The sequence below is a fragment of the Nycticebus coucang genome, chromosome 9 (assembly GCF_027406575.1).
Source record: "Nycticebus coucang isolate mNycCou1 chromosome 9, mNycCou1.pri, whole genome shotgun sequence".
NCBI classification, from domain to species: domain Eukaryota; kingdom Metazoa; phylum Chordata; class Mammalia; order Primates; family Lorisidae; genus Nycticebus; species Nycticebus coucang.
Window position 1 is genome coordinate 86,523,399 of NC_069788.1, and position 144,179 is coordinate 86,667,577.

Consider the following 144,179-nt stretch of genomic DNA (forward strand, 5'->3'; position numbering starts at 1 on the left):
GTTATGAACTCTTGTATTGGCATGTGTGCCATTGGCTTGAGTAACATGGAGTTTATCACCCAAATTGGAATACCTTTGAGAGTTAAGTTAGATACTATTAATAACTACATCAGGATAACAGGCATGAAATAAGTCTCTCCTGGACACACCAGGAAATACAGTCACCCTGGTATTAGAACTATTTTGGATGCAAGTGTCATAAACATAATGTAAAGTGGCTTGAGAAAACAAATGCATAGAATTAGTTTATTATTGCCTCGGGATTAAGCTGGATTCAGTCGCACCAATATTACCTGTCAAACTCATTCTCTCCTGCTATCCAGTTTTCTGTTACTTGTCACTGCTCAGCACCTTCCTCTCTTATGAGATACAGATGTCCTCCATGTATCTGAGAAAAGAGCCACTCTATGACCCACAAGGTAAGACCTCTTTTCCTCTGGGATGAAAAATTCTTGGATGGACACTGATTATCTTACCTTGTGTCAATATTCGCCCCAGAACATCTGCCTTCATCAGGGGAAGAAGACAACAATAGAAGGTCTGCAATGTACACTTGTGGAATTAAAAATTTCAAAAAATAAATGTGCTGTATAGACTTAAAAAGTTGGATTTAAAGCAACTTTCTGAATAGTGATTATGGGGACAGAGAAAAAATTACCAATCCATGTCCTTCAGATTCATAAAGAAATCCTCATTTCCCCATTCTGTAGATGCAGGAACAGGCGCAGAGAGGTGGAGCATCTTGCCTGAGACTGCACAGATAATAAATAAGGCATAAGAACATCAGGTTTGAGCCCGAGTACACCTAAAGAAGGCCATTTAGAGCTCATTCTTCTTCCCCTACCCTGCACTGCCATGACAAGACATAATTCTCCTTGAATCTGGACTGGCTTTGTTTTTAAGCAAGAGAAAAGTAAGCCAGACTAGCTTAGGCAGAAAGGCAGGTCAATGGCTCACATAACTCAAACGTGGGTTTTCTAGGGTTCAGTTTGACAGGCAGAGGTTTTCTAGGGTTCAGTTTGACAGGCAGAGGTAGGGATGAGAATGCCATCAGAATTCTCTGTCTTCACCTTTGATTCTCTTGGCAAGTTTGCTTTAAGCTCTTAGATTATCTGTCTCCATTAGGCTGAAATCATGGCTACCAGCAACACTATGGCCCAGATCCTCACAGTTTAAGGAAACCTTGATCCTTCCCTCCCATTTATATACTCCATGCACAGCTTCCTCCTAAGAAGTCTCAAAAGAAGGTACAGACTGGTCCACTCAGAGTCATGTGTCCATAAGCAACCAACCCAGGGCCAAGGATATGAAGGAGGGTCTCTGATTGGTCCAACCATAGTCAGGTGCCCACTACTTGGCCAATGACTGTGGCCATAGCTGCAGCATCCTTGAAGAACATGAACATTCCTATCAGACCAACAGGAAAACAGAAGGAACCTACACAGTGCCCCCTATGGAGTTCCATAAAATTGATCAAATGGATGCCCAAAAAAGAAATGTGAGATATAAAAAATGTTTTCAAATCATTTTGTGCATGCTGAACCATTTTATCACATGTTCTTTCTAAATGTGTTTTTGTTTTAACTCTGAATTAAGGCATTCTATTTACTTACATGCAGTTACTCCCCTGTATTTCCCAAGGTAAATTGCTGGGGTGGGAAAGAGAATGTCAAGGAAGGCCTAAGCTCTAGCCTTTGCTTTGGCCAAAAGTCCTAAATTTTTCAAGTGTTCCAGGCTCTTTCAAGTGTTATCTAATGGAACTTTAGGTACCATAGCTAACAACTGTAGGAAAAAAAAATCCTTCTGGAGGCAATAGGGCAGAATATTTGAGTGTGGTGGAAACCCTGGGCTGAGCTTTAAGCAATATATGCCAGAACCATATTTCTTAAATGTAAACTAGTGATATATTTTTTTCCTGTAAATTCTCTCCCCAGCCCTCTGAACAGCCAAACTTTTCTTGTGTTCATTGCCTCAGAGTTAGAGAACATCAAGGCAGAAATAAAATATGCCGCTTGCATTTCCTGTCTTTTGTCTTCCCAAAGCCTAGATTCATAGGGAGACAATGCAACATAGACAAAGACTCGAAGGGCTGAAGAAGTTCTAGCTTCCCTCCTCTTGTCTACTGGCCCCAGCCTAAGGGGTGAAGGAAGATGCAAGGGAGAGATGAGGGTGTGGACACTGGCAAATCTAACAAAAGGGAGCTGTGCCACCCACCTCCATCTAGGTCTGTGGAATCTGAGAACAGAGGCAACCTTGGGCCTTTTTTCCATGTGGAATCCCAGGGAAATGCTGAGACTCCAGAGAACAAACGGCTTCATAGAACATCTAGGCCTTCCATAAGGGCCCTCGGTATCCTCACTAACTCCCTGCACCCAGCCTGACTACAGAGAGATTCCCCTGAAACTAAGTGGACCCGTGAGAGAACCCACAGAACCAAACCTAAGGAGTGCATCCAAATGTGAGAAAGAGCAGAGGCTGGCAGGGAGAAGGGCTCTCTGCATTGACTGAGACTAAATCACTCAAAATAGCCTTAGGAGGAAAAGAATATAGCTGTGTTTCATGCCCATGTGAGTTTATGGGTTGAGCTTCGTATTTTCTATAAAAAGAAGAAGGAGGAAGAAGAGAAAGGCACAAAAGTGATCATTCACTGAACGCTTCATTTATGCTGGACCATATGTAAACCCTATGTGTGTGCGTATTGTTTTTCTATTGCAGTGTAACAAATTACCACAACGTAGAGGCTTACAATCCCCATTTATTAACTGACACTTTTCAGTAGGTCAAGTCTTGGAACAGTGCAACTAAGCTCTCTGCTCAGGGTTTCACCTGCCGAAATTAAGATGTCAGCATTCTGTTTTCATAAACACTGTACTATTTGCCTATTTGGGATCCTTTAATCACAGGACCACACTAATGGCCAAACTTATTTATATCTCCCCTGAAATCCAGCTTTCACAGATGCACAAAAATATGTATTTTAAACCCTCCAGCCATAAAACCATCACATCAGTGTTTTGCTTCCCCCCAGTAGGGAATCTTGCCACCCAACAATTTGCCCCACCCACATCACAAAAATTCTGGCCTTAACTTTCCCACATTCCTTCTTCTGCCTCCTGACCAAAACTGGCTCTTCTTGTGCAGCTCTGTGTAGAGGATGTGACCAGCCTCCTTCTCTTGGGAAACGCAAATCAGATATTCTTCTTTTGATGGCTTTAGCTCTTCATGTTGTCATTCACTTGCCTCCATACATTAAAAACCTGTGGGTACATTTATAATAGTCAACTGGCTGAGGTAACATCTGAGGCTCAGAGTTCTCTTCCAAGTTCACATGGTTATTGGAAGAATTCAGTTTCTTGCATCTGAGGGATTAAGTTTTTGTTTGTTTTTTTTTTTGCTTGCTGTCAGAAAGGAATCACACTGAGCTCATAGAAGCCACTCTCAGCTCCCTGCCATGGGGCCCCCTCCACCATCAGTTCACAATGTGACTCTTTTTCTTCAAAGCCAACAGGAGAGTGTTTGCTGCCATTTTTTGTCTCTTATAAGGGTTCACCTGGTCATGTCAGGCTTACCCAGGATAATGTTCCTTTTGATTAACTTAAATACAAGTGATGAGTGATCTCAATTACATCTGCAAAGTGCCCTTTGCCATGTAATGTAACATAATTGAAGGAGGGGCTATGCACAGAGTGGACACCAGAGGGCAGGAATCCTGGAGGCCACCTCTAGTCTGCTTCTACAATAGGCCTCACTACATTAATTTTCAGTGCTTCGATGAGGTAGAGAGCATTTTCATTTCAGTTACAGACATTTTAAGGAAACAGAGGCATATACTTAACCTTCAGAAAGATTCGTAATTCATTTCAATTTTGTACATATTACTGGATACTTATTATGTGTCAGGCACCAGGCCAGACCAATACAAAGCCCTTGTCCTACAGGGTTTCATGATTCACTGCAACACACAGCTATGCAATAATGATAATCAATAAAATGTCGAGTAAATGACCATAATCAATAAAATGTCTAGTAAATGTCTCTGTAAGGGACATAAACATGTTAAATTCATACATCTCCCTGTTAGCTTTCATTTTACAAGAAGTAAACTGAGGTTTAGACTTTAAACAATGTTCTCAGGTTGCACATGTCATAAATTCTGATATGGGAACTTAAACTCAGAATAGTTCACCTCTATGGTTCATAAGTTTAATGAACATGATATGCTGAATCTCAATACAAGAATTTTTGTCTCAAATTAAATAAGAATTGCCAGAAAAGAGACAGGAATGAATGGTATAATGTATGTTTTAAGACAAATAGAGAACAGAGAGAAGGTAATGGCCATTTGGGCTGCCATAATAAAAGACCATAAACTATGGCACTTATTAACAGTTGAAACTTATTTTTCACAGTTCTAGAAGCTGGAAAGTTCAAGATCAAGGCACCTGCAGGTTCCATGTCTGGTGAGGGCCCATTTCCCAATGGAAAGGGATAAACCTGGTAGGACTATTTATAACAAGGTTAATCCCATTCCTGAGGGCAGAGCCTCATTCCGCTATAGCATTTTTTATCACAAAGGTAGACATTTTAGGGAAACAGACATATATTTAAATCACCAACCTATAGGTCCCACTTTAGGGTAGGACATCAAACTTTGAATTTTGGGGGATACAAATATTCACAACATCACATTCTTCCTTGGGCTACTCAAAATGTTTGTCCTTCTCACATGTAAAATGCATTCATTCTATCACAATAGCCCCCAAATTTTAAACTGATTCCAGTAGCAACTTTAAAGTCTAATTCCAAAGTATCACCAAATATCATCTAAGTTAGACATGGGTGAAACTCAGAGTACAATTCATCCGGAGGCCCATTTTTCTGCCATTAGTCTGTGAAATCAAATACGTTATGTGCTTCCAAATTTCAATGTTGGGCAGGCATAGGGCAGATATTCCCAATCCGAAAGGGAGAAACAGGAAAGAAGAAAGGAACAACAGTTCCCAAGAAAGTCCATGACCCAACAGGACAAAGAACACTGGATCTTAATGCTCCATGATAATCTTCTTTGACTTAAGGTTTGATCCTCCAGGCCCAATGGGCAGAGTTTCCACCTTTCAGACACGTTGGGGCAAGAATTAGGTCTCAAGGCTCTTGATAATCTTATTCTCCATGGCTTTGGAGGTTCTACCCCCACATCTGTGTTGGTAGACTCCAAGCTGCTGTTCTCATGGGTAGTGCCTGTGTCTGCTGTAGGCTGGAATCACACACCACAGCCCTGCTGGTGTAGCTCCAACTCCATGGTTCTACAAGGCATTGCCCTAGTAGGGACTCTGCAATGGCCCTCTGCCAAACTCCTGTACTCCAGGCATCTCTATCTTGTAAAATCTGGGTAGAGACTGCCACACCCTCATTGCTCACATACTGATGAAGACAGCAAAGCAGGGACACTGCCAAGGGTTGCCATGAAGGCTTATTGCCTTATTGCCTGCACCCACCTAGAGGGACTGCTTCTGCAATTTGTGCCATACCTGTGCCACCTGGAGTCACACCAGGGATGGCTGAAGAGCACCACACAGATATGGGGGAGCAAAGGTTTGAAATGACTCTGCCAGCTGAAATCCTGCAGGCATCCATGCAGTGAAATCTCTCTGTCCTCAAGGCCTTTGTGCTCTGGGCCTGTGATGTGAGGGGCAGCCTTTCCTAGAATATCCCTGCAATCACTGGGGTCATTTGGCCATTGTCTTAATGAATATCACCTGGCTGATCCTTACTGCTCTTAGGAACTGGTCACTTGGCCACACCCATCATGTTCTTTCCAGAGCTTATTTCCTCATTTTTTACAATATGGACAGGCCAATCTGGACAATTTCCAGATCTTTAAGTTATATATTTCTTTTGATTAAAAATTCCATCTTTTAATTACTTCTCTCTTTGCATATTTTAATGGAAACAATCAAAAGAAGCCAGGACACACCTCCAACACTTTGCTTAGAAATTTCTGTAGCCAAAAATTTAATTCGCTCACTTGCAAGTTCTACATTTCACAAAATGTGAGGACAAGAACAAAATTTGGCTGATTTCTTTGCCACTTTATATCCTCCATTGTCCAGTGACACTCTCTGAGGGGAAATGTACACTGTCTCTTGAACCTGTATGCCCCATGTCAGGGACAAGATGACCTGATTACACTGAGTATGCCATCCCAGCTTTAAGATAAGTTTGGACCTGGTAGAGACATGTCACATTATAAGAGATACACGGTGAAAAATGAATACATCCTCCTTGTGGGGCTCAGATAATTTCCCTAGAGGCACGCTCCCCTTCACCATGGGGAACATTTGGTAATGTCTAATGATATGTTTGATTGTCGCAACTGTGAAGATGAAGCTACTGGCATCTAGTGGGTAGGAATGAGGGAGGCTGATGCATTTATAATGCATAGGACAGCCCTCTTCAATAAGGAATGATCCAGCCTTGTTATGGACTAAATGAATGCCTGCAAAGTCATGTTAAAAATCCTAAGCCCCCAATGTGATAGTATTAGGAGGTGGGGCTGCTGGAAGGTAATTAGGTCATGAGGTGAAGCCCCTGTCAATGGGATTAGTGCCCTTATAAGAAGAGACCTGAGGACATCCCCCTTCTCTGCTTGCCCCATGTGAAGACATGATGAGAAGACAGATGTCCATAAACCAGGAAGCCAGCCTTCACTAAACTCCAGATCTACCAGTGCTTTGATCTTGGATTCCCAATCTCTGCAACTGTGAATTCAGATGTTTGTTGTTCCAGCCACCCTGCCTATGGTGTATTTGTTACAGTAACCCAGACAAAGACAATTCACAAAATGTCAGCAGTGTGAGGTCAAGAAATAGCTCTAGTGATCCCATAAGGACTGTGTGTTCTCAATCAGCTGGCATTTTATGATATCAAGTAGTGATTAAAAATTGATGTACTAAGCAGGCCAGGTGCAGTAGCTCACACCTGTAAACTCCAGCACTCTGAGAGGCCAAGGTGGGTAGATTACTTGAGCTCATGAGTTCGAGACCAGCCTGAGCAGGTGTGAGACCCATTTCTAAAAATAGCCAGGCCTTATGGTGGGCACCTGTAGTCCTAGCTACTTGGGAGGTTGAGGAAAGAGGGTCCCTTGAGCCCAAGAGTTTGAGGTTGCTGTAAGCTATGATGCCACTGCACTCTACCAAGGGTGACCAAGTGAAACTTTGTCTCAAAAATTTTTTTTTGATGTACTAAGACTCAGTTTTTAATTTGCTTGAGATAGGTTTACAGGTATATATAATCTTAAAATCAAATCCAAAATACAGTCGCAGAATCATTCAGCCAATATTCATGAAGAGGCAGTTACCTGCCCAGTATTGTTCCAGCTAGAAAACTGGTAAACAGATTCCAAGGCCAAAGAGCACACACATCTTGGGCGTTGAGAGTAGGAAGATTTGGTCCTGTAGTGACAAATGTCAGTCGACTTGCCATTGGCAAGAATGTTTGCTCAATGTGAGTCATGGTGCCCTTGCTGGCGCGATGGCCGGAATGGTTCATCCACCTTCTTGGGGCCTAATCACCATAGGCTCAGTTCCCATCTGGGTCTTACACCAGTGCAATCAAAGGGAGGCCTCTCTCTCAGTCCCTGTGCCCACGGCAGGTAGGGAAGGGAGTGGTTTGAAACATGCTTACAATCTGGCTGCTTCAAGGGTACAAGGCCCAGCAAAACAAGAAGGCAGAGTACCCCGTGGGAGCCCTGGGGAACCTCGGCTCAGTGGAGCTCCGGACAGTGCCAGCCTGTGTGGGCAAGTCTGACCTGAGACTTGGCAGAACCCTCATCTATGGGGAGTCAGCCTGAGACAGCCTCCTTCCAGGCTGCCTTCCCCACCTGCAGACTCAGCCTCATTCCCATAGTCTGGGCAGGCCTTACAGAAAGGGGGAGCTGCATAGGCTCAGCCCACCCCTTTCTAAGGGCTGCCTCTGTGATCTGCTGCCTCAGAGGGCTGGGCTGGGCAGCAAGAGGCCACATTGCCAGTCTGGGGTGCTGGGTGGAGTCAACACGCACTGAGCCCTCAGCCTGCCAGGCAGTGACCTCAGAGAGAACAAACAAGTAACTCATTAATTCTTTTATTCCAGGTAAATAGTTACTGAACCCCACTTTATGCTGGGAACTCTGCTGGGTGCTGGAATGTGGAAATGAACAAACTACACAAGTTTCCTGCTGTCATGAGCTTACACTCCAAGATTCACAAGCAAAAACAACCCATAATTCTGTTGAGTCGTTGATCATTTACCAGGCCTGCACTTCATTTATCATTTAATTTAATTTTCACAATATCCCTGCAAATCGGGTACTTTTATCACCCATGACAAATGGGTAAAGGGAACTGAGGGGCTTTAGGAGAGCACTCACTCTCACACACATACCCCTGGCAGTGGCAGAGCTGGGACTCGGACCCACATTGATTCCTTCAAGCCCCATATCTCCTTCTGATTCATTCTGTTATAAGTCTTCTTCCTTTCTTCTTCCAAGTGGAATCAGTTCCTTTTGGGGGAGAAGGGACTCTTGGGGACTCATAGACCATGCTCTACTTGGTCTGTATATTTATCTAATCCATTCCTTCATTTGTTCACTTTTTTTACACATATGCACTGAACACTTACGTTGTAACTAAATCTGTACTAAGGCAGGTGTCCTGCTCCTTGGGTACTTACAGCCTATTAGAGAGATGGCTCACACACAAATACTCAGAGCACAGGATGGATATGATGTGCACACCTGGGAGATGCAGACAAAGCCACTTAGGTACTCAGGTGAGAAGAGGTGTGGGCACTCTGGGGCAGTCAGTGAGGGCTTCAGGAAGGAGGGAGTCTGTGAGCTCAGGTGGCTGAGTTGTACATGCTTGAAGGGACATTAATGGCTCCACATCTGGGCTTTGTGATCACAGAACCTGGGTCAGCAGGACATTAGGGAAACTGCCTCACCAATTCTCTGACAATCATTGGCTCATCTGTGGCTGAGTGACACAAGTACTGGCAACTGCTAATATAGTCAAGGCACCTGTTTCTGCACCTGGGACACCTGAGCGCATTAAGTTTGGTAGGTCTTGTTCCAGTCCTGTGGAAGTCCAGGGTTTCAGTATGCAATGTCTCTTTGCCCAACCGGGAGTCCTTTAGGTGTGGACCAGGGGAGTCCCAATCTGTGGCCCACAGGCTGTGTGCTGATTTTATGAGGACGTTTTCTGCTTATTTATGGTATCAGATATCACAAAAAGTATACATGGCTTTTTTTTTCATTAGTGTTTATGTATTTACCAAATGGCCTGAGGCAACTCTTATTTTTCCAATATGTGGCATAATGAAAAAAGGGCGTACACTGCTATGAGACCTGTGCTGCTGACAATAGGACAGTGACCAAATTGATTGAGGAAGGTGTTAGAGATGAAGGCTGGGGAGGAGGGAATGGGAGATGCATCGCTGAGGACAGACCGGACTTTTCTGAACTTCCATGAACATGCCAGCCAAAGGAAGGGAGTGTTGGGAGCAGACAAGGGCACGGTGCATTCCCAGGTTTTTACTGCAGCCTAGTGGCATGTTCTCACAGGGACATGGATTGATAGTCAGGGTCTGGGCTTGTGGGCAGGCCGCTCAGCACTTTCCTCCCTGCCCACGCCTGCCTCACCCTCTGGCCTTGCCAAGTGGATGAGCCTTCCTGCAAGTTTTCTCAGGACTGGCTGAGCCCAGGGAGAACAAAGAACCATGGCTCATAAATAGGTGCAACCTTCTTCATCAGTCCACACCTTTATTTCCCTTCCAAGGAGTTATACATATATAGGACTACTTGCCTCTTACTAATACAAAGATCTTAGGGAACCCAACAGCCCACCCACCCGCCCCATCTGACCATCCATGCTGCTTATGCATACAGACTTGGAAGCAATATCCCTCTTAATCCTCAAGTGAATGAGGCCTATGCCCCAGGGCTCTGGTTTTCAGGCCTGGGCTACTGCCTGGTTTTGTAAATAAAGTTTTATTGGTACATAGTCACTCTCATTCAGATATATATTTTCTAAGGCTTTTTTGGGGGAGAGGGGGGAGGCTACAATGACAAAATTGAGCAGTTGCCAAGGAGTCTATATGGTCTATAAGTCCTAAAATATTTAGCATCAGTGTCCTTTAAAGAGAAAGTTGGCTGATTTTTCCTTGAAAGTATATCACATTTTATCCTTTTTTCATTTCTCCATTCATTCATTCATTCAATTATTTTACTAGTTATTTTCCCACCAGACTACAAGCAATTTGAAAGTGAAGCCTATCTTGTTTTCGCACTCCCGTCAGCAGGCACATTGCCTGCATCCTCAGGAAATGTGTGTTAAATGAATAAAGAAATGAATGCAATAAAGTGCACAAGCAAGTATGCATTCTTGGTCTCTGGCATCAAAGACTTAATAGTCTAGTGGGAAAGACCTGCTTGAAAACAAACAATTAAAATTAGAGCTGGAAAGGGTTAGCATATGCATGGACATATTTCCAAAGGAAAGAGCTCCTCATTCTGGGATGGGTAGAAGCTGATGACATTAGAATGTGGTCTTGAAAAATATTAACAGTTTGAATTTCTAATTCTAACTCCATGGATATGGAAAATAAGAGGCAGTGGACAGGAAGCCAGACCTCCCCTACCTCTCTCTCTTCTCTGAAGCAGGAGCCATTCTGTCCTGGAAGAAGCAGGGACCCCAATCCCATCCCCACCTTGTGAAGGGAGGCCAGGCCAGTGGGGCTCCATAGGCTCCATGCGGAACGGACAGACCCAGGCTCTACCTTCAAAGAGGGCTGCATTTGCCTGCAGCTCTATGGGTGTTTCCCTAGCCACAACTCTGTCTTCAGGTGTGGAAGAAGACGATGATCCCCACCTCCTAAGTTTTTGAGGACAATTCAGTTAGCTGATGCCTGCAATGCACTTGGCACCCAGAAACACTCAGAAAGAGCTGGATTAAAACAAGATATGTTATGTCAAGTTCACTGCTACAAAATGGTAGCCTGGTTTCTTTGCATGACCCAATTCTATCGTCCTGCACAGGCAAGACTTTTCAAAGTCCAAAGGCCTCCTCCTTTCAGCTGGCAAGGTATAAACGTGGTCACCTAAGGCACTGTGGGTGATAAACCTTCCCATGTGCCTGCCAACAGCCCTCCACCTGAGCCAGGAAGGGAAACCGTCCTTCATTGCAGCATGAGGCGATCTTATCTGCTGGCATCTGCATAGTGCAAACTTTACAGCCATGCACACCACACCTCCACTGATAAACTGGCTTTTCTGCTTGCAAAAGGGCCTTCTTTTTTAAACCTTTTCTCTGTCTTTCTTTTCCTAATGGAAGCATATAGAATGACAATCACATTCTGGCGGAATAAAAGTGCACCCACAGCAGAAGCTCAGGCCATAGCTCTTATTTTAATGAACAGACACCCTGCATAACAATTGTCAAAACCCTCCTGTCATCTCTCCCATCTCCCTCCCTGAACTTTCTCCCTTCTTTTTCCCCTTATTCGTTCCTTTCTCCCCATTCTCTACCTTCCCCCCTTGAGAGGTTAAAAAAAAATTAGGAGGTGGTAGGTACTGCAATTGCCAGGAATATCTAGAGCCATATATCTTGTCAAAAAAAGCAGTGTGCACATTTTAAAAAAGAAGAAAGCAAAACTCAAGACTCAGAAGAATGTGCGGCTTTCCCATATTCTCATTCGATTTTTTTTCCATTTAAATTTCACTGTATTTCTTTTTTTAACCTTTCCTGCAGGTCTTTACATATAGGACAACACACACACACACACACACACACACACACACCCCTCACTCCATCACTTCTGTCATTTAAAATATGAAGACGCTAGCAAAGAAAAATCTATTTTCAGCTGTTCCTTGTTAGAATGCTTTTGCCACTGTGATGAAAGAAGTGGCTTTCGAAGAAAATCCAGGCACTGATGAAGATGAAGGAACATTACGACCAGCCATCTGTTCCGTTAATTAAATCTCGTGCATGTCAAGATACATGTTCTTACGTAACAAACAGCTAGAAGAGATGTAAGTGTGCAGCATCCACTCTGGGTATTTTTACATGTTTTAGAAATAAAAATAAGACCCACTCCTACCCTGGTCCACAGTCTAGAGATAATTAAACAAGGAAGGGGGGGTGTCTTCAAACACAAAACAGGATTTGAGCCTCAGAGAACAAAGGTTTCTATCCGACGCCTTTTTCTCCTAATGGTCCTTGTGCGGTAAAAATAAAGTCCAAACACTATAATTTGACTTGCAGAAAAGTTACAAATACTGTAGGTATCTTTAGAAACAGCTGCAAAAGTGGTTTCACTTCTGACAAGATTGGTGTTAATTACCAGCAAGGACTTCAGTATAATACTATTTAAATCATTTTAAATTATCCCTCTCAAAAATTAATTTTTCATCAAAGATTACACACAAAAAAATCATGATATCATCTCTGCAGCTGCGATTTAGTAATAATTTCATCTATTATTACCAATGTCAGTTGGATAAAAGAAAAAATGGCACCCCACCGTGCCGATTCCAGCTCAGGCCATATATAGAAATTTTTAACTATCACTTATAATCGCTTTGATGAGCTTAAACCTCCTCTCAATTAACACCCTAAATGACACTGAGACATCTTAATGGGGGATGTAAGTAAGGAAAAGACTTTAATCAAAGAATAAAGAGAAAGGTGCCAAGAGATAGGAAGGCTCTCTGCACACCTCTTCGTGTCCAATCCCATTGAAGTCCTTTATTGCCTTTGGCCCCTTTTGTTGTTCCAGAATCCAGAGAAGAACTACACGGCTGCGCTGGCAGGTTGCTCTATTGTCTTTGGAGATATAAAGATTTTTTTCTAAGGCTCCCTAGCAGGACATCTAGACTAGAGGATGGAAACTTTGGAATGTTGTCACTTGAACAAGTGCAATAAAGGGAAAAAGGGAAAGGGAAAACATTGTTCTCTGAAGACTATCTTCTGGGACATCCCAGAGTAGCAGTTTGGGGGCTCTGAGTCGCTCTCGTGAAAGCACCCCAACTCATTCTCAGTAGGGCCGGGGAGGAAAACGAGTCCCTCCAGACAATGTGTTATGCAAACTCACACAGCTGTGAGGAGGCTACAGAAGGACATTTCTCAGGCCATTATTTTTTATCGTGAACTGCTGTTCCTGGGCTTTGGGAGAATTGGGAATAAAATGAAATAAAACAAAATCCAAATGAAAACTGACCGGCACACTTTACTCTTTTTGAATCATGTTTGTGGTATCCATGGTGATTTTTGTTCCCCATTATGATCTCCTAATGAACATGTGTTAGTGCCCAGGCCTTCCTTAACTCCCAGGAAAGACACTGGGCAATTAAGGGCCCCACGGGGGCCCTGATATCTTGAGCCATATATGCGTATTGGATCAAAAGGCAACAGTTTATAAGTGACTTTAAAAATTACGTTTATAAAATTAAGTGGAAGAAACCTGACTTTAAGATCTGACTTAATACTTTCTACCCTTATGCTACCTTAGCCCCAAAGACAGAAAGGGTATCCATGCCATCGCCTGCCTTGGTCTAAGGCAATGCTCCTCCACCTTTTGGCACCAGGGACTAGTTTCATGGAAGACAATTTTTTCCACGATGGTGGGGGCAGCAGAGGGTTTTCCTAAGGAGCATGCAACCCAGATCCCTTACATGTAGAGTTGATAGTAGGGTTTATACTCCTGTGAGAATCTAATGCCACCGCTGGCCTGATAGGAGCCCAGGCGGGGATGTGAGCACCAAGGGGTATAAATGCAGATGAAGCTTTGCCTGCTCTCGCTGCTACCTCTTGCTGTGTGGCTGGGTTCCTAATAAGCCCCAGACGGGTATCTGGGGATTTGGGGACCACAGCACTAAGGTCTGGGAGAAAGAGAGATGGATGTACAAGCTGCCTTTCACTGGCAAGCAATGACCCAACTCTTGTGCAGTGCCCAAGGCTACTGTCCAGTGGGGCCACACTCTGCATCAAAACTCCACAAATAATCGACCATGGTAGGTTCTTTTATCTAGGACTTGGAGATGAGAAATTAAGTATCAGAAAGTGTGAGAAAATTCCTGAGAGTCACACTAACATAAAGCAGAGGAGTGAGAACCTGAGCCAAGGTTTCATCATAGTGGGCAGGTCAGAGAGTGCCAGCACCAGAGTGGCTTCCTGAGGGAAAGAGGGCAGATTTGATTTGAGGGGCCTAGTTACCACATCACCTGAGTAAACCCAGCTTCTGTGGCCTGTGTAGATGATACATTACCAACCACCTAAAAGAGCCTTTTCTTTGGCTGGGCTTTCCTCCCAAGAATTGAGACTCTAGGAAACACTGAGAGCTGGGGGAGAGAGCCCTGGACAAAGCCAGCAAACTTCCCACCAAGTATAATTCTCTTTCATTTGACCTTCAGAGCACTCTGGGAAAGAGGTTTGATTATCCACATTCTACGCAGGAGAAATCTGGGACCCAGAGAAATCAAGACACTGGCCCAAATTCACAGACAAGGGTAAGACCAAGGAGATAGGTGCAAAGACAGGGTCCTCTTACACTGAACCTCAGAAGAGGGAGAAAGATCAATTCCCATTCCTTTCCTCAAATCATATTTGCTGAATATCTACCATGTTTCAGGCTCCGTGCTAGGTATTGGGCTTACTCTCAGACCAAACATACCACAGACCCTGCCCTCCAGGGAGGAGAGGGTTGGGATGTAGGCATGAAACCACATCCCTGAAATGAGTATATGTTTTACATAGTGTGAGATTGGGAATTCACAAAGGAACATGAAAAGAAAAAGAAACATAAGACATTTTAAGGGGGAAGGCCAAGGGTCTAATTTTGAACATGGGGTCAGGGAAGCTGAGAATAGGAGAATGGATATGAGTCTGACATCTGTCAGACCACAGTGCTCTGACAGCCACACGTCATCCCTGCGTCTCAGTCCCCACCTCTATACATGCAGCTTCGCCAGCAGAACTTGCTTCCGTGACTAACAGTCTATATTTTTGAACTGTTTGTTCTTTGTGAATGAAATTGACATTAAAACTTTAACACTGGAACAATTCAAAAAAACTCCTCTTTTCAGAGATTGGCACCAGTTGCTTGTGAGTACAAGGAACTCTGGACTCTGAGGCCGAAGACATGTTTCAAGGCCTGGATAACTCTCATTTCCTCCACCCTGTGTGCCAGCCGTGAAGAGAACACAGACACAAGGGTAAGTAGACTGGATCTCCTGGCCCAGGGCTGCTCCTTCATAGCTGTAGGAGCATTTCTTAATCTCTCTGAGCTTCAGTCTCTGTGTTGTGTTAATACAAGTGCCACACCCTGATTTTGTGGCTAAGAAAATAGATCCCACGAGTCTATGTACAGGGAACTGGCACAGGGTAGCATTAAATGACCACTGCTCTGTTCTCTTTCCTTCCAACACTAGACAACAACCCTGCAGGGAGTCCATCCTGGTGGGCCTCATGGAAATAAACCTTGTACTCTTTTATCTCATCATTTGACTCTCCTTAGGACCTCTGTTCAGAATCAGAATAAGGATGTTGTGCTGGAGGCATCAAGGCCTGGAGAGGGTCCAGCCCTGAGTTGCCCATGTGGGCATGACCTTTCAAAGGCCAGCCTGACTTTGGCTCACAAGGGGCTCATGAGAGCCCGCAGATGCATGCTAGACCGTGTTCCGCATAACTGGAGCGCTCTTCACATTATCAGCGCAATCGTGGGAGTCTAAATTGGCCCACAGTGCACATGCCCAGAACACCCCATTCTCTTCTAAAATGAAGGGCTCTTACAAAAATGTGAAGTACTGAATTTGGAAAGGATTGAGGATTTGGGCACGAACAGTGCAGAGCAATTTAATATTATGGGAGCTCTTCAGCTATTTTTTTTTTTTTCATATAAGCACTTCATGTTGGAAGTGACTCAAATAATGGCTGTATTCCTACACTGGGCACAAGACTGACTTCAAAATGCAGTCACCCAACACTAAGAAATAAATTCCCCCCAAGTCGCCAAACCAGCAAGAAATGTAGAGAAAAGGCAATACCTGTTCTTCTGTACACTTGGGATTTCTCTGCTATTCCACGCCATCGCATTCAACCACTGTGTGTTCAACCCAAAGCACAAATGTTGCCTTTCTGATGCCTTTCAGTTCACATTTGCTGACACGCGTTGAGGGACTGCTGTCAGCCAGCCAGTTTCTCATTTGATCCTCATAAAGACTCTGTAATGTACTGGTCTTTATCCCCCACTTGACTTCTGAGGAAGCAGGAGCTCAGAGGAGTTCAGCGGGGCTTGAAATGTCCAAGAAACTCAGAGAATTTACAAGTTCCTTGAATACTCTTCGGAAAGAGAGAAGTAATCTTCACTCAATGAACCAAAGAATAGACTTTGCTCAACATGGAAGACTTCTAAGCCACCAAGTAGGAAGAGACCTTGTCCTCAGGGCCTTGAGATGGAGTAGAAAGTGATGAGATTTAAATTCAGAAAATCTGAGTTCTGACCACTAGGGGAAGTCGCTTTCCTCATCTAATAAATAGTCCCTCTTCTAATAAAATAACCACCTTAGGGGTGGATGGGAGGGAAGATGAGATAGTACAAAGAAAACTCTTGGCCATGGGTTTGGCTTTGGACTCTAAAGCCTCATTGCTTTCAGTCTCCCTTTCAAGGAGAAGACCACCTGTTGGAAGCTTTTTCTGTTATCACCACCTGGGCCATTGAGAGTAGGTTCCGGCCCTAGTTTTGAAAGAAGTTTCCCAATGTGAGTGAAGTAGCAAACGGATCTCTACATGAACTCTGCATTGCTACAAAATCCTGTAGACCCAGACACTGCCTAGACCATGGGTCCCCACCACCAGCCCTGCTCACATGGCTTCTGTCTAGAAAAAGAAGACAGGAAAGACATGTCTAGGGAGCAAGGGCATAGGTGCAAGAGGAGTGTCTTTTTTGTGCTATAGACGTGGCCACTGCACACAAAGGTGTGCCTCAGAGCAACACTCCTGGGAACTACAAGGGTGAGTGACTCATCTGTGCACTGGGCAGTCCCTGGCAGACTGAGGGCATAGCAGGCCTGAAGGAGACTCTCGATACCATGTAATGTGGCCTGCCCTTGATGGACAGGAGCTCCAAGGCCCAGATCAGGAAGTAGCTGCTAGTTTAGGCACAGCCACATTAAAATATAGGTCTCCCTACTTCCAGACTAAGACTTCTCAAACCCCATGACTATACCTCCTTTGGAGGGTATAATGAACTCTGAAATCCTGCAAGTTCTCTTTTTAAATTTCCAGGGAGTTTTCCCATTTACCATGTATTCCTTTATAGGAATGATAAATATGAGATTTCCACCTAGGATTTTGTCCTCTCCCCTCTTTTTCTCCCACTCAGGAGCTCCTCCTGGAAATTCCCTGCCATGGTCAGGGCTTGAACTACATTTCTTTGACTCCGATCTTCATGCCTTTGTGTCTCAAGGTCTGCTGGTGTCTCCACCTAGATCTGATACAGGAACCTCAAATCCAGCATGTCTCGTGTGGAGCTATGTTCTTCCAGCCACCCACATGACACAAACCAACAAATAAAGTGATTGCCAATGATAGCAACTAATGCAGTGCTTCAAAAGGAAGAACCAGGGTGTTGTAATTGAGCTTTGTTCTCAGGTAAAAGTGGAAAGGAAAGACCTCCTAAACTTAGAGACTTTTAAGGTGAGATCTGCAAGGTAAGAGGAAATTAACCAGTCAAAAAGGGAACAAACATGTTGATCAGAGGGAACAGCATGTGTTAAGGCCAGGAAGTGGGAAAGCATTTGGCATGTTGGAGGAAAGAAAGAAGGCCCAGGTGCATCCTGAGAGAGGGAGTGAAGCTCCGAGTAAAGACACAGCACGAGAGTTGGGATGTTATTTTAATCACAATGACAAGCATGAAATGAAGTATACACAGACAGTAAATGTCAGCGCCAAGGTGAACACCAGACACTTGTGTTTGCAGCCTACTTACCTGGACAAAAAAGTTTGCATTCCTTCTAACTTTTCCCAGCTAGTGGTTCTTCTTCTGTCTCCATGATGATCTTTTTACATTGTTCCTCATTTCCTCGTTCTCACCGCTGTCCTCTCATTTAGACACTCCTCCAAGGTGAGGGGTGAATTCTATCCCCATCTAAGCCCCAGAGTATGACCAGATTTGGAGACAGAATCTTTAAATTAAACTGAGGTCATGCATATGTGCCCTAATCAATTACAACTGATATCCTTATAAGAAGAAGTTTGCAGATGCAAAGAGATCCAGGAGTAGTAGGTGAACACAAGGAAGGGCCATGTAAGGACACAGCAGGAGAACGGTCACCTGCAATCCAAGGAGAAAGGCCTCTGAAGGAACCAAACCTGCTGTCATTTCCATCTTGGACTTCCAGCCTTCAGAACCATGAGAAAATAGATTTTGGTTGTTTAAACCACCCGGTCTGTGATATTTTGTTCTGGCATCCCTAGCAAACCATTGCAATGCCACCTCCTCTCCTCCACCCCTTCTCAAAAAGCCTCTTCACTCACGGATGCCTGGTTGCCTCTGAAATATGAACTTGCATTTCATCAGATTTGCCTAGCAAGGTGGAAACATGGAGGAAGCCTCCTCTCCAGTGTGCTAAGGACTGGTGCACTGTTTGAGAAGGGTTTATTGCAATTTCCTCAGCATGCACTTAATTGTTTATTGGCATTGCAGCACAGGATTTCAGCATCAGCTAGATCATGCATATCTGGGGAACCAAATCTGCCCTGTTCTTCACAGATCACCAGGAGAGGGGCAGATCTTATTTGCAAGAATATCTGTATTCCCAGCATCCAATGCTCATGTGGGGCATCTTCAGGAATATAAAAAAAAGATCAAGAAATTTATTATTTTGAAGTCAGAGGAGAAAATGAGGCTGGCAAAACATTGAAGATTTCATTTATACATACTTTAGAATGTTTGTAAATATGTAACAGAAACACAGAGCAATAAACTCAAATTATTGCTGAGCACAGAAAAAAACTAGAGGGCAATTTATCAACTAAGAGGGAGGGATGGATACTGTATTTTTCTAGGGCACACACATTCTGACATACTAATGGGGATTGTGTCAGTTAAATGTTGACATGTATCGAATCATGGCCCAGTCTAAATGCCTTAGTCATGGCAGGGGGTTAAAAAAGAGAATATTTGAGAGTAATGTGAATTAAAAAGGCGAGTTAGTTTAAATTTCTGTTTGGTAGGCCCCCAGGCCTACAAGTCCAATGGGAATATACTCTAGCTAAGGCTTGATGAATGGCCTTAATGAAGTTGGACAACTTGGAATACATGCATAAAATGATTTTAAATATTGATACGATGTCATTGTGTGTCTGAAGATATTGAAATGTTCATTCTCCCAGCAAGACAGGTTCCATCTAATTTATTAAAGGTGGAAATGATTATTTACATTTGAAAATGGAATGTGTGCCCAGATAGAAGCCAAGGCAATAAAATAATTATTGCATTTAGAGAAATAGATATAGTCCATCTTCTGGAAAGGGAAAAATCAAAAGCAGTCTGCATGCAAATGCCTTGGAGTTTGCGGTGGCTGTTAAGGAGACAATAGTGATTTCCTTTAAGGTTATCATCATAGGGTCCTATGGTAAGGATGCAAATAGATCTTTTAAGAACAGCTAATGAAGTTTAATCTGCTTATGTGGAAGAGAAGGCATGATGAAGGGCCTCCCGTGTGCCATGGGGGCTGCCCGACTTTCCCTCGACGTGTCTATTAGGATATTTCTCTGACACGGCCTGACGTCTGCAACCCGCTACATTGCTCACTGACGGAAGGCAGAGGCATGGCGTGATAGTGGAAAGCTGAGTTCTGTTGTGATATGAGAGTTTCTACGGAGAATGCCTCCGGCAGCTGTCTGCCTCGTGTGTTCGACTTTAGGGCTGTGTAGCAAGCTGGAGTGGAAGTGTATTAAAGCTAGCAAGCAGTGCAGAGTCAGCTGGGGGTTCGAAGTGCTAACTAGGCCGAGGAACCAAGGGCGGACCCAGGTATAAAAATAAAATCACTGCAAGCCTATTTCATTTCCTGCCTATGCATCTTGGTTTGGAGAGCTAATTGCACCTTGGATGTGAAGGTTTTTGCTTATGGAAAGTTGCACAAGTACTCAACTCACTATCCCATTATTTCCTATTAATCTCCCATCATTTTTGCTATGGCTGCACACGCGTGACAGGCAGGCCACACGGAAGCTCCAGAAGCCTCCTTCGTCACTGCACCAATCACCACTACCCAGTCCAGCCAGCCGAATGGCACAGCACCCAGAGACGGTGACAGGAGCACACTAGAGGGTCCTGGCAGGATCAGCTGATGCCATCCCACATTTCCTGAGCACTTGGTACAATCGCAAATACCTGTGTGACCTTGGGCATATTACTTGACTTCTCTGTGCCCCAGTTTCTTCATCTGTAACACGGGAAGGATGAAAGCAACCACATCAGGAGAATGCCATGAGGATCCACTAAGTGCACTGAAGGCCTAGGTTGGTGTCTCATCAGTAGATGCTCAATAAGTTGGTGTTACTGTTGCTCCTATTAGACACTGTTTTGGACAACAAAGAAGACAGGTAAAAACAGAACTCCTGTCCTGAAGCACTCACAGTAAATAAACATAAAATCCCCTTCAGTGTGATAATCATCATTACCATTAATTGAGCACTGATCACCGGGCTTTGTTTTTTTTTCTTTTCTTTCTTTCTTTCTTTTTTTTTTTATTAAATCATAGCTGTGTACATTAATGCGATCATGGGGCACCGTACACTGGTTTTATAGACCGTTTGACACATTTTCATCACACTGGTTAACATAGCCTTCCTGGCATTTTCTTAGTTATTGTGTTAAGACATTTACATTCTACATTTACTAAGTTTCACATACACCCTTGTAAGATGCACCACAGGTGTAATCCCACCAATCACCCTCCCTCCGCACATCCTCCTCCCTCCCTCCCCTCCCTTTCCCCCTTCCCCCTATTCTTAGGTTATCACTGGGTCATAGCTTTCATGTGAAAGCCATAAATTAGTTTCATAGTAGGGCTGAGCACATTGGATACTTTTTCTTCCATTCTAGAGATACTTTACTAAGAAGAATATGTTCCAGCTCCATCCATGTAAACATGAAAGAGGTAAAGTCTCCATCTTTCTTTAAGGCTGCCTAATATTCCATGGTGTACATATACCACAATTTATTAACCCATTCGTGGATTGATGGGCACTTGGGCTTTATCCATGACTTAGCAATTATGAATTGGGCTGCAATAAACATTCTGGTACAAATATCTTTGTTATGATGTGATTTTTGGTCTTCTGGGTATATACCTAGTAGAGGAATTATAAGATTGAATGGCAGATCTATTTTTAGACCTCTAAGTGTTCTCCAAACATCTTTCCAAAAGGAATGTATTAATTTGCATTCCCACCAGCAATGCAGAAGTGTTCCCTTTTCTCCACATCCACGCCAACATTTCTGGTCTTGGGATTTTGTGATATGGGCTAATCTTACTGGAGTTAGATGATATCTCAAAGTAGTTTTGATTTGCATTTCTCTGATGATGAAAGATGATGAGCATTTTTTCATATGTCTGTAGGCCGCGCACCTGTCTTCTTCAGAGAAGTTTCTCTTCAAGTCCCTTGCCCAGCCTGTGATGGGATCACTTGTTCTTTTCTTGCTTATACGTTTGAGTTCTCTGTGAATTCTGAGTATTAAACCTTTGTTGAAGACATAACCTGCAAATATCTTCTCCCATTCTGAGGGCTGTTTGCTTGCTTTACTTACTGTGTTCTTGGCTGTGTAGAAGCTTTTTAGTTTAATCAGGTCCCAGTAGTGTATTTTTGAAGCTGCTTCAATTGCCCGGGGGGTCCTCCTCATAAAATACTCAACCAGACTGATTTCTTCAAGGGTTTTCCCTACACTCTCTTCTAGTATTTTTATAGTTTCATGTCTTAAGTCTAAATCTTTAATCCAGTGACAGTCTATCTTAGTTAATGGAATCACCAGGCTTTGTACCAGAGCTTAACAGGTACAGTGTCACTTGAACTTGTGGCTCTCTCTCTTTGGATTAGGAATTACGTCCCTTTGCAGAAGAAGGAATTCAGCTTCACAGACATCAAGTAACCGAAAGTACAGCAAATGGCAGAGCCTAGAACCCAGTCTGTCCTTCCTCTCTGTGCGTCACTGGATTTCAGACACCAGGGGTGGTGCTGAGACACACCCAGGGTCCCTGCTAGCAGGTATCAGAGCTGCTGCTAGGGCTGCCCCTGCCACACACTTGTCTATCCACCATACTCTCCTTCTGGGGTCCTGTTATTTGAGAGCCATCTGTGAGCATATTCAGGGAATGAAACGAGAGCCTAGAGGCTGTGATAAGGGCAGGCATTCTGGTATAATAACTTTAATCTCCTTGGCAAGGGTGAAGGGTGATTGGACATGGCTTTCTGCTTATGGTCATCTTTGCTAACGAAAAGCTCACTAACCGCACAGCAATCAGAGGGCAATGTTCTCCCTGCTTCTAGGACTCTCTTGACCTAGACCCAGACAGACATTACAGGATGCGATTGCACTGATGGTGGCCACATCCCTTTCTCACTCTAGCCACAGTCAGGGGAGAGCTCTCCCTTCTGAACTCTGACTAGTTTCCAAACAAAAACCTCTCAAAATCAATTCACTGTGATATCAAAAATTCACTGTAGTAGAGAGTGCAATGAATTAATAAAAATGACAAAATAAGTGATTAAAAATCTCTGATATGGCGGATTTTCATATGGCAACTCATTTAACATTCACGTAGGCATGAAGAGCCACACATGTAAAATCATCACCATTTTATAGATGAGGAAACTGAGCCTCAAATGTGTCTGAGGTCACTCAGTTCTGCCATAGTGACGCTGGGTTTTAATCTAGTCTGTCTGTCTAAATCCAGAGCCTGAGCCCGAGCGACTTCACTTTCTAAGATCCAGGGCTTCCAGACAGGAATCTCAATCCTTCAGCCAAAAGAGGTAATTAGGATAAGTTATCCCTTCTCTGGACCTTAGATCCCTTCTATACAATTAAGAAGTTGGTCTACCTGTTGCCTTCTTGGTCTCTCAACTTGAAAATTGCACGACTATTAGTTGGCACCCACTACCAATGGGTGTACTAGGGTAAAATGGTATAGAAACAAATAGAACTGGGCTTCCCAGCTATATGACTTTAGACAAATCATTTCCCATCTCTAACCTAGTTACCACCTCAGGATACTGGGAATAATATGATTGCCAATTTCATACAGTTGGGGTGAAGTTTAAATGAGATAATATTTAGTGCCTAGCCATAATGCTGAGTGCAACTAATTCAAATAGTTGTGATGATTAGGTGCTCAAAAATATTTCTGGAATGATCCTTGAATGCATAGAGTCTCCAGTTCAATTTGTGGCTCCCTTAGACAAATACATGTGTATAATCCTCTCAAAAAAAGAGTTGCCTTGCTAATAGGTAAAATGCATTTTATGCTTAAATTATTTCTGTGATTTTTATCTTCGGTGTTTACGTGTTTATTGTGTAATTTACAGTGTTGTGCTACTTTGTAACATTCATAAATGCTTCTTCTATTCAAGATGTGAACACCATTTAGCATCTCAGATTCACAACAAAAAAATTATTTTCTGGTGCCTCTTTTGCAAGCAGAAGCACATACAACTTAGTCTCTATGTTCATTCTTCAATAGTTCCAGACAATAATAAAAAAAAACACAAATGAAAAAGAAATAGTTCAAAAATAAAGAAGAAACAGGAAAAATAAAAGATTTAAAAAAAAAGAAAAAAGATAGGGGAGGGCTTTTGGACTATGTGGCTTTGGGTTGTCTTGGGTTGTCTTCACTTGTCCCCAAGTGAAGTATAAGAACTTGTTCCCTGGAGGAGAGAAAGGGAGGTATACAGAACAACACTCTGGAGAGCTTCTGCTCAAAGTTGGTGGTGAAGGCTCTTGTTCACCTGTTACCACTTACTGACCAGGCTACATACATATGGTAGATTCAACCTAGTTTGTGAATCAGGAAGCAATTCCTCAAATGGCCCCTTCCTTCAATCATCATCTGCTGAGAAACTAATTTAAGCCACACACTGTACTTGGGCTCCCTGGGACATGATAAACCCCAGGCCCTCTGGATGCTTGCATCAGAAATAGAGGAAAGCGTAGCTGTTTCCTCACTGGCCTTGCAGGAAAAAAATCCTCTGCTCTCTAAAGTTTCCTACTATTTGATAAGTAGAGCTAATATTATCTGTTTTATAAGACTGTTGAGAGGTCAGTTGGAACCCATATGCAAAGGTCTTTGAACTTAACAGATGTGCAAAAGAGTTATTTCTCTTTCTCCTATTCCCCCGGCATCTCTCTTGACCTTTAAACCACTCATCAACTTTTTGTCTTCTATTCCAGTTTAATGGATTCCTTTCTGGTAGTTTAGACCAGAGCTTCTTGAGGACCATGTGGTAGTCATTAAAGCTGCTTACCAGATATTGTTAGCTTCCTACTTCCCCAGCACAAGGCACAATTGCACTTCCTAGCCTCTTTGGCTTTAAGTGGGGCTGAGTGACAAGTTCTAGCCCTTAACATGAGTGGAAATCACGTGTGTCCCTTTCGATTATTGAGACCAGATTCAACAGAGTCCTTTCCCATGGAAAGAGCAAGTTAAGATAGTGGTGGTTACTCCTCAACACAGGTTCCATGGTGAGATGATAAGGAGTCAGCCCACACAACCACCACATGAAATAAGCCTCTGCTTTTATATGTTACTGAGATCTAGGAGATGTTTATTACAACATTCATCAGGATGAGTATAACCCAGCCCATCCTACTACTGACCACAACATATTAATCATGTCACAGTGCACAGCTCCAGCCTTATGCCAGGTAACAATATAGAGTTTCTAACTAGCTGACCAAAAGCAGGAAAAGTAGAACTTTAGAGTCTAGAAAGTGAGTCTAAGGAACTTCCAGATGCCCAAATATCAACAGAGATAGGAACACTTCAACTAGACAGAAAAGGTGATAATCCTCCCATGTTCCCAACACCACGCAGAGTGTAGGAGACACAGGGAAGGAGAAGACATAATCCTTCAGAAAGGAAAATTCAAACTGTGAGAGAAGTCAGGGCGGCAGAGTAATCACCAGGAATGTGTAAGGCAATAGAGAAAAGTACACCAGGAGTTAAGAAGACAAAATCCATATCAACACAGTATTGGATAGGTTCATGCTGGATGGGTTGTCACCGCTGCATGGGACTGCTCTGAGCAGGCAGATAATCACTTCAGCCAAGGGGCAGTTCGCTGAAAGGTCATGATGATAATATTCCCCTTAATGCATCAGAATGACACCACCAGCCTGTCCATCAGGAGAGTCTGCTTTCAAATTATATTTCCGGTATTTGGACAGCAGTCAGGTTAGGGATCATGTACTCTCAGAATGACACTCTGGTTACCAAAGGCATGACTGTGCTCATTTTTATTTGTACAGCTTACAGAGAATGCATTCACCTTTCCTCTCACCCAGGCCTCACAGACATGGCCCTGGAAAAATGGGAAATTGGAGTCTAGAAGAGGGTATTCAGGTGCTAATAAAGAGCTTGGGCTCCAGAACAAGAACCCCTGGGTTCAACACTTGGCCTCGTCTCCTAATGGCTGTGTGACACCCAGCTAGTTACTTAACCTGCGAGATGCTGTTATTACCTTATATGTAAAATGGCAATACTAATGATAACTAAGAGATGCTAGGAAGATTTAGTAACTTAATATGTAGAAGACATTTAGACAGTATTAGGCATGTAGGTAAATGCTTAAAATGTTAGCTGTTAGTATAATTATAGTTATTATTACTAATTAATGTCATCATTATTTCTTAAGGTTATTCAGCTGGGAAGTGGCAGAGAGAGGATTTTGACCACACCATTTCCTGATGGACCCTGAGATTCAAGTTGCTGGCCATGGTTACCAGCCAGCAAGGATACTCACAGCCAGAATAAAATCTACGTTCTCGGGCCTCCTGGCAGCCACGTGCAACCAACTGAGCCAACCTCCCCCAAGCTACCCACCTCTTCCTATGCCACAGCATCCCCACCAAGCCTCGCCATTCTGAGGCTGCTCTGGAGTGTGGTTTTCACTATATCCCAACCAACCTCCTTTACTTCCCCAAGCTGCCCCAGTCCTAATTAGTCCAAAGAGAATCCTCTGGATGAGTTGAATATCAAACTCATCAAGAAACTCTCAGACTGATTGTAGGCTCTAAGAGCGGCCATAACAGCTCAATTTCTGTTTGGGAACTTCATTGATTATATGCAGCAGCTGATGAAATGACAAGGGATGGGAGGCTGTTCAGGGTTTTTTTCTTCCCCATGCTCTTTCTCACTCTTTAAGTGATTGCAAGTAAATGAAAGAAAAACTACCTGCTATGTGTCATAGCCACCATAATATTACTTCCATACTGTCTGTCAAAGGGTAAGAAGCTGACATTTTAAACCAAGAAAGCTCACAGATTGGTGAGAGACTGGGTGAGGATTCCTGAAGAGCAAGCTGTTAATGTTGGGGTGGGGGAGGTCTGTGCATATCACTTCAATTTATAAATTGCCAAAGAATCAAAAGTTTGCTAAGGAAAGTTGGAAACTTTCCCCATTGACTTAGCTTATACACCATTTTCCTATTGATATCAAAAAAGCAGTTTCATTGATCACATCCTGGTGATTAGGCTAGGGAATTCACGCTCAGCGCAAACCATTGATTGTAGTGACAATGTCTATTGAGTCGAAGAGGTATTCAGCTCTGATTAGGGTCCCACCAGATGAACAGGTATCCACTTTCAATCATCTACAAATCAAAGAGTACTTGCCACCCTCTAAAAAGTCCCACCTAATCTCATTCAGATGGAGTTCTAAATTTTCCAAGGAGCCTTTCAAAGCCGAGGCAATGATAAGATGCTAGGTTGGTATATCCTTTATTCATGGTGACACCTTGCCCAAGAATGTTGCTCTACTTTTTCCCCTGGAGACCTCTTAATTCCCCTAGAGGGCCCAGGTTCCAGTAGGCATGGAGGAATCAGATCAATTTGAAAGTAGGAGTCAGGAGAGACCAGGGTGCTAGACCATGGGGTCCCATTAACTGGCTTTAATTTCATTTATTCTTTCAACAGTGATGCATTATTTCTTTCTTTCAAGCAATATTCTAAGAGTTGGAAATATACCTGTGACCAAGACAACTACAAATTATATGTTTATATACATTTCCATGCATTTGGGGGACAGGGCAGAGGGGGGAAGGTGGGAGAGAAACTGCAAAGAAGTCATGAAATCAATAATGAAGACATTTAAAATAGTAACAAGTGTAGCAAAACATAATGAAATAGCATCGTGGACCAGAGAAGTGTGTGGCAATATTTTAGGCTGAGTCATAGAAAAGTGAAGACTCTACTAACCTTGGCAATTCAACATTTACCCACTTTCTCCTTCTACCCTCTCAGCTGTAACCTTGCTTTGTGCTAAAGGCCAGAAAAGATATTTTTATATCAATGTAAGAAAAAGATGAATGAACAACCTGGGGGCAGCAAAGCTAGCCAAGAACAAAAGGAATGGTGAACTCTACCTGGTTTAAGGGTCCGTGTTCACATTCCCTCCTTTTCAACATGAGCACATTCTTATAATATATTCTACATCTAAATTGTTTCAAAATTTCCATCTATTTCTCTCTAATAAATACTGCTCCTTTGTATTATGCCAAAGACAAGCTTCCCCAACAAAAAATTTATTGGGTCTCAAATGGTCCATGGTGATTGGTGGAGATACTACATAAAGTGAATTAGTAGACAGTGGTATTTACTCACGGGGCATTACAGTTCAGTGCTATCAAAGGCACTGGACTCTGAGTGAAGAGCCTCTGCTTTTAGTCTTAGCTGCACAACAACAGCACAGTATGTTTGAAAAATCACACATACACAGGAATTTTTACTGGGGCAAATCTGGATTCAAATCCTGGCACTGCCCCCCCGTACTAGTGGCACTGTGACATTAGACACCTTACCTCTCAGACTTCAATTTCTAATCTGTCAAATTAAAACAATTATGCTCTTGCTGTGGGTCATTGTGAAGATCAGAAACATTGCATGAAGTGAGGATTGAGATGGAGGCTTGAGACAGAGGCTTCACAAATGGAAGCTAATATTTTTGCTAATGATTTGCACAAGTCTTTCCACCTTTCTGTATGCTGATAGCTTCTTGTGGAAATTAGCAGGATGCGGAGTAATTGGAATAGATCATAATATCTTTTAATCTTAAAGCTTGCTGGTGCCACTCTATTTCCTTGGCTCCTTCCACATTTTATTATTCTCCGCTTTTAAACTTCCTTGCTCTCATCGGCATGCTACGTTCTTATGCCTACCTGTGTGTCAACCCTTTCAGTTAAGGTAATTTGGAGACCCAATGAGCCAAGTTATTAATTCATGAACTAATGTTTAATGAGCACCTTCTGGACTGCAGGTCCTATGGAGGTTTCTAAGGACAGGGAGGAGGAGTAAAGTGATACAAAGGTGACTATGTTCTGAGCCCCGTTCTCCAGAAGTGTCCTCTTGAATAAGAGAAATGACATCTATATAATGATTACTCTATAGGATAATGTGCCAGGGGTCATGAGAGGAAGGGGATAAAATTCGGGGCAGAAGTACAATGGAGATCACCCTCCACTGTGACATCACGGGAAGTCCTTAAGACTCAAAAGGGCTTGAAGATGTGGAGGGGAGAAGGCAGGCAGCCTGGGGACAGGAACAGCAGGAGCAAATGTCAAGAGGTAAGAAAGCTTGAGATTTCAGAGAGGTCCAGTGGAGCAGGAAGGAAGAGTAGGCCCGCGGCTGAAGGGACGGTTGGAGTCCAACCGCAGAGAGTGCTGGATGCCAGGTCGGAGCTCAGGCTGCTCTGCCAGAGAGAGCTGACTGCACGCAAGGCAGAGAATTTCAGGGCCACCTTTGAGCTAATCTCTGTGTCTTTGCCTCTACAAGGGGAGTAAGACTGGATCTCATCTCATAGACTGGAGCTGAGGACTTAATAGGATGACGCCAGGAGAGACCCAGCACAGTTCCCCATCCTTACTGGGCATGGAGACCCCGAGGAGGCTCAGCTGGTGGCATGTAAGCTCCAAGCCACTGCTTAGCATCTCCCCAGAGCAAGTGTGGCTGAGAAAAAGATGAGAGAAGAGGAAAGCGGCCCGTAGAGGGCAAGGGCGACACATTCTGAATGCTGTCACAGGAGCATCTGGCTCCAGGTCTACCTGAAGTCAAAGATCCTTAGATTTTAAGAGCCACTAATTCTCTCTTTCACTTAGGCCAGTTTAAAAGTGGTTTCTTCTGCTTACTACTGACAGTCTTAATAATATAGAAATATCATCATTCGTTTGGTGTTGGATCTTAAACCCAGCTTATTCCCATGAACTGATACAGGAGTAACCAACAAGAAACTCGAACAGTCTGTAAAGCTAGTGAATGATGCCCCATGATCATATCAATGTACACAGCTATGATTTAATAAAAAAAAAAAAAAAGAAACTCGAGCTGGAATCATGAACCTTGGAGGAAAGGCTGTATCATATCTTTGGAGGCCCGATGCACTGTTGCCCTTGGTTGTCCTTCCTCCATAAAGATATATATTATATGTGTGTGTATTTATCTATGTGTATATATATATGTGTATGTACTCAGACATACATATTATTATATTTTATAGCTGTTTTGGTGTAGATAATGGTATATAATGCAGTCTGAATTCATTACTATACATTTGTTATTATTACATTCCTATTTTTCTTCTGATTATTAAGGAAATTGAAATTTAAACATATTGTTAGCCCCTCAGAGTACACTGGACCCAGTGTGTTGTCCTACTATGCCAGGGAGTGGGGGGAATCATCTCTGTTAGGAGATTCCCCATGGCCCATCTCAGGAGGGCTGAATTAGTAGAACTTCAGCCCCTTTCATCGTATTCCACCGCTGTAATCCATTTTTGTTACCGTTGCTCACTTCTGAGTGCCAGTGTCTTCCAACCACTCCTACCATCTTCAAACTCTCTTCTACAACCAGCAGGCCTGAATTAATACACCCAATTCTGCTACAACTCAATCCCAACGATCCTTGGCCCAGCCAAGATCCCATCTCTTTCAGATCCTCACTTCCATCATCTCTAAAATGAAAGGACTGAGCTAAATGATCTCAGCCACCTCCTTCCAGCACCCACACCCTTAATGATCACCCTTCTTTCACATTCCCATTTTCATCTCATACAATTCCCTTAGCCTAACAAATACCCTTTCCCCCAGCACCACACCTATTCACCACACACTTGTCTATGATATCCTTAAAAATTTACAGATAAGCAGAGAATAAACTGAAAGCAAGAAAAGAAAGAAATAATACAAATGCAGAAAAGAGCAACATTAAAACCAGGATCCTTCCAATGTTTTATCTAACCTTCTTTACACAGCTTCCACCTTGTTTATTGTATTTGGATGGCAATTCCCCTGGGCAAGAAAGCTATCTGCAATTTCCAAAGTGCCTTCTAAATAATCAGTAATCAAGAAATGCCAAGTAATCATGATCTTCCCTGTACTTACTGAGGGTCACTCTGAGATCGGGCGTCAGAGGCTCCTGTCTTAAAGTGCTGAAGCTTCTTGCTGAAATGCTTAAATTGATGTGCCGGGGTTACCATGGAATCCGCCCCCTGTATATCACTATTATTATGATTTTGTGTTTCCCTAATACTTTCATTGAAAGATAATCATGTTATGAATATTAACTTTTATAGGCTGCATTTGTAACTGCTTATGTGTAAAGAAGCAGCACATTCTGAAATCAAAATGACACTAATAATTTAGTCAATTTACTTTTTCTCATCTCTGTGTTTACACTCATGTTATTTTGTTACTGAACGATCTGAATTTTGATATAGTCATCCTGGTAAGAAGCCTTTTTGTTCTTCCTATTTAAAGATTCATTTGTCACACAAAACAGAATGGCTGTAAATACCTCTATTCAATAAATATTTATTAAGTACCTACTAGGTGTTAGATCCCGAGTAGGTACACAGGGCAGATGCTGCTTTTAAGAGCGTCACAGAGAGGCAGTGAAAGAGACAAACTTACCAGCCAAATCCACAAATGAGAAATGATGTAACACACGTAGCAATAGAAACGTGCTGAGGGCATTTCAGGTGCTTCAGGTGGAGACACCTGATCCATTCTGGGGTTCAGGGAGTATTTTCTGAGTTTTAAGGTTTGAGGAAAGTGGGGCTAAGAAAGAAAAAAATAAATGAAATGAATGGGAAATACATGGCCCATCTGTTTATCAAGTTTATCAAGATGCAGAAAACCTCCATACCCATTAGGGAGGCCATTATTTAAAAATAAACACAGAGATAAATAAAACACACAAGAAATGCAATGACAAGTGTTGGCAAGGATGTGGAGAAATTGGACCTTGCCTGTGCTGCTGGGACTGTCCCTTTGTGCAGTATGGTAGTTCTTCAGAAAATTAAACATAAAATCACATGATCTAGCAATTCCACTTCTGGGTATATAAGAAAAAGAAATTGCAAGTAGACACTCAAAACAGGTATCTGTACACTCGTGTTCATAGTGTTGTTATTCACAATAGACTAAATGTGGACATCAATGGATAGACAAAGTGCAGTGTGTGCATACACAATGAAATATACTTTGACCTAAAGGAAGGGTAGTCCTGACATGTGCTACTACACAGATGAACCTCGGGGATGTTAGGCTAAGTGAAAAGGACAAATACTGCCTGGACCCACTTACCTGAGGTAAGGAAGTCAAATCATAAAGACAAAGTAGAATGATGATTGCCAGGGACTGAGGGGAGAGAGCTGGGAAGTTAGTGTCTAATGGATACAGAGTTCTGTCTGCAACAGTAAAAAACTTCTGAAGGTGAATGGTGGTGATGTTTGCACGTTTGCAATGCACTTAAAGGCCACTGAACTATACATGTAAAAAATAGTAACTTTCATGTTATGCACATTTTATTGCAATAATAATAATAATAATGATAAAAAGTGCACAGACCCACATCACCCTCTCTAATTCCAAATTACATTAGGCTAGGAATCTAAGTACAGTCCGACTTTCCACCCATTTTCTAAAATGCCGTCTTCCTGGGAGCTGCTGCTGTTTGTATGTCAGCTTTATTTGTAAATACAATTAAAAATCCAACCACAAAACACCATCTTCTGAGGGTAAATGTTCTTGGGCTCTGAAACTCAGTGCTGTCATTCCCATTAACGGTAATGAGAGTCCCATGGCTAAACCTCTGTGCATGATGCTCAAAATTTACCCCCTAGAGTTTGCAGATGGAAAAAAAAAAAAAAAGATTATCTTATGTACAAATAGAAAACAGAAAATAAAGCCAGAATGGAATTCTGACCATGGAGATACAACGGGACGATTAGCAGGCAATCTGGTGAGAGCCGTTTCAGAGAGAACGCTAAAGAGGAAGATTTCCCCCACTCCTGGCCTGCAGAGCTTTTGTTCATTTCAGAGTCATCAGGGTTACTGGTGGCCAAGGTCAGGATCTTCAGTTGTGACTCTGATATCAAAATCTATTTTTGCCATAAAATGTCCTCTTGAGATGAATGACAGAAAGGCCTATCATTCCTGTGCTACCCAAAGATTCTAGAAATTTTGTTTCAAGTGAATTTCTAATGGAGGTTTTTAAGAGTCCTGATGCATTCTTATAATTAAAGACTTTAAGTTTTTAATTCCCTCTTCACTTTGTCTGAATTTCCCCTGGAGTCTCTGTCATGTTCTATGTTGTTAGGAAACGCAATCAAATTAACATAAAGAAAAGGGGTTTATTGGGAGTCAGTTCCCGTGCACTCTCTCTCCCACTTCCCCTCTCTGTTTCTCTCATCTCTATCTCTCTGTTTCTTGCTCTTCTGCATGACACTTTGTGGGCTCTCATTTTCCAGTTCTACCTACAGACGACATACCAACTTCCTCTGCTTCTCCATGAACATTTAGGTAGACAAAAATGGCTTCCATTCAATATGGCTCCCATTTTTCATGCCACAACTACTTGACTAGGTACATCTCTGTGACTTGATTAGACGCTCCAGACAAAGAACCCATGGGCTTTTATCTTGCTGGAGGATTGAGTGCTTTCTAGCTAAGTTCTCACCATTTCTTGAACGAGTCATGGCCATGCCTCGAAGAAGAAAGAAATTATATTGCCACCCGCAACTGAAAAATTGAGAACTAACAAATGGAAGAACATACCATGCTCATGGATGGGAAGAATCAACATTGTTAAAATGTCTATACTTCCCAAAGCAATCTACCTATTCAATGCCATTCCTATCAAAATACCAACATTGTACTTTCAAGATTTGGAAAAAATGATTTTGCATTTTGTATGGAACTGGAAAAAACCCCGTATAGCTAAGGCAGTTCTCTGTAACAAAAATAAAGCTGGGGGCATCAGCATACCAGATTTTAGTCTGTACTACAAAGCCATAGTGCTCAAGACAGCATGGTACTGGCACAAAAACAGAGACATAGACACTTGGAATCAAATTGAAAACCAAGAAATGAAACTAACATCTTACAACCACCTAATCTTTGATAAACCAAACAAGAACATACCTTGGGGGAAAGACTCCCTATTCAATAAATGGTGCTGGGAGAACTGGATGTCTACATGTAAAAGACTGAAACTGGACCCACACCTTTCTCCACTCACAAAAATTGATTCAAGATGGATAAAGGACTTAAATTTAAGGCATGAAACAATAAAAATCCTCCAAGAAAGCACAGGAAAAACACTGGAAGATATTGGCCTGGGGAAAGACTTCATGAAGAAGACTGCCATGGCAATTGCAACAACAACAAAAATAAACAAATGGGACTTCATTAAACTGAAAAGCTTCTGTACAGCTAAGGAGACAATAACCAAAGCAAAGAGACAACCTACACAATGGGAAAGGATATTTGCATATTTTCAATCAGACAAAAGCTTGATAACTAGGATCTATAGAGAACTCAAATTATTCCACATGAAAAAAGCCAACAATTCCATATATCAATGGGCAAGAGACATGAATAGAACTTTCTCTAAAGACGACAGACGAATGGCTAACAAACACATGAAAAAATGTTCATCATCTCTATATATTAGAGAAATGCAAATCAAAACAACCCTAAGATATCATCTAACCCCAGTGAGACTGGCCCACATCACAAAATCTCAAAACTGCAGATGCTGGCGTGAATGTGGAGAGAAGGGAACACTTTTACACTGCTGGTGGGACTGCAAACTAGTACAACCTTTCTGGAAGGAAGTATGGAGAAACCTCAAAGCACTCAAGCTAGACCTCCCATTTGATCCTGCAATCCCATTACTGGGCATCTACCCAGAAGGAAAAAAAATCCTTTTATCATAAGGACACTTGTACCAGACTGTTTATTGCAGCTCAATTTACAATCGCCAAAATGTGGAAACAGCCTAAATGCCCACCAACCCAGGAATGGATTAACAAGCTGTGGTATATGTATACCATGGAATACTATTCAGCCATTAAAAAAAATGGAGACTTTACATCCTTCGTATTAACCTGGATGGACGTGGAAGACATTATTCTTAGTAAAGCATCACAAGAATGGAGAAGCATGAATCCTATGTACTCAATTTTGATATGAGGACAATTAATGACAATTATGGTTATGGGGGGGAACAGAAAGAGGGAAGGAGGGAGGGGGGTGGGACCTTGGTGTGTGTAACACTTTATGGGGGCAAGACATGATTGCAAGAGGGACTTTACCTAACAATTGCAATCAGTGTAACCTGGCTTATTGTACCCTCAATGAATCCCCAACAATAAAAAAAAAAAAAAAGAAAGAAAAATTGAGAACTAGAGCAATTCTCTGAGAGCGGCATTTCAACATAGCAGGCAAACTGATCAATCACCCACAATGACTAGACTTGCTTCAGAGTAACAGTTCAAAAAGAACAGTTTACAATCAAGATGCTGCTGAGGTGTCTACAAGGTCGAAAATCATTGTGTGCCTTTTTCTACTCTGTTGGCATTAGAACTGATGGTGTAAAGACTAAGGGTTGGTGAAATTGCTGATATCTTAGCAAGATGCAAGACAGTGGCACAAAATCTTCTGGTAGTCACCTGAATTTTCCCTGCACTTCTTGCTTATCTTGAAAAGTACACATAGGGCACTTCTGTTGCAGCCCAAAGTGCAATGCTTGTCTTGAGGAGGACACATGGGTGATTGATTGCTTCAGTTACAAGCTGAACTAGCGACTTGTTTCATGCGACAATATTTTTACTTAAAAAAAAAAAGAATAACAGGGCGGCACCTGTGGCTCAGTCAGTAGGGCGCCGGCCCCATATACCAAGGGTGGTGGGTTCAAACCTGGCCCTGGCCAAACTGCAACATAAAATAGCTGGGCGTTGTGGCGGGCGCCTGTAGTCCCAGCTACTTGGGAGGCTGAGGCAAGAGAATCGCCTAAGCTCAGAAGCTGGAGGTTGCTGTGAGCTATGTGACGCCATAGCACTCTACTGAGGGCGATAAAGTGATACTCTGTCTCTAAAATAAATAAATAAATAAATAGAATAAAAAACTAACAGAAAAATTATTTCAAACTTGAGTATTTAGCAGAATCTATTTCCAAGGAATAGACTGATGATATCAAGATTCATATTAAAATATTTGGGTGGCACCTGTGGCTCAAGAAGTAGGGTGTCAGCCCCATATATCAGAGGTGACAGGCTCAAACACAGCCCCAGCCAAAAAAAAAAAAAATTCATATTAAAGTATTTGAACTTTAGAAAATGTCTATACACCACTGTGTGTGTGACAGAGATTTAATTCTTACAAATATTTTCTGATGAAGTTTCTGATATGTTAGTGATGTGGTTTTTAAAATACTTCATGATTAAATGTATCGACATTTGGAAGATTTGCTTGACTCAGTAAACTAATATTTTCTGAAAGATCAATGTATGAGGCTGCAAAATTATACATGTGTTTAGTCCAACATCAATTCCGTCCAAAGTTCAATATGAACAATGGATCTTAATATAACAAAACATAAAAAGTTCATTGATATGTTTTCAGATTTCGTATTACAACTAAGCCTTAAGTAGTACTGCTTGCTAAGTTTTGCTGTGGCGTCAAAGGAAAATACTTAAAATTATGTGAAAATACTTAAACTGCTTTTGGCTTTTCCGACTGTGTACCTGTCAGAGGCCAGGTTTTCTTCTTTCATCTCAAATAAAATAACACATCACAACAGACTGAAAAGTGTGCATACTCTACAATTGTTTCCTCAATAGTGTTTGTTAAAGCTATTCACTAGAACATATAACTCTAGCTGACACTTTTTCACTGTGCTATAATATTTCACTGTGACTGTGTACATTTTCCCATCCTGAGAATGAGCAAGTTGTTAATTTCCATTTAAAAAAATATATTTTATTTATCTATCTATCTATCTATCGTTAACCATAGCAAGCAATTCTGCTGTGTACTTTCTTTGGTATATGCCTTGTTAGGCTTATTTTTTTTCCACGGTTTTATTTCTAGAATTAGAATTAACAGTTTCTGGGAGGAAAAGACCCTTTAACTCTACTAATATGAGTAACAGCTAACTCACTTTGAACTCTAAGCATTTACCATATTAATGAATGTAATTCTTAGAACAACTCAGTGAGGTGGATCATAATATTATCCCCATTTCACAGATGAGAGGGGTGAGTGCAGAGAGGTTCACTGTCTGCCCATGATCCCACAGCTAAGGAGAGGTAGGGCCAGCAGTTCCCTCCAGCGAGGCTGCCAGGCCCACCTTCCTAACCACCTCCTCATCTTATTAGATGTCTTCGCATTGCTTCACAGAGGTGCATGTCAATTTACACTCTCTCAATAGTGTGCAGCAGTTTTTGTTCCCCATGTTCTCTCTAGCACTTGGTACCATCAGAGCTTTTACTTTTTGGCAATTTAATGAGTGCAAAATGATGTCTATGGTTGCATTCATTTACATTTTACTGGTTACTACTGAGCACTTTTTCATATTTACTGACGGCTCAGGGTTTTTCTTTCTTTTTTTTTTTTTATTAAATCATAGCTGTTTACATTAATGTGATCATGGGGCACCATATACTAGTTTCATAGACCGTTTGACAGATTTTCATCACTCTGGTTAACATAGCCTTCCTGGCATTTGCTTAGTTATTGTGTTAAGACATTTACATTCCACATTTACTAAATTTCACTTATACCCTTGTAAGATGCACTGCAGGTGTAATCCCACCAATTCCCCTCCCTCTCACCTCCCCCCTCCCTCCCCCCCTTTCCCCCTTCCCCCTATTCTTAGGTTGTAACTGGGTTATGGCTTTCATGTGAAGGCCATAAATTAGTAAGGCTGAGTACATTGGATACTTTTTCTTCCATTCTTGGGATACTTTACTAAGAAGAATATGTTCCAGCTCCATCCATGTAAACATGAAAGAGGTAAAGTCTCCATCTTTCTTTAAGGCTGCATAATATTCCATGGTATACATATACCACAATTTATTAATCCATTCGTGGATCGATGGGCACTTGGGCTTTTCCATGACTTAGCAATTATGAATAGGTACAAACATATTTTAGAGTTAACAGTCTGGTACAAATATCTTTGTTGTGACGTGATTTTTGGTCTTCTGGGTGTATGCCTAGTAGAGGAATTACAGGATTGAATGGCAGATCTATTTTTAGATCTCTAAGTGTTCTCCATACATCTTTCCAAAAGGAATGTATTAATTTGCATTCCCACCAGCAGTGTAGAAGTGTTCCCTTTTCCCCACATCCATGCCAACATCTTTGGTCTTGAGATTTTGTGATATAGGCTAGTCTCACTGGAGTTAGATGATATCTCAAAGTAGTTTTGATTTGCATTTCTCTGATGATTAAAGATGATGAGCATTTTTTCATATGTCTGTAGGCCACGTGCCTGTCTTCTTCAGAGAAGTTTCTCTTCAAGTCCCTTGCCCAGCCTGCGATGGGATCACTTGTTCTTTTCTTGCTTATACGTTTGAGTTCTCTGTGGATTCTGGTTATTAAACCTTTGTCGGAGACATAACCTGAAGATATCTTATCCCATTCAGAGGGCTGTTTGCTTGCTTTACTTACTGTGTTCTTGGCTTTGCAGAAGCTTTTTAGTTTGATCAGGTCCCAGTAGTGTATTTTTGAAGCTGCTTCAATTGCCCGGGGGGTCCTCCTCATAAAATACTCATCCAGACGGATTTCTTCAAGGGTTTTCCCTACACTCTCTTCTAGTATTTTTATAGTTTCATGTCTTAAGTTTAAATCTTTGATCCAGTGAGAGTCTGTCTTAGTTAATGGTGAAAGGTGTGGGTCCAGTTTCAGTCTTCTACAGGTTGCCAGCCAGTTCACCCAGCACCATTTGTTAAATAGGGAATCTTTTCCCCACTGAATGTTTTTAATTGGCTTGTCAAAGATCAAATAACGGTAAGTAGCTGGATTCATCTCTTGGTTCTCTATTCTGTTCCAGACATCTACTTCTCAGTTCAGGGTTTTTCTTTTATGACTCACTTCATATTTTTTGCCGGCTTTCATTGCATGTTGTCATCCTTATGAATTTGTTGTTTGGGTTTTGTTTTCCAACGAATTCTTTGCACCAATCTTTACTGTAAGTGCCTATGAAGCATATATCTTCTCTCAGTTTAAGGATCATCCTTCAATTTTGACAAAAAGAATGTTTATTAAAGGTACCCTGTGGAGATATCCCATATGCATCTTATAAAAGTTTTAGAGTTAATCAAAGGGATCTCTGCCCTAAACTTTCAACTTAGTTATCTGGCTGCATCACTAAGATGCCCCATACAACTGAACACCTGGTCCCTCAGCAAATGTGCATCATCCACCACCTTTCCCCTCTCAAAAGATGACATCTGCTTCTAGCAGCTGTGCAACCCATCTGCTATGAAATCTTCTTGACTCTATTTTCCACTGATGTTCAGAGTCCAACCATATCACCTATGAGAACTGCCTCAACCTGGTCCCAGGCACCATCATCCTTTACCTGAGTCACTGCAGTGGCCTCCAAACTAGCTTATTTTCATCCGTGAACCCTTGAATCACATTTTTCAAAGAGATATGTCCCTCTTGATGTGGTAAACTAAAATATGAAGGAACTAGAATTTCTCCTCTAGAGCATGACATTAGTGAATGCTACAGGCCAGGTGCACTAAAGAAGGCTAAAATTATTGAGCAAAGTTTTAAAGAAGAATAGGATGTTTTCATAGTCTCAGAGTTTCTTCCTTCCCCCAAAATTTCTAATTACTGTGGTGGCTTTACTATATCACATGACTACAAATGCCTTGAAACTCCTCTTTTCAGAAAGCAGATCTTAAATCTCCTCCCTGAATGTTGGCTAGATTTGTCACCTTAATCACAACAAATAGAGTATCAAAACTAAAACAGTAACTTTACAGTGAAGAACCTGGCCAACACCACTGTAACCGAGTGGCCAAAGTTATCATCAACAGTGATAAGTCATGGGGCTCCCAGGTGTCCCCTGACATAGTGGGACAAGAAGAACATATCCCCTCTGTGGTGGTCTTTTCCAAAACCTGTACTCACAGATAATCCAAGAGAAAACATCAGCCAACCCAAGCTGAGGCACATTCTACAAAATTCCTGGGTACTATTCAGCAGTGTCATGGTCAAGAAAAGGCCAAGAAAGTGTCACGAATTAGAGGAGACATGGGATGAATGAATCTGGATCCTGAAAAAGGGAAAAGAATTATCAGTGGAAAAGCATAGAAAATCAAAATAAAGCCTTCGGTTGGTTAATAGTATAGTACTAAAGTTGATTTCTTAGTTTTGATAAACATACCATGGCTATGTAAGATGTGAACACTGGAGAAAGTTGAGTGAAATCTTACATTCTCTTTGCAACTCTTCAATAAATCTAAAAATGATTTCAACTAGAATGTTAAACACACGTAACATCAATAGACTCCCACTTCATTCAGAGGAAATTCAGGGAGCTCACACACAGGAGCCCTTATTCTGTTCTGGAAACTGCTCTTACACTGACAGCTGGTTCTGCCTGGGATGCCCTCCTTCCAGTGTCTCCATCATCAACAACTCCACTTCTTTCAAGTCTTTGCTCAAATCTAATCTCCTCCATGGAGCCATATGAACATCTATTTAGATTGTACTCTCCCTCCCCCTAAACACCCTAGATCTTCCTTACTCTGCTCTTCTCTATTCTTCCTATCACGAATCACCTTTTCATACCCCTCTGTCATTTTCTTATTGATAATGATTATTATTCATTATTTGTTCTTAGTTCTATGAAAGCAATTTTGTTTTTGTTCACTCTTGTATCCACAGTGCCTGAAAATGGGACTCAGAAAACTTTGTTGAGTGAATAAGTTTGCCTATGTCATTCTTGTGATTGAGCTCAACTTATATACATATTGTCAGCATAATTTTGTGTAGGATTCCACCAACTGTTGGAGGCAATAAATACTTTTCCTGCAAAGGAGACATGGGCAAAATATTTCAAATAGTTGCCTACATCTGGAGTGAAGAGATGATAGGAGCCCCTTCTCATCAGCACAGGAGTAAGCAGTGACATTCCCGCTCCACGGAATGTTTTAGTCTGTCTGGAAAGATGGAGGAGGGAAAGTAAGCCTACATTTAAGGCAATCTGTAAGCCAAGTTGAAAGTTATGAAAGATTTAAGTAAGCTCCCTTCTAAGCACCTTCAAAATTCTCAGAGGGCTTTTCTTATGTGGTAGGTATTATAATGAAAAAAGACCCAGACATGACAAGAGACACATGGGTAAAGACAGCTATTAAAGCAAGAATGATTGATTTCATAACATTCCAAGGTAGCACTCTTTAATTCCAGATACAGCCACCTCTAGATGTCGGCCTCCCTAATTTGCATAGGTAATTGACAGCTTGTTAACAGCTCATTAAGAACACTGAAAACCATGTGACAACTACAAACGTGTTCCTAAATGGGGATAGAGTGTGCAACTTGCAGGATGTTGAGAACTCAATCAGATCTCAGATTAAGGTCAGAAAACAAGAGGAAAAAACAGGAACATCAACCAACATTTTTTTTTTTTTTAAGAACTTTATTCAACAGTCCTGTGGTCCATAAGATTATAAACAAAAACCTGGACCGTGATGATTTTCAAGATTTAGCTCTGATGTGATAGTGTGAGTTCCAGTTTAATATAAACACTTAATGGCATATCATTTCCACTTTCTAAAAACACCCATTAAACTGCTTATGCAGTTTTAAATTTTGTTCTTAAAATTCACCTTTTTCATAAACACAAGTCATTTAGACATCAGGATCTAATATTCTGCAAGTGAGAAAAATGTAAAGTGTAATTTGATTTTAGCCTATAAAAAGGAGATAAGTTTCTTGATTTGCACACAGTTACTATCAGTAAATTTGGAGGCTGCGTTTTTTAAAAGAACATTTGAATATAAATAGTGCAAATAATTGTTACATCAGCAAATCTCTCCCAAGCATTAGATGCCTGGGCAGAAATCTTTGTTCGTGAACTATTTCCGCTGGATGGAATAAAGCATTTAAAGGCTGCATCAGGCAGCAGAGGAGAGCTGTGAGCTCTGTGCTCTGCCCCAATGTCAGCTGTGACCGAGGATACACCCTCTCACAGAGCTTGCTGATACTTCCTCTTTCTGTGTGGGTCTACACCAGGCAAATGAATAGCAAGTATGGACTGAGGGGCCAGGAAATGCTACCGTATGCTGGGTCCTTGAGATTCTGAAACCTCCTTTGGGGTTGTAGGCCAGCCTAGCTCACCACACTGCCCAGCTCTGGCCAACCCAACCAAACCCACTCTGCATCCCTCCTTCCCCACAAGCCAGTGCCTTCAACTCAAGGGGACCTTCTCACCTGTGATGTGTTCCTGTCCTCTGTCCTCTTTGCACAGCCAGTTCCACCTCATCTGATCAGATCAGCCCAAAGAACTCTGCCAAGACAACGGAGCCAAATGGGAGGAAAGAGCACAGAATCAGGATTTAGGGATATCCAAGTACAGCCACCCGGGAATCTGGCTTCACTGCTCACTGGCAAAGTGGTCCATCCTGAATCAGATATTTAACCTCAGTAGGCTTCAGTTTCCTTACCTACAAAATTAGAGTGATACTTTTACTTAAAAATAGGAGTAAACTATTTACTTAGAAATCTTGGTGGTGTCAGTTAATTGAAATAAATCTCTTATGCAGTATAGAATCAAGACAACCTTAAGAACAAGAATTGAAAAGGGGGTGGAGAGGAAGGGTGGAGGGAGGGTAATTGGTGGGACCACACCTAGGGTGCATCTTACAAGGGTACATTTGAAACTTACTAAATGTAGCATATAAATGTCTTAACACAATAACCAAGAAAATATCAGGAAGGCTATGTTAACAAGTTTGAAGAAAATATTTCAAATTGTATATAAAACCAGTGCATGGTGCCCCATGATCGCATTAATGTACACAGCTATGATTTAACAATAATAAGTTTTTTAAAAAGAACAAGAATTGATCCTGATCACAAGGTCTTGGTATTAAAGCCGTCCCAGAGATGTCAATCAATTGGGTGAGAGAGGCCACTTTGAACCAAGAAACTCAATCTAGAGGCTGAACAGAGACAAACTGTGGCCAAATGAGAACAGATGAACTAAACAAGCCACAGTCCTCACCTCCAGAGCCTGGACTAGAAGACTTGAAAGGTTATGGTGGTGCTAGAATCTGAAGTTTGAAGTCCACAGAGTAGCCAGAGCTTGGAGAAGCCATCCACAGCAGGTTTTCTGCGAACACAAAGCGTGAAGAAGCAGAAAGCACACTGCAGTGAAAGATATGAAATGAAGACAGCATGCAGGGGGAAGAGAGAGGAAGGGAGAAACAGGGAGGGGGGCAGAGGGGCTGCTTCCTCCACCTGAAGGTCGGCTGTCCAATCTGGTCAGAGGTTGGCAGACATCTTCTGTTAAGGGCCAGAGAGAAACTATTTTAGGCTCTGCAGCCCTTGTATGCAAATATTTCTGCCATGGTAGCCAAATGCAACTATAGACAATACAATAATTCCTTCTTTTTTCTTCTTTCCTTTCCTTTTATTTTTGGTGGGTGGTGTATGTGTGTGTGTGTGAGACAGAGTCTCACTCTGTTGCCCAAGCTAAAGTTCTGTGGCAGCAGCCTAGCTCACAACAAACTCAAACTCCTGGGTTTAAGTGATCCTCCTGCCTTAGACTCCCAAGTAGCTTGGACTACAGGTACCACATAACACCTGGCTAATTTTTCTATTTTTAATAGAGATGGCTCTTGCTCTTGCTCAGGTTAGTCTTGAACTCCTGAGCTCAAGTGATCCATCTGCCTCGGCCTCCCAGAATGCTAGGATTAAAGGCATGAGCCACCATGCCCAGCCCAGCCAATAATTTTTAAACAAATGAGTGAGCACAGCTGCATCCAATCCAACTGCTTGCAAAAACAAGTGCCAGGACTTCCTTTGCCAAGTCCTGATCTAGTCTCTTCATGACACAATGATCATGCTTCCTCAGGACTCTTTGCAGGCCACCCCAGGAGATCCATGGAACACCTTGTGATCAGTCCAGGGGCCCATTTCCAGTGCCTCCTTTTCTCTCCATCCTGCACATACCCATAGATCAGGACGGGTGAGTGCTTCTTCAGGAAGTGCCGGGGTGTTTGGGTTTTGAGGCTATTGAGTGAGAACATCTAAGTTCATGCACACATCACAATGTAGCCTCCAAGCACCATTTTGCAATGCTTCTCACTAGCTTTGTCTGTGCCTTTCCATTGGCTCCTCCACCACCAGCATCTACAGGCAGCCCAGCAATTTGTACAGTGATAATCACCACAGCAAAAAGCAAAGGTATTTTTTATTACCAGTGCACAGAAAAGTGACATAATGAAGAGTTTCTACCCAAGTTGGCCAGCCGATATATTCAGTCTGGCAGGTTATGATATTAATAATATAATATTAGGGGGTACTAATGGATTTTGATTTCATGCCTGAATTTCACAGTGGAGACATCTAGATTTTTTTATATACCCATCACCTGAATAGTGTACATTGTATCAAATAGGTAATTTTTCATCTCATATCCCCCTTCCATGCTCTCCATTCTGAATCTCCAGTGTCTATTCAATCACTCTGTATGACCATGAATGCCCATTGCTCTCCTCCCACTTATAAGTGAGAAGATGTGGTATTAGGTTTTTTTTTTGTTTGTTTCTTGCTGACTTCATTTTGAATAATGGCCTCCAGTTCCAAACAAGTTGCTAAAAAAAAATTATTTCATTATTTTTGATGGCTGAGTAGTATTTCATGGTCACTCTCTGTATGTATGTGTGTATATATAAAATGTGTGTGTATATACAGGAGTGTGTGTGTATATACAAGGTCAGACAATTTAGTTTGTGAAGTTATCCTAGAAAAAGTGCTTCTACATATGTCATCGCTGACTATGGTCACCTTTGAAGTACTCCCCTTTGAAAGCTATGCCCTGACACCAGCGCCTCATCCACCCTTCAAAACACCTTTTCTAGGATGAGTTTGTGAACTTAATTATCAAATCTCATACAATGCTAGCTCTAATGGCCATTCCAGAAAAAGAATTCTAAAGTTCAGAAGGGTGGAGGTAAAGCTTCTGGCAATAAGAGCAATGTCTCAGAAGGTGCCAGAATAATTGCTCTCTTTTCTCCTGTTCCCACTCCTTTTCCAACTATTTCAGGTTTCCAACGTCTCTCTCTTCTCTGAACCTCTTTAATTTACTCAGAAAATAACTCTCAATGTGAAATTAGAATATAAACTGTCCTTTTTTTTTTCTTTCTCTCTCCAAATTCAATGTATGTTTGTTTGTTTAAGATGCAACAAATTACTTTAGTGGGGGGAATAGTCATTTATGAGTCCTTCATTCCTAGCATAAATAACGGACCCTGAACACAGTCAATTGTGGGGAGAGGGGGGAAATCTCTTACCTTTAGCTTCTGACTAAAATGTGTTACTGGTAAATACAGTTAAACCCAGGGAACTAGCTCCACAAGTGAGAGACTTAAGAGAGAACCAAGAGAAACATGTCAGTGCTATAGGCAAAGGGTCTGCATAAAAATCCACGCAATCTGTGCACAGTAGGAAGGATAGAGTGGGAGGGAGCTAAAGACTTGAACTCCATACCCAGGTCTGCTGGAACAGAATGCTGGCCCCTGGAGTGCTCAGAGTCACAGCGGCCTGAGCTGCTTCCAGTAGCAGGTTAGAAATGCTAATTCCTGAGACCCACCCCATATATACAGTCTGAGAGTCCTTAGATGTGGGGCCTAGGCATCAGTGCTTTAATGGTCTATTGAAGTGATTTTTAAACATGCTCAAGTTATGAAATCACTGGCTACACACTGATATACCTGAGGAGCTTTAAAAAACACTACTATCTGGGTTAGGGTTGCCAGGATGAACAAATAAAAACATAAGATGCCCAGTTAATTAATTTACAGAGAAACAACAAATAATTGACTCTGCTCTCAGGGATTCTCATCTCTTTGGTCTAAATGTGACCAGGTGCTGGCATGTTGAAACCTGGTATGCAGCTGAGGACAGTGGGTTAAAAAGCAGGCCCTTCTTCCGCTTGAAGGTTTTCCTGGCTCACTGGATTCTACCTATGGTGTTGTGGGGATGGGTGGCAGTGGAGAAAATAAGCCTTTCTAGTTTGAAGCAGATTATACTTAATGAAAATGGTCTAGAACTATGGAATACCAAATCCACTGTGAGGTCATGCCATGATTTCCTTCATCCTACACCTGTGTGCAAATTGGCAGCATTCTCTTCAGGACGGACCATGAAACCCTACCACTATAATGTCTGAGAAATTGAAGATTGCCTACTATGAGTCAGATGGTCCCTGGAATGGAAAGTGGGAACCACTTGTAGAAAGGACAGAGAAAACTATGAAGAGTGCAGTGTTCAGAAATGTTTGACTCTGGTTTTTGTTTGTTTTTGCTGATTTTTAAGTTATTTTGGCACTTGCGCTAATAAATCTAGTTGGCCTGGACATCCCAGAAAACCGCTGTTGACTTATTCTCCTGCTCTTGGGGGCTCAGACTAGTGTTCCCAATGTCTCAGGCTTCCCAGAGGGCAGTGAAGCAAGGCCTGGGTTGGGAGATGCTCAGGAAGCAGAAGGGCTGGGTATTTCCCTAAAGGCAGAGCCGGCCATTTTGTCCTTTGCACAAAGACATCTTCTCAAGGCTACTCTAATGGCTGGAACTCGGTCCAAGTTGAAGGTTCCCCTTCCTTGGGTTATGGATTTTGTCAAATATGTTAACTTGGCTCAGGAACACATAGAGGCCATTCTCTCTTGGCATGGAGAGTTTTCTACCTTTGCCTAATGTTCTGTATTTTACAAGATTCTAGAATAAAATTCCAGTCTGGAACAATCACAGGAGGATTTTAATAATTACATTCAGAAAGATTAATAGTACCCATGAACCTCTTTATACAAGGATCAATGGAAAAATTCTTCTTTTACTTTTTAATTCTTCATCCCTTTCAAAGAATTCCATTATTTTTACCTGCGATGCCCATTGTCTGGCTTAGTCTGTCTGCTAACTTTCATTGCTGGTGTCTTCTTTCTAGTAGAGTTTTGTAAATTTTTACTGAATTTTTCTTCTGTAGAAGTTTGGCTTGATTTTGCTCTATTTTTAAAACATGGCTTGAGTTTGAGAAGATGTTTCTAAAGAAACATTTTGTGTTTTCTTCTACAGGACCCTAGGACTTATACCTAGGTGTTTTTTTGTTTGTTTGTTTGTTTTCTTTTGTTTTGTTTTTTATTTAGGATTCCCACCTCACAAGTGCAATGTAAACTTAGATGCATCATACAGGCGTGTAGCTTTGAGTTCTCTTGAGAGTCGTTTTTTCTTTCCTACTCAAAGGCTAAAGTAGAAGCCAAGTTTCCTGATGCTTCTCATGTCTATCAGACCTTCCAAAGGTATGTGTTTTGTGCCTAGGATTCAGTTCTAGTTCCCACCATATATAGATTCAGAACTACAACTTTTGTCCCCCTAAGGGAAATTAAATCCCACACACAAGAGCCTATAATCATTATCCCTGAAGGACCCTATGGTATGAGCAAACTGACCTTCTATTTCAAGCACCTAGACATTTCTTTCCTTTGAGCTTATGTGTGTATTTAAAAAAAATTTTGGGGGGGGCAGTTTTTGGCTGGGGCCAGGCTTGAACCTGCCACCCTGGGTATATGGGGCCGGCACCCTACTCCTTGAGCCCAGGCACCTCCCTTAAAGTATTATTTTATTTCTCCCCCAATATTTTCATATATTTGTACCCTGAAGGTGATACTCACTGGTTCAGTCTGCCATGTTGTTAAAGCCATAAGCCTGAAAGTTATTCTTACAACTAAAGATCCAGAGACTATGAATTGTTTTCAATCCACTCAGGAATAGTTGGCAGCAAAACAAAGGATGTGAATGGAAAGTGTAGATTTAGATCAATATGATGTAAAGAGCTGTGGCTGTGATTTTGCAGAGATGTTAAAAAAGCAACTCAGACAAAATAAAGCATGAAGGAGACAACTCCAACAGGATCCTGGCATTTTATAATTATAATCAATTATTCATGATAATTGATCAATAGCTGTTTCTGCTTAACAACAAACTATCCCAAAACTTTTTGGCTTATAACAAAAATCATACAATATAATTTTGTAGTCAGAAATTTTGATGAGGCTCAGCTGGGTGATTCTTCAGCTCTACAACATGCTGCTGGCACTGGTCACTCAAAGGTAACTGAAAGGTCACTGGTCTTCATCTGGTGGAGGAGCTGATCTGAGGATCCAAGACAGCTTCACTTATACTTCTGACATGTTGTCTGGTTGAGCTAGTTGAGACTAGTGAGCAGAACAGCAAGATGTGGCGTCTCTAGGGTGATGGTCATAGAAGAGTCAGATTTTTTAACATAGCTTAGGCCTTTAAGAGTAAGTTCCAAGGGACAGTTAATGGACACTGCCAGATTTTAAGTCCTGAGCATCACTTTAGCCTCCTTCATCAAAGTAGTCACAGAACCTAAGTAGGGCTCAAAGGGAAGGGACTGTTGGTAGGAGGAGTATCCAACAGATTTGTGGCCACCTTTCACCTGCCATAGTAAAGCAAAGTTCATGGGCTCTAAAGCCAGGCAGGGGCACAAAGATTTTGAAACTTTTCTACACTCTTTCTTACATGCTCACTTCACTATGTTGTCTGAATTTTTCTCTTCCTCATCTAAAAAAGGGATATATTAACATGGAATCAGACTGAAATATTTTTAGCTACAACTAATGAAAAACCTTATTTATATTTATTTAAACAAATAAGCCTTAATTTTTCTCATATAAGAAGGCTTGGATTAGTAAGTCCTAGGTTGAGGCAGTGGCTTAACTATATTGTACAAAGGAGGTAAGTTCTCTCTTGGTTATTCATCCTTGGTCTATTGGCTCATCATTTAATGCCTGCAAGATATGTATGAATCTTCTAGAATCATGGCTATGTTCAAGGCAGACAGAAAAGACAAGGATGCCCTATCCAGGTTGATTGTCTCTTATCAAGAAAGCAAAAACTTTCTCAGAAACTCCTAGGAGACTTCTTCATTTCATTGGCCAGCACCTTGTAACATGGCCATCCTGACAGCAGGGAGCCTGAGAAAGTATCTTATTTGATGTACTCAGTTGCCGTTGAAAATAGCCTTCTGTTGGCAAGAAGAAAGGAGGAATAGTGTAATAGGAGGAAAATTAGGGATATCAACCTCAAAGACATACCATGAACCAAATGCATATATAAAAGCCCAACACAATGCCTGGCCCACAGCCTGAAGTCAAGAAACAGAGACAATGGTGATGATGATAAGGTAGTTTATTATAAAAATACATTAAAAAAAATACTGAGCTTAGAAGTGAGGGTCATGAATCTGAATAGAGAGAACGGGGCGTGGGGGGGGCGGGGGAAACAATAGATATTTAAGAAGGAAAGTACTTAATTCTGAATTGAGCAGTTACCAACTGAGAAGAATTTCTCTAAGTAATAAGGACCTTACCACAAGAAAAAAATATGGTTATCCAAGGATAGCATAATACACAGTATATTAAAAATAAAGCAATGGGGGAAGTGGAGAATAGAGAGAGAAAAAAAGGAGGGAGGGGTGGGGAAAGGAAAACCAGAGAGAGGGAAGGAGGGAGGGGGGTGGGGCCTTGGTGTGTGCCACACCTTTTGGGGGCAAGACACGATTGCAAGAGGGACTTTGCCTAACAAATGCAATCAGTATAACCTGGTTTCTTGTACCCTCAATTAATCTCCAACAATAAAAATAAATAAATAAATAAAAATAAAGCAAAGTTTCAACTGTAAAGAGGACCAGAAGACCATAGATAAAAAAGGAAGAAACATCTAGAACATCTGGGTTGGACAGAGATAATTCCCTTAGAGGACAGCTCTTAGATGATATCCGAAGTGAAAGTCGGGATTCCACTGCAAATAATTTATGCTTTGCAGAATATCCTACAGGTTCAATAACTAGCACCTTATTGTTTTGTGGTGCTCAATATAAAACGTATTTGTGAAGCACTTACCATATTGCCTACTGTAAAGTGAGCTCCCTGTAAACTTTAATCATGGCCATACTGGTGTGGAGAACGTTGTTATGGCATTTCATAGATAGTGAAAGTAAGTCTTGGAGATGCCAAGGATCATACAGCCACTGGTGAAGGCTTTATTTGGACTCAGGACAGATTCTCACCCTAGGGCATCCTGCTCACACTCCACAAAGGTGGGCCAATGCTATCCCCACAAACACACTCCTGGCCCTGACGGACTTAGCACATAGTTACACCTATGAGAGTTATCAACAAACCCAAGATGGAAAGACAATTCCTTTGGAAGCATTTGCAAAAATGAGATAATGGTAGAGACACCAAAACTGTTTCAACACTACAAAAGCAAGATCCCCTACCCATAAACACAGCTTGGGGAAAGGATCATAGAAAAAAGAGATAAAGTGGAAGGTTCTCTCACCTCCAAGGCACTTGACCTTAACTCTTTGGGCTTTTTGTTACATTGACTGTCTTACTTTCAAATGCTTTATTTTATTTTATTTTTTGACATGTTACAAAAGTGGATTTCTTATGGCCAAGCCAATATGTTGTCGTTTATACCAATTTTACATATTTATGGCTAAGAACCTATGTGTAATCACTTCCTAGACAAAAATCAATTATCCTAGACTTGGAAAATCACAGTTCATTTTTCACACAAGTTCTAGGATTGGGCTTCCCCAAATGAAGCCCAAACACCTGCATAAGATACAGGCAAATCAGGAAATGCCTCACCCGAAAGTCAAAAACAATTTCTGGAAGAATTTCATATTCAATAAGCACATCAGAGTTATTACACTGAACATTATTACTGTTATGAGTACATGTTAATTTTAATTTAAAATACACAAGAAAGCCAGGCGCAGAGGTTCACCCCTGTAATCCTAACACTTTCAGAGGCTGAGGTGAGAGGCTTGCTTAAGGCCAGGAGTTTAAGACCAGCTTGGCAACATAGCAAGACTTCAAGACCCAGTTTGCACAAAAAAATTAAAATTAATTGCATGTGGTGGCACGTACCTGTAATCACAGTTACTCAGGACTCTAAGGTGAGAAGATAAAAAAAAAAAAAATCACTTGAGCCCAGGAGTTGAGGTATGATAATGCCACTGCACTCTGATTGGAGAAGCATGAATCCTATGTACTCAATTTTGATATGAGGACAATTAATGACAATTAAGGAAAAGCAGAGAGAGGGAAGGAGGGAGAGGGGTGGGACCTTGGTGTGTGCCACACCTTCTGGGGGCAAGACATGATTGCAAGAGGGACTTTGCCTAACAAATGCAATCAGTGTAACGTGGCTTATTGTACCCTCAATGAATCCCCAACAATAAAAAATAAATAAATAAATAAATAAATAAAATAAAATACACAAGAAAAGAGGACCAGAGTTTTTAGTACCTGAGGTCTAAATATCCTTGAGCTCTCAGGCTGAAGCTCACCAATCAGCTACGGCATTGCAGGGGGAGGAATCACAAAATGGACTCAGAGGCCCTCCTCACGCGGCCTTCCTGTCCCTCTGGCTCTCCTGTTCCGTCGCTGCCCTACACACCAAAGTGTGTTCTGCATATTCTCTGCTGGAAACCAAACATCCACTCCTAGGAAAGCTGGACAAGACTTGTGGTCATGTCTCCTCTCCTGGACAGGCAGAGGTGTCACCAGAAGGCACCTCTCCACCAGTGCACTATGTCTCAAGATGCTGCAAGCACCTCAGGAGAACTAAGATTGGACACTAGGGGAAGCCCGCGCATGCATGCACACACACACGCGCGCGCACACACACACACACACATGCACACAGGTGCAACACACACGCACTCATTTCAGGATGGCCATTAATTCAACTCCCCCTTTAGCCGACATTGCGACACGCCTTTCACTCTTCTTCCACTCCCTGGCCAGCCACTCTCCGCTCCCCCACTCCCTGTGCTATTAGTGTTATTATTCTCTTAAGTGGCACGTGTACTTCCACTTCCTGCTCAGTCAGGCCGCCGAAAGCAACGGAAGCCTTCTCTCCTGGCTGTGACATCTGTGTTGGCGGCCGCCTCCTCGGAGGTTGGTTCTCTTGGCAGCCTTTGTGCCGCCACCAGGCCTGTCGGGCGTCTCCTCGGCTGACGGGCTGTCACCACCGCCTCATCTTGTGGGCTGCCATTTTCTTTTGATTTACCTTTTGAGTCAGAGGCATTTGCATGCTTTCATCACTTGCTGGACAAAGTCCTCGGCGAGTCCCCCATGGCTGCCTTCTGTGTAGGTCCCCGTGTGGCTTTGCTTTGAGGTGTAAATGGAGGCCCGGCTATGCCAGGCAGAGCCCAGAAGCGGGTGTAGACTGTCACTTCCCTGCTCCCCACGAGATGCTGTGTTGTGGCTCCGCTCTTAACGCTTAGAAGCTGCTTCGCCATGACAAGTGTCCCTCCATATCAATTAGTTTATGAATCACCCAGCTAGACAACTTGGTAACATGGAAATGTGGGGGTTACAATGTACCGAGTTCTCCCCTCCTTGGCCAGGCAGCCGAGCTCAATTAAGTCCTTCTCCTCCTCTCCGGAAAACTCTTTCTTTGCCTTTGTGCGCATCCCAAGGAAACTGATCAAAACCAAGACTCCTCTTCCCGGCAGGCGGACAGAAACAAGGACAGGGTTAAATTGCTAATTGAGGTTCCGTGAGGTCTGCCAGAGCCGAGTCTCCAACACTTACATCTGTTCAACAATTATTACAGCATTTTTGTCATAAAAAATTCAACACCCTGAGTGTCGTGCTAGCAAAACCTGAAAATTTATGCAGTGAATAGAATAGCTAATTTCTCTGAGGAAATGCAGGGGGAAAATTACAGATTTTACTTAAATTCCAAACACCAGAGTGCACACATCTGACACCCTCCTTGGGTTTTTTTGGTCACACTACTGGACGGAAGTCGGGTTTTGTGTCTGTTAAGTAGCAAGGACGGATGGCCCTTGACACACACATGTTCTGACCTTGGAAGAAGCTATACTAGGAACCTCCAAACATTTCCACGCATCCAACCCCCAAGCCTATAAAAGACCTCTCTGCCAATAAAAGCATGCATGGTATAGAATCAGGCTTCAATTCTAGAGTGAGGTTGGCGTGACTGGTTCGTGTTTTTATCACTCCCTTTCTCCAATTTGCCCCACGCCTTTAAAACAGCTCCTTGGAGAAAACAAGGGGATGGAGAAGTGCCCCGACAGCTCTGAGAGTCTTTAATCTCCTTAATTCATTCCAATGCTGTCGTCTGGTGCTTGCCACTGCAGCATTGGAGTTTGCCTCTCTGCTCCATAAAGGTCTGGAATACGGATTTTATGCTAAAACTAAAGCTGTCTAGTTAGGACGCCAGCAGAATGGAACAATATGCTATGGGCGTATTATCCTGGACTATTCTCCAAGGCCGAGCCTGACTTCCCCGACTGGGTGTTTGCTGCCGTAATCATCGCCGCTGCTGGGATGAGCAGGAATTTCTTGCACCGTCACTGTGGTGGCACAGTCAGCCTTACCGGAATTTTCAGAAGTTCTACTGCAGAGAGAGGAAACTCGCTGCCCTCTCTTAATGACTGCTCTAGGGGCTGGTTCCAGTCGATTTTCCCTGGACCAGATTGGCAAAGGGACTGGCTGGCCTCTGTCCACCCATTTTCTCCCACTTTTCGGTGTGAAAATATTTCTCATGTTTCCCTGTTACCTGAGCCCAGGGATGGGGAGCAGCAGGTAGAAGCCGAGAGAAGAGTCCATCCACACCATTTATGTCTCAAGGAAAGCATGTGCTGTTTTAAAATAAAATAACCACCACGAGTATTCCCTTTTCTGGGAGGATTTTTCTCTTGTTCTACTTCGCACCTTCCTAGACAGTATAGTGTGCCTTCAGAAGAGCCCAGGGAGCCTGCGGTTTGGAGGTTCCAGACACACAGATACAGCTCCCCAGGTCCTTCCAATGGCAAATGGTGGGCTCAGAATGAAGTGCCTTCCCCACCTCAGTAGCCTGGCTGTGCCTCGGGCACAGAGCACCCACGGGAGGAGGCTTACCCTGACTGGCTCCCTGGGAACCTGTCTCGTGGCCACGTCCCCAGGCACTGGTGTCACAGCCCAGCACTGCTTCTGGCTCTGTCACTTGTCGAGGCCTCCCTGTGGGTCACATGGCTGCACCGTCTCCTGCCTGATGCCCCCCAGTGTGTAGGATGGAGGGCTCCCAGGAGGGGCCCAGCCAGTGTGGAGTTCACCAGACAGAGGAGCCCCTGCAAGACCCACATCCGTTCTGCTCCGGGCCCTGCATGGAAATGAATAATAGACACGGAACAGCAGCCACATCACTGACCACACTGAGCACTTACCACATCCAGGTTCTGTGCCAAGCACTTTGGCCTTGTTGGTGTTCAGAATCCCCCTGGAAAGTATTTATTATCATTTTCCCTTTCCACCTGAGAATTCTGAGGCTTACAGAGTCTAAGCAAATGCACTGGGACTGCCCAAAGAGTAACCACTGGGGCTGAGATCAGATCCCAGGGCACTCCGACTCCAACCTGACCTGCTGTCTCCCCTGGGTCTCTGTCCTGCACTTGAGATGACTTTCCAACAGGAAGCAAGTTTAGCATATCATGTGCAGAAAACACGGTCACTGGGCAGACCTATGGAATTAAGTACATCTGCAGGTAGCAACCCTGTGCAGTCTGCTATTCAAAAGCCAGACATTCTGGGAGCGAGTGGGGAATTGGCTTGGCTTGAGAGAATTGTACTTTCAAAGGCATCATTTCCAAGAGGCAATTCCATTGTTCTCTTTCCTCCACAAGTGTGAAGGAGAGCAGTTTGGGGGTCTATCGTGGTGGAAATGAGCCTGCAGAGCTCTGGGGCCCCATAGCAGTGAGTGCTGATCTTCTCTTATGTAATTCATATGCTAGAGATTGAATTCCAGTCCCAGAACATGCACTCCGTGAGGCCTCATTTCTCTGCCACCACCAGCTGTTCTGTTTCTGCCAGCGAGAAGGTCTCACAGCCACTGTGTGCCCTGATGACCTCTACACAAGGTACCCAGGACCTCAACATCAACGCACAAGGATAGGCACACTTTGTGTTATTTGTTGACACATAACAAATCATCCCAAAGCACCATGGTTTAAAGCAAGGCACATGTACTGCCTTACAGTTTGGTAGGCTGGAAGTGCAGGTACAACTTAACTGGGGCTTCTGTTTCAGGACCTCCTGCAGGAGGTAAGCAGGGTGGCATCAGGAGCTAAAGTCATCTAACACTTATCTGGGGAAAGAATCTGCTTCCAAGTTCACTGGCCCAGTTCCTGGCAGGAAACAGCTCCTCTTGGGCTGTTGCAGGGAAGACTTCAGTTCTTCACTGGCTTTGACCTGGAGCCATCCCCACGTCCTTACCCTACAGGGGGACAATTCCCAACAGGGCAGCTTGATTCATTCTTGTAAACAAGTGAGAAAACAAGAGAGGTAGTTTAAAAGTAGGACAGAAGTCACAGTCTTTTATAACCTAATCTCGGAGATCATGCGATGTTCATTAGAAATGAGTCATGGTCCATCCAACACTCAAGGCAGGAGCTCACATAAGGCTATAACTACCAGAAGGCAGAGATCACTGGAAATAACTGAAAATGCTATCTACCTCACACCTCAACCCACCTTTGGAGGATAGACAGTTGTCACAATGTCACTGCCTAATTTATTACGGAAGATCCTAGAACTCTTATTTGGTTGCCTGGTGCCAGGTGCCAACCTCCTTTTCACCTTGTAGGTGATTTCTAAATACACTAAAATCTCTGTTCCTTTTTCTCTATAAAACCTCAGTTATAATAAGGAAGAGTAAATATGCTATAGCGTCATCAGCATTTACGGAGCCCTTGCTAAAGATCAGGCACTGAACTGGAGCTTTCATTATTTCGCCTCATTTGATCCTGTAAATAAGCCAAAGTGAGCATTTAGTGAATGGGTGAGGACCAGAGGCTCAGTGTGGTTAAGGAATGTGCCCAGCCTCTCTCACCCGCTTATGTAGTAGAGTTTGAATTCAAACACAGGTTGTATTTTGTCCATTCAGCCAAACTTCTGGAAGTACGTCTGAAGTTTCATTTCAGAGGAATAACTCACTTACCCTGGGCCTCATTGCATCCAGACTCATCCTACAAAGAAATTCATATGCATGTTACTTAAATTGCAACCTAAGGTTCAACATAACTATGTGTTCTGGATTTTAAAGTAAATGACATCATTTGATCCATTCAGGAACACAATTCTAGAAACACACAGATAAATATGACTCACTTAAATTGATTTGAACCATGTGGCATTACCATTGTTAGTGGTCAAAATATCAAATATCAGCAATTCTATATAGTGCAATGTTTTATGTTAATATTCTCATCTAACTGAATGATGCTTACACATGAACAAATGATCTTTTCATATTATAAATAATCTTTATCTACATCACAGCAGGTATAGACATAAAAACAGACATTTCCTCTCTCTGTAGATACTAATATGTGGCAAAGTAAGCAATGCTGACAATAGTTAATGAGCATCTCCACTTAGACCTTTTCACAGTTAGTATTTAATTTCTGGTATTGTATTATTTTCTTAAATATGTACCACACCTCTAGTGTAGATACTATTATCCCAACAGCTATACTCGAGAAAAGTACACCTGAGAAAAGTGTTACTAAAGGAAACAGAAGACAATTTAGGATGCATTTTTTGTGTGTTCTCTTTAAAATACAATAAAATCTGAAAAATATAAAGCATAGGAAGAAGCCGTATGTAACAAAGCAGACTCAGATGAAGCCTGAGAGCTGAAAGGGGATCCGAAAAAATTATGAAAAAGTCAGTAACAGGTTAATACTTACCATGGGTTTAAGTTTCAGACATCTTTCTGTGCACTTTACTAGCTTAGTCAATTCTTAGAACCAGGTTTTTTGTAAGAAGACTGACAAACACACACTTGTTAAATATCTTGCCCAACTCAACGAACTATAAATGGAAGAGCTGAAATTTGAACTTGGGCAACCTATGCCTGCATACTCAATTTTCATATGGTACTTCATGGGAGGAATTAAAGAGTATAATCTATACAACAGAAAATTAAATCAGTAGAAAGCAAGCAAACAAGAAGGCTTCCATGAATTTAGAGCAAACATCAGGAAACCATAGTCCATAAGCTGAATCTGGCCCATGGTGGGTTTTTGCAAATAAAGTTTTATTGGAACACAGTCATAATCAATTGTTTATATACTGTTTTTTTGTACTTCAAAGGCCGAGTTGAATAGTTGTGCCAGAGACTGCCTGGCCCACAAAGCTGAAAACACTTTTATTTAGCTGATTCCTGATTTAGAGAAAAAAGGCAGAGATAAAAATTATGTGAGGGAAGATGAAGATAAGGAAGAATCAGATCAAAAACACAGTATACGAACAGAGATGGCATTTCAAAGGACATTACCAAGGCCAACAGACTCAAGGGCTAATAAAATATAATAAAGAAAAATTCACAACTAGAAATCTATGAACTAGCTTCCCCAAAAGGCTCACATTCCGAACAAATATTTTCTAAAGAGACCCACATCTGGGAGAAAATTTTTTACAAATTTGGGAAGATAATTGTAGGGTGAACAGATTAGTTACAAAGGGAAATAAATTGTGACTAACCTCAGACTTTGATAACAAAAAGAAAGAGAAGCAGAGACTAAAGCGACTGAACAATTTTATACCTAGTCAAGGGAAATAAAGGAAATGGATGCTCAGCTAAACAAAAAAGAATATTACCTCTATACTCCTCCTAGAAAATATAATCTGAAAATATATCTAAAAAGATTAAGAATTAATCCAAGTAAGTAATTCAAGAAGAGGGAAACTGTGCAGGAGAAATAATGCTAAGTGTGGATTGAAACTGCTCGATATTAAACACATAGATTTAAGTCCAAATCAGTTTAAAAAGTAAAGTAAGAAAAATTAGAATTCAAAATTTAAAATATTATATTAAAACAAACTTTTTTAATTTTAAGTTTTATAACTTAAAAATAACTAACCATTTTAAAAGCGCAAAACAAATCTAAGGACAAAAAAGCTAAGGAATAAATGCAATAAAATCATATGTTAATTAATTATAGACTGACATAATAATATTAGTAAATAAACATAAGAACCGGTATTTAGAAAGATTCAATAAAATAAACCACTTTTAAATTCAAAGAAAGAAAGAAATATGCGAGTTTGATATAAGAAATTAAGTACAATATCACATAAGACTTACAAGTTAGAAAAATACAGGATGTACAGCCCTATATAGAGACATATATGAAAAAAACATAATGAGAGATGTGATGTTTCTGGAAAATTGAAATGACAAAAGTTAATCTAAGAAAACTTAGAAAACTTTAGCCAATCTATAGCCATGGAGAAAATACAGAAAAAGAATCTTTAGCATAATTATCACCCTGAAAGACCTCCAGGCCAAGTAATTTTGCTAGTTCTTTGTAACTTCAAAAAATCGGTAATTATTATTACCTATGACTTGATCCAGAGCATACATAACCATAATAAAGTCTTCCACTCATATTATAAGGACACTTTTCACTCATATCAAAAGGTAACAACCAATGGCACAAAAAGGAAAACTAAACATCTGAATTACTCATAAGAACACAGGCAGTATCCTAAATCAAACACCAGCTAAAGGAAGTCAGAGACACGTCAACAGAATTCTAGGTATTTTACTAGGGATATATATAAGGAAGGCTTAATATTACCAATCTATTAATTTAATTTATTGTATCACATTAAGATGCCAAAGTTGGAAAAAAGTATATGCATAATACCATCTTTATAGAAACGAAGATAAATTTCACAAATTCAACATCCATTGCTTCAAAAATTACATTGTGAAGCATTTAAAGAGGAATCAGTATAATGTGCAATGTGCTTGTCTTCCAGATACATTCCCTCTGAGTGAGGACAAGGGCAAGGGCACCAGCTCTAACCATTCATACTCAGCATTAATTTTCGTACACTGCAGATGATGTTGCATGACAGCAAAAACGAAATAGAAGTTCTACGAAAGGGAAGAAAAATATGTATTAATCATTCATAGCCATTCATGTTATAAAACATTAGATAAGCTATCTGAAATATCGACATAGTTAACTGAAAGAAAATATTCGTAGTGTTAAGCCAATTCAATGATTTAACCAGACACAAGATCAGCAACCTGGTCAAAATTGGGTTATGTGAACCACATCCAGAGGAAACACGAACACAACACTCCAAAAGAACTGAAAATTACTAATCTCCTTACTATTGTGCCTTGAAAAATGCCAGTTACATCAGGTAGATTAAATTAAAGTCAGAAATAAAAAAATGCATAAATAGACTTCCAGGAAACCTAGATGGTTAAGGAAATGAGTTCTGGGCCAGTGAAAACATTCCCCACACACAACGTTCAGGCATGCATTATACAACCTGCTACAACAACCTGCTACGGTCCGCATGTCCATGTCCTTTCCCTCAAATTCTTAAGTTGAAATCCTTCCCTCCAGGGTGATGGTATTAGAAAGTAGGGCCTTCAGGAGGGGATTAGTTCATGAATGCTCCACCCTCACAAATGAGATCAGTGTCTTTATAAAAGTGACCCCTCACCCCTTCTGCCACAGGAGGTTCCAGTGAGAAGAACGCCCACTGTGACCCAGGAAGCAGGTCCTCACCAGACACCGAAGCTGCCAGCACCTTGTTCTTGTACTCCAAGCCCCCGAAACATCTGTTGCATATAAGCTCCCTTAGTTTAGGGTATTTTGTTACAACAGCCCAAACAGACTAAGATAGCAACTGTTTATAATCTTTTTTTTTTTTTTCTTGTAGAGACAGAGTCTCACTGTACCGCCCTCGGGTAGAGTGCCGTGGCATAACCTCTAAGTCTTGGGCTTACGCAATTCTCTTGCCTCTCTTAAGGAAAATTCTCAGTTCACCTGGCTAGAGGAAACTTTAAAACCTTCTTTATTAAGTGCCATCATAAACATTAAAATGTAACACCATAAAAAGAATGTTTCTTAAAAATATATCAGAAACAACATGAATAGGTGTTAGACATAAAGATAGCCAACAAATTTAACGCACAAAACACACACACACACACACACACACACACACACACACACACACACACACCCCAATCTCTCAAAGGAAGAAAGGGGGCAGGCTGATAAACAACTTGAAGTACAAAGTATCTATAAATAGCCAAATAAATAAAATCCGTGCACTGGCGTTTTTCTCTTGATAATTGATATCCATAGAGGGGTGACTTTTGTACCTCTCTCTACTACCCTGTGTAGGTACCAGGAAATAATCAAATATTCAGATATGTTTAGAAGAGAGTTTCCTCCACCAAAATGTGTAACTTAAATAAATGGAAATAGTGAAAATGTCTAATAATTAGGGTAAATTTATGTCCATATAATTGTAAGTGGTTTTTAAAAGTAATATTCTCCCCAAATATTTCATGATGTAGAAAAATGCCGATAATGTGATGATTACTGAAAAAAGGATTATGGTGTATGTATGTGTATATATGCACAATACATAAGGAAAGTACCCATTTTCGTAAAAGAAATAAATGTTAATATACATATAAGTAAATATTCGTGTTTAGATTTATATAAACAGATAAACGTGCTAGTTTACTCCCCTTCTAGCTCAGTGCATTCAAGCCGTCCAAGAGGCACTGTGGTTTTTCAAGCTCAATTCCTAGAACTCATTGTAAAGATCAGAGCCAAAAGAAGTCAAGGTCAGCTTGTTTGATTTACCTGTAGGAGGTAAATTAGAATATAGGATGCCCAGTTAGATTTGGATTTCAGATAAATAATGATTATTTTTTAGAATATCTCTGATGTTCAAGGGGACATACTTGTGCTAAAACATTATTCACGATGTATTTCAGATTCAAATTTAACTAGGCATCCTGTATTTAAATCTGGCCACTCTAACAGAGAGTGAATGTTTGAAAAGGAAAAAAATTATCCACAAGGAGGAAGAGATTGGGACAAAATGAGAAGAGTCCAAAGGACGTGGCTTTCCCATGCAGTTTGGGGAAGGCTGGAAGGAGAAAGAGCAGAGGTGGGAGGCAGGGAAGGACAGGAGAGGCCTGGGTGGCAGTGGGAGTGGGGACTTGAAGAAGCAGAAGCCAGGCATTTCAAAGGCTTTCCCATTTCCTGTGGTTATCAGACTGGTGTTTCTTCTGAAAGTCACATCATGCTGACCCAGGCCCACAAAATAACCCACTAAAAGTTAGTGACCTGGAAAGGCCATGATTCACAAGGCCAACAGGGAAATGCCAAGGAAAAGGCTAGGGGTGACTTTTGTACCTCTCTCCAAGTTTGTCTGCATTTCTCAGACTTTCCACCATGGGCATAATTTATTTCCTAAAGAAGAAAAAAGTGGAACTTGTTTTTAAAACCTAACTTCCCACCTGCCAAATGTCTGCCAGCTTTGGCGGGTGATCTCAGCTGAGGGTGAGAGGTCACCTCGAGCATCCTGACTCGGATGCCAATGCAAACCACCCTTACTGGCCCTGTAAGCATCTCCTACAAGGCTTATTTTTCTTTTAGATCAGGGTCTGAAGCTTGTCTTCTTGGGAAGAAATGAGTCTCCCCTGGATGGGTCACAGCAAATTGAACTCCTATTCCTGCCGAGTACCACAGCTGCGGAGTGGCCATGCTGTATTTCAGACCCTTGCTGAAGAGGAGGACTCCCATAAGCCTCTTCTGGTCAGACTTGAGGTCACTCTTTTTATACTATTCCCTGGTCCAATCTGCTACTTCCTCTCACATTGGCTCCATTCAGCTCTCTCTTTTACCCCATAAAAGTAAATGGAAAACGCTGAGAAGTGTACCCACGATGTGCCAGCAATGCCACCGCATCACCTCACTGAAGCTTGATAACAACATGTAAGGTAGATATTACCATGTTCACGTTATAGACCAGGCTACGTACCTGACCCCAAGTCATCCAGCTAATTAGGTCTAGGACGGCAGATCCAAACTCTACCTTGATTGGATGGGCACCAACACTACTACTGTCTCCACTGAGCTAACTATTATGATAGGTTCCAGCAAGTACCCTGTTTCCCCGAAAATAAGACATCCTCCAAAAATAAGACCTACTTACAGGAAAGATAAAACATCCCCTGAAAATAAGACCTAGCGCATCTTTGGGAGCACACCTTAAAATAAAAACAGGGTAGTTTCTGAATAAAAGAATGAAATTGGTGTGTTTCAGACTAGAGGGACCTTTATTTGGCCACAACCCTTCTGTGGCCTACAGATAAATTTGGTATAGTTTTTAAAATTTTTGAACAGACTTTTCCCCCCATAACATTTAGAGATTTTGCCTCATGAGTCATATTTCTGGCTTCTTTTGAAACAATCAGGTCTGGTGACGGTGAGTGGGAACTTCCAGCCCATGAGATTCCTCAGCCTCCCTTGCTGGCTGGTCTGTGATCTTCTTGAGCAGCACCTTCCTTGGCTGGTATTTGTGAAAGTTTTTTGATGCCTACTCAAATAGTTTCATTGTTATTTTTATTTTCATTTCATTCCCACAAAATACACTCTACCCAGGGGCTTCTATAGCCCAGTTATCGCCTGCATCTGATCAGCCTTCTGGGAAACCTCCCTGGCTGCTTCCTATAAGCATTTTGTTCTCCTGTCCCACAGTTCCTGATACATACTTCCAGGACACCCTCATAACAATAGGGGTCAACTGCTGAGCACCAACCATATGACAGTCCCTTGTTCACAACTTAATCCTCAGCAGGCTCCAAGTCATTAAGGGGAAGGACTGAAGTGTCAGCCAGGACCCAGCCTTTCTTGCCAGTACACTGCTCACCTAAAACATAAGGTCATGGCCACATGGGTGCCTCAGTGCACAGGCTGGTCTGGGCCCCAGGAGACAGAGACCTGCTTGAGAAGAAGCCTGATCCATCCGGGTGCTCCAGTGCCTGGCAGTGAGTTGGTGGATGGAGGATACTCCATAAATGCATATAGATAGAAAGAAAGAAAAAGAAGGGAAGAAAGAAAGGTGGTAGGGAGGGGGACTGGGTATGTGTGCATGAACCACTCACACTTTCCTATCTGAGGTGGCACCTAAAGCACATGGCCTTGCCCTGGAGGCCAAACAAGGACAGAGAGTGGCCCCTGGATGGTGCATGATGCTCCATGTCTCACCTTTTCCTGCATAGAGCCACCAGGCTGCACGGAGATGCCAACAAGTCATTAAATTCACTTGGACCTCGTAGTTCCTGAGCATCTCTTCCATGAGAGAGATGCCATCAGCCACCGTTGCATAAGAAGCTCTTCCACAGCAGATGAGATGCTGGAGTCTTGCAAAGTCATTCAAGGAAAATCTTTTCCCTTTAATGTAAGTCAAGGTGGGAGTAGAAGGGGGCAGCCAGTCGCTGTAGAAAATCCGAGTGCCAGTGGTTTAATCCCATTTAGGGACACTTTGAGCAATGACTTACAGATAATGAGAGATTTAAAATTCTTTGTTCAGTCTCTAGCTAAAGGCTTTTTATGGGAGAAAGAATGAGTAATTCAAGGCAGACGATCTAGCCTTTCATAAGCTTTTATTAGTGATTTGTTGGACATGGGTAACATAAATTTCACAAGCAATCTATTAACAACTTAAATCGGAAGTTGGTTTCCCTGCCCTCCACATAGCATGTCAGGAACAAGCGTAATAACCCAAAGATCAATAACTCCTATTTGGTATAGTATCTGAGGTAAGCAGACAGGACTGCAATATTTCTATTTATTGAATGTCATGTCAACAAACTCCCATTTCCAGGATAATAAAACCAGTTACTTCCGATGTCAAGGTTGTTTATCCACATACAATATATTTCACTTTTTAACAAACTGTGCTAACATTCTTTATTTAAAATAATCCATGTTTTGATCCACTCTGCCAAGTAAAAATAATTTTGCATTGAATCTGTCAACTGTCAAGACACATTATGTCCGATAAAATGGACAGCAGCTTCGAGAAGGAAAACACCACGGCTGGTTTTCCTCTCTCCCGTTCACTGAGTGAAGCATGAAGTTGGTTTACTTAAGGAATTAATGGAAATGTAGACACTTAAAAATATACATAGAGAGGAAAGAAATGGCTAACTTTACCAGATGAGGAAGAAACTTAGCTGCAGAATTATTTCTAACCTATAGTTCTCAAACATAGTATGAAAAGTCTGAAAAATAAAAATTTAGTCATTAAAACCTGACATCTTCCAGTCATAATATGCTGACATGTGTAACGGGAATTAAGAGGTTCTACAGGCGGAATGAATGTTAAAAATTTTTTTTTAGGCAAATCATTTATTTCAGCTCTCTGAATCACAGTGCGACGGCAAATCACCGGACATTTATAAATGGCATAAAATAACTTTTTGAGGTTTTGTGTTCTTTCTTCAGTAGATTCCATGTACAGATGCCAATTATTGGCTGAATGGAAGCACTTTCTGTGAAGCAAAGCAAAGGAAGTCTATTCAGAATGAATATGTTTTCAGGGGTCCGCAGAGGGGCTGAGACCACGGGATTCTGCCCTTTGATGCCTCCCTAAAATGACTTGAATTTTAATTGGTTCATCTTTTCAGGGATGGGCCACAACCTCCCCTGTTCACTCATCATCAACAGAAACTTATTGCGAGTTCCATGTGCCCGAAGTTGTCCCATCCCCAAGAACATAGAGAGGATAAAGAAAGGACTTGTGCCTCATATAACCGAGGGGAGTGGGGAGAATAAACATGTGAACAAATAAACGCAGCAGGTCAGAGGTTGTTGAACAGTAGTATGCTGGAGCTCCAGCTAAGGGGTCAGTATGAAAAAAAGTCCCCGGATTCAAATCCCAGCAACTCTACCAGGAAATAACATGGCCCTGGCTGAGAAAATTGAACTGTGTCTCACTTTCTTCTTTGTCAAATGGAGGTGATCACCACACTTCTCCCTTAAGGCCGTGGTGAGAATTGAATGCGTTGATTGATGTATGTGAAATGCGTCTGAGTTCTCAGGGAATGGTATGTGTGTGCTGGGACAGTGGTGGGAAATGACCAGGAACCAGCACAGAATACCCGAGGTGGGCCCAAGTGTTCCTGGTGGGCCCAGAAGACAGTATAGAGCCGTTGAAAAGAATTATTCTTCAGCCTTAAAATCTAATAGGTTGTAGGCATGCTTGGGACCAGCGACCCTGGCCTTTTTTCTGATTTCTCCCAGGAAAGGATAGGATGTTTATCCTATGCCTATGCCACCACTTTGATTTTAAAAGTAGATAACTCATCTGGTTTCACAGGTTCATAGCTGAAGAGAAATTTTGCCTCAGAATACATCAACCTTGAGTTTCACCCACGTCTGATTTAGATGCTGTTTAGGAGAGATTTGGGACTTAGAGTTGAGGCTGGAATGGGTTCAGACTGTTGAATATGTGGGAATGAGGTCTATGTATTTGCATTCAGGAAGGATATGGAGTTTGGAGGCCCAGAGAATGGAATATTATAAGCTCACTCATAAATTATGTGTGTTCTTCCCCCACCAAAAAGAAAAAAAAAAAAATCATGTGTTTAAGTCCTCCCAGAACTGTATTTAGAGAAAGAATCTCTAAAAAGTTAATTGAGTTACAATGAGGCCGCTAGAGTAGGCCCTAACCCAATGTGACTAGTGACTTAATAAGAAGAGATTAGTGCCCAGCCATGTACAGAGGGATGACCAGGGAGGACACAGAGAGAACACAGACTCCTACACCCAGGGAGAGAGGCCTAGAAAGGAACAAACCCTGCTGACACCTTGATCTTAGACTCTTGGCTTTCAGGACTGGAAGGAAATAACTTTCTGTGGGTTAAGACCCCCACCACCGACCCCAGTCTGTGGTACTTTGTTACGGCAGCCTTAGCAAGCTAAGATTCTGCACATACTTCTCCTGGGCCTCAGAGGCTGAGAATCTTAGTTTCTCATCATGTAAGGCAGCAAGACTGGGAAGGCAGTCAAGGGAAGTAGTTCTGGCCGGTCCTGTGCAAACATCAGAGTTCTGCAGCTTATTCACATAGTGATGTCAGATGGCTCAAGCTGTCGCTCTGGGGCTCAACATCCTGCCTTGAAAATTACAATCCTAACCACCACTCCACAGTTTTTTGGCAGTGGCTTTCTGTGGAATAAATCAAATAAAGTCCTCCATCTTGACCTTCCCCACCAGCAGTGGGATTACTTGGGAAAGAAGGCAACAGATTAGCACGAAAAGAGTGGTTTCTGTGTGTCAGAGATCCCTGAGTCTAGATGTTGAGGCAAAGAGGGGGAGAACATAAAGATTAAACCAAAAATCACAAACTGAGGTCCCGAAGTAGCCATGAGGCCCAAGACAGGATTTTATACATTTGAAAAATATCATAAATCTGTCCATTCACAGCTTTAAAAGGGGGGTGAGGGGGGTTGTTTTGCAAGGCACTTATCTAGGGCTCCCCGTGTTGGGAAAACACGTGTCCCGTGTCTGTCCCACCTTGGCAAAGAAGCAGAACCAGGCAGGGGTGCACAGCCTGGCACTAAGCAGCCCCTGCTGTGGGTGAATGAAACTTTGTCCTTGAACTGGCACTGACAAAGAGCCCCAGCGAGATGCTGGAAACCTGCAAGTAGCCGGAGTGGAGAACCAGGGAACCGGAGGCCAGTTTGGAGGAGTGACAGTCACTTAGGACAGGGACAAGAGGGCAAGTATTGCGGATGCTGCTTTGCGTTACTGAATCTGCATTCTTGAGTTCTGTCTCCACCACCAGGCCCTGAGAGGCGGGTTAAGTCATTTATAGGGTGATTAATTTTCTTGCGAGGGATGTAGGCCTATTCCCAAAGGCCTAACATAATTCAAAAGTAGCGCAATTCAAGATTAATTCTCTGGAGGAGGAAATGTAAAGTAGGGTTTGCATTAGTTCGAAATCTGTGCATAAACTAAGACTATTAATATATTCTGCAGCAAAATTTCAGATTTGCACAACTCAGATTCTCAGAAAACACAACTACGCCCTGCACCTATCCTGGGCCAGGGGGTGCGGATTAGCAGGTGTGAAGATGAACTATCTGTTTTTAAGGGCACCTAGACCAACATGCCAAAACCAGGTGACCACCCCTGGGAGGGTCCCAGGCCCATCTTCCCTCCCACAGCTGGGTTCTTTCTGAAGACCGATCACTTGTAAGAAGGGCCTCTGAGCGACCCAAGGTTTCATCCTAGCCTTCAGACACACCTGGGTTCAAGTCTTGGTTTAGCTGTTTCTTGGGCAAAGAACTCTGTTCTTCTTACCTGTCTTCTTGCCTGTAAAATGGCAACCATATTAATCATTCCTGCTTCAGAGGGACATCTTCGAGGTTAAATAAGAAAATGAGCACATACTTTTGTGCCTGGCACATATAAGTGTTCAACAAAGACTTGCTGGTCTCATGCTTGCTAATAGTTTAGACTCTCTGTGACCTCTTATCCCACCACAAATCTGGGAGAGTTGTGTGTATCATTATCCCCACTTCATAGGTCAAGAACTGGGGTGTCAGGAGAGGCAAAGAGGCCTGCCGGGTTTTTATAATTGGTGAGATGACAAGAAGGAGGCAGGAACATGATTCCGCCTGCTGCCCCATCCACATGCACACTGCCCGCTGTCAGAGAGGGCCAGGAGCAACCCCTGCCCATCTGATGTCCGCAGGGCTGGACCTCTCCAGCCACTGTTCTTTCTCCCGGACTTGCTACCTGTGTGGCTGTTCACACAGATGTGCTTCCCGGATGCTGCTGGCATTTCGATAACGCCAGGACATTATGCGCTGTAAAAACAGAACATCATTGCTTACCAGGGGCTTATAAAAATAATTGCGATCTAGCCTGGCCTCTGTCACTAGTAATTTATCGCAATGCTCCTCCTTTTGTTAATGTGGTTTACACGAGTCAAAAGGATTATATATAAATTAGGAAGCATGTTGGACTTCAAGCTGAGAAGTGATATGCAGAGGTGTAAAGAAGATATTTTTGAATGTTTCAAATCCCCAGGGGAGGTGGGTGATACATCAGTAATGGGGGAAGGAGAGGCCCTGCTGCCAGCTGAGGAAACCAAGAGTTAAAGTCTCTGCCTCTCCAGGCTTCCTGCCCACAATGCTGCTGCTGCTGCTGCTTCAGGTCACATTCCAGCCGCCCCTCATTGTCACGGGAATACAGCCAAATCCTCAGCCTTGCAAATTCTCAGCCTGGCAGACAGAGTCCCTTCTCTGAGGCCCTGCCTTGCTGCTGCCAACCTGCGAGGCTGCTGTCATGAGCCCAGCACCTCACAGCCAGTGTGCCTTCACTGGTGCCAACCTCCAGGCCAATGCTCCTCTCCTCTTCACGCACCCCACATTTCATGAGTCCTAGGTCAGCCCCATTGCCCCCTCCCAAGCCGAAGACCACTGTGACCTCTCAGAGCTCCCTTGGCCAGGCCATGCTTTCTACCCAATGTCTGGAAGCTCCTTCAGTGCTTAGATATCGTGTTCACGTGTCTAATCACTTATGTATTCACTCTTTGGTTTGATAAATAAGCTTTGAGCACCCTCCTTACGCAGGACCTTGTCGCTATTCCCAACCCCACACTGTGCAAAGTGATATGGCTATTAAGTTAGAAGGAAAAAAGGAACAGGAAGACGCTGTTCATGACGCACACTTGTACAGAGTAGCTCCTGTACACAGTCATACAAAGCGATACAGATACAGAGAAGTATTCCGAGGAACACAGAGAAAACTGAGATGCAAGCCCTGCCCACAGAGAGGTTCCAGTCTAGGGTAGAAATAAACTTGATACGATGTTGGAGACATGTTCTTATAAAAACCGGAGCAAGGCCTGGGAACCCAAAGAGGGGAAGGAGAAACACTCTTGTTGTGGAATCATAAACAAGAAACCCAGCTATAGAAATTAGAAGGACAGGCCAGGGGATGGGAGACGTTACCAGCCGGGGTCACTGTTCATGCAAAGGTGTGGTCTCACCTCTGTCCAGTGTCCCCCACCCCCCATGTGTGACCTGTAGGTCACTCCCCTGCTTGACTCTTCCCTGCCTTGCCAGTACGTTAGGAAGAAATACCAACATCCTCACCCTGACCTCAGAGCCCCACCTGGTCGGCCCCTCACCTGCATGTTGGATGCTGCTCTTCCCAGGCTATATCTGGTACCACTGTGCAAGCTGCTTTCTCACCCCAGCCTCCTTCACCCTGCTTCAGTGCCTGAAACCACCCCACTCCCCCACCCCCAAGGATAAGCATGCATTGTCATGCTGCAGGGCTGTGGACTAGTGGCATTCATCTTCAAGTTGCAGGGTGAAATTGGCTGGTGGCTCTGCTTCACAGGCCTCTCCCCCTCCTGGACCAGGGGCTGCCCAGGACATGTTCCTTTCATGTTGACAGCAGAGGCACAAGCAACTCAGCTCCCTAACAAGGCACAGTCCAAGCCTTTGTTCATGGCATAGCCATGAAGTCCCACTAGACCAAGCAAGTCACATGTCCAAGCCCAAAGGCAAGGGGAGGTAAGGAAACTGCCCTCTGTGAGAAGAGCAGTGGTGACAACACAGACCAGGAAGCCGACCTATTACAGGGTCGCTGTCTTCCCATCTCTGGATCCTTGAGCATTCTGTCCTCTGGCCAGAGGGTTCTTTCTTCCCTCTGGGCCTCTCTGCTCACCTGCATAGGCAAGTCTCCCCCAAATGCCAGATCAGTTGGGTCCTGCAAACTCAAGGCTCTCAGGACACTGTACAATTTTCCTTCATCGTACTTGTCAGGGTGTGTAGTTGCATGTGTGTGATTATTCAATTATAGTCAGTCTTCCCACAAGAACAGAGACCACACCTGTTCTCACCCACCATGGCAGCTCTATAGTCAGTGCCCAAAAATATTCATTGGATGAACAAGTTCAACAAGTGGAGTTGTGGAAGACATCCCCAGCCAGATTTGTGTTATTGCCAAAAGTGACTGTGGCAGAGCGTGGAGCCCGGGTCGGAAGGCGGAGGACCACTGAGAGGCTATTGTAGGAGGTTTTTTCACACACCACGTGGCCACTGAGGCCAATCCATCACTCATCCATGCAAGTGTTTATTACACTTGGCAGAGCTGGGGACACTGCCTCTTAGCCCTTACCCATAGGAGGAGGAGACCTTTTGCACAAGGGGAATTACCAGATGCTATGAACTCCAATATCAGGGAGAGGAGGGAGGGTAGGGAATGTCCCCATGGCAAGGGGAAAATGCAGGAGGCGTTCCCGGACTTAAGTACTTTCCCTCTGTGTGTGGTCAATGCTATTATTTTAAAATAATGGCATAAAGACAGAATCAGTGCCACAAATCACCTTCCACAGAAAAGTGCACAGAGGAACTTGCTAGTGACAGGGAAGCGACTCAAAATTAGGTAAGTTTGAATCTAAATATTATTCTCAATTGAAGACACAGTGTCCACGGGTTCTTGTGTTCTTTTGGCCACACTCACTAAGATTAATTACAGCAATAATAGTGCTCAATACCCATCATCAAGCACATAATGCTGTAACAATGTGAGTTTCACAAAATGTATTCTCATTCTATCATCCACTGTATAAAGTGAACATTATATGATTGGGGAGGAATCTGATCCTCAGAAGAGTTGAGTATCAGTTACTTTACTAAAGACATATAGAAATTGAAAGCAAGAAGCAGGCTGGGCACCCAGGCCTGCTGCAGTAGATGGGCTCTGAGTCGTCAGCAGTCTCCAGCCTCCTAGAACGCACCCCTGGGTAATGCCCAGCCCTTAGTGTGAGCTGGAGCTGCATGCAATTCCTCAGCTCTCACAAACAGAATACAGGAGGAGCAATGCCGCGAGGGATGGCACTGCCCAGGCGGTGTTACCAAAGACCATGGCTTTCAACTTGAGCCAGCATCTCTCCTTCCCTCCTTCTCTTCTTTTCTTTCTTTCCCTCTCTCCTTCCCTCCTTCCCTTTCTCTCCATATCTCCTTCCTCTCTCTCTCTCACTCTGCTCTCCTTCTCTCTTCCCCTCCCTTTTTCCCTCCCTCTGTCTTTCTCTCCCTCCCTCTCTCTCTTTCCCTCTGTCTATCTCAGTCTCTTTCTCTCTCCCTCCTTCTCTCTCCTCCTCCCTCTTCCTCTTTTTCCCTCTCTCTCTCTTTCTATTTCTGTCTCTGTCTCTCTTTCTCTCCCTCTCTCTTTCTTTTCCTCTCTCCCCCTCCCTCTCTCTCCTCTCTCTTTTTCTCTGTCTCTCTTTGCCCCCCACCCCTTCCCCCCTTTCTCTCCCTTTCCTTGTCTCTCTCTCCTTCTCTCTCTCCCTCCCTCTCCGTCTCTATCTCTCTTTTCTATCTCTTCTCTCTCTCCCTCTCTCTCCCACTCTCTCTTTTCCTATCTTTCTCATCCTCTCTCTCTCACTGTCTGTCTTTTCCTCCTTCTTTCTCTCCCTCTTTCTCTCTCTTTCTTTCCCTCTTTCCTTTTCTCTCCCTCTTTCTCTCTCCCACTCCCTCTTTCTCTGTCTCTCTCTTGCTTTCTTTCCCTCTTTCTCTCCCTCTCTCTTTTCCCCTCTCCATTCCTCTCTCCCCCTTCCTCCCACTCTCTCCTCTCTCTTTTTCTGTCTCTCTTTTCCCTTCCACCCCTTCCCCCCCACTCCCTCTCTTTTCTATCTCTTCTCTCTCTCCCTCTCTCTCTTTTCCTATCTTTCTCTCCCACTTTCTCTCCCTCTCTCTCTCACTGTCTCTCTTTTCCTCCTTCTTTCTCTCTCTCTTTCTCTCCCTCTCTCTCTCTCTCTCTTGCTTTCTTTCCCTCTTTTTCTCTCTCTCCCTCAGTCTCTCTCTCTCTCTTGCTTTCTTTCCCTCTTTTTCTCTCTCTCCCTCAGTCTCTCTTTTTCTCTCTCCCACTCCCTTTATCTCTTACCCTCTCTAACCCTCCCCTTTCTCTCCCTCTTTCCTTTTTTAGTCTTCTTTCTCTCTCTTCCACTCACTCTGTCTTTCTTTCCTCCCTCTCTCCCCCTTTCTCTTTCCCTTCTCAGTCTCTCTTTCACTCTCTCTCTCCCTCTCTCCCCCTACACACACACACACACACACACACACACACACACTCTTCATAATAAAAGAAACTAGCTGCCATATTTTGAGTGGCCTTGTTGGCAAGGAATTTATGTCACTGGCCAATGACCAGTGAGAACCTCAGGCTCTCAGTGTACCAGACCCCATAAGGAACTGAATCTTGTCAACAGCTGTATGACAGAACTTAGGAAAGGATTGTCTCCAGTCAAGCCTTGAAGTGATAGTACCCTCAGCCAATACCTTGACTCAGTCTTGAAAGAGACCTTCACTAGAGGCAAGCCTGGATTCCTGACCCACAAGCATTGTCAAATAATAACTGGTATGCTGTCTAATGTGGGATAGCCTGGAGATGATTTGTTATGCAGCAATAGATAACAAATACATAGGTCTAATTCCAAAGTCCATGTTCCCAACCACCATCACCTGCTGCGTCAGAGAACCTTCCCATCTTTACATCCACTAACCACCTACCCATGGCCGACAAGATGGAGAAGCTCAACAAATGTGCACCTAGTTTGGGGTGAGGAAAATCATATTAGAATGCATATCTCGAGCCAGCTCCTCTGAATGAAATAATTAGTACAGTTTACTACCTGCCAGGGTTTTACATTCAACGTTTTAATGAAATTATTGTCATTTAAAATGATTGTTACACCTCAGTCTGTTTCAGTATGAATGTTCCCTGAGGTGCCCAGCTCATTAGGAAAATCACAGTGAGGAAATATGCTTCAAGAAGACCTCATTCACTTACTCATTTTATACTTGAACACCATTATGTGCCAGGCATGGGAGGGAGGGATTGCAGAAGAATCATGCTTGCAATTTTCAATCCTATTTTAAGATAAGCACCCAAACAAACAAAAACAGAGTGGAACTGACTAAGGTGGAGGAATTCTAGAAGGCTTATTGCAGAAAATGGCCTTGGAGCCGGACCCTCAAGAAAGAGAAGCCTTGGAACAGACCAAAGCAATGAAAAGGAGAATCATTTTCTTCCCAATTAAATGTCTTGCCCATTAATTTAACAAATATTTATTGAGTGCCCTGTACCCCTATTGTAGGGGTCACCAAGGATACAAAACAAAAGATACTATCTATATAAGCACAACATTTAGAGAATACTTAATTGATTAACTGCAAGGATTGACCAGGAAGGTAAAGGGAGATTAAAGAACGCTCCCCTATGATTAATGGGATAGATTCTCAGGGTAAACGTTGCTGAGCGGCTGAGACTAGATTTTACCCTGACCACTGACCATATATACCACCATTCATTGACCATGAAAGAGGGCACCATTGGCGATTAAACTGTGAACTGGACCGGTCCCAGAAAAACCATAGCAATAGTCACTTAGCTATAAAAAACTGATGGGGGTTAGATGAGGCTCCATAAGCAGAAAGAATCATGTGAGTGACAGGTCTGAAGCAGAAATTATTAATTGCAAATTATTGCAGAAATTAATACAATTATTTAAGTGTGCTGATAATAAGGCTTATTATAGCAACTGCTCAATGAATATTTGTTGAAAGGAAGAAGAGAGGAAGAGAGGGAGGTTAATTTGCTCACAGCATACCCAACTTTTGGAAAATGATTTAATTCCATCAAAACCCCTAGAGTTAATAAAGTCTCCTAAATTTTTTGACCTTGATTTTGTGTCTTAATTGACCTATGAAGATTAGCACGAGTAGCTCAAAGATTCCACAATCCCCCCCGCCCCACCCTGCCCAACCCTACGGACTTCAAATGATCCTCCTCCTCCACCTCCAGAGTAGCCAATACTAGAGGTGTCTGCCACCATGCCTGGCTTCAAAGATTTTCAAGGATGGGGTATGGTAGAGTGCAAAGGTCATGGGCTTGGATCTTGGTCTTCAGCCACAGTTCCATCATTTATTATGAAGTTTCAGAACCTCAGTCTCTTCAATTATAAAAGAGGGATTAGAGTTCCTACCCCCGGAGGCTACTATGTGGTTTAAATGAGATGATATTTAAATGCACACATAATTTCTGGCACACAGTAACATAAAGCACATCTTCCCTCTTTTTTTCTCTCTTCAATAAGCTAAATGCACAGAGTTTGCTGAAAATACCCTAATAGAACCTTATTTCCCACCTGAATTAATAGCCACTTCCTTATAAATACAAGCAACTTTTACAAAGAAATTGCAAAATGACCAAAGACACTGAGGAATAAAAAATGTTAGCTTGTTAGTCTGGGAAACACTACAAGGCTTCTGCAAGTAAGATTCTACAGTGATGTGCATATTTTCACTGATGAATAAAGGACCAAATAGATTTTTAAAAGAAATTTGTATAATTCTGCCATTTGAACAATAAAGTCGAACAGATTTTAATGGCATTTTAAGCCTTAGAAAATAAGACGCCTTAATGTAAATGCCGACAGACCCTTAACTATAGCAAGACATCTATCGACACAGTAATAGCTTTAAGAGGGAGAGTAAAACACCTATTTACATTTTGAGTACAAGCCTATTCCCTAAACACATTCACATTTGAATCAGATAAAAGACCAAGAAGCGACCTCAGGCTGACTGACAGATGTGCTGGTGGCAGGAGGATGAACTGGGATCAGTCTCTAACACCACTATCAGTGATTGCTCCCCACTTACACACGGAATGTTGTTATGACTGAATTGTATGCACTGGCTGGTAAGACCATTGTCTACTTTATGGATGTATCTACTTGCAGATATAGCTCTGGAATGGGATCACAAACCAATGTTCTCCAACCAGCGATCCAAAGAGCACCAACTTAGCTGGATGCCCAGTTGATAGTTCCGCATAAAGTCCAGTGTCTAAGACAAAGGAGAGATACGATGAAGGCTGCCTGAAAGACAAAATGGAAAGAAGATGGGAAGATTAAAAGAGAGGCGAGGAGGAGGGAGGACACAGTCCAGAATGCTGTTCAAGATTTCCAAGGACACCCCAGAAGGGGGTCTGGTTTGCATACTACAGTGAGTGCCCTGGGCCAGTCTCAAGCTATAGAAGGGCATGTCCCAGCAGCCTAGATTGTCATACAGCCAACATTGAGGCTCAAATAATTTGCTTCTTTTTTGTTGAACTTTGCTTCTCCTTCAAGTCACCTGTGATGCAAGACACTATTAATAGAAAAGGGAGTCCTGGTCCACTGGGTGACAGTGATGCTCCTGCCCTGTCCCCTCTATGCCAGTACTGTTCTCCATTAATTCCCAGCATCTTTTGCTGGGGTTATGGCAAAGCTCTCTAATCCGTCTTTCACCCACCTCCAGTGTCATCGCTGTGCTATAGAAATTTAATACAGACATGTTATGCAAAAGGCCCAGTTTCTGGTTTTCTGCTTTATCTGCTTATCTGCCTCAATCCCAATATGGACATGGAGTCTGCAGGACTCAGTTTTCTTAGAGATAATCCATCGCTGATCAGGCTCTCTCAGCATCAGCTTGGGAAACTGAGTTCCAGAGCTGTGGGGTAATAAGCTCCAAGTCTCCAGACAGAAAAGAATTAACCAAGTAGGCACTGGAGCCCCAGGGTCCCCTTCTAGGGTGGGGCCTCCATATCCAGCTGTCCCTATTGCGGGTGGCCAGCCCTCCCGGAAGCCTGAGACACAGCTGGGCATTTCTGTGCCAGCCCAATTCTGTCACTGTCTTAAGAAGTGTCAACCTGGATCCCAAATGTGCCAGCCTTATTACCACCATCAGCAGACTTCTTAATGAAGCTGCCAATACCGTCAATGGTATCTTTTAATGACACTTCATAAAGAAAAAGATATATAATTCTCTTTTCCATTGCCATGTGGTCCCTTTGCTTCATGCAGACTCGAAATGTCCTATGAATCAAGATGATGCCAACAGCAGAAACAATAATGGAAATGATCATTGCACCTAATATTTATCAAATTTTAATCCTGCACTAGCTGCTATTCTATACACTTTACATGTATAGTGGAATAAAGAGTCCAAATAAATATGAATTTAAGGGAATCCTGACCAAACACCTCTGGACTTTGTAGCTAGATTCTATTCCCCTCAATGTTCGCGTGTGATCTGGCTACTGTGTCCTGGTGCCTACGCTGTGCTAGAAACTGTATACTTTATTTCTCTAATCCCTGTTGCAAAGCAGCATGGGTTTGGGCACTATTATCTTCAGCTCTGGAGAAATAAATAATAATAATAAAGCACACATAGATCAAGTCACTTGCACAAGGTCAATCAAATATTGGTGAGTGGCAGGGTCAGAAGCAGAGCTCAACCGCATCAACTGCTAAAGCCTATTGCTGACCTGGCTATAGCAGGTGTCCCTGGGCCATGCAGAAGTTTCTAGTACCAGATAGACAGGCCAGCAGCATCTCAGGGGGTAAGACAGCTAGAGAAGCAGAGCAAACATTTAGCTACTGATGTGAAAGCAAACAACACAGTCAAATTTGGAATTTGATGTGGGTTTCATGGAGAAGCCATGCCCCAAATAGCCTTTTTATTTTTTTTTTAAACTTTTGAGACAGAATCTCACTCTGTGACCCTGGGTAGAGTGCTGTGGCAGGATAGCTCAAAGCAACCTCAAATTCTTGGGCTCAAGTGATTCTCTTGCCTCAGCCTCCCAAGAAACTGGGACTACAGGTGCTCACCACAACATCTGGCTATTTTCTGTATTTTTAGTAGAAATGAGGTCTCACTCTTGCTCAGGCTGGTTTCAAACTCCTAAGCTAAGGTGATCCACCTACCTTGGCCTCTCAGCATGCTAGGATTATAGGTGTGAGCCACTGTACCCAGCCCATAAGTAGCTTTTTCTATCCTTTCTGCTGTTTGTAACACCTAAGATGTGGCATACCCTGGAAGGCTAACCATCACGGTCAGACTTGTTCTTCTAAGAAGAAAAGATGTTCAAAGTATAAATAGTAACAAAATTAATGCCCACCTGCTGGGTAACATTACATCTATAACATCTGAGAATTAGACAATTACCACCATCGTCAGCATTGTCATTGAAGGATGCAGATTTTTATCACATATTTAGCTTGGGAGTATTTGTGAAAGGAGCATGGTTTTGAAGACTAGCAGGTCCAAGTTTGAGGCTTGCCTCTGCTGTTCACACGCCATGTGATCTTGGGAGAATTACTAAGGTTCTCTGGATGAAACCAGGCTCTGCAGATGTAAAGTGGGAGTGTCAACTTATTAGGGAGCTAAAATGAGATGTATAACATCCAGCGTGGTTCTGAAACCTTGAGGGTGACAGTCCCTATGGATAAAGGGTGAGCCTCAGAAAGACAGGCTGGGTTCAAACCTCAGTTCTATGATCTGCTAGCTGAGGGTCATGGACAGATTATCTAATCTCTCTGTGCCTCAATTTTCTCATCTACCCAATAAAGAGTTTCAGAGGTGTTGTGAGGATGAAATGAATGAATGTTCTCAGAGCTTAAAGCAGTAAGCTCTTTGCAAACGGGATCATCTCAGGTTCATGTTTTTCAGCCATTTCCTTGGGTCATATATTTGCTTCAATCTATATCTTTTCCATCTGATTCTAATCAACAGAGATCATATTTATAAAATCCTAGATATATTTTTTAATGAGAAAAATACCAAGACCCAGAAGTGGATGTTGTATTTCAAATCCAATTTGGAGAATATTCTCTACCAGCTGGCCACCTACTGCACCATTCAACATGAGACTGACTGATGGAGCCATAACTGGATGGAGCTGATTGTCATTGCCCTTTCTCAGCAGATGCCACGTAAAAGTGCCTTAAAAATTGTCCTCCTCCTTCTAAGAACCATGGCTTTCCTGGTACTTAGTGATGGAAACACAGTTTTCAAGACCACAAAGCATATCTTTGGAAACAAAAGCTTCACATGTTTCCCTTCTGGCCAAACAGATCTCTGCATTGGCTCCTCTCAAACTGGAACATTAAGAGGGGAATGATTTGGTACAAAAGCTTTTCATGAAGGGAGAGACGGAGAGGGGGGAAATAATGAACAAAGAGGTGGCATGAAGAGGAAAGGCTTTCTCATCTACCCAATAAAGAGTTTCAGAGGTGTTGTGAGGATCAAATGAATGAACATTTCATTCAAATGAATGAACATAGGCATTATGCGCCTATGATTTGGAAGCTCCCCAGAAGTTTGTGTTTACTTTGTTTTGCTCTTGTGTGTTTTTTTTCTTCTTCCTTACTGTCCCTGTAAAGGTCTCTCAGAGAAGCTCAGCAGCTGCTATGAGTCTGTCACTGTTAGTTCATGTTTCTTTCCTTGAAGCCACGTCTCTATGGATGGCTCACTGCTTCTGTTGCAGATGTCTGAGTTGAGGCTCAGAGAGGAAAATGACTCACTCAGAGCCAAGTGGTTCTGGCTCTAACAATGTCTCGGCTCCATAACGTTAAGGGGATCCCAGGGGTGCCAAGATACATAGACCTACAACAGGATGAAATAGCAGCACGTGGGCAGAAGGAGGGTAAGAAGATAGACTCCCAATGAGCCAACAGCAGCCTCTTCACAGCTGGAGCTTTGCAAGTGGTCTTTCATTGCTTCCCTCTGTTTTATAAGATATTTAATAATGTGATTAAAGTAATATCATAAGGACATTCTTTTTAAAAATGTATTCTCTCTCTTACTCCGTGGATTTCCCAGAAGTTGTATTTAGAATCAACTAAGAAGTTAAAGGAAATTAAAGAAAAATCTCCCAGTTTTCCAGATCAATTCAGCCAGTACTTTTAACTCACCTTTGCTCCTGTTATGGTCTTGGGTCATGGCCAGGTGCTGCGAGGTGCTATATAACCTGGACAAAACCTACCCCCTGTAATGGAGCTGGAGAGGCAGTTGCATAAAGCAAGCCAGAGAAACATCCAAGACAATAGGAAATCAGATGTTCACCTGAGCCTGGAGAGTGCCAACGCACGTGTTCAGGCAACAGAGGGCAACTGCAGTTCTTCAGCAAATAGGCCAGGCTGAGCGCTTCGAGTGGTTTATGACGAATTCTCTACATATAAGATCCATCAACTCAAACTGTGTTTTTTCCAGTACTTCTCCCAAGCTCTCCAAGTTGCATTGTACTAATAAGTAGTGATTTTTGGAGTCTTTAAATGTTAGACTGTATAATGAAAAAGGGCAAAGAAGTGTTTTTAAATACCAATGAATTCCAGCATCTTGGGTTGCCAGAAGTCTGGTCTCTACCTCCGGTTTCCTGCCCAAGTGCTGGGAATTTGCACATGTCTGTGAGAAGCTGATGCATTGGGACCTCCTGTCCTTACCTTTAGAGTCCTGTGCACTGTTATGAGGGGCCACCTGGCTATAATTCCCTCTGTACCACCTCCCTTGGTGTAGGTACCGCTTAGAGCTCTCACCTACAGCCCTGCCCTTCTCCAGCCTAGATTCCACAGTTCAAGAACTTGGGGGTCTTACAGGGTATTTAGGAACATTTATAGCAGGAACCTTCAACCTTATCAGGTATGAAATAGTATGAGAAGCCAGGAACTTTTATTCTCGAACAAACTAGAAGTGTAGACATGTCTGGGTAGCTCTGAATACTAGCACAGAGACTATTGCTACCACCAGTTGTCTAATAGTGGTCTTGTCTAGATATTGCAGGATTATCTTCCTCTTCATAGCACCCTTAGGGAGATAATGTTATTAAACTCTTTTCTTCTATGAGTAAATTGAGACCTTAAGCATGTAACTCATTCACCCAATGTCATCTCTCTCCATAATGGGGGGCTAGCACTTGACCTCAGGTTGTCTGACCACACAGTCTTTGCCTGCACACATCAGGCTGTCCTGCCACTCAGACAAATCACAGATTCATCCTGCATGGGTCCACCAGGCAGTCAAGAGTCGGGTCAGCTTGTTCCATCCTCCAAGGCAGAGAAACAAACACAGTCCAGGCACAAGACCGGCAGGGGAAAATGTTCTGAGGCAGCCCCCTCCTCCTGACCCTGCATTCCTTGAAAGGCCACAGCACATACTGGAAAGAAGCCTGGCCTGGAGACCAAAGCAGTGGACATTCATTTCTGCTTTGCTACCAAGGTATCGCATAACACATGAGGTGCCCAGGGAGGTGCCCAACTAAGGCTCAGCCTTTCATCAGAAAAATAAGAAGTCTGAACAAGCTGATTTTCTTTCTTCATTATGCAGACCCTCCCATCCTCGTTTAAGACCAGGTGTCAAGAGTACCCATTCTATGGCTCAGCTCAAAGCCTGTAGCTCAGCAGTTAGGGTGCCAGCCACATACACTGGAGCTCGCTAAACAACAATGACAACTACAACAAAAAAATCTGGGCATTGTGGTAGGCACCTGTAATCCCAGCTACTCAGGAGCTGAAACAAGAGAATCACTTAAGCCCAAGAGTTTGAAGTTGCTTGAACTGTGATGCCATGGCAATTTACCAAGCGCAACATAGTGAGACTCTGGTCTCAAAAAAAAGGCACCCATTCTATACAGGCTTCCGACTCTAGCAAAGTTCCGACTCTGGCTTGGGGTTGCACACGTGAATCAGCTGCACAGTCTGGGAAGGGTAAACTGGATGCAGGGAGAAAATGGACAAGGCCCCAATTGTGCATGACGTATTCTGGGCAGCTGCCAAGGGTCTGGTGGGCGTGGAGAGCAGGGTATGGCAGGACGGCTGAGGGTACGTAAAGGGCCTTGGGCACATGTCTAACAGCCTGGACGTGTGGTGTACAGAGAGAAACATCACCTAGGCTGTTGTACTTGTCATTGTTTAGCTGCCCATCACCTAGGCTGCCCATCACAGAAGGCCCTGCCACCTAGTGCAGGGAACTGTCAGTTTGCAACCTCCAGCTGTTCAGGGGCAGCTTCTTACCCAAGGTTATGCCACCCCCAAAACAGCAAACATCAGTGATGGAGTGAGTGAAATAAAAAGGCTGACCACTTCGGCCCAACAGGTTCATTTTAATAAGCAGTCCATGCCCCCTAGCTCCCCACCTGTGAGTGGCTAAGGCTTATCAGGCCAACATCAAGGTTAACCTTCTCCTCCCGTCCCAGCCTCCTCCTTGTTATGGACTCACTTGTGCTTTCCAAAATTCAGAGGCTGAAGTTCAAACCCCCAGTGTGACTGTCCTGGTGTACAGAGCTTTCAGGAGTTATTTAGGGTTAAATGAGGTCATAGGACTGGGGACTTAACCCAATAGAACTGGTGAACTTACAAGGAAACACTCAAGATCTCTCTATCTATCTCCACTCTCTCTCCATCCACACACAGAGGCAAAGGCACATGAGGACACAGCAGCAAGGAGGCCGTCTGCAAGCCAGGGAGTGAGACCTCACCAGAAACCAAATTTTCCAGCTCCTTGGTCTTGGACTTCCAGCTTCCAGAACTGGAGAAAATAGATTTATGTCAGGTAAGCTGTCCAGTCTGTGATAACTGTTATGGCAGCCCAATTAATATACTCTATTTCCACTCATAAGCATTGATTTCAAAAAAACTTCTCCCACCTTCAGCTCCATGTCAACCCATCTTGCTTCCAGAGAACACCACTTACATCTGATGCCCGGCTGGCTCTGGGAGGCATGCAGATCTTTAAAGGAGGTGAGTGGCATGATCAGATTCTCCAGGGAAGTGGGTCTGGAAGGGCAGGAGTCTGGCAGCAGGAAACTGGAGTGGAAGAAGTACCGAGTAGAAGCTCCAGGGCCCTCCTCCCTGGGAGCAGCAGACAGGTATTTCCAGCCGAATGGATCGGACCCACGGCAGTGGTAAGGAGCAAACTTGAAGATCATCTCAGAGAGACATCCACAGAACTCGCATGTGTGAGAGGGAGACTGGAAGAGACACTCTGAGGTTTCTCCCTTGGGTGTCGAGGCGGGTGGCGTGTCCCTCGCTAACAGAAGAAACAGGAGAAAAAGAAGAAAAGAGGTGGTTCAGTCAATGAATCAAAGCCTAGTGATGTCTCTTTCAACAGCTTTTGAGGGGAGGGCACACCAGCTGTGTGTGTTACACACAGCGTGGAGGAATGGAGCAACTTGGCCAAAGCACAGCGGCCAGATGATCCTGGAACATCCGCCCGGCAGTCACATCCCGTGCCAGGGGCCAGAGCTGTCTGGGAAGCAAACCCAAGGAGCCACACTGCCCTCCCGAAGCTGGTGCCCCAGTGAGAGAGGCACATGTGGAGGCTGCAGCCATCTAGAGGGTGTGGCAGGGCTGCAGGACGGACAGAAGGCACTGCAGGAGGAAGAGCAGTAGTTCCTGGTTGTTTTGGACATCAGAACCCTCAGGTTGTGGGACTCTGTGTGGACCTGTGGCTTCCCCAGCACTGCCGGATGGGGAGACTTTGCCACTGTCATGGTTGGAGTGACAGTGAACCCCCCAAAACACATGTCAAAACTTAATCCCCAATGTGACAGTTTGAGAAGGTGTGGCTATTGGGAGGTGATTGAGTCCTGAGGGTTTTACTCTCTGAAACGGGATTAGATGTCATTAGAAAAGGGTCTGGCAGAGACTGTTTGCCCTTCTGTGCTCTCTCATAGTCAGCCAGCTGAGAACATTGGCATTTCTCCCTCTGGAGGATGCAGCAAAGGGCCTGGGCTCCGAGAGTCCAGGGCAGAAGCAACAAGACTTTGTAGGACCCAATTCAGGTCCTCAGAACATCACTTGCACTTTCTTTCTTGTTTTTTTTCTTGTTTGTTTATTTGGTTTTTTGCAGTTTTTGGCCGGGGCTGGGTTTGAACCCACCACCTCAGGCATATGGGGCCAGTGCCCTACTGTTGAGCCATAGGCGCCACCCCATCACTTGCACTTTCTTCTAGATGTTGAGCAAGTCCCCTGAAGCCAGCCAGACTCAAGCAAGGGGAGAGGAATCAGACCCCAGACCTCAACAGGAGGAGCACACAAGTACTGGCAGCTACTTGTATGCTATTACAGTCCCCTAAAGTGACTTTGGGGTGTGGTTATGAAAAGAGGAAATGGATACAGGCCAGGTAAGCCAGCTATAGAGAGTTTTCCATGCGCTTCTGCAGCCATAGTCCTGCCCATCTGTTACTCAGCCTCTTCTAAGACTTGGTTTCCCCTTTTATAAAATGAGGACAAGAACCCACTACTATGCTGGCAGAGAGAGAATGCAATGTGACCCTTGATATCAGCCCCCTAATGTCCAGGGAGGTCCCCTCCTTGCCTCCTCATGCCCACTGGGCCTGAAGATGACCAGAGTGTCATGACTCATCCAAAGCCAAACAGTGGTCCAAGCAGAGCTGAGACTGGGCTGTGGGGACTCTGATGCTCAGCCTGTGGCGCACTCTACAGTGCAACAGGATGTGAATTAGCTGCTTTATGAGAAACTCAATTTCCTTATTACAGGGCAAACAGCCACTGTTCTATTCTAACTAACTAGACTGATTCAATTAACGGTGCTAAATACAGTTCCTACTTGAAAATAACTTTAGTTTACTGCTTCCACGAACCTCATTACATTTGATTAAACAAAATACATAGTAATAGACAAAAGATGTTGCAAACTTTTGGCCATGGCCCATTGACTAGGGGGCCTGCAGCATTCAGCACAGAGGAGGAATTATGAGTATGAGCCTTAAAAGTGAGACTGAGTTGGAAGCTCAACTCTGCCTCCTAACAGCTCTGGGATTCTGAACTTAAACTTCCTGATCTCAATTAAGAAGAAGGTGAAGGTACCCACTTCCAAGGGTTGCCATGAGGAGGAAACAAGAGAAATACATTGCTAGTGACTGAATTGTGCATCACTAAATTCATCTGTTGAAGCTCTGGCCCACAATGTGATTGTAATTTGAAAAAGAAAGTAAGAAAGGTTAAATGAGGTCATAAGGATAAAACCCTCATCTAACAGGACTGGTGTACTTGTATGAGAAATAAGAGATGCCAGAGAGTCCTCTCTTCTCTCTCCCTCTTTCTCTTTCTCCATACATATACACAGAAAAGAAGATCCAGGTGAGGATTCAATAAGAAGGCAGCTGTATGCAGGTCAAGTAGAGAGGCCTCACCAGAAATCACATTTGCTGGCACTGTGATCATGAACTGCTAGCCTCCAGAGCTGTGAGAAAACCAATCTCTGTTATTTAAGCCACCCAGTGGGTGATAGTGTGTTATGACTGATACACACCTCAAGTGCTTAGAACAGCTCAGGCACAGAACTAGTGCTTAATGACCTATTTGGCAGCTGCCGCTTTTATTTTCTAAGTCCCCTTTTTGTGGTATATCTAGAACATGATATGTCTAGAATAGCCTCTCCATCAGAGATGAATATTTAAAAAATGACAAAGAACACAACCACCATCACCCTCAAAACAAAAGCAATGACGTGCATATTTTCACTGGCTTCTAGCCTGGGAGTTTGTTGAAGGCAGGGCCTGTGTCACGTTCAACTTTCTTTCTGGCACAGGGCCCAGCACATGCTTAGGCACCTCATGTTGATGAATGAACTAACAACTGAAGAAGGTGCCAGTTGAAATTCTACAGGGCAAGCCACAAAACATGGCTTAGGTCCATTGGATTCAGTTTTATTCGATTAAACAAACATTTTTTATTTTTAAAGTTTCTCATTCTACCAAAAACTGAGGTTAAATGAAAATGTGGTTTCCTGCTCTCAAAAAGATAAAAAATGAAAAAGAGCCATTTATCAGGCAACTAGAGGAGAGATGCGACAGAGGGCTTTCAAATGCTCCAGGAGGCCAGAGGAAAGAACCATCAAGATCTCCTTAAGAGGAATAGGAAAACCAAGTTTAAAGCCATTTTGATTTGAGTCTTAAAAACAAAAAGTCACTAAAATCAACCAGCATTTATACAAATGTCTGATAAACTCTGGCAATCAACTCAGTTCTGCAATTAGTTAACAAGGGTTGTGGTGTTGCAAATACAGAAGAAATATCTTCACAGACCTTGACCTGATTTTATTTCTATTGTTGAAATAAAGGATAATCATAGAGAAAAGAAATTCCCAAGGGTGGAATCCTGAGGTGGGAGTCAATCACCAAGCCTGGTGGTCAGGACATGAACACATAAGGAAGTCAGCCGATTCTGCCTGGGCTCTAAGGAAGGGGCCGAGGATGGCTCTTGATTCATGGTTCACATTTCATAACATGGAGACCTCAACTTCCTGGCACAAAACAGGTGAGAAGAGGAGAAGGCTCTCACTCTCCCAGGAGGGGGTGTCACATAGGCATTGTGGGCAGTGGAGTACTGAGTCACCTCTCCAATGCATACTCTCCACCAGCCATGTTCCAGGAGCTGGGAACTGGTGGAAGAGGGCATGAGTTGGACCTGAGAAAGAATCGGGGTTTAGGAGCAACACTTATCTTTGCCCCTCCCACCTCCGACAAGACTTTACTCACAATCTTTCTCTGAATGCAGCTATCCCCCCAAACACGCATTCTCACTCATGTCTTGCCTCACTCATCAATCACTACACCTGCTGACTGTCCACACCCTCTTCTGTCCCTGCTAGGCCAACACCTCTCCTTTCATCTCCTTTGTCCCTCCTCTGGGCTGCCAGCATCACTCAGCTGACTGCTCCAGCAGAGGCCTCCTGGTATGCATGATCCCTGGACTGACCTCTGCATTCTTTTGCTCAGACTTAGTAGGAATTTATTGTACCATGATTCTATACGCTAAAAGTCCAAGATCAAGGTGTTGGCTGGTTCCAGAAGAGGCTCCCATATTGGCTTGTGGACGGCTGCCTTCTCACTGTGTCCCCAGGTGGTCAGCCCTCAGTATGTGTGTTGTCTGTATTATAAGCTCCTCTTATAAGGATGCTGCTTGTATGGGATTGAGGCCCTCTTTAATGACTTCATTTTCACTAGTTTCTTAAAGATTCTATCTTCAGATACTACCACATTCTGTGATTGTTGGCTAGAATGAAAACATATGAATTTGGGGGGACATAATTCAGCTCATAGCAACTCCCCTGTAATTCACCCCATTCCAACACCCTATAGAATGATAGGTCTAAGATGTCCCACTGACCTCAGCACTCCCCAAACCAAATCACTTCACAGGGGGTGCAAAAGCTACAGGATAAAATCTAATATACCCCAGCAAGGGCTGTAATAGAGGATTGAGTTTCTCTTGCACTTCAAAATACTGGCCCTCAGGGTGGTTCCTGTGGCTCAGTGAGTAGGGCACTGGCTCCGTATACTGAGGGTGGTGGGTTGGAACCCGGCCCTGGTCAAACTGCAACAACAAAAAATATATTGGCACTCAGCATTTCAGAATTGTGAGCAACTTCCCAAAGTCTTCCAGGTCATCTCTCTCCTGCCTGCCATTAAGGTTATCTTTCTCTGGCCCATTCCAAGGCACCCTTCCTGCAAGTCTAGGAAGAACTCTCATTCTTCCCCACCCTAAAGGCCTAGGTTGCCATGATTGTCATACCCACTGACCCACCAGTTTTTTCAATTTGTTTTTAGTGCAAAGAGACTATGGCCCATTTCCTTGAGTTCTCATCCCTAGCAACAATGGTGGGTATTCAGAAATAAAGAAGGATTGCGTGAATACAAAAAGAACACCCATTCTGATAAGAGCATGTGGACATATTGAGGAAGGGGAGCACTCTTGGTCTCCTCTGTGTCCTCCACTCTGAACTGCTCCTATTTATGTCGCCTACTCTCTACTATTCACCTTTGTGCCCTATACTCCCTCCTGTTCTCTGTGTCCTCCACTCCCTCCAGCTCCTCTCTGTGTCCTCCATTCCCTCCTGTTGATCTACGAGTACTCCACTCCCTCCTGTTCCTCTCGGTGTCCTCCACTCCCTCCTGCTTACCTCAGTGTTATCTACTCCCTCCTGCTCATCTCTGTGTCCTCCACTCACTCCTGTACATCTCTCTGTCGTCCACTCCATCCTGCTCAACTCAGTGTCCTCAACTCCATCCTGTTCACCGCCCTGTCCTCCACTCCATCCTGTTCACTCCAAGTACTCCATTCCCTCCTGGTCCTCTCTGTCTCCTCCACTCCCTCCTGTTCACCTCCATGTCCCCCACTCCCTCCTGTTCACCTCCATGTCCTCCACTCCCTCCTGTTCCCTCCATGTCCTCCAATCTCTCCTGTTCACCTCCAAGTACTCCATTCCCTCCTGGTCCTCTCTGTCTCCTCCACTCCCTCCTGTTCACCTCCATGTCCTCCACTCCCTCCTGTTCACCTCCATGTCCTCCACTCCCTCCTTTTCACCTCCATATCCTCCACTCCCTACTGTTCACCTCCATGTCCTCCACTCCCTCTTGGTCACCTCCATGTCCTCCACTCCCTCCTGTTCACCTCCATGTCCCCCACTCCCTCCTGTTCACCTCCATGTCCTCCACTCCCTCCTGTTCATCTCTGTGTCCTCCTATCGCTACTGTTCATCTCTGTGTCCTCCACGCCCTCCTGTTCTACTCTGTGTCCTCCATTCCCTCCTGTTCCTCTCTGTGTCCTCCACTCCCTCCTCTTCACCTCCATGTCCTCCACTCCCTCCTGTTCACCTCCATGTCCTCCACTCCCTCCTGTTCACCTCCGTGTCCTCCACTCCCTCCTGTTCACCTCCGTGTCCTCCACTCACTCCTGTTCACCTCCGTGTCCTCCACTCCCTCCTGTTCACCGCCGTGTCCTCCACTCCCTCCTGTTCACCACGTGTCCTCCACTCCCTCCTGTTCACCTCCATGTCCTCCACTCCCTCCTGTTCACCTCCATGTCCTCCACTCCCTCCTGTTCACCTCCATGTCCTCCACTCCCTCCTGTTCACCTCCGTGTCCTCCACTCCCTCCTGTTCACCTCCGTGTCCTCCACTCCCTCCTGTTCCCTCCATGTCCTCCACTCCCTCCTGTTCACTTCCATGTCCTCCACTCCCTCCTGTTCACCTCCGTGTCCTCCACTCCCTCCTGTTCACCTCCGTGTCCTCCACTCCCTCCTGTTTCCTCCATGTCCTCCACTCCCTCCTTTTCACCTTCATGTCCTCCACTCCCATCCTGTTCACCTCCGTGTCCTCCACTCCCTACTGTTCACCTCCATGTCCTCCACTCCCTCCTGTTCACCTCCATGTCCTCCACTCCCTCCTGTTCACCTCCGTGTCCTCCACTCCCTCCTGTTCACCTCCGTGTCCTCCACTCCCTCCTGTTCACCTCCGTGTCCTCCACTCCCTCCTGTTCACCTCCGTGTCCTCCACTCCCTCCTGTTCACCTCCGTGTCCTCCACTCCCTCCTGTTCACCTCCGTGTCCTCCACTCCCTCCTGTTCACCTCCGTGTCCTCCACTCCCTCCTGTTCACCTCCGTGTCCTCCACTCCCTCCTGTTCACCTCCGTGTCCTCCACTCCCTCCTGTTCCCTCCATGTCCTCCACTCCCTCCTGTTCACCTCCATGTCCTCCACTCCCTCCTGTTCACCTCCGTGTCCTCCACTCCCTCCTGTTCACCTCCGTGTCCTCCACTCCCTCCTGTTTCCTCCATGTCCTCCACTCGCTCCTTTTCACCTTCATGTCCTCCACTCCCATCCTGTTCACCTCCGTGTCCTCCACTCCCTACTGTTCACCTCCATGTCCTCCACTCCCTCCTGTTCACCTCCATGTCCTTCACTGCCTCCTGTTCACCTACATGTCCTTCACTCCCTCCTGTTCACCTCCATGTCCTCCACTCCCTCCTGTTCATCTCTGTGTCCTCCTATCGCTACTGTTCATCTCTGTGTCCTCCACTCCCTCCTGTTCTACTCTGTGTCCTCCATTCCCTCCTGTTCCTCTCTGTGTCCTCCACTTCCTCCTGTTCCTCTCTGTGTCCTCCACTCCCTCCTGTTCCTCTCTGTGTCCTCCACTCCCTCCTGTTCCTCTCTGTGTCCTCCACTCCCTCCTGTTCCTCTCTGTGTCCTCCACTCCCTCCTATTCATCTCTGTGTCCCCCACTCCCTCCTGTTCAACTCCGTGTCCTCCATTCCCTCCTGGTCACCTCCGTGTCCTCCACTACCTCCTGTTCACCACCATGTCCTCCACTCTCTCCTGTTCACCTCCATGTCCTCCACTCCCTCCTGTTCACCTCCATGTCCTCCACTCTCTCCTGTTCACTCCAAGTCCTCCATTCCCTCCTGGTCTGCTCTGTCTCCTCCACTCCCTCCTGTTCATCTCCATGTCCTCCACGCCCTCCTGTTCACCTCCATGTCCTCCACTCCCTCCTGTTCACCTCAATGTCATCCACTCCCTCGTGTTCACCTCCAAGTACTCCATTCCCTCCTGGTCCTCTATGTCTCCTCCACTCCCTCCTGTTCACCTCCATGTCCTTCACACCCTACTGTTCACCTCCATGTCCTCCACTCCCTCCATTTCACCTCCATGTCCTCCACTCCCATCCCGTTCACCTCCCTGTCCTCCACTCCCTACTGTTCACCTCCATATCCTCCACTCCCTCCTGTTCACCTCCGTGTCCTCCACTCCCTCCTGTTCACCTCCATGTCCTCCACTCCCTTCTGTTCACCTCCGTGTCCTCCACTCCCTCCTGTTCACCTCCGTGTCCTCCACTCCCTCCTGTTCACCTCCGTGTCCTCCACTCCCTCCTGTTCACCTCCGTGTCCTCCACTCCCTCCTGTTCACCTCCGTGTCCTCCACTCCCTCCTGTTCACCTCCGTGTCCTCCACTCCCTCCTGTTCACCTCCGTGTCCTCCACTCCCTCCTGTTCACCTCCGTGTCCTCCACTCCCTCCTGTTCACCTCCGTGTCCTCCACTCCCTCCTGTTCCTCTCTGTGTCCTCCACTCTCTCCTGTTCCTCTCTGTGTCCTCCATTCCCTCCTGTTCCTCTCTGTGTCCTCCACTCCTTCCTGTTCCTCTCTGTGTCCTCCACTCCTTCCTGTTCATCTCTGTGTCCTCCACTCCTTCCTGTTCATCTCTGTGTCCTCCTATCCCTCCTGTTCCTCTCTGTGTCCTCCACTCCCTCCTGTTCCTCTCTGTGTCCTCCACTCCCTCCTGTTCATCTCTGTGTCCTCCTATCCCTCCTGTTCCTCTCTGTGTCCTCCACTTCCTCCTGTTCCTCTCTGTGTCCTCCACTCCCTCCTGTTCCTCTCTGTGTCCTCCACTCCCTCCTGTTCCTCTCTGTGTCCTCCACTTCCTCCTGTTCATCTCTGTGTCCTCCTATCCCTCCTGTTCCTCTCTGTGTCCTCCACTTCCTCCTGTTCATCTCTGTGTCCTCCACTCCCTCCTGTTCCTCTCTGTGTCCTCCACTCCCTCCTGTTCATCTCTGTGTCCTCCACTCCCTCCTGTTCATCTCTGTGTCCTCCACTCCCTCCTGTTCATCTCTATGTCCTCCACTCCCTCCTGTTTATCTCTGTGTCCTCCACTCCCTCCTGTTGCTCTCTGTGTCCTCCACTCCCTCCTGTTCCTCTGTGTGTCCTCCACTCCCTCCTGTTCCTCTCTGTGTCCTCCACTCCCTCCTGTTCATCTCTGTGTCCTCCACTCCTTTTGGAACCTGGTGTAGGTCCCAAGCAGATGCCTTCTTGGCCTGTCGGGGGAGTGGCTTTCAATAGGATAGAGGTAGGAGAACGCAGGAGAGGTCTGCTGTCAAGGGATGTTGGAGCTGCCCTCTTTGTATCTGATAGGTTTCTGTTGTTTATTCCTTTGTAAATTGCTCTTCATCATTTCCTGTCCTTATCTAAACACTGAATTAGCCTCAGTAGTTTAAAAAAATGAACTTTCCTTCAAAAGGAAAGAACACCTTTCATGGAAAGAACACCATTTTTGAGCCAAGACAGTCAAGGTGCTGATTCAAGAAAGCAACTTACCAACTGCATAACCTGGAACACTAGCCCTTAACCCTCCCATCTTGGGCGCCTGCCCTGTGGAATGCAAAACATGTAAGTTACTTACTTTCCAGTTTCCTGGGAGCATGGGATAGGATAAATGAGAGTACCCTTTCCCTTGGCCGTTTACCACACTTCAAATTCCAGCCCCCTCACTTTCATTATCTATAGGTTTTATTTTTTTTTTTCAGCAGGTGAAGTTCATTAGAGAACATTCTTGGGTGTTAGGGTGAGGCGGGGAAGCAAAGAAGTGGTAGATTTTAAGGACGGACTCGAAGCTCATTCCTCGGGGAGATGAACTGAACTTGTCTAGCTAGCTAGCTGCCATTTCAACTAAAAATTACCCAGGAATTTCAGATAGGAAGAGTTGGAGGGGGAAGCAGGGGATGATTCTAGCTGTCAGTGACAACCTGCAGGCAGCTTGTTTGTGCCTCTTTCACATTTTGATGAGAATTTCCCAATCTCTCCTACTTAAAATAAATAATATTAGCACCTGTACATGAGGCAATGCCGGTGACAAAGACAAGACCTCTGTCTAATAAATCTGATGGGGGCTCCATGTAGAGATTCTCTCTGTATTTTTCAAAATATTTATCACTACCTTGTACACTGTAAAAACTGACTGATTCTTGTTTTGAATCTAGGCAGAAGACGCCTTCCTTACCATCTCCTGCACTGGGGTGCACGCAAGCTCTTGTGAGGAGTGTGGCAACAGACAAATGAGGCTTCTGTTAAAACTCACGCATAATCAAAACAAATTGAATATCCACCCTTATTTCCATAGGGAGCAGCACTATAATGATTAATGCTTGACAATGATATTTAATTAAAGCTTATTTACTTTATAAGTACTTTCCGAGCATTTTTCCTGTGGTATACCAAGCACTAACATTCCAAGATAATCTAATGTATCATAGGTGAAGACAAGGGTTATAATAACAAGAAGAAACATACACTGATTTCAAGTTCAGCCTAGAAACATTTTTTATAATAAAGAATATTTGCAAAAACAATTTGATTCCCAAGTTCCATAGCATTTCATATCTCTTTCTCTCTTGCTCTTAAAATCTACATGACATACACAGAAACATACCCCTTAAAAGTGTGTTTACGATTTTGTTTCCCCTATTTTGTTGTGAAATCCTTCTTCTCCAACTCAACCTCAGGCTTCCAACATAATCAATCCTCAGACTTTCAGTGTGGGCATGTTCCCACCCAGAAACTGAGATAGACTCAGCACATATAGACCCCTCCTAAATTTCAGGCTGAAAATTTCAGTATTGTCTTCAGATCCTGGTATTTAATAATGAAAGTCATAGTGTGAAATTCACTTCTGGAAAATGTATCTTAGTCCTTTAATAATTTACTCAAAATTACAGCTGATTGAATCTAATCTCATAGCACCAATTAATTATCTTTAACATAACTAGAATTATTATTCTTTCCAATCGGAAGAAACGTGATTTAATTTGTGCAATTTCTGTGCAAAGCATGAGAAATCATGTATTCATTTTAGTAAAAAGAAGTTAGAAGTTAGACTTTGGAAAACACTCCTTTTCAAATTTTTAAATTCTTCTAATGCATTTAAGAATAATTTTTAAAAAAGAAATAAAAACTATAATGAAATGGAAAATAATCATTCATTCTGGTTCACTACAGAAAGCATGAAGTTCTTCACATTTTGCTTCTAGACTCCCACTTCACAGTAATATTCTTGTCCTTTGAAAGGAGACAGAACCTTCCTGCCCGCCCACTGAGGACAGAAACCCCACATGCATCACAGATTCCAAGGGTGATTGCAGCTGGTACGTAGCAAGGCGGGGTGCCCATGGCCCTTCAGAGTGCCAAGCATCCTAAAATTCACAGGCATTCTGCTGAACACAGGAAGTTTCTGCTTTCCCCAAAAGATTCCTAAAGGTCTTCTTCCCTGATGAACTCATCTAATTGACAACTCATAGTGTATGGGTAATTCTGACAAGAGATGGCAGGTGTGTCATCTGTCCAGACTAAGAAGAGGGTGCAACATAGCTTCAACATTTACACAGTATCTAAGTCTCTTAATAGGGCAAAGCTGATATCTTCTACAATGTTATACACACACATATATGTTTCTGTTCTGACCTACATGATTTCAAATTAAGGTGTAATGAGCCCTGTTCATATTGTATATGAAGCTATCCAAATTCTCCTAATTCAAATTGGCATACTAATGTTGGGCCCACCTGTATGTCAGCCCCATTTTGCAGATGAGAAGAGGCCTGCACAGTTGAGTCCTCTCCCTATGGTTACACAACTCTGTGCAATTCTACAACCTGGCAAGGACCTCCTGCTATGCCTGGCTGTCTCCTTAGGAGACAATGAGAGATAGTGGAGCACATTTAATACACTCATGACCAAACCAGAGGTACTGCTCCAGGCAATAGGAATAAATTCAGATAAGCTTTAGGCTTGTTAACACATAGGGCCAAAGACCCACACAGAGGATGCCATCCACTCTCACTTTGAACCACATGTAGCCCATCAGAGGGGTTCTCTCTATGGCAGTCAATGACATTTGGCTTTCAAATCTAGATGGTAGCTTGAAATACATTGAATTTATTTGATTTAGTTTTTGATTCATGAAAACTGTACCACTCCCTGCTCTTCATCAGCTAATATTCTAAATGTGGTGTATTGCCTTACTTTCTAATCATGATGATGAAAGTGTATTTTATTACAAACAAGGTGTTCTATTGCTTCCTAACCATCCATCCTACATATGTACATAAATGTTAAATGAATTAGAGAGGCATTAAAACCAATTTTAATGCTTTTAAAACCAAAGGTGACATCCATTTAGGCTGGCTTTCTAATAAATTCTGATTTTTTTTTTCATTTGAGAAAAAATATATAATTGCTAAGGTTAGGCAATTTAACAAGGTATTTTTAGCCTCAGAATAATAAATCCCTCTTAAATTGATGGTCTTTGTACTTGTTACAAAGTGCTAATAATAGAAAGCAAATGAAAAGTAAATGCAGTTATTAAATATCTTATTGGTAAGTTGAGACCAGGAGTTGTACCAGCAGAGAAATTGTGAAGGAAGGGAATAATGATAAAGTTAAAATATAAACAAATATATAATGCCACTTTGCAGGATTAAGTGCACTGTCTAAAAGAAAAATTTAAGGAAATAATTTAAATAAATGGTATAATAAGATCCTTTTAAGAGACAGCTGTTCGGATCCATATTTAGATTCATGTTCTTTTATTCATTCTATGAATAACAACTAGCTTTTGTTATTTTCTTACATGAAACCATTTTTAAAATAAATTTCAAGTGTTATAAATCACTCAGAACATACCCCTAATTCATGCAGTTTTATTGCCACTAAGGAAATCATCATTCTTTCCTACTTTGCATCTCTCTTTTTCCCCCAGAGCACCTCTTTATTACAGGAGCCTGGATAGTTAAAGGGATTTTTTTTTTAATTTCATGATTAGAAACCCATTTTTCACATCAAAATGTTTTAATATTTATTTTTAAAAGGAGAAATTTAACACCTTGATAAATATTCTTCGCCAAGCCTCTAACAAGTAAGTTAATAGACACATAAACATCCATATATTAATATTTCAGGTGTCTATGTATATGAATTTATGAAGCTTTAAAGGGCCTCTATTTCACAAAAAGCAATTTTGCAGGCCATTAGTCCACAATACAGACTCGCCTCTTTGGCATATTTAAGGGGAAAAATATGTTGAACAGTCAAGGTGTTTAGACTTAGAGTGGTATCAACAATTGTATAGAGGTTCATTTCTACCTGATGCCTTGCTCATGTATTCAAGTAATGTGTTTCCCTAACGCAGGAACTGCACATCACACATAGACCTACACTATTGTACAAGCAGATTACAATGAGTGCATGCTATTACGCACATTGTGAGCACATCCAAAGAATAATGTAACAAACACAGCCAAACGCATTCCTCCTGTCAAATCCATAATGCAGTCTACACTCTCATATCAGAGCCACAATGGCACAAGCTGTGACTGCACAGTAGAAATAATGTATTTCGTTCATAGGTAGCTTAACCAATCTATAAGCATACAGGCAGTCTCTGAGTTACAAACATCTGACTTACAATTCGCACTTATGAATGGAGGCTATTTCAGGTAACAGGTAAAATGTACCTATTCTGAGGAACATTCAAATTCAACTCCAAGAACAAACCTACAGAACCTATTTTGTTCACAACTCTGGAACTGACTGCATTGGTAAGACCAACTTACAACTGAATCTTAGAGCAAAGACCAGCTTACAACTGAATCTTAGAGCAAAAGTTTGTGTGTAAGTGTTGGGAAGAAGGGTGAAGAACTAAAAGGGCCAACTGTCCTGGTTTGCCCAAAACCAAGGGATATCCCAGCACTGGGACAGTCAGTATTAAAACTGGAAAAGTCCCAAATAACCTGGGAAAATATGGAAGGAAATTGTTTTTTAGTTTGGGCAAGAGCCACAGAAAAAGTAGACTGGTAGAAAAATAATACTGGACTGGGGGTGAAAAAGTGACAAGCTTAAAAGAAGAATGATTTTCATTTGTTAAATAACATAGACGGTCACCCTAATTGAAGAAAATGTACCTTTAACAGAGGCTTTTAGTCTCCAAAAGCAAAAAAGTCCTTAACATCCAAGTGGAATGGCAACGTCAAATGATTCTTAACTTTTAATAACACCTTGTGTGAAAATTAGCTGTGTCCAGGGTTGCTTTCTGAAAAGAATGGATTTGTTTTCCAACACATCCAATTTTGATGTTTGTTTTCTAATAGCAATTTTGAGTGTTGTTAAGTGAAGAGTCACACATGTTTTACCTTGGCTCAGATGGATTTTAAAATGACAAAAATAGTAATTGTATAAAATCTGGAACTGAAGGAAAATGATCAATTTCACAAGAGATTACAGTAAAATTTTTTAACAGGAGATTAAATTTGTGCCTTAAATCAGTGAGTGATTAAGACAAAGGTGCCAATGAAATCCGATGAAACCAATCCAGAAGCAGGCTTTTGAAATGTTATCCCCATAAAAAGAGCCCATAAAATTAATCTACCTGGACTTTTTCCATGTTAAATCAGTGCAGAAATAACTTTTAAGCACTTAGGACATTAGTTATAAAAGGCATGGTCTCTGGTTGTTCATATACACACACACATGATGCTAAGAACTTATATCTCTCCAGCCCAATGCACAGAAAATACAATAATGTGTGGTTTTCAGGAATATCTAAGATTTGTGATCATTGGAAAGAAAAGTTTCATCAGGGACCCAGAGAAAGGGATGTGATGGGGGCGGAGGTGAAAATCCCCAAATCATTTTACTTTACTAGTATTCATATGCCCTTTCGCTCCCCTAAGAAGAATATCGATTTGGTTTCTCTGTACCACTGACTTAAAGCTCAGCACATGTTGCCTGATTCTATATATAATCTGAATAATAAATGTACCACCATATCGGCATGACATATTCTTATCTCCTTTTGCAGGTAACTGTAGGCTCAGGGAGGTGCTGGTGGCTGCCTGAATAGAGCTACAAAGTACCCTAGTGCACGGATTAGCTGTCCCAGGTAAACTCTGCTCTATAGTTGACAGAAGTCCTCTCGAGGCTCAGGAAGAAACCTTTTGCCTTTCAAGAAAAGTGTGGCCAAGACTGAGCCTGAATTTATACCCTGGCTCAACAGCCTAGCTACATGGGATAGACTAGTTGTTTCACTTCTCAGAGCCCCACTCTCCTCTTCTGTAAATAGGATCTCAGGTTCCTCAAAAAGTTAAATACAGAATGACCATGTAATCCAGAAATCCACTTCTGGGTATATTACCCCAAAAGCATTGGGAACAGGAACACAGACACCTGTGCCTCAACTCACTATTCACAGTGGCATCATTCACAGAAGCCAAAATGGGGGAACAACTCTCCAGTGACTAAAGAAACAAAAAGTAGTAATATCGTGCAATTAAATATTATTCAGCCATAAAAACAAGCAAAGTTCTGATATAGGCAATGACAGTATTGAACCTTGAAAACATTATGCTGAGTGCAATAAGCCAGGCACAGAAGGACTAGTGTTGCTTGATTCCCCTTATATGAAATGTCAAGAATAGACAAACTCCTAGAGACAGACAGTAGCTAGAGGTCACCAAAACCTATAGGAGAGGGGGCAGAGGAAGTCACTGTTTAATAAGATTTAGACTTCTGTTTAGGGTGATGAAAAATTCTGGAAATCGTAGTGATGGCTGCACAACATTGTGAATGCATTTCATAACACTAAATCATACACTCACAAATGACTGAGTGGCAAATTATATGTCATATTTTATCACAATAAAAAATAGTTTCAGAAGCCCCCACAAAAACAGGGCTAGCAAGGCATAAGGGTCAGGGAGAATTAAACAACAGACTTCAGGCAAACCAAAGTGGCAAGGAGGAGACACTTAAGTGAATATGATGGTTCTTCACATTTATGGCCGCAGTCCATCCAGCACAGGGTCACACTATAGCGTGACACTGGCTAGGAAACCCACCTGGCCTCTTGAGCACATGTACCTCTGAGCTCTTCAGGCTAAAAGCTTCTAGTCCATCCCTGTCAGCATGTTGCCAACAACTCAGGAAGTTTTATTTCTTCAAAGTCTGGGGACATCAGTTTCTGACAAAGGCAATTAACAAGTTGTACTTGAGGAACTTACTTTTTTCTTCATCATGAGCTTTAAAATTCACTGCATCTAGAAAGAAACTGAATTTAAAATGTAATTATTGTGCAGTAATTAACTTTGTCCAAATGAGGCCCTTTATAGAACTTAGTTTCTTTAGAGACACGTTATTTGAGTCCAATGAGGTTTTTGTTTGGGTTTTTTTTTTTTTTGGTGGGGGAGGGGTCTTATTTGGTTTTTAGGTTTCCTTTTTATGTTTTTCAATAAGGTTTTTAATGGTCAAATTAGCAGATTAAAAAAAAAAAGTCTGATTCCATATATTTGGGCTCTTTCCAAGTACTCTGTCACAATGTTCAGAGTTTCAGCTTTCCAATTGTGGGGGAGAAAAAAAAAAGTCTCATTTCTGTAAATCAAATGTGTTTGTTGCCACGTGAAACAGCCTCTCAGAAATTTGCCTTTACCCAGCCAGCCCAAAACAATGGCAGGGACAATTAGATGTTGTGCTTGCCCGCTCACCAAAATTAACATAGTTTTGCCTTAAAATTGGTAGAGCAACACAGTCCGGATGGAACATCCTTCTTGCAAACCCCTGGCTAAAATGAAGAGCGCCTTTGACAATGGGGAAATGCAATTAAAGGGCTGGCTCCCTTTTCTGCACCTGTGTAATGTCAGTTGCATTGCTTACTTTTCTTTTGTTGTTCCCCACATCCAGTCACCCGGGAGTCAAGACAGCCTGTAAGAATAAAATGTTCACTGTCCCAAATGTGCAGGGTGTGACTGGACCTACAGGTGATGAAGGTCAAAACTTTGATCAAACGAAAGTGAAGTGTAGCTAAAAGCAAACGTCTCCTCCCCCTTCTTTCTGTTTCTCTCTGGGTGAATATTGGGTTATTTTTAAAAAGCTTCCTCAAGTGTTTCTTCCATTCATCTCTAAATAATGCAAAATTTAGAAAGAATAACAGGGCTCTGTCTTGGAAGACCACCTAGAGGGGAAATTTTGAAAGTGTTGAAGCTTGGAATCTGGCACTAAATTTCCTATCACCTCATTTTAAACACAGTATAAAGTGAGTCCAAAAGGAGAGACTGACCCCTTCTCCTTCGATCCCACAAGACTCCCAGTTCAGCAAAGCCAAGGTGTTATGGGATCTTGCAGAAATTACCAGCCACTTCCACGAATTTTGCCAAGAGGAAGAAAGAAAGTGAAAGAAGAAAAAGAAAGGAGAAAAAGAAGACAGAGAGAGTGAAAACCTCGGCAGATATACGTTGGCCCTGCCAATGACTCTCTGTTTAACTTGTAATCAAAACAACTCAAACCCAGTTACTGTTTGCATATCTGCCAACTTTCTCAATTTCAGCAGTCGGCAGCAGGTCCTCGGTATGACAGGCTGTCTTTCAGATTCCAGCAGAATCTGCCAAAGCCCCAGCACAGAGGCAACTGGTAAATTAAATGCCAGCAAGCAAGGGCATTCCTGCACCTTTTCTCCCCTTGCACAAAGCAGCATCCTGGGTCCCTCATCCTGGCAGAAGCTGGGAATACCCAGGCCAGTGCTGTGTGCCTCCCAGGCCCCCTTCCCTGGGTCATTACAACCCGGTGCCTGCTGACCATTATAGTGCAAGGATGGAAACAAACTACCAAGTTTTCTTATTCAAAAGAAACTGAGATGGTGGGGGTGATGGCTGGGGGGCATCATTCTGCCAATAGATGAAAAGAATACAAATCAAATAAACTCAGAAAACCTCACTTTCAAGTGCCCCATGATATCATACCATCTATAGATAACGTTAGGTATTCAGATTGACTGCAAAGTGTAATTGAAAATAAAACAGACATTAAATGCATACAGGCGCATCTTTAAATCTTGCATCCTAAAAGCTTCTTGTGAAACTAAAGATAAGGTTTCTCTTTTTCTAGGAAAGTGTAAGCTTCTAAAATCCAGAGAATCCTTTGGGGGAAGGGTGAAGGTTTCGCCTCCTTCACAATTATTGGTGCTGATTAGCCTCACAGATATTAATGAATAAGCATTGTTTTGACTGCAACTTTGACTATAACCTGCTGATTTAATGACTCACAGTAAGTTTAGGGAGTGCAGGCTGCAATCGTAATTATGAAAACGTGGCCACGCTCCGGATACTAATAACAACTAGCATAAATATCAAAGACACGCAACCAAGGTGGGAGATGTGCTCAAGTTGGTGGGCCCAGCAAACACAATAAATGTGAAAATGATCTTGATTTTACCACTTTACTGGAGTCTGCTTCTTCATTTAAAAAAAAAAAAAATCTCCTAGAGGTAGGGCTGAGGTGCTGGTACTCAAAATGACAAGGCATTCACATTTAGCTTGGTGTTTTCAGGTAACGAAAAAAAAACGTACTGGTAAGAAAGAAAAGGTGTTTGGGGGTGCCGTGGCAATGGTTTAATTTATACCTGGACTGACATGGGGAGGAGGAACTGACTGCCAAGGAAAGGGATCATGTCCACTGAGCGCCTACTGGGATCACGTGTGTCCTGGGTCTATGAATAGCTGAGCAGTCCCAGGGAGTGTCCGGTGTCCCTGATGTCTGCTTGCACTACTGCATGTGCGCCCATGTATGTCCCTGTATGTACAGAAGGGAAGCTGTGCTCCACAGAGAACAAGCATCACCTCCTTAGTCTAGTGCCCCCTTTGTTTGCCATAATCTGGCAGGTACTGTTCTCTGTGGCTGTAGAACTAAGGAGAAGTGCCTTGAGGCAGTCTCTGATGGGAATGGGTGTGGAGTGCAGTGCACCATCAGGGTAATTCTAGCCTCTAAGCCCTCAATGCTTTCTTTTCCAAAAGCTTCAGGACTTCATTTGAGAGGGAAAACAATTTTAAGATAATTCACTCATCTGCAGGGTTTCTTTCCCAAACCTAACAACATAAGTGGCTAAGTGGTTCCGAGATTTAACAGGGAGACCAATTACCTGGTGGACATTTCTGGAGCCACAGCCACCATGAGAAAAAGTGCTGAGAAATTCTAGTCATCAAATTTTAATTAGCTGGCAGGCAAATTCCTGTTAAGTTTCTGTTTTTCAATCACAGAAGCTATGAACGGGTCTGATCACTTTTGAGGGAAATTGTAGTGTGCATGTGTTTGGAAACAGGAGGACTTCCAGTCCAGCTTCTGGTCTTGGTATTTAGAAGGCCAGACCTCTTCACTTTTCTGAAAAGTCTCAGCGTTTTGGTCCCCTGGTTGCTGCCACAGCCCAAGGCCCAAAGCACCTCCCTACAAACCCAGTTGGCTGCCAGTGTTTTATTGGTATGCTAATGTCCAGAGCTACCTCAATTTGCAATTCTTCCCTAGCAATGGTATTTAGATTTCGGCATCGGCTCTCTTACTAAGAGGATGCAGGGAGATTTTATTTTCCCCTTCGCCTGGTCAGACAGGTAAAATAAACGTAACTCCGGTGACAGAAGACACACATCCCTTCCCTGAGGCCTTCCCTGGTCTGAACAGAAAAGCAAAAGGGAGGCCAAGAGAAAATACTGATCTTGCTGCTTGTGGATCAGGAGGAGGGGTAGGGGTGGGGGGAGACCAGATTCCTTTTTCAAACTGTTGTGCTCAATTATTAATTCCCAGCCCTTTGTGCAAACTCAGGGCAATGCAGTCCTAACATCTTTACTCAGAACTTGGGGGAAGCTTCCCCTTTGCTGAAGACAAACCCCTTTCTTTGCATTTGAAAATAAATGTGAAGTTTACCTTGGGAACAAATGATTAATGAAGTGTTTTCAATGTACCCCAGCTGTTCACCATAATAGAAGAACAATTTGATGTTTGGGGTTCTTAAGCCATTTGATGGCAATTGAATTTTTTTTTTGAGGGGGTTGGGGGTAGGGTGATTAAAGGGTTAATATTCAAATCAGAAATTTGCAAGGCCTGCATAATGGGAGCGCCACCCTCATAACAATAGGAATTTTTAACAATATCCAGCCTTGTTAGCAAGAGAGTTACATGCATTGAGGGCAATCAGTGTGTCTTGTCAGTTTCTTTTTATCTACCATCTCCAACCGCCGAGGAGCCGAAATGAAGCACTTTGGAATTATCAATTTCAGCCACATTTGCATAACAAAGCCCCCGAGGAAGAGGCATGATAAATGTGAAGGACCCCTCTTGGAAAAGGAACTGTCAACCGCGCCCCGAAAGATTCTCCGACCGAGCGCATTCTCCCCGACTGCAGTCAGCGAAAATAAAATGAAAGCATTAAAGAAAGTCATTCTCTCAGAGAGAAAAATCTCCCCCTCTGCAAAGAGAGAACTGGATGAAATGACATTATGCATATGAAAATGTCCAGAAAGATGTTTGATTTATGTATGCATTAGATGCAAATTCCATTACGGTGCGCGCGCTGTTGTGTGATTTGGCGCTGAACACATCAGCGCCCTGATCAGATCTGATCTCATTAATTCCGACAAGGAGAGAGAGAGGGAATTGAGAAGAATTTATGGCCTGGACACTTGAAAGAAGTAAATTGTAATTCTGTTTAAAGCTGTAGAGAACCTTTTAAACACCTTTTATTATAGGAAAGAAGCACTCACTTTTATAACATTGTAAGGACTTACTTAATCTTGCACTGGGGGCTCTGGTCTTCATTTAGGGGGGAAAAAAATCTTTGACCTTGTTTAGAAGAAAGAAAAAGAAGAGGAAAATGAACCAAAATTCAGGGAAAACGTCACAATAGTAGGATGAAAGGAGAAGTGATTTCTCTGTGAATAATTGGGGAAATGTTTAGTTTTTAAACATCATGTGTTTTGTTTTGTTTTTGTGGCTTAATATTTTCAAATAAAATACCAAACAGTGAATGAAGATTTTTATGGGACTGGGTAACAGATTTACATTTTAAAATGTCTTTAATTGCATTACAGATAAAAGTGCTACTAACAGTATATGACGGGAGACGGAATGGGAAAAGTTGGCTTTTGAAACCTCTGCTTAACTAGAACTGCTTTGGAAGCACAGATTATTTCAGACCAAAATTAATAACAATAAAATAACCCAAATGGCAAAACAATCTTAGAAGGAAATATATTTTTATAGGGAAAATTCCAGATTGTTTCTATCAATAATGATTCTTAGCTTTCTCTTGCTCCTGAACAAGATCCTAATAAGTCGTTCCCTCCTTTCAGGAGCGATAATCACCCTTCATGGGTGAGATGTCCTATATTTACTTGATAGCGAGTGTGAAGCAGAAAGTGTCTCAATATGTTATTGCATCAAGGAATCATGGTTCCTCCCCCAGCATTCATGACCCCCTGGGGTGCAGCTTTGCCTGCTAGAGTTACGTTTCCCTGAGCATCTTTCATCTTCCCGAGCTATGATTAACTGTCTTCCCAGGGCCGGAGGTGGGGGCAGAGACTGGATTCGGAAAACCTTAGTTACCGATCATGTTTGATTTTAGATGGAAATGAAGATGTCGAGGCGGCATTCTCCCCCAGTGCAGCCTACAGCTTCCCGGGGTAATCCACTCCAATAGAAGTCAGTGTTGGGTTTAGCAAACGTTTATCCAAATTGATGCGGCAAACTTACACGGGAATGCAGATAAACAGCAACTCCGAGGGCAAAGGGTTTCAGAACGAAGTGAACCTGTTTAAATGTCACATTTTGTCAAAGGCTAATCCCCCAGGTCGTTCCTCATTTCCACCCAAACCATAAAAGTATCTCGTGTGTGCCATAGATATAATTATAGATGGAACTCTTACCTTATTTACATTACGCATCTGTGTTCCTATCCGCCTGTGCTGTATGTTTTTAAGGACACAGGCAGTGCGTTAGCGACTATTGGTCTGCCCACGTTTCAGCGTGTAACACCGGCAAATCAGGAAAATAATTGGGTTTTCCTTTGAGAAGAGAGAAGGGGGGGGGGGATTCTTCTTCCTGTGATGTTTTTAAAATTCAAAATTTCCTCATTTATCTCCATGATAGCTCTAACCACACAGTTGAAAGGTATATTTAGACTGCAGAGATTGTATTTTAGAATGTGGAATTTCAAGTCCTCTCACTTGGGGAACTTGAAAAAATTGTGAACATTTTGAATAGGATTGTCTGCAAGTAAGGGGAAAAAAATCTTACCTTGGCATTATACTAGTGAGATTTTTTTTTTCCCAAGGCGTTTTAATGTGTCTGGGTATGTGTAAAGGCATGCATTGAAATACAGATCTAGTTTGTTCGCCTTCAATTAAATTATCCCTCAAATATACGCAGAAAGAAATGTACATATTATATTTCACAAATAATAGGAGGTGGGGGACAGCTTTCTCTTATGTTCACATAGTCAGCCAGACTTCAGACCTCAGACAACTCTCATACACACACACACCCCCACAGTGAATGGGTAAGGCTTGGTGATTAAGGTCATGCTGTTTGTTCATCTCTGCCCTGGCTCATGTGATTGAATTGGAACAATACCTTTGAACTCCTTGGCTCTGATCTGCATACTAATTGATCCCCAGTCCTTGACAATGACCTTAGCCGACATCCACCCATTCTTGCAAAGGCTGCTAGGCCCTACTCAAAAGTTGCTATCAAAATCCAACAACAACAAAAAAGTCCCTTTATAAAGAGCGTCTTTGAGTAGCGAGTAACTCCCTAGCTCCCCCTGCGAGATGCTTTCAGAAATAAAAAAAGTATTTATCCAGGACCAGGAAACAGTTTCAGCCAGGAATGCTCAAGCTTCTTTTCCGTTAACTTCAAGAACAAGGAGGAATGAATCTGATGGTCAAACTTCCCCTGCCTGTGCTTATCACATTTTATACTAAAATAAAAATCTGTGCTAATAGAGTACCTGCATAGTGTTTTCCAAAATTACCTTTGAGATATCAGAAGCCTATACATATATTTCATTCTTCTAAAACCAGTAGACAGGGTGGAATACTGTATGTATTTAAAATGTAAACATTTTGTTTTCCATGGATCGTTGTGCATTAGTTTTTGTTTATTGAAACATGACATAAAATTGTCTTTTCTCTTGAGTCCTAGATCTTTGGCACTCCTATACATTTTGTACCCAAGGTGAATGCCTCAGTGGCCTCACCCTGACCCCAGCCCTGCCAGGTGGTTTGATAGTATCTCTGCTATATTCTTAGGGAAGTTCTAAGAAAAGAAACTAGTAAACCAAACAAAAGGATAGTTTTTTTTTCTCAAATGGATATGTATTTACCTACATATTTAAATGGGCGTGAAAATAAGTGAAAGTATAATATTTCGTGAGGACTCCCTAAATATCTTTTTGTGATAAAAAGATGGTGGCATGGACACAAATCTACCTGCAAAGATATTTAAAACAAAGAGCCACCATGTAGGCTTTTAAACTTGTACTATGCAATAATGAATTAGCCAGCAGCTAGAAGACACCAGCTTTCTGTTAATAAGCCAAAGTTATATTCTTGGTGTGTCCTTGAGGAGAAAAACATTTCTTCTGAGAAGAAAATTTACCAAAGGACATTATTTAAAGCAGTAGCAATAGTCCTAAAGCAAACATTTGAACACAAAAATCCTTGTCTTGGATATGAAATCATCAATTATATTGGACCGCAGAATTTTCTTGAAATTTGCCTAAGGGATAAATTGGAGGGAGCACCTACATTTGGCCATGGACAGAAAATATTTTATTGTTGGAAAAACGCATCGACTAAAACCAAGTGTCCCTTTGCTCACTCACACCAGCTTTACATGGATTCACCTTGCTGACAGCAAAAGAACACAGGTGCAAAACAAAAGACCCACCTGTTTTCTATTATAGCCACACCGCCCCCTGGCATCCAGCACACCTTCCCTGGAGTTAGAGACCAGACACTGGTCCTTTTCAGCCCAGGGCAGCCAAGGGTCAACGCACTGTGGGTGCGTCACGTCCACTGGCATACTCAGCTTCCACGTTTTCCATTTCAGTAAGCAGACACTTTTCTAAAAACACGTTGTTCTAAAAACGAAAGAAGGAAGGAAAAAAACTGTCTGTAATTTGTCATGAATTTCAATTACCAAAAAAACTTTTGATTTTTTTCCTTTTGAAAAAAAATTGGCATACCTCCAGGTTTTAAGAATGTGGTTAATGCAGAGAATGACAGAAAGATAAAGATGTGTGTGCGCACGCCTGTGTGTATGTGTGTGTGTATAGAAAAAGCTCAGAGGAAATGTTTCCTATAGGCCTGGCTGGGTTTTAAGCCCAGAATAAAGGTTCGAGGTGACATGGGTGAGAAGCAGCATTTTGTATTTATGTGGAGTGGATTGTTCTGACAGGTTCCACAGCATTTCCCAGAGCTGAAATGTCACAAAAGGGACTTGCAGCGTCCCAGAGTTGCACACACATAGCAGGAAGCCAGTCTACACTAGCAAACTCACGGCGCAGAAAGGGTTTTGGAGAGGAAATAAAGAATCATTTTGCAATTGGAAACTACAAGGGGATTTTTTTTTTCTCCTTTCAGATACACAGAATACTTACCAAACGGGAGCAGAACTTTTTTTGAAATGTGCAACTGTGTGAAACTTGTCTGGTTTCAGATTTACACAGAAATTTGGAACCATCTTGTTTTCATCCAAACAAATTCAAACTGAAGAACCTCTTAACTAAGCTGGGAGCATATTGGCACCAAGAAAACTGATGTTCCTAATTCATTAACCTACAAGCATTTGGTACCAGTTGAGCTGACTAACTGTGCATAGCCCAGTGACTTGCTTTTGTTGTTCTATTTTACTGAATGCTGACTCTCTGCTAGCATTGTCCTAGGTGTGGGGTGGAAGATTAAAGAAAAGAAAAAATCAGCATGAGCCCAAAGGAACAATTTCAGGCTTCTGCAGAGCTAGGTATACAAGTTGGAGCCGAATAAATGTTTGTCAAATAAATAAATAAAATTAGAACACTTTAAGTTGTAACATGAGATGGTGTATAATTAAAATGGGAAATTGAGGGGTCCAGATCATTCCAACAAGAGTCCGGAGGTCAGAGAAAGCTGAATAGTGAGGATAATCATTCTTATTGGCACAGTACCAAACAATTTCAAATCAGTTTTCCATCCGTTTTCTATCCATCCTCTGGACAGTCCTGTGAGTTGGCAGTGAGCGCAAAAGATAAAGTTCCTATTCTGGGGGCTTCCATTCTTGGCACGGGGTATGGAGGTGATGAGTATATACCATGCCACATGGTGATACAGGCACGCCATGGAAAAGAGTTACAGGAAAGGGAGTGTGGAGTCCCACAGAGGAGTCCCGTTGTACTCATAGTGTGTTCGTATAATGCACATGCTGGTTAAGAAAGCCTTCATATGTCAGGGGACATTTTAGTAAGGACAAAAAGAAGCAAGGGAAGAAGCCACATGTCCCACAGGAGGAAGAGATCCAAGTGGAGGGAGGAGCAAGTTCAAAGGCCTGGGGCAGAAGCCTGCGTGGCATGGTCAGGAAGAGCCAGGTGAACATGTGTTTGCAGCAGAATGATCACATAAGAGGGAGGTGGAGATGGGGGGAAGATCATGCAGGAGCTTCAAGGTCATTGCAAGGACTTGAGCTTTGACAGCCCGTGAGATGCAAAGTCAGAGGAGGACTGTGAGTGATGTGTTCGGAGGTTGAGGAAGAAGCCCCCTCTCAGGGCGTTGAGAAACATAAGTGCCAAAATGCAGGCAAAAGGCTTCTCAGACATCGGTTTAAAAATCACAGGTCAATATAGTCTGCATAGTTCAAAGGGAGAGCCCCAGTTTCAGAGCCACAAGAGTGTTTATTCGGTTTACCAGGAAAAAAAGAAAAGTAAATATGCAACAAAAAAACAAAAGACTAGTGCATTCTACAATTTTTTGTTCCTCTCATATTTTAATACATTCATCTATTTTCTGATTTGTGGTCATATTGGGGTTTTTAAAAATACATTCATGCAATGGAGAAGAAAGACAAAAAGTGGCAAGAACCTTTAATTTAGCCAGACTGGCCATCACTTTCTCCTCCCTGTGAGCCCCTACGTGGCAGTGCTTCTTGGAGCATCCTCACACTAGAACACATTTGTGGGAGGCAGGGTTAGCAGTCTCTGGGGGGTCAGAACCCTTGCTGCTCTTGGAGCCCTGTCCAAAGATGAGTCTAAATGCAAGTTAGCCAGTAGTCCCTGGCTCCACCTCAGACCCTCTCAGTTAACAGGACTGAACCTCAGTTTTCTTATCTGTAAAATGGGAGCTTTAATGCAGATTCTGGCTAATTCCAGAGTGGTGAGGACACTGGAGAAAATAATTAATGTGAAACCTCTTTGCCAGATAGAAATGAAACTATACTTATATATTTGTATATAATTATATTATTTGGGTTGTTTTTCATGTCCCTAGTGTCTGCAAATAGGTTTTTAAAAACAGGCAGAAATAAGAAAAAAAAAAAACTAAACAAGATAGATAAACAAATCTGATTATACCCAGATGACTGATTAAGTTCATGAACTTGCTACTGTGTGCTTCTGTTAGCAGCACTGTACAAACAACTCAGGTTTTATAACCTTGGTATATCAGTGCATCACAGCTGTGTTTGTGTTGAGTGACAAGTGGCAGTGTCTTACTAAGTGGCATTCATTATTGTTGTTGCATGTTTTTGTGTGCTGTGTGACAACAGCTCTTATGGTCATTCCAGAGAAAGAATTCTAAAATTGCTTTGAAGGGTGGACTAGGTGTTGGTGCACAGCTTCCCAAGGGGAGCAATTTGAAGGTGACTATGTGATATTCAGCAATGAGTTACGTAGCACTTTTTCTAGAATGAGTTTGTAAACTTGTCAGACCTCACATATATGTATACACGCACACAGATAAAGCAAATTTTAAAATATATACATGCAAAAGCATTAAAAGAATAATAATTACTTACAATTTCACCACCCATTGAAAACCAAAATTAACTTTGTTTACTATTTACTTCAATTTTTACTATATTTAGAATATTTGTGGAAAATATTCTAAATATAGTAAAATATTTAAAAACAGGTATTAAAAAATATATTTATTTAAATATTATTTAAATTTAATATTATTTAAATTAATATTATTTAAATTTATTATTTAAATTTATTTATTTAAATATTTTCCATAAATATTCTAAATATTCTCATATATTTATTTAGGATATAAAATATTCATAGAACTATTTATATGTATTTATATTATTATAATTATATATATCTGTATGTTGTACTCATTATCACAGCTACATGTATGTTATAGATCTGCTTCGCTCTTTTTGATAGCTATAGGGTATTGCATTGTAAAGATATTTTATATCTTATTTAATCTACAAAGGTAAGTTAAATCATTGCCAATTAATTATTATCCAAAACAAAGGTACATTTTTTGTGAATTTGTATACGTACATCAGAAAGCTAAAGTGTCAAAGTAGAACTGCCCAAAGTTAATTTAAAAATCTCCTGTTCATCATGAGTCAGCCCTGCCTTGCCCTCTCATAGAAATGTAGGAAGGTTTTCCATTCAGCAAGGGTCTTTGGGTATGTTTCTATGTTCTTTTCCCAAGAAATATTTTGAGGATTTGGGTTATCGTTAGCTGCAGGGAAACTACAGAGGTTGATTTTGGTGTCGGATAAAGTGTACCTGACCTGTAAGTTCTGCAAGAAAAGACCACTTCATCACTCAACACTGACCTGCCACCTTCCCCAAAAGAAGATTTCACGGGTACATGGCTCACTCCTTGACATAATTCCTGATTGAAGCAGTGATGGCTTCCTCTTCCACCTACGTGTCTGTGTGTTTCTGTGTCGCATAATTGCATTGTGTTATGTGTTTGTGTGTGTGTGTGCACATGTACCTATTTATATGGTTGGGGGTGGGTGTTGAAGAAAAGGAGTCACATTAAGAAATAGGAAGATGAGTGCTAGAAAATTAAAAATCAGAAAAGCCTTAAAGCTGGCCTGGGCCCCTGAGCCCCAGACAGCAAAGCAGGAGGCTCAGCTATGTTTTTCTAGTAAATAAGTGTCTCTTATAGGCACTGGTCCTACAAAATGGGCTTATGTTCTTTCTGGAAGAAGAGAGAGAAACACAAGCAAATAAAAGAATAAGTCATTTGAGTTTGCAGTAAGTGCTAAGCAGGAAATGCAATGAGGTTTGGTCCAGAGTTCTTGGATGATTGGGACAAATTTCTATCTCATGGTGAGGGCAGCAGTGTCCTTGGAGGTGAGATCCCAGCAACAAAAAAGCATGTGAAGATCAGAGGTCAGACTTCCAGGCTGAGAGCTGCAAACCCATAGGTCTTAAAGCAAGAAGAAGCTTCGAAGATTTATCAAGTTTTATGATCCCTCTTGTTTATCTCATCGTCATCTTCCCCAGCCTTTGTAAATTTTTGCTGTTGTTGGTTTTGTTAATGGTTAACTTGATCTCTTCTGTGCTACAGAGAATAAAAAAGTTCCATGATCAAACATGTTCCATTTCATAGAAGGGAGCCAGAGAAAATTCTGGAGCAGACCTCGGTCAGTATCATAATCCAGGGAACTTGACTTGCATATCTTTCATTGAGCACAGCCCAGGACAAGGTCTGCTGTCACGGCTCTTCAGAAACCTGTGAAATTAGATTCCTGCCTTACGTTGCAGAAGTTCTGGGTTCATTTCAGGCTTTTCTCTCCTGCTTGGCAGAAACTGAACGATCAGCAGTCAGGGAAAGAAGAGCTAAGACAAATTAAGAGAAAAGTAATCGCAGGATACAAATGCAGGCACCTTTGACTGACAGAATGGTATACTCCCCTGAGCTAGTGCATGGAGAGTCAACCTCATGTCACATGGAGAGTCACCTCAGGAGGTGACATCACGTTTGTGGAGGAGTCAGCCACCCTCGTACCTCACTGGCACTGGCTGACATGCCCGGGCAGGGAGACATGGGGCATATCCTGCCTCACTCTTTGGGCTCCTGGGAATACCTGGCGCCGGAGGCAGCATCCCAGCAGGTGTGAGCAAAACCATCCAACATTCAGATGGCAGGATGCTCACTTCTCCACTGGCCAGGAAGCTCTGGACACTGTGGTCCCCAGGCTCTGCCCAGGGGCTCCTGGATTTAGCAAGGATCTCCTGCAAAGAGTATAAAATGAATGGAAACTCCAGGGGTATCTCAAAAGAGAACATGCTTGCTGACAATTTGAGAACCCATATGGAATTGTAGACAAACATTTGCGTTCATAGACATATAAGCCTGGATCCTGGGAGAGAATCTATAATTTTCAACAGATTCTCTGAGGAGTCTATAATCTCTGAAATATTAAGAACATCTGTAGACATTGTTCTCTTTGCTAATCAGGACCTCCCCCACTTCCTCTTCTAGGGACTGCTCCTTCTCTTTCAAGACCAAGGCCATGTGTGTCTGTCCATGAAACCTTTCCTGACAACCCCTCCCTTCCTTCTTTAAATCTTCCTGGGACTTGGGACCTAGCACATGGCTCTCTGGTGTATACCACTCTGTATCATGATTGGTTCTTTTTCAAAGACCAGCTTCATCTCAGAATGTGATCTCTTAATTACTCACATGATATGTTATTTGCACTTTCACCCGCAGGGTCCAGGACCCTGCCAGATGCATACTATGTGCTTAATAAATATTTCCATGAATAAAATGAATTAGAGCCCACTTTGAGAAAAATGCCACTTGGATGGGCTATCCTGCACCTGCCTTTCCTCCTTCTAAGACATCAGATTTGAAGCTCACATATGGCCTTTGGGCTTCAGCCTCTCAGACTTGGGGGAGGAGCCCAAGCCCTTGCTGTCCCTGCAGGAGCATCTTTGGCACCTCCCTGCACAACCACGGGTCTGCTTATTCAGCATAAAGAAGCCATTATTCAAAGCAAAGAGCTCATGGTAAGAAAGGACTTTAAAAGTCAAACTCCCACCTCCAATTGTAAATTATATTGGATTCTTGAGAGGACAGAGGGAGGTGTCATCTGGGTAAATTGCACTGGTATTAGCTCACTCTTGTCCTAACAAATGCAATTTCCTGCCATCCTTGGTATTTTAGTCAACAGGTCCTAGGGCCACAGGTTTGGTTTGTCACCACCACTAATCATGCCTGTCACCACTGTCATTTCTTTGCTGTCCTAGATGGCACTGTCAGCTGGAATTTCCTATTTCCTTGTTGGTCCCATGACCTCCTCCAGGGTGAAATAGACTTGACTTTGGCCTTGGCCATCAGATTTGCTTTGGCCAATGATAGGTAGACAATAGTGACAACATGTACTTCTGAGCCTAAGCCCAAGAGACTTCCTGTGTTTCCACTTGTCCTTTGGTTTCTTCAACTACCAAGAAAAGAACAGTCCAGGCTTGGAGGAGAGAAATGGAGCTGTCCTAGATAACCCAACCCTGTAATGAGAAGCAGTGTCATCTGGCCAAGCCCAGCCCTGTATGAGCCACAGTAGTTGAGCCAGCCCAGCCCTGGATGAGCCACAACAGGTGAGCCAGCCCAGCAAGAGCCACGGATGCACAAGAAGTAAGTGCTTATTGCTGTGAACCACAAGGTTTTGTGGTTGCTTGTTACACTGCACTACTGTGGCAACAATTAACCACGACACCCCCAATGTCTTAGTCTGTTTGGGATGCTATTGCAAAATTCCTTGGACTGGATAATTTACAAACAGCATAAATGTACAGTTCACAGTTCTAGAGTCTGGGAAGTTCTAGACCAGGACACCAGATGATTCACTGCCCAGTGAGGGTTCTCCCTTCAAAGATGCTGCCTTCTTTCTGCACCCTCACATGGTAGAGAAGAGGAGGGCAAACACTTTGTCCTCAGGTGGCAGAAAACAATAAGGCAACTCCCTTCAGCCTTGTTCATATGGGCACTAAGCCCATTCATGAGGTGTAATCCTCAGGATGTAATCATCTCCCAAAGGTCCCCACTTCTTAATACCATCCCATTGGGTACTAGGTTCCAACATAGGAATCTGGGGAGAACACCGACATTCAGAATTACTGAATTACTTTGTTGCTTGGTAACAAGTTACCACAAATTTAGCAGCTTAAAATAATACAAATTAATTAATTTCTCAGTTTCCCTGGGTCTGCAGTCTAGTTATCAGCTGGCTAGGCCCTTCTCGCAAGGTGGGGATTGTTGGCTGGAGCTGAGATCTTATCCGAGGCTGGGTTCCTTTCCCAGTGTCATTGGCTATTGGCAGAATTCAATTCCTTGTGACTGTGGTGTTCCTTTCAGGTCCTGGTCACCTGCCCTCATCTGTAGACCCCTCACAATATGGAAAATCTTCCTTAGATTAACCTTAAATCCACTAATTCAGAACCTTAATTATACCTGCAAAATCTTTGAACCTTGCAGTAACCTTCTGGGCAAGTAACATCCCTTGTATTCACAGCCTCTGTCCTAGTCAAGAGGAGGGGAATTTGTGAAGTATGTACAACAGCAAGCAGCAATGTTGGGGGACATTTCAGACATCTGCCTACCACAGTCCTCATATGTAGAGATGAGCAGAACCCTACTTTGCTTAGCCAACAATTATTTGTGGGAGTTTTGTGTTGGTGCCTGAAGGGTACTTCCAACTTCAAATGGGAATAATTTTTTAGATTCTCCCCCTATTACCGTATTCTACAATGGGAGTTTGACAGCTTGAATTTGTAGGCTGTAGGAAAGCCCATCTTGCCCCTGGAGCATCAAACCCCAGATTACGATGGATCTTTATAGACATTCAGGGGAAAAGGAGAACAAGTGGAGAAAACAGGAAATACCTGAGAATAAGGTACCAGATGAATGTGGGTGGTGAAGCTCAGTGAGCCCTGACACAAGGTCCCTTAAAAGTGGCCAGTACCAGCCCCAAGAATGTGTCCACTTCCTCACATGGGGAATGAGCAGTTACATGAGGTATCTGGCTTTGGAGTCAGAGAAAACGTTCAAATCCTGACTCTCCAACATTGAAGTTACAACCAATTACATTAGACACACACATACACACTCTCCCTCACACACTCCCAACATCTCTATAATGAGCACTGATTGCTTTTTGTGACCTGAAGTTAGGCTGCCAAAGTTTAAGTCTTGGCTTCATCACCTATTGGCCTTGAGGAAGGCACCTAACCTCTCTACACTTGAGTTTCCTTACCCATAAAATAACAATAGCCATTGTAACAATCGTATTAATAACAATAAGAACACCTGCTACAGAGAGTTGTGACTTCTTTTTGCTGCACAGATGCAGCAAGACTAGGATAGGGCTTGGCTTCTGCAAAAACCTTGAACAATGGCCAAAGTCAGATTTCTATCACCCATTCATTGATTCTTTCTTCTATTGATCACCTCATCACACTATATTAAATACACTGGGAAAATGTCAGTAAATTAGGTAACAATCCCTACCCTCAGAGAGAGGAAGTCTAGTGGGGAAGACGGAATAAAAGAATAACTTCAACGTAGTGCCTTAAATTTTATTTCTTTCCTTGAAGAGAAAGAGCAAAAGCACTTACAAACTTAGAAAGATGCAAGGAAGTTAAATGAACAAGGAAATTGGGGATAGGGTTGGAAAGCAGATGCAAAGAGAACAGGGAGTGAAGAGAGCTCATTATTCTGTATTTGCACCTCGTGAAATGCTGTTCTCTTTCCTCACTTTCATTTTAAATAAAATACTGCCATAGGGAATGTGCCATTGCCTTCAGGAACCCAGATCTGGGTCACCTCTGAGCTGTGGAGGTCAGCAAGGAAGTGTCCCTCAGAAAACAGCAGGGATGAACATAACCGAGATTTCTGGAACCTCTTTGTTTATAACTAGCAGTAAGTACATATACTAGAAATTTCAATGCAGGTTCAATTCTGATGCAAATGGCTCTGTCCAAGTGGTAAATGTGAAAGAAAGACCAGGGTGACAGCAGGGACATTATTCCTTCCCGCACCATTTCGGTGTTCCCTGAATCACAACCATATAAGTTTGGGTAGTGAGCTATCACCCTCTGGTTTGAGTAATGAGGGACAATTCTCCATACGTTTTCTCTGCGAGCTCGATGGCAAATCCAATTAGTTATCTCTGAGGACAACCCGTAAATATTATCAGGACATAAAATATTGTGGGCATTTGGAAAGAAAATACAGTCATCTAAATATTGATGTTTTTCAACTGAGAATTGGAATTTGAGAACAGAAAGCAGCTTAAGACATAACATGCTCAGTTTTCTTGGTTCAGAGATGAGCATTTGAGGGTCCAGAATGTTCAGTTTTGTTCATCTGTTCATGAGAGAAACAATGCCAAAGACTACCTCTTTACCAGGCCCTGTAGGAGCCAGAAATTCAAAGATAAACCAGGTACAGTTTTGTGATTGAAGACAACACAGTCTACTATGCAGATTAGAGAAGTAAACTTTTAATCTTTGTTAAGATTTGTTAAGACAGGTGAACCTGGGTTCTGGGCAACATCTGGTCTGGAACTCCAGTCCAGTCAGGTGTATCAGGAAAGGCTGCCTGGAAGAGATAACACTGAGACAAGTTTGGCGGGACAGCGTTCCTTTGTTTCTGCACCCCTGGCACCTAGCATAAGTGGCACCAGACATGTGATTGTGTATAAAGTAATGATTGCTTGTATACTCACCCACCTCCTCAATGGACCAAATTAGTATTTTCAATAAGTAAAAAAAAAACAAAACAAAACAAAACAAACAAACAAAAAAAAAACAGGAGCAAGACACAGAGTGGTAGGGACTGTAGCAACCTGCAGAGTACAGGCATTGTATTAGCAAGGCCAATGGTTTTCGTGCGCAAATGTCAGCTCAGGGGTGCCAGAGCTCTCAGCGTAGCCAGTAGAAATTCAAAGTCTACTTTGTTTTGTGATATCTCCCAATTTGTATATGTCTGTAACTTATTCAATTTTTTAAAACACTTCTTTGGGGCTCAACCATACATAGCTGTGATGCACTTGAGGCCCACAGCTGCCAGTCTGTGACTTCTGTCATACTGAGTCCTAGGAACCTTACTGGAAGTTTTGTTTACATTATTGAATTTGCTCTTCGACAAAAGTTAACTGTAGAGATGGGGGAGACACTCAAGGGCACAGAGGTTAATAAACGCATGACCTGTTCTTCACCATCATTCTGTACAGCTTCACTGAAAAAAATTAATAAATAGGTGAACAAATGAATGAATGAGCCAGATAGCAGAGCCAAGGAAGGAATTCCAGGCAGTGGAAATTGCATAAGTGAAAATAAGGCAAAGTGACAAAGCATGGATATTCAGGACACTTTTGGGATTATAGGGGTGGTGGAATGGATGTCAGAAAAGGAACAGGACCAAGACGTGAGCCTTGAATTCCAAGCCAGCAGCTATTGACATCACTGTGCAATTGACGAGCAAGAACTCGGGTGAGATTCTCAATGGTTCTGAGACTCTGTTTCCCACTTCATGGGATGGGGTACCTACTTCACGGGGGGGGTTGTGATAACTCCCTGAGTTTATGCGCTGAGGATGGGGCCTGCCACACACCACGCACTCAGGGCTGCTAGGCCATGCTCAGAGTTACGGCAGCCCTGACCTGTCTCAGCCCTGGGGCATGCTGGGAGCACAGCTGGAATCGGACCAGCTAGGTCCCTGGACACAAAAACCAGTCAGGCGAGTGAGTGACAGCTCTCCAGCGGCCAGAATGTCTCTGTCGCATTCACTGGGTTCTTTGCAAAGGTCTCCTGCTTCCCTCTGTGCTAATTGTGAACAGCTGATGGAACATGAGGCTGTTCTGCTTTGATAGTGCTCTTGCTGAGGCCAGGAGCTGGAGGCCTAGGGAGAGAGGAGATGGGCTGATAACCCTTCCTGCCAGAGTCACACTGGGACATTTTGATGAGTAATTTGGAGAATCAAATTCATGGATCAGAGGTGTCTGTGAATCTCAACTGCTGAGATTTACAGGAAGGGAATCCAGCTTTCTCACTAAGTCTCTACAGAGCAGTAATGGTTCTACACAGCCCAGATGTACCAGCTTTCAATTACCTCTGGGCCCACTGGGTCTCTGGCCCTGCAGAACACCAAGGATCTTCAGGCCAACACTGAAAGACAGCTGTGATGATCTCACTGTCCAGAGAAGGAGACAGAGGTTCCCAAAGATAAATAATTTGCCTGATGCCGCACAGCAAATGAGTGGCTGAGCCTGGCTCACAGTCACCACCTAATTATTTTTCTCACTCTGGCTGAAAGGAGCAGGACCCTGGTGTCACCCTCAGCAGGACCATGCTGCAGAGGGCTCAGGTGAGGAAGTGCTCCATTTTAGCACAGAGCTGGGTGGCAAGACACCCCTCTAGAGGAGGCAGGGTATCAGCCCTTTCCCACACAGAGGGGCACAAATCACTGCCGTGAAAAACCACCATCACCTATCAAAGCAGGTGCTCTCACCCCCTTGCCTACCCTGCCTCATAAATAAATAAATAAACCAAGAACAAGGGGGAAAAGTTTCTGACTTTCTGTAACCTTTTCTTAGAGTTCAGGTTATTTCTTTAATGCATTTGTCTGCTTTAAAATTGTCTCCTTAGCCTCTCAAGGGAAACCAATATAATACACCATCACATTTCTCACCGGAGAAAAAAGAACACTTACTCTTAATAGGTGGCAATTTTGCCAGATGTTATTGACATAGTAAGTGCGAAATTTCCGTGATACTCAATGCAGAGTGCAGCAGATTAAGGAACAATGAGGCACGGTGCAAAATGAAGTTTCAAAAGCCACAGTGTCAAAGTCACGGAAGGTGTGAAAAAATTACATCTTCCAAACACTATTAAGAGCAAGTTTACTAATTACTCTATCTGGCACAAATTTCAAAGTAAATTCCCCAAGACTAGGGAAAGTTTTACAAGTGTTATTTTTTCCCCCAGCTTGTCAGCATTTTTTTTTCTTGGTGGCAGAAAGACTGGGATGGTTGGGCTGGATCACCGTTCCTTCCCCTATGGTGCAGAAGGACTGGAACGGCTGGCCCAAATTCAGAGAAGTGGGCTGAGAGGACCCCTGCCCTGCCTCCTGGATACCCTCTGGCAAAGAGCAAGGATCTGTCCAGTGTTAAAGAATCAACAGGCCAGAGCACGTCCTGGGGGGAGGTCAGGCACCAAATCCACAGGTCACATGTGTGAATCAGGAATCGCTGCCTCCACCCCCTCTAAAACTGATCTGCAGAGGAAGAAGCTGAAGTTCAGTGAGGAAAATCAGACAATCGATTTCAGACCTGGTTCTCAAAGGTGAGTCTTACCCCCAGATCTCATCCTCTGTTCTTTCTACTATATCAGTGGATTTAAAATTGTTTTTAAAGCAGAGGAAATCCTTTTCCACGTGAAATCTTAAGCAACTATCCAAAATACAAAACAGATAAAAGACAAACTACTACACTTGGGGGCAGGGACCATGAGATTATTTTTGGGGTCCCAACTCTTCCTCATTCTGTTCTTTCTTCTGTGGGGGTGCTTGAGTGCACTGTATGCGGACTCATATCTGAGAGTGTGAATGTGGCACGCATACATGCACATACAGGTGCACACGTATACATGTGAGGGAGAAGGGCCCCAGGGATTGAAAAGACTCTCAAAAAGGCTTATGATTCTCCCCAAACTTAAACAAGCAAGCCTACAATGCATACATCCGTCCTTCCTGCTATCAAAGATACACTTCTTTGACAGATGCATTCATTCATTTATATCCTGACCTTAATAAAAAGTGCAATTCTTGAGACCATACAGGCAGTACCAAATTATTATTATTATTATTTTATTTATTATTATTATTTTGCCATTTTTGGAGGGGGCCAGGTTTGAACCCACCACCTCCGGTATATGGGGCCAGCGCCCCACTCCTTTGAGCCACAGATACTACCCCCAAATTATTTTTTAATTAAACTTTTTATTCTGAGATAATTGTAGGCTCATATGCAGTAGTAAGAATTCATACAGATAGATTCAGGATAACCTTCACCTGATTCTGCCCCCAAGATAATACCTTGCATCACTATAATGTCATATCACAACCAGGAAATTGACACTGATATAACCCACTGATCATATTTTTTGCTTATTATGTGTATGTGTGTGCAGCCAACTTATTTTTTTAAAACATAAAATGTTGCACAGATGAGCAAATACCAGTGTAAAACAACTTTCACCTCTAGGGGAAAAAACTAAGAAAAAAAGTAGAATGACCCATTTTGTTCTGAACACAGCAGATAAACTGAATCCAGACTCAACATGTCCAGCACTGAGCGTGTCCATAGGGACAGCTTCAAGGCCCAGCCTAGGGGTGGGCACTGCTGAGCATGGGTGCACAGACAGAGCCGCCCAGCAAGCCCACGCCTGAATCACGGAGCGCTCAGATCCTGGCCAGCTTCATAGATGAGAATTATTGCCCTTGAGTGTTGCTGGGAGGCAAACAGTGAGGAGGCGCTGACAGAGGTGCTGAGAGATGGAGTATCCTGCATTTATTAAGCCTGTAGCTCTATAGATGGTTTTTGCTGTGATTCCAGAGGCTTCACTCAATCAGGTGGCAGGGAAAAAAGTGTGAGTTTCTCTAGGCAGTGCTGCCTCGGGGGAGACTCTTCATTTGCCATCTCTGGACCCAAAACCCACCAGCCAGGTGCTTTCCCAGTCCCCTAAACCATTCTTCCCTTCCAACACACCTCGCTGACTTCTAGCAACAGAATCTATTCAGTGTGGCTGGAACATTAGATCATCAAGTCCCACCCCTTCATCTTACAGGTGGAAAAACTGAGACCCAAACACAGATGGGGAAGTAAACATCCTCCTGAGATGGGGGGAGAATTGGGGTCCACTAGGGGTAGACTTCCACGATTCAGCAGAATGACCACACCCATGGACTTGAGCAGATGGGAGTATAGAACCTCTAGAAGCCTCAGTTCTGCCATCCATATCAAGGGTTGGCAAACCTTTTCTTTAAAAAGCCAGATAGTATTTTAGGCTTTGTGGTCCTCCAGCCTCTACCCCAACTACTCAACTTTCTTCTTGTCACTTGAAGGCAGCCATAGATAGCATATTACATATTAACAAATGGATAGGACTGTGCTCCAAGAAAACTTCCATTACCAAAGCAGGTGGCAAGTAGGAGTTGACTCAAAAGCCACAGTATACCAACACAATCCTGGTCTAACTAATCAATAAATTAATATGTCTCTCATGAGGCTATCATGAGAAATAACAGAGATGATGTATGAGGTATGACAATTAAGTTCTTAAACTTGCCACTGTGGGCTTACGTTGGCAGCACTGTACAAACAACTCAATAAGGTTTCATAACCTTGGTATATCAGTGCCTCACAGCTAGGTTTATGTGGCAGTTCCTGCTGAGTGGTGTTTATTATTATTGTTGGGTGTTTTTGTGTGCCATCATGAGAATGTTAGAGCTTGAATTGGAGCAACAAACAAACATTAAATTTCTTAATAAATTTGGCAAGAGTGGAAATGAAATCAAGGACATGTTCGTCCAAGTTTATGGGGATAATGCCATGAAGAAAACAGCAGTGTACAAATGGATTAAACATTTTTCTGAGGGGAGAGAAAATGTCACTGATGAAGAGAGGTCATTGCAAAAAATTTGTCAAATTGTGTTTCAAAATCATTGGCTGACTGTGAGAAGCATAGCAGACCAAATTAACATCAATAGAGAAACAAGTAGGAAAATATTAACTGAAGATCTTGGCATGAGAAAGGTTGTGTGCAGAAATGGTCCTAAAGGAGTTCACTAACAAACAAAAGCAAAAGAGAGTCAAAGTTTGCCAACACCTTTTGAGAGAGGGACAATGTTTTGTGCCACACAATCACTAGTGATGAGACATGGGTATACCAACACAATCCTGAAACAAAGCATCAAAGTGTACAATATAAGTCAGGCAATTCTCCTCTACCAAAAATGTTCCATCAGTCCAAATCAAGAGCCAAAATAATGTTACTAACTTTTTTGATATCAAAAGGATTATTCATTATGAATTTGTAGCAACTGAATAAACAGTTAACCAAGTTTACTATTTGAAAGTGCTAAAAAGGCTCTGTGAAAAAGTTAGACAAAAGACCTGAACTTGTTGCCAATGATTCATGGCTCGTGCATCACAACAGTATAACAGCTCACAAACTCTACACTGTTTGTGAGGTGTTTTTTAGCAAGTAAACAAATAACTGTATTGGAATGCCCTCCCTGCTCACCTGATCTGGCCCTCAATGACTTTTTTCCTTACTCAAAGATAAAGGGAATATTGAAAGGAAGATATTTTGATGACATTCAGGCCATCAAGAGCAACACAATGTCAGCTCTGATGACCATTTCAGAAAAAGAGTTCTAAAATTGCTGTAAAACTGCCATCAGTGCATAGCTTCCTAACAAGAGCGCTTTGAAGGTGACTATAGTGATATTCAGCAATGAGGTATGTAACACTTTTTCTAGAATGAGTTTGAGAACTTAGTGCTGAAGACATGTTGGGTATTATGCATTCTTACATAACGTACTACACGAAAACACATGGACTATGGATCTATTCCCAGAGTGAGCTGATACCACTTCAATGATGCTATAAGATGGCTTTTGACATATCAATATCAGATCTAGGAACCTAAAGACAGCTCTGACTTATTAGAAACAAGCTGAGTTACAGATGAAGCTTCCCCTCACCCCAAGAAAATTCAGAATTGGACAACAGCCAACCCCAGGCACAGAGAAAGCTCCCTGAAGATGTGACTTCTTAGCTCAAATAAATCATCAACACAGGTTAGAATTAAGCAGAGAGAGAATATGGGAAAGAGCAAAAGATACAGCTTGTGTAAAGAGCATGAGGTAGCACACCAGCATATTTGAAACAGGAGAAAAGGCTAAAAGGGCCTGGAGCATGATGTACAGTGAACTCTTGTTCTAGATGGATATTTGCCCAAGGGATGGATACCTGGAAGGTAGGGCTTCATGGAGGAGGTGACCCGGGTGTTGAAGAATGAATAAGAATTTGTCAGGAGGAAGAGAGGTGAAAGAAATTTTTTAGAGTAGCAGAGGATTCAAAGGCATAGATACTCAGAAGAGTATAAAGTGGTATAAGAATTTCAAGGGTAGAAAAAAATTTAAGTGGTGAGGTGGCGCCTGTGGCTCAAAGGAGTAGGGAGCATCTAAATATTTTAGAATAGAAGGAAAGAAAAATCCAAATTAATATTTGCATAAAAATATTCTTATGAGTACTTTTGTATGGCCAATGACACTAAAGTAATAGAATTTAGTAATGTCTACGAAGGTTATCAATCAAATGTCTTAATTTTACAAATAAGACAATGTAGGGGAAGATATTTTCTTGGCCTAATCTACAGAGCCACCACGTAGATACCAGGTAGGAGCTGAAATCGTCCTAGAAAAAGGCCTCTGGACTCACTCATTAGCTTTCTCTATCCAATCAGGGTGCAGATGCTGTTCATCCCAGACACTAAGATTACTAAACCTCTCTTTTAGAATCATTTGTAAAAGTTTCTCCTATCTTTGGGAAGGCTTCAACTCAATGTATTGCCCATTTTCCATCTAACTTGCTATGTTTTATTCCCCCAACAAGTTCATGTTCAACTTTCACTGCTGCCTACTTAAAAGTTCTCTCCCTTTCACTCAATAGTTAAATTCCCCATCACTGCAGAATGCTTTGTGGTCTGGTTGGCATTACTCACCCTTTACCTTGGACAGCTTAGATGGGACTCTGCAGGACTCTGACACAGGAGAGCATCAAACACAAAAGCCAGCTGAGGCTGGGCTAGGGGGAGCTTCCCAGGGTCCAGGAGACATTAGAAAACAGGAAGGGAAGCCAGCGTGATGGCTGACACACTCACAGTCATGGGGTTGGGGGGAATGGGAAGAAGAAAGAGACTAGGAATAGAAAGAGACTTGGAGATGAGTCAGAAGTTGAAAAGGGATGGCAGAGGGCGGATGATGCCCACGCAGTGACAAATTCCCAGACTTTTCAGGTGGAAAATGTCAACCCAGTTTTCAGGTCTATATTCCATCTCCCCAAACAAAAAATGCCCAGGTCATTTGCAGCATTAATGTAGATGTTTTACATTTCAAGGAGCCTGGAATGTGGGAAAAAATGAAGATCATGCCATTCCACTGTTTCCAAATGCATGACCAGCAATTTGTTATCTACTGTTGCTGAGCTTGGTTTCTTAGTCTGTACCATGGAGATAAGGCAAAAAAATCAGAGAATATCTCTACAGAAGCATGCTGAGCTCTGGACTAAGAAGGCCTGGGTTCAAATCCTGGTCCCATTGCAGTGTGAACTCAGTTAAGTGACCTCAAGGCCTCCAGCTCAGTTTCTTCATCTGTACAATAGGAATAGCAATGGTACTGATCTCACCAATCTGTAGGGAAGCCTAAGTGAATAATAAAAAAGTCCTGGAATGGTGCTTGGAAAATGGTGAAAGTTATATAAGTATTTATTGTCATTATTGTTGTTATTATTTTCAATGTTCGTCATGAAGAAAATGTACCAGAATCCTTTACATTTGGGAAGTGGGTAGCAAGAATCGAGGATATTGAGACCCTGCATTGACATGTAATTTGTATTCTAATTTAATGATTGCTTTGAAATAGGAATATGTTTCTGGAGTTGCACGATCAAAGAAGGAAGTAATGAACCAGCTTACCTGTGAACATGTATCATTGAATCTTGCCATCTCTCATCCACCACAGTCAGAGAACAACGTTGTATGTACTTGCAACAGCCATCAGAGCTCTGCTTTGAAAATAAGAACTTCTTGTACTGAACTTACATTATTAGTAGTAGCACTGATAGTAATAATAATAATAATAATAACTAAAAATGTACATAGTTTGCTAAACATTTGGAAATCTATGTCTATAATCAGTGTTTGTGTTCCTCTTACAGTTTCATTTCTGACTTTTCTGACTTTTCAGCATGTTCTGATGCTGTCTTGAAACTTTTTCTAAGGTTCCCTACTCAGAATTCCCAGCCTTTCCCTTGGCCCCATCCCAGCCACCACCTCTTTCCCTGAAAAGCTCCTATGGGGTGGTCAAGCCTTCCTTTGCTTCTCTTAGCCAGCCTTATTTCTTCATATTGGAATCCCCTCTTTCCTTGTCTGTATTTCACTAGCCTATGAACTCTCTTAAAGAGAGGCACTGAGTCTCATTCAACTCTAGATCTCCTATTTGGCACAATACCTGTGAGACTGGGCGGGTAGAAGAATGGGTAGATAATGGTTAGATGAATGACTGAGTGAAGCACTTGGTTAATAAGAATCAAAGCAACCCCTGAGTCCATTCTGTGGGTGCAGTGTGATTTTTCTTGAGCTGAGATCCTTAAAGGAGCCAGACATCAATCACACATAAAAATAAGGTATGTGCAAAACTATGACAAAGGTATTTGGATACAAGATGTTAGGGCAAGGAAAACAAAACAAAACATACACACACACACACACACCCCCAACCATGCCTGATTAAGAATCTCCACCTCTCCAGATTAGAAGTGACCCTCTGGCTCACCTGTGAGCCTTGGGTATGGTAATAAGGCCATATGTACTTCCCACAACATATTTTCCCCATGGATACGCAAGACTGTATATTTGATGGAGACAAAAAACCCCTGCAACACTAAGTGTAACGTTTGTGCGTGACTCCCAGATATCCGTGTATATCTTCATGCTTCCCCAATTGCCCATTTATAATCCTTAATGCAAATGCCATTTTAAAAATTGATTCTTTTCTTTGTTAATTTAAAGACTCCAACATATGTCAAGACAATACAGTCAATTCCAGCCAAACAGCAGTTGGCAAGAGCCAACATTCATGCTTTGTTTAATATCATATTGAGATAAAAACAATACCAGAAAGGAAAAGAGAGAGAGAAATCTATGGGGTTTTAATGAATCATTTGACATCAAAAAATACATTGTGAGGGCAGCTCCTGTGACTCAAAGGAGTAGGGCACTGGCCCCATATGTCAGAGGTGGTGGGTTCAAACCCATCCCCGGGCAAAACTGAAAAAAAAAAATATATGTATACACATATATATATATATACACACACACACACATATATATTGTGATATGAGTCAGGCCAAAATTGCAAGCTTAGACGTGTACTTCTCCACTCTATGATCAAGGTACAGTGTGGGGTAGCAGTGTGACTGTCCAGCTTCCTTATATATTCAGTTATAGTCATCCATCAATGTCTTATAAAACTTTATCAAGCAGAGTCTTCTGAATGTCAGATTCTATACTGGGTGGTTGCGATTTTTCAGTGAATGACATAGTTGTTCATGGGAAGAATTTGGTATTGCAGGGACTCAGGACCACTAGATTCTAGCTGTGATGCCACCAAATTTGGAAAAGGATGATCTAAATAACCCATTTAGCACACTGCTTGGAGCCAAGTGAACATTTCTAGCAGTTACTACATTATTTAAGTATGAATGCAAGTGGTAGACCCCCAAATACAGACAGAGATGTATTTCTCTTTCACACCTGGAGGCAGGCAGTGCAAGGCTGGGATGGTGCCCAGTGGAGTCAGGATCCATCCACATTGCTGCTCTCCACCATGCTTCCATGCCCGGAGTGGTTGAGCCTGTGCTAGTGGAAGAGGAAATGAAATGTTTCCCAGGAGTTTTACAGATTCCTTTTGCTTTCACCTAGTAGGTAAGAATCTTAACACGTGGTCGCCGGGAGCTGCACTGGATTGTGGAGAATGAGGTCATTACTGAAGGTCCCTTGGGCTAGCCTGAGTTTTATAACTATGGAAGGTGGGGCAAAGATACTTGGAGGTTAACAACCTGTCAGAGTTCTCTTCACCCTTTCTCATTGACTGACTGGACTACATTTCCCCTATTGCAAACCTTCTTTTGTTGATCCATAAAATAACAGGTCAAAGTAGATGATTTTCTCTCAGCTCCCAAAGATGGAAAGTGAAAGAGTGCACAAATGAAAATAAATGAATATCATCATCAGATTCTATGACATATACAATAAGGGCACCGTGTTAGATTTGTTAAAAACACAGACCAGGGTATATTAGTGGTTGGCCATTTGCATCAAAATTTCCCTGCCCCCACAATCTTTGCAGCATTTTGACTGCAAGTTGTCCTGGCTAATTCATTTTCAGTATCGACTTACCACCTTAGGTGACAGAGGTATTTTGTGCCTCTTTGTGTCTTTCTTGAATTTCAAAACTATTCCTATGAAAAGTTGGCATTGCCTTTTTCCAGTGAAGCCCAGCCGAAGCACAGAATAACATAATCAGCAGGTTTCAGAGGAAATTAAAGTCAGATCACTGCCTCCCGCACCCCATCCAGCTGCAACAAGACAGGCCTTATCAATGCTGGCTTTTCTAATGTTCAGACATGTTGAGTTAAGCCAGCTTGTGCGAGGAAAGGATTTACTGATTAGTTCCTGATTTGGTCCATAATTGGCAATGGTGATGGCTTCTGCCGTGCTTGCTAAATAAAAAATAATTTTAAAAAGCTTACAGGTGATTTGTTGCAAGACGTTTGACAAAGACGCAGGTTCCATCACACAAGAATCATAGTTAAACTTAATGATGACTTCATCTAGAGTTTTTATTTATAGCTAACGCAAATGTTAAAAAAAATGTACAGACATTAATTATTAGCAGTTTTTTCTTTAAAGCCGAAAGTAAGAGTTGAATAAACGTACTTTAAGACACTTAAAGCGGAGGCATTCTTTATAAAATGACTAGCTAAAGAGTCCCTTGGGTTGCCTTTTAACGGCTTTCAAAGCTCTAATAGCACTTTTTCCACCAAAGACACACCCCTTGAATCCTCCGAGAGATACAATAGCATAATTGTTCTTTTAGGTTTCAAGGCCTTGACATATCTGTCAGGGAAAGAATAGTGAATAATAATACCAGAACTATTTTATGCAAATTCCACTTAGAGGTTTCAAGATTTCCCTGAGACGGATCTTGCCCTCTTGTTGACACTTGCATTGTCATATCAGCTTTACATAAGAAAGTGGTGAGAGTTTGCCTTTTGTTAAATAATTCTCATTTAAAAAAAATCTTTAGATGAAGTTAAAAAACAAATACAAAAACAATGAGATGGAAACATCAATTTGGAGATGTATCAAAGGAAAAAGCAGTATTCCCTGGAATGATTTTTGCCCCCTGCAGCTAATCACTTTGCCAATGGAATTCTTCTTTAACTTAAACCACAATGGCATAAAATGGATGTTTATGAAGATGGAATCTATGCAAATGCACGTTATACTACCAAGCCACACGGACACATGGACACATTTTCCGAAGGCCCGAGCACTTAATGCACAGTTCCTCCAGATGAAAGACACGGCAATCACATCTTTAGAGCAGATCAATGAATAAGATTAATCCAAAAAGCAGCCCATTAGTCTTGGAAGTCGATCATAGAATCAAATTTTAAAAAGTAGGTAATGTTAGTGCTAAAAGACACCTGTGAGATCATCAGCCCTATAGCTCTCTGGCAATTCAGAAAATCCTTCTTAGACTATCAAAATATAAATCAACAAGTAAGGTTCATTTTCCCCAAAACAAAAGACAAAAAGGAAAAAAAAATTATCTAGAGAGAAATCCAAATTATTAGCAACTTCACTACCCATGGTGAAGTAGACTATCCCACCTCATCCATCTATTCATTCATTTGTCCATGCATCCATGCTTTCATTCATCCCATCTCTGCTGGCCACTCTCTACAGTTCTAGATTCAAAATTGGGTTCTGTAAAGTCAAGCATACATTGGACATATTCCCTGCCCTTCAGGACTCATAATCTAGTGAGAGGGACAGATGGATAAATGACTATACCCCCAGGCTATGGAATGCCCAGAACCACCAGAAGCTGGAAGAGATTGGGAAGGCCATGTTGTCTTGTCTGTACCCAGATATTCTACTTTTTTTTTTTTTTTTTTTTGGTTTTTGGCTGGGGCTAGGTTTGAACCCACCACCTCCGGCATATGGGACCGGAGCCCTACTCCTTGAGCCACAGGCACCACCCTGTACCCAGATATTCTAATCTGGGCTTAATTTAGTGATTCACAGTAGCTAACAGAAGACAATAGATATGATTATGTCTGACTTCAGGGACTTGGTCAAAAACAAACAAGTAGCTTTCACTTTGTTCCTAGAGTGGCCATGGGGGAAGTATCACTTCCTTAGGCAGCCATGCTGTGAGAAAACCCAGGCTACCTGAAGAAGCTCTGTCTACATAATAGGTCTGACAATTAAGTTTGTGAATTTGTCCTAGAAAAGTGCTACATACCTCACTGCTGACCATCGGTAGGGTCAATTTCAAAGTCGTCCCCTTGAGAAACTATGTGCCGATGCCAGTGCCTACTCTAGTCTTCAAAGCAATTTTTTCTGGAATGACCGTCAGAACCATCATTGTACAAGGTCTGACAATTAAGTTCAAGAATGTATCACTATGTGTTTTCATTGGTAGCACTGTACAAATACTCGGCAAGGTGTCATGACCCTGGTATATCAGGGCCTCATAGCTATGTCTGTGTTAATGTAGTGGTGTCTTACTGAGTGGTGTTCATAATTGTTGTTGCATGTTTTTGTGTATTAAACCACAACAGCTCTGAGGGTCATTTCAGAAACAGGGTTCTAGAATTGCTTTCAAGGGAGGACTAGGCACTGGTATCAGTGTGTAGCTTCCCAAAGGGAGTACTTGGAAGGTTACCATAGTATGTAGCACTTTTTGTAGGATGAATTTGCAAACTTAATTGTCCATCCTTGTAGTCACATAACAACTCAGGCACCAGACATAAAAATGATGCTATTTCTAGATGATTCCAGCCCCTAGCCTTTGAGTTAGTCCCACTGTTCCAGTCTTTCTGGCTGAAGCCTCAGGGATCACAGATCAGGGGAGAGCTGCCTAGTTGTACCTTTTCCAAATTCCTAACCAACAGAATTTATGAGCATAATAAAATGCTTTTTCTAAGCTACTAAGTTCAGGGGTGCAATGGATTGAATGCGCCCCTTAGAGTTGATATGTTGATGAGGATAGTATTAAGAGGTGGGGGGGGCCTTTGGGGGTCATTAGCTTAAGAGAGTGGAACCACAACAAAATTCGTGCCCTTACTAATGGGATCTAGCAAGATCTCTAACCCTCTTTCTGATAGGTGAAGACACGATGCACTCTGGAAGAGAGACCTCACCAGAACTAGACCATGCTGGAACCTTGACCTCAGACTCCCAGCCCTCAGAACTGTGAGAAATGAATTTCCATCTTTTATAAGCCTCCCAGTCCATGCATTTTTTTACAGCAGCCCAAGCTAACGTGAGGGACAGCTTGTACTCACCAAGAGTAACTAGAACAGCAGCAGCAGTGGATGAGCTACCACGTGGCTCTGCCTAGGGTTGAGGAGCTAGAGGGCTCCCCTCTCCGAGTCAGCACAGACTTCATCCTTGTCTCTTCCCAGAAAGGTCAACACATCCCACTCCATGCAGCTGAATCTCCAGGCTAAGGTAGCAGAATGTAGTTAGATTTCCCAAGAACAAAGGAAAGGAGTTGGACCCAAAGCAAGCAGTGCCTTACAGAGTGCAAAGCAGTACAAAGAGTGGCAATTCTGGCCATAGGGACATCTGCAGACCTGAATACCAGGCTCGCTTACTTACGCCGTCTTCCTGCTCTGTGACCCTGGACCTATCTGGTGGGCTGGGGCAGGGGGAGATTATTGCCAAGACATGATCTGATGTAGGTCTGGGGGGCCAGTCTCAACAGGTGGCCCATTTGCCAACATTTCCCACCTTAGCTCATAACATCCCTACCCCAAGCCTCTGACATTGAACATTGCACATCAATGGATGCTAAAATTCTGCTTCATCCTCACCTGGATGGGTGGAAACCACTTTCAAGCCAGGAAGAGAAGAGACCTGCAAACTGGTGCATCAGTTTAGTGTCTCCCCTGGGGGAACCAAGAGACTTAATGTTTATAAAGTACTTTGAGATCCTGAAAGCAAAGACCTTATACAAATGTGAGATAATCATGATAATTAAACCACTGTTATTGAATACAGCGAGGCCTCATTGTTCCCTCATCCAGCAGTGAGCAAACTCCTGTGGACTCTTTAGCACACTGAAGAGATAATTTGCTAAATCATATACCACTGCCCTGAAAGTCTTACACACCTACAGCTAGGGACAGGTTCGTACCCAACAACGATGCTAACAGCAGGCCTCCGTCGGTACTGCACTTTACAGTTTACAAAACACCTTCAGATAGCTTCTCCCACTCTGTGGCAGTAGGATTAAGAGGGATGCCTGGGGAAATTATACCCCCGCAACAGGGAACTACTCGGGGAACAGACTTGCCTATTTATCCCACAGTGAGGATGGTTAGAGAATCTCAAATCTGGAAAACACGTTCTGCATTTAGAATAATGTCCCCATTTCGTAAATGAGGACATTGAGATTCAAAGAGGTAAAATGATTTGCCCTGGGCTACTGCTGGCCTGTAGGAACCCTTGAGGAAGCACACCCCCATGTCCCTACCACCGGGCTGACACATTCAGTCCAGGGTTTTTAGCCAAAGGTTGGATATCAGCCCCACTTGCCTGGCCAGGGCCCCACTTGTGTTCCCCATTCAAGAACATAGCTGTGTTTTAATATATACTGGAATCTCCACAGCTGACCACCTCCCTACACTGACAGCCTCCTTAAGTTGACCAATTTTCATAGACTGGACATGCGCCACATGTATGTATCAGAACAGTAGGCCTAGTTCCTTATGTTGACCACTCCATATGTTGACCAGTTTGTTACAGTCCCTGGGATGGTCAACTTACAGAGGTCCTACTGTACAGGTTTTATTCTCATGCATATACGAGGCCACTGAGGAAGGGGTGCGCAAGGCAGGCTAAGTAGGCTCAGGAGTAGCTTGTTTGAGAAAAGCCAGCTGAGGGGCCCCTAGTTGTCTTGTACCTGGCCAGGTGATAAAGGGAAAGGGAATAGAGACTTAGAATATCAGAGGTGAATAAGGAGGTGGTTGGGAGTCTGAATTTGTTGGCTTGCACATGAAAGGCCACGCGGACTAGCTATCTTTGCAGATTCAAATTCACTAGCCCCAAAGGCAGTTTCTCCAGAGCCAGCAAGTCCCCAAGATAGCAAAACATCAGAAATGCAGAATAAAAAGACATGATCAATACATGCTGGAAAGAGCCTTAAAGATGATTGTATCTCTCCAAGGAACCCATTTCGCAGATGCGAAGGCTGAGATTAGATAAGTGAAATAACTAGGATTTCACTGCCAGCTGGTGGTAACCAAGGTGATCCTCCAGCAATAACTGTTGACCATGCTCTACACATAAAGCCCTTCCACTTATCCTCATTGTTTCCAAAATTAGCACCCTGATTCAGTGACCTTGATCCTGCCACTGGCCTGCAGGTGGTCTCCACCCTCTGTGGACCTCCAGCGCTGTGGCCTTGGGAGTGCAGAGGAATTCCTGATGCTTTTCCCTCACAGCTGCTGCTTATACCTTTGCTTACATCATCCTCTCTTCTGCCAGGAGATCTTGTCCGTATTTTTGAAGATTCAGCTCAGAGTTTATTGCTCTCAGAAGCTTTGGCCAAAGCCCCAAGGAGATTAAGTTTCTTAACTTAGGGCTTCCAGGCACACTGTGCTCAGCTTGCCCACAGACTCACCATGGCATTGACATTCCTCCACGAGACGGCCAGCTGCTTCAACATAGAGTCCACGTTGCACTCCTCTGGCATCCTCAGCATCTCGCATATGGGTGGCCCACAGTGGCACTAAAGTATTAAACCAAAACACAGCCCAGCACATAGGAATCCTAGTCCAGTGCTCCCTTCACCATGCCACTTTGCAGATTTTCTCTCCCCAAAATTGTCTGTGAAGCCATGCCTCAATTTCCATAAGAGCAAAATGGATAGTACATTAAGCAATGCTTTTCATAAACCATATATTTTCATCTCATGTCATAGCTGTGCTTGCTTTTGCTTGATTTTATTTTACATGTTGTTCCTTTGTCAGAGTCAGCTGGAATTTCCAAGAGAGAAAGGATCCTTATTTCTAAACCCTCAGCTCTGAATCAGGTTCCCTTAACCTCCTTCTACCTGCATGTGTATGACCAGAACTTGTTTGCCCCGTGCAGTCCTTCCCACTGCTGATTTCAAATCTGCAAATAGATATCTTCTTCCAAAACATACCTCTCCCCAAAGCCAACCCACTGAATCAAACTCATTATCTTAAGACATCTCTACGGCCAAAGATTATACTTTTTGGAGCTATATTAATCTCTTTGTCTAAACAGCACAAGCTTAATTGGTTTAGATCAGAGTTGCACTGTTTTGAGTAAAAGGGTGTGATTAATGTGAGCTAAAGATGGTTGGATGGGCACAGACTAATTCGGCAGCACACACAAGTCTATTATCATCAGACCTTGAGGGCCTGGGGAAACCTGTCCTTGCGAGCAAGTTTTCCTCTCAAGAAGAACAATAAGCCCTGAGAAGTCCATGGGGACAACCCAGAGAAAGCGGGGGCCCACAGACACCTTCGCCCCCTCTCTGCATGATGGAGCAGCCTGCCAAGAGCTTGGCACTGTGGGTAGAAGGTACCTGCTGTCACCAGAAGTTGGTTTCACCAGAAAAGTTGTTGCCACTTACTCTGACCTAATTAGAATGATGTTTGATGGCTACGCTGGGTGAAGGCCTGTCTTCCGCTTTGCCTCCTAATCCACTGGCCTTTTCACCTTGCACCAAGCCCCACAGTCTAACCTCTGTGCATCTCCCCCTTTCCTCTCCCTGGTCCTGGATCCAGTCAGGATGGCACAGCAAGAGAGGCAAGAGCAAGAGCAGGTCAAGGTCAACTACTCGTTCCTGGGATACCGGCGTGGATGTCTGGGACCGAGGGGACACTCCCTCTCCTGCCCTCTGACTAAGGCATAGAAACAGCCACGACTTCTAGGCTTAGCTCCTGCATTATACCTGGATGGTTTCTGTAACTTATCACTTGCCAGCTTTGTGCTAAAGGCTTTATACACATTTGTTTAATTAACGCTCAAACAGGCACTGCTCTCGCCCCATTTTGCAGATGAGGAAACTGAGGCACACAGAGGATGAGTAACTTGCCCAAGGCCATACATCTACTAAGAGGCTGCCTATTGCTGGCCCTCAGGATTTTACACACACACACACACACACACACGTACGCACGGTAAGGGAGAAAGGGGAGGAGCTTCAGAGTTACAGCCCAGAAGCAGAGGTCTTGGGCTACTGGGTAAAAGTGAGGAACATGGAAAAGTACAGCGTGGCTGAGAACAGGAGTCGGAAAGTGGTGGGAGAAGGAGTAGCTGGGATGAGACCTGGGTAGGACTTTGAATGTCCCCTCAGTCTGCATGTTTGCATTCAACTCTATTCACACTTACTGAGGATGCCTTGCATGTGAGTGCAAGCAAGTGAGATAATGGCCCTGTCCTCCCAGCATAGGGAGGAATCACACACCTACAACCAGGACACAACGAGCAAAGGTCCAGAGGACTGCAGGAGGCAGAAGGCTCTAGCTCCATTTGGCAGGGCTGGGACCACGATGAGGCAAAGGAGGTAGTAGGTTTGGGTATAGGTTCTAGGGGACATTAAAAAACTCTGTAACCAAGATAAATACTATCTGAATGCAAAATTATTTTTGTAAAAAATCACAGTGAACACAGAAAGTCCACAAGGAACAAAGGTTCAAAATTTTCAATAAAGACAGGATTACTCCCACTTGTTGGTCCTTTTGCTTTAGGTCCCAATGTAGCTGAACTCATCTCATCCCACATTTATTTGGAATTTTGATCTTTTGTCCATCATGGATCTTTTTTCCACATTATCTTTTATTTTTTATTTTTATTCATTTATTAACTTTTTTGAGACACAGTCTCACTTTGTCAACCTGGATAGAGTCCCATGGTGTCATAGCTCACAGCAGCACCTAACTCTTGGGCTCAAATGATCCTCTTGCCTCAGCCTCCACAGGAACTGGGACTACAGGCTCCCACCACAATGCCTGGCTAGTGTTTTCTATTTTTAGTAGAGGTGGTGTCTTGCTCTAGCTGAGGCTGGTCTCAAACTCATGAGCTTAAACAACTACCCATCTCAGCCTCCCAGAGTGCTAGGATTACAAGTGTGAGCCACCACAGCCAGCCCAGCTTTGATTTTTTTAATTGTTTGCATTAAAATACTATTTGTCTTAGTGACTGAATTTTTTGGCACCCTCTTTGATTTTGAACCCAAAGTGAGTGTCAAAATTACCTCCTGCTGGGCCCAGTCCTACTATCTAGGGACTTAGAACCTTGGACTTTCTGCTGTGGACTCCAGGTGGTCACAGGTGTAAAATAGACATGATTTGCAACATATAAGGACCCTCTCTCAGCAGAGCACAGAACTGGCCAGGGAAGGTTAGGAGGGGGCAAAACACAGGATGTATCTGGAACAGTTCTGTGGGCTCACAGAACTGAGAGGCATTTGCCCAGGTCCCTGGACATGGACGTGGAGCCTTTTTTGTGCATGAACACGGGCTGTTTCTTCAGTTCTTGGCCTATTTCCTCTTCCAAATTGTGAGCAGATGCATGTTAAATTAGGATTAATGGAGCGCCTTTGTGGTGCATTGAATTTGAGCTGTGCACAGTAATAGTTTCATAACACATCATTCAACCTTTCTAAGAGGTTAAAAATTATATGCTTAAAGCTTTAGCATATTTGTCTACAGTCTGAATGATTCCAAATGGGAATGATCAGTCCACTTCATTAAGGGAAGACTGGTTAAGAAAAAAAAAGAAGAAGAAGAACAGCAAACAAAACCAGCAAAGAGTATCCTGCGCCACTGGCGTTTTTAATATAAACATCCAGTTTTTGATAGAATTCATTTCGGCTGCCCTTATTCATTGTAGCCATAGTTTTGAGGCCATATATTTGGGTTGGATTCTTTGCACATTACTTAATTCCTGGAAAATCCTTTAGAGAGGTCTGGGCTACATAGTTATAAAAATTATTGTAATGCATTTTCTGTGCATATTAAATTAGCTCCCCAGACTGATAAAAGGTTGAAAAGCTATTATTCTTTATTCTTCAGTTTACAACAATCCTAAAGTAATAGCATTCTATTAAAGTTTATTGATTGCTCCCACTGTTAACTGGCAAGTTGGTATATAAAAATAAAACAGAGAGATCTGCCATTTCTTCCTCATTTCTTTTCGAAGCACACGTCTCCTGAGTAAGATTTCAAAGGACCCATGTTGACTATACTTTGACAAATCACTGAAGGTTTGGGAAGGTTTTGGTCCAATTGTTTATTTTTTGGTTGTTGCTTGTTTTTATATTTCTGAGACATTAGAATTTTTAAGGAAGACTTAGTATAATTTCTTTCTCTTTTTTTTTTTTAAAGAAAAACCAGGAGACTGGTATGAGAAGGAGTGCTGGATTAGAACAGCCAATGCTTGCGTGAATCATCCATTCACTTCACATATCACTCTTGACTGCCCACTATGTGCCAGGCACTGCTCTCGGCATAAAAGATTTAACAGTGAGGAAAACAAACAGAGAGTCCCCTCTCGTGATGCTTATGTTACAGTGGAGGGGAGATCCATGACAAATGAGTAAAACTGTAGACTAAAAAAGTCTATTAGATGGCAATGAATGCTATAAAGATAACAAAATAGGAAAGGGCGTGGAGAGTGGTGGGGTTTTCTTTTTGTTTTGTTTTGATCAGGTGGTCAAACTTAGAAAGACCCCTCTGATGAGTGACATTTCAAACTGGTGGTAAGGGAACCAGCCAGTGAGTTCCCTTCCAAGCATAGGGAACTCAAGGAGCTCTAGACTTAGCAAGAATGGTGCCTTAGCCCAACTATAGCAACAGTCACAGAAGTTCTTTCTGGAGCCTCTACTGGAGAATGCACGTTACACCAGACCTGCAAACAGATTGGTAATAAACTGACGAAACACAGCCTCTGCCTTCCAGGGCTTTGTGAGGGGATCTTCTTAGAGAGACTATCACCGCTTACAGGGGTGAATCTTCATCACAGAAGAGTGAACCTTCACACATACAACCATCACAGTTGCTTTCCAGTGCCACGTGGTAAGCACTGTGCTAGAGTTAGCCAAGGAGCACTGTTGGAGTCTAGGGTAGAGAACTTTATTTGTTTTCTGGAGTCCACCTCTGAGCTGAGTGTAAGGAATGAGTAACAAGGAGGCTAGTGTCAGGCAAAGGAGTTGACAGCAGGAGCTGGCCTGGTGGATGGCAGAGGACAGCCAGAGGCAGCTGGGCAGAGTGGCATGAGAAGAAGTCAGAAGGGGCAGCAGCAAGATTGAGCTCATGGGGAGACATCAGCTGGTGTGTGACAGTCATTGGAAGGATTTCAAACAAGGATGTGACTTTGTCAGATACTTGCTTTAGAAACAAGGATCTGGCAGCAAGTAGAAAACGGCTCAAGAAGAGGGTTTTGGAAACAGAGATGGCAAATTTCTGACTCTGAGTCATGTCATCTTTAACACGGGAGCAATGGTTGAGAATGGTTGAGAGGATCCCTACCATTTCCAACCAGCTCTGAACTTTGGGAACACTAAGATATCAGTAAGTGACTTAAAAGCGCTCTCTCTGTTTCTGCCTCTTTCTCTCCCTCTGTTTCTCTCACACAAACAGGTTTTATTAATAGATTCGTCTGAGCTAGTTTATGCTTTTATCTAATGAGCAGCTATGAGCCCTGTATATTGACTGTGGAAAAGAAAATATTCCTATTTTTTAACAAAAAATATGTTTTCACCTTAGCTGGCCCTAATTGGACACACATGTCTTTATCTTTGTTCCGAAGGTTGATTCCACTCCCCAGCAAATGAAAATGAGTTCATTCCAAGTTACAGCTCTCCAATCCAAAATAATAATCCTGGCCCTGAAATATTTGGGGACAAGACATGCAGAGGTGGAGTAGATGTAGGAAGCACGCACTCCATTTTTAGCCCTGCGTGAGAGTCTAAAAAGGAAAATCGGGTTACCTAAAATATGACACGAAAGAGAGGCACAGGACCAGGTTTCCAGGATGCAGGCTGAAGATCATTTGTGGGAGAGGAGTTCAGCTTGCTTGAAAGAGAGTGTCTGGGAACATCCTTGATGCCTGCAGCAAAGTCCGGGTGAGTCTGGTTCCAGGTCTCCAAATAACTTAGTACATGATCTATGGTGCTTTAACTTCACTAGGGAAAAGGGCCAGATGCTCACTCTCCCTGCCTCAACCGTCTGTGATGGATGAATGAAACTGTGTGAGGTGTGGTGACGGACACAGTAAGCCGTTACCAAAAGATAAGCTCCTTCTGTAACTGAGAACTGTAGCTAAGAAGCAGTGACCAACTCCAGGCTCCTTTGCATCTAGGTGGGTCATGTGAACATTTGCTGCCAATGACATGCAAGTAAGTGGTTGGTAGCCAGTGAACTTTCTCCTGTGTCTTCCCACCCATCAGCTGGGCAGTAGAGCACAGTGCCATCAGAGAGAAGGAGCCTGAGTCACCAAGTGGAGGCGAGCCACCAACCAAACACAAACACTCACACCTGTCTGATGTATAAGTACAAAATAAATTACTATGCTAGCCATTGAGAGATCAGGGTTTGTTAGAATAAGATATCCTAGACTATCCTAGAATAATACAAAAGTCAGGGAAGGAGAAGCACATGTGGATGCTAGTGGGACAATGCTGAGGGACATTGTGTGACCTTCTTGGCCTCAATTTACCTGTCATATGCAGGCACTCTTGACAGATGATGGTGAAGTCTTCATACTATAACTCTGTGAACTATGTAAGAGGTGTCAGAGGTGAGACCTGGCAGAAAGAACCAAGTTGAACAATTTGACCTTTAATTTGTAAATTGGGGATAACGATAATCCTTCCTCTCAGGTAACCATGAAGATTAAAGGAGATTATACACATAAATCACTTAGCATAGTATCTGGCACCTAAAAAGCAGTAACTGTTACGGCTGCTGCTGTTGTTGTTACTATTTTGATATAATTCTGCTGAACTTGCAATACTGAGGGGTGGGTATTAAGACCATCACAATTTCTGTAAATCAGATGATCATGGTGAGACAGGCAACTAAGTTGCAAAGATGGTAAGAGCCAGGCCCTGATACGCCTCCAAGCTTTCTCCCCTCCATGCTGATCTGCTAGGTTCTTCCCTGAACCTAACCAGGCACCACAGCTAAGAGGTCAGTATGACTTGGGGAAGAGTGAACACATCCAAATGAGCAGCATTTGAGCTGACTGGCTTTTCCTCCAAGACAGATTTCTTTTAGACAGGCAGGAGGAGAGGTAGCAAGGATGAGTCATTCGGCATCCTATTGTATAAGCAGGAATGGGACAAATGGTCTGGCTAAAATAAGCCCAGGCCTGAAACTTGACCCAAACTGGAGCCAGATCCAGAAAGACGTTAGATCCCACCCCACCCCCATTTCTCTCTCTCTTTCTTTTAATTCTTATTTTATGAGGGCTTAAAAACTGTTTCAATTTTTTTTCCTGCAGTCTTCAGTCTAAAAAAAAAAAAAAAAGTAAAAATGAATAGAAAGCTTTAATAGGGAGGGGGAAATAAACACACACACTGAGATTAAAAAGAAAGAAAAATTAAGAGGATGCGTTGCGGTCACAGGGCTTCCCTGGGATGGAGATCCTCAGCTCCCCAGAATAGAGGTCAGGCTCAGGGCTAACTAGAGGGCACTCAGCCAAATGGGCTGAGGGTCAGGTGTCACCAATAAATATTGCTCCCTGGCAGTTGAATGATAGCTCTGCCTTTCTCAGGGCAGAAAGGAGTCATTAGTGACTCGAATGGGCATTTTTATTTGTTCAAGAGCCCTCGGCTGCCCTGCCAGAGTGACACAAAGCTCAGAGCGATTGAGCAGAGTCTGTCGACCCACCCTCAACCTTCATCTTCCCAGGAACACAAAGCAAGCATTTCCATCTTTTCAGAGTTTTCACTGGTAAGGCAACAAAACCAAGAAGTGAGCTCCTCATCTGTGAGAGTATCCAAGCACAGATGGACAGCTGCTTGGTGGGGTGGGGCATCAGAAAGATGATCTAAAATCTGTGTAAATGTTACACTCAGTGATTCTCAGCCACAAGTTTCTGTGCTGGTGGCCGATGGTTTTACGTTAGGGAGATACCGGCAGGGAAAGTACACATGCAACTCACAGTTCTCTGGTCAGCCAAGGGGAATCTCCATGGCAGGTGCTCCTTGAGGTCACCTAACTCTAAGAATTCCTGATTCTCATATATGGTAATAACATCGTGCTCCAGATAACTGCTCACTGAACCAGTCTGAACTATGAAAACATGTGGGAAAGAGTCACATACCAGTGTTGTAAAGTGTCAGATGCAAAGATGGTGAGACTCTTTCAGGAAAATACAGATATGCTTTTCCTAAGTAATATTTGAAAAATTGGAACAACCATCCCAATCAGTGGGATTGAGTGGGAGGCCTTGGCAGCAGGTGAGGATGGTGGGTTTGCTACTGGTCGCTAGATTGCTAGGCCTAAGCAAGTGCCTGGAATAGAGTGACAATTAATGAAGATTTATTGTGTGAATCAAAAATGAGAAATTTTTTTAAAAAGGAATGCTTATTTAGTAAAACAGTATGCAATAATTGCTTAGTGATTTAGGAGAAAAGTCTATTTAGATTCAGATTGTATTCTATAACCCAAAATAGATTCTGATGGACAGATTTAAATATGAACAAATTTAAATATTAGTTAAAAAATCAACTGCTTAACAGAACTGTGGAGAATTGCAACTGTTCTGAGTTTTGAAGCACTAGAAGAAATGAATGGAAAAGATTAAGTTGCATAAATGAATAATTGGGTATAATTTGGTATAAATAAATAACTTTGATAAATAACTGGGTAAAAGTGAAGGGGCAGACTTCCAATAAGAGTAAAAACAAATAATAAAAAAAAGAAAAATTTTTTTCTCCATAATAATTAAAGAAATGCAAATTAAAGTGAGTTTGAAATTCAATGCCAAGGAAATGGATTTATAAAGTATGATAATCCCCAAGTAGAATATTATCCAGTTCCTAAAAGTGGATGAAGAGTATACAAAAACATAGAGAAAAATGTATGAGAAAAATTTAAGTAATAAAAAGTCAAACTTAAAAAGTATGACATGATCACAATTTTATGAAATATTGGAAAAGTTCTGTGAAAGTGAAAATAATTTTGTTGAAGGGGCAGGTTGGGATATTAAGAGGTTTTTGTTGTCTTTTTTTCCTAATTGCTGTTAGTGCTATTCCCATACTAAGAAAACAAAAAAAAGAAATTATGACGCAGCCACATAGATCTAAGGAAAGTAGGGAAAGAATTGGCCATTCCAGTTTCCAAAGAGCACCAGGACCTGGTACACCCACACACAGCATGGTTCATCACCCCAGGAGCACTGAGGATGCCGGGGGAGGGAGCCGGGTGTGTGTGTGTGTGTGTGTGTGTGTGTGTCTGCATCTGTGATTCTGCCAGCCCTGTGCCCAGATTAGCAAAGGCAGTGAATACTTGCTGAATTGACTCCGTCTTCGTATGCATATATGTAAATGTATGGACTGAATTTGACACTGACTTCAGTATTTACCACTTAGCAACTTTGGGCAGCTGACCTAATCTCTCTGCACCTCTGTTTCCCCATCCATGAAAAAGGAGCACTATTGTCTCTTTCATAAGATTAGCATATCTCATATATAGGATTATCTACCTCACCTGACAAATATTACCTACCTGCCCAATCTCATGAAATTTAAATATGATTGATAATTGCACTATTAATAACCATAATGATAGAGGATGATTTAATTATAATAAGCACTATGCATTCTTACACAGAACAAAACTCTTGACCTACACAGGCTCGAATCTAAGCACATAGCTGGTTAGCTGTGTGACCGCGGGTAAGTCGCTGAACCTCTCTCAGTTTCTGCTTCTTTTCTAAAATGGGAATCTTAATGGTCACCTAGCACAGAGAATGGCTGGGAGGAGTTGAGATAATGTTTGGTTACTATTATCTGCTGCTGACCATAGGTTTGTATTTCTTTCCCTGTTGGATAATTGATGTGGCATTAACCAAATTTCATTGAAAAGCAAGAAAGGACTGAAAAGGGGTAGAAACTGGAGACAGATCTTGGTTTTTCAAAGCCTATTCTGAGTTCACGGAGACAGTTTTATCTAGTAATTGCTGTTGGGTGAAGCTGCTTATACCTTCCTGGCCACATCCAGTCTTTTCTGCCCAGTCCTGCTCAAAGACGGGAGGTGCTTTAGTTCTTTTTCATTTGAGAGCCCCTCACCAGCCTGGCACTGTCAACAATCAGCAAATCAGCTCGCCTTCTCCCAGCTAAACACCACTGTGTTAATTGGGCTCATTTTCAAACCCAAATGCAAGTGGTGTACATAATGCAACTTCAGGAGCTTGACATTTGAAATTCATGCTGAGAGAGCAGAGAGCTCCAGGCAATGAGGAGAGGAGAGGAAAACCAACCTTGGCCTCTCTGGAGGAAAATCAGAGCTTCCTGGAGTTAGAGGCTTGCCACTGAACCATTGAGTTAAGAGCTGAAAATGACCCCAGCCACCTACCAGGCTCTGCTGGATGAAGGACTGATTTAGCAACGCATAGCTGGGGGCGCAGTGCAGTGCTTGGTATTCATTTGTTGAAAGAGTAAATGGATAAAGAGGTTGAGAATCAGAGTGGGGAAGTGACTTACCCAAGCCTGCACAGTGAGGGAGACCCATGAGTGCACAACCATGCAGTGTTTCTCCTGTCCTGTGATAACTGTCCCCTCTGACCTGCGGAATCCCAGCCTGCACCCTGTAAATGGGAAGGCTAGTGTCCACCAAGCCAACTTTCTCAGTCGAGCCGTTAGGTCTCTGTTGGCTCCAGCCAGAATAGTACCTAGGTCAGGCTGGGCAGAACCCATTTATTTCAGGCTCTCTTTTCTCCCAGTTCCACCACGAGCTGCCCCCACTGCTTGCCTTTGATAAAACATGAAGTCATCACTGGCACTGAGAGAGGGTCTCTTGTGCCAGGGGCTACCCAGCTGTATCTCCCCATTGCACAGAGCAGCGCCATGTGAGACGTGCAGCAGGGCAGGTGGCAGCCATCAGACAGATGAGGAAACCTATGCCCCAAGAGGCAGAGCGCCACTCCCAGCAACACAGGCAAGAAAGTCGCAGCCCCAGAGCTGGAATACACATCTTTGGACTTTAGAGCCTGAATTGTTGAGGTTCTTACTGTCTTTAGAGTATAATACCAAGTAAAAGGTGATCTGAGTGAACAAGCGAACCCCGAAATAATGAGACAAATAAATCTTAAGACATCCAAATACCTGAACTAGACCTAATTTGATATGTCAATTCTGGTGCATTGGTGCTATGTAGAGAAAGCTTCAAAGGCTCCTGACTGGTCAGCAATGTCTACTCTGGATGACAGATCCTGAGAGAGGGAGAACACACAGCCGATCAACAAACGCGTACTGAGCCCAGGCTGCAGGATGACTTTCCCGAGCGTTAATTTTCTTTTTGAAAGAAAAATGTGAAAACATTTTTTTGGCTCCTAAAATTATTCTAGTCCCTGGGCACTGTGCCTACTGAGCCTAAGCAGAGAAGTCAGCCCTACTGTGGCCTATTGTGTGCAGACAACTTAGGGATACAGAAATGAACAGTAGGAATCTCTGCACTGGGAGACAAGGCCAGCCAGAGGAAAGGTGCTCAGAAATAAGTGAAGGAACAACACGGGAGCCCTAGCACACAGGGAATGTGAAAGTGCTGAGAAGGTCCCAGGACTGAGAGGCACTCAGGAAGCCTTCCTGGAGGAGGAGGCATTGTAACTCTGAAAGTGGGGGCACATTCCAGCCCAAGGCTTGCCAGCATCTTTCTTCCAGGAGTAGCCTCAGACACACAGGAAGGCAAAGGGAACACGGGAGAGTTTCCTACACACACACACACACACACACACACACACACACACACACGAAGATGCAAACCACCATGTGGTATGGAGAGGATGTTTTTGTTTTTCTTTCCTCTGTCCCTCTTCTTTTGGAAGATTAAAAAAAAAAAGAGGAAGGAAGGAGGGAGGGAGGGGAAAGGGAAAGAAAAAAAGAGAGGGGAGAGAGAGGGAGAGAAAGGCAGAGGAGAAGAGAGAGCACAGTTATCACTCATGTTGATGTCAATATCCCCACAAAGACAGGTAGCAGGAAAATACCCCTGGGGCGCCGTGGAGGGCTCGCAGCAGGGCCCTGCGTAATTATCCTGGCCTACTTATTTCTCTGGGAAGGGGGAAAAAAGTCCAGCACCCGATCTGTGCTCTTTTTTTTTTTTCCTTAATAGGTGAAGTTGAACCTAAAGCACTGTAATTTTAATCAAATCTTTCCCATCTGCGTGTAGTGTCTCTGAGAAGTTGAAGATTTAAGTGTATGTTGTAGGGTTTGTGGAATTGTCCCAGCGGGGGAGGCAGAAGGGGCAGAGTGCTGGTAATTATGCTACACTTAGAGGCATTGCCTTTGCCAGGGAGGACTTTTTTTTTTTAATTTCCTCTTTCCCTCATTGAGGGTTTGGATGATGTCATGGACAGGAAAGGGGAAAAGAGCATGTAGCTGCCAAAGTGGTGAAGACGAGAGAAAAAGTGAAATAGCAAATTTGAGTCTGGATGAGATTGAAACAACTGGGAAAATGGAATGTGATGCTCTGAAGGCCAGGGAAGTAAGGTGACAATGGACTAAAGTCTTTCTAATACAAATGCACATATGCACACCAAGCCCGTGCCCCACAAATCCATGCACAAACACACACGGGCAATATACACTTGACCTTCCAGCCTCAGACAGCCTGCACACAGACACAGGGAACCTATAAGCACACACAAGATGAAGCCACAACCCCAGCACACAGCAGAATGTACAACCCTGAAAGCCCCTCAGCACACCGACATGTGTCACCATGTGTCAACCACATACTAGGCTGACGCACACAGAGATGGCTGCGGCCAAACAGGCACAGTCACATGACCAGCGTGCTGTGCAGGTGACCCACAGACACACACACCTGTGGCTGTGCAGGAGGCCTTCCACACCATACTTGGCTGAGCCCTCAAGTATGAGGCACAACTAACTGGATCATCAGAAATCACACAACCAAAGCCCAAGGAAAGGCTGAGGAGGGCAGTAGGCTTGGGGTCAGAGATAAATGCAGGGGGGAAGTAGGGAGGGGGACATGAGTATGTGCAGCCTTTGACTGTCTTAAATAAAATGTTGGTTTTAGATCATATTTAGGTTTAAAGAAAGGATGGGGATCTAGAGCAGAGAGATCCCAGGTACCCTACACCCTGCCCTTAACAAGAGTGTGGTACGTTCATCACGTTACTAAACCAATACTGGGGCTCTTTGGTTTTCAGTGTTCTGGGGCGAATCCCTTAACCCAGCACCCTCCCCAGTATGCAGAGATTCTAACATTTAAAAATTCCAAACAAGCAGACCCTGAGGATCGCTTCAGAAACTTCAGTCCTGAAGTGAAGGGCTTGGGATGCCGTTCCCCAGTGAGTATGTGCCATTGAAAAATTTAGCTAAGGAACATTGTCTCCCGTCAGCTCCAATCGGTGACGATTCTAACCAGAGTAGAACTTCTGTAGATTCTGGTCCTGAAATACATGTGCACGCTATCACCCTAGTGCTGCAATAGCCCTTTCCCAATCAAAACCTCCCGCAGGAAGGAAGATGGAGCTTAAATCAGGGAATCACAGGGGGGAAAGGGCAGTTTCTTTTATGATGTAACACCAGCACCTGATTTGAGAAATAAATTTGAAGGAAGGTAATTCCATCAGTTAAAAAAAAAAAAACCGACTCAACCTCAAACTTCATCTCTACAGAGCTCACTTCTAATCATCTTTCTTTTTATTTTATTTTATTTATTTATTTATTTTATTGGAGACAGAATCTCACTCTGTCACCCTGGGTAGAGTGCTGTGGCATCATAGCTCACACCAACCTCAAATTCTTGGGCTCTAGAAATCCTCTTGCCTCAGCCTCCTGAAGAGTTGGACTGTAGGCACCTGCCATC